The following is a 143,659-nucleotide window of genomic DNA, read 5'->3' as shown; positions in this document are numbered from 1 at the left end:
ATTCCCTCTGGACTATGGAAGAATCGTGGGAAATGGGGCTCTCTGAGCCACAGAAAAAAATGTATCTAGAAGTAAAAGGAATCCTTGAACAACAAAACAAAAAAGTAGTGCAACCGGGAGATCTAGAACATTTCTTCATCTGGCTTTTCAAAAGGTTCTCCTATATTTCTCGAGACTTACTTTTTGATATTGAACCTCCTGTATCTTGTGAGGGGTGTTTCTGGGACGAGATCTGGGATAAAGTAAGGGATCAAAGAGAAGCTTTCCGTGCATACCTTATAATCAGGGAAGCTCTTGAGGAGCATTTGTATGGTCCCATTACCCCTAAAGCAGAGGATCATACTTATCCCGTGGCTGAGACCGCGTGGCCGCCATCCCGGGAGCACATGACTGCAGCCGTGCCGGCGGAGGTGTCTGCACTGGATGCGCCTGGACCCCTCGGGAGCGCGCGCCTTATCGCGGACCCCATCCCTGTCTCGGGGTCCCCGGCCACGCGGCCGCGAGTGAGGGAGCGAAGCCGCAGGCGCCGCGGGTGCCGTGGGCCACGAGCAGCCAGGAACTGGGCATCGCGTGGCAGGCCGCTCTGAGCACACGGCTCGGAGAGCCCTGCGGAGGGAGAAGCGGCGGTTTCCACAGCGACATGAGAAGCCGCGCAGCGCAGCACCGAGCCGAAACAGGGCCGCACTCAAAGCAACGTGGAGTTGGCGGAGCGGAACCACTCACAGGCCACGGAGCCAGCAGCGATGGCAACGCGGGGGCCGCACAGAGCCCAGACACACGCCGGAGCAGCGCCGGTCGGAGGGCGCGAAGCAGCTGCAAGGCGGGGGCCCGGCCGAGACGTCGGAGTTGGCAAGGTGGCGGCCACACGGGACCAGCAGCCACGACGAACACGCAAGCATGTGATAGGAGGAGTTATAGCAACGAAAATCACAGGAACTGTGAAATGGTACAATGTAAAAAACAACCATGGATTTATAACACGAGATGATACAGGGGGAGATCTATTCATCCATAGAACTGCCATTAAAAGGAATAACCCTAAAAATTACCTGCAAAGTGTAGGAGATGGCGAGGTTGTGCAATTTGATATAGTGCAAGGAAAGAAGGGTTTACAAGCAGCGAATGTTACTGGGCCTGGGGGTATTCCCATCAAAGGCAGCCGTTATGCACAAAATTATAAACAATATCCATCCCAGCAATTTCCCTACCCACAGCCTACTTCCCCCTTTTACCCTATACCCAATATGAACCCCTTCCTAAGTTTACCCTATCCCCAGTTTATTCCTAATCCGTTTTTCACCCCATGGCTTCCATATACAATTCCATTTCCCTACAATTCCTCTCCGGTACCGAGGGGGGGATGAAAAGGGGGAGGGAAGAAATTAAACCCTCTCCTGCCTCAGTTTCCCCACAAAGCATGCCCGGAGAGTTCTGTCTCCCTTCTGTCAGCCCTAAGATGTTCCACAGAATCTGTCCGGACATTTAAAGACTCAGGAGGGTGGCTTGTTTTGTCTTGAAACTGTTCCTGTTATGTTTATCCAGTTGTTTTCATTCTCCTTTTATTAAAATACAACGGGTGAGATGTTGGGGTCCCTCCCCTGCCATGGAGCCCTGGGAGAGGGGCCCTGGGGGGGAGACACGGGGTTTCCCTGCCCCTGCTCAGCTTCATTCCCCATTGGTTGGTTTGGGTTCCCCCGGTGGCCGAGGACCCTCGGGTCCCGTGACTGGGGGGTTCCTGAGCAGAGCCCCGGCCATGCGGCTGGAGAAATAAACATTTCTGAAACATCTACCACGAATCTGTCCATATATACTTCGCTTTCCACAGGACTCCTGGTTTGAAATATATTTGTTGCAGTAATCCCCACTGCAACACAGGGCTACTTTGTAAACCTGTTTATGCAGTTGTGTACTAGTTTAAAAACAAACCAGTGGGAGATCGCAAGTCAGAATTATAATTTAATAGGAAAATTAAAATAAATGCAATAGTACAAGAACACTGACAGAGTCAGGATACAACCCTGTTAGTCAAGGTGGTGGTAGCAGTCCAGATGAAGTGATCCTGTTGAAGCGGTGATCCTGTAGAAGGGTCTGGTCTTCACCTGAAGGTCCAGTGGTAGCTCTTGTCCTCTGGGAATCCAGTAGGTAAGGGCTGACTGTGGTGTTCCAAACTTAAGATCATATCCAGGTAGGAATGCTTGGTTCCTCCCCCTGGCCAGAGCATCTCACAATGGGGTGATGTGATTTTATGAATCATGCATCGAGGCTGGATGGCCCATTAACAGAAGATATCTATCCAGAGGGAGTATTCAGGGATGTGTCATGGAAGAGATAAAGAACTCTGCCCCACCTGGTTTTAACAGGCAATAGAATGCATACTTTTGGTTACATCTTACATTGTAACCAAAGACAAGTCGTATGTGGTACATGAAGTGCTTTACATTAGTTCCTGAGAATACCATCTGGTAGCTATAGGCCAATGTATTCCGTATAAACACAGACAAGAAATACCAGCACTGATACTACCTGACATGTTGTGACCTTCAGGCATCACCCACTATAATTTTACATACCCTAAGCTGTCACAGAATTGGGCAAGCCATGGGAAAAAAAGCTTCAAAAATAGAGCAAGTCTTTTTGGCCATGACTTCAGCCCTTCTACTGAATTGTTGTGCACTTGTGAGAAGTACACCTAGTACAGAGCTTCACTCCCCTTGCTAGTGGCCTGCATATGGCAGCAGGTAATGAGAAAATCAGAATCTGTTCTACAGTAATACTGGGAAGAAAAAAGGTTTGGATCCAGCAGAACGCTTTTTATATGAAGGTAAGTGATCTTGCAAATAAGCATAGGCAATTCATTTCCAGTTATTGCACCAGCCAAGAATGAAGCCTTCCTACTGTACTTAGATAAGTAGCTCTAATTTAGTAGGGCTCAGACAGCAGTCATTAACCGCAGGATTCCTTCTCCCCTTCCAAATCAGGGACAACACAACAGATCGGAACTTCACAGCCCATGCACAGCTTATACTGCAGGTATAACTTCACTAGGGGATTAGCTCTACTTCACAGCAGGACAGTTGAGGGCAAAATCATGCATTGCCATCTCATCCTTTCACTGCTGCCAGCGGATACCACTGCTGCAGGCACCTTCACTGTGCTTCTGAGGAAGCTGGATCCAGTCATGTGTTATCTGCTGTAAAACTGATAGGTGAAAGGCTGCAAAACTGGTATGTCTGGTGATGAGCAGAGAATGAGCTCAAATGTAATAATTAACAAAAAATAAATTGGTAATAATACAGACTGAATCAGATCTGAGTCACATTTTGTTTATACTCATGACTCCATCACTCCATCGGCATTGTGACATCCCTGGGGGAAGAAGAAAAGAATGGCCAGTAAAATCCCTGGACAAAACACAGATTTCCTGCACTGTCAGGTGCATATTCCTTTATGGGACTCAGGGAAAAAGGTTTTCTCTTCTGTTCCCTGTATGTCCAAATACAGACATACAAAGCAAGGAATAAAAATATTACACCTTTGGCTTTTTACTTCCAAGTCTGTTTTGGCTGCTGTTTATTCTCATGGCAACACATCATTGTACTTCTTCACATGACCTTCATAAGGCCGGATTATTGTTGATTTACATATATTCGCAGGAAGACTGGGCAGAAGTTTCCCCTCCTTGTATTGCCACCCTGCTAGGGCACCCATTTCTCCATGTTTCCCACCTGAGATTCTCCAAATGCCTTTTTTCTGGAATTCAGTGGGGCACTAGCTCTCATAAGGAGGGACCAGGGCTTCTGAACCAGTGGGAGTAGCACATGCTTGTAAGAGACAGCCAGGACAGCTATTCTGAGGACAAGGGCAACATCCTGCTCCTGTCAGCCAGACTTGCTCTTTCTCAGAGAATGCAAGGACACAGCATCTCTACTGGATGCCTGGTAGGTACACACACACTCCTGACTGAACCCTGCTATTGTAGATAGTACAGGGTGGTCCAGCCTCAACAGCTACAGGGGGTGGATATCATTTACAATTTCCCCTCCTGTCTTCCTCACCATGGGTTGCATCCTGTTTCTCCCTCCCCAGCAGTAGCCAGCCCTCTCCCCAACCTGCTACAACGGTGCCTCAAGACCTTCCATACAACACCAGCAATGAGGTACTGCCACAGACACAATGGATGCTGGGTAGAATCCATTGGACGTCAGCCCCTCAGCAGCAACTAATTCTGCCCCAAAAACACACACCTCCTGTCAACAGCAGCAGCATTTTGGCTCTATATTGGAAGACAAGTTTACCTGCTGGAATGTACAGTTGTAGCTCAAAACAGCTGTTCCCCATCTCCTCCAGGGAAGAAGCTGGTGGGCCAGAGGGATCAGAGCAGAAGCCTGGAGCTGGCCTTCAGGCCACCGGTTGGACCACATGGAACACTTGCAGCTCACATCTCCAATGGTGCCAAGGCAGTGCAAGGCTACCTCTTCGACCAGGGGCTTGTAACCATGTATGTACTCACATCTGTAACACACAAACAGCATCTAGTCAGACTTTATAAATTAAGCTTTTATGACAAAGCTCTGTTTATGAAGCTATTCTGAATCATGATCCTTTTTTTCTCGGCAGAGGTTTTAAAGTTCTGCATTTCCACACAGTGAAGAAAGGAATTATTTTCCCCTCTCCCCCTTCTTCCTGCCACTGCTTTTCCATTAACTCTTCTGCACAGCCGTGTCTGTATGTTTGCATTAACTATTCTCTCAATCTTTCTCTCTTCCTGAAGAATCAAAAAACGTGTTCTGAAGAAAACCAGATTTGAACTGAAGTCAACAGAAAAACACCAGTTCTGGGATCATTCAGCTCTCTAAGCATCAGTTTGAAGCTGTCTGCCTAAGACTTATTTTAACTCCTTGGAGCAGACCTACTGATCACAAGACCAAATACCCATTTTCATCCCAGTGCTATGCATTTTTATTACTCTTTTTTTTAAACTAGGAGTTACTGTGATGAAAAAATGAAGCATACAGCTAAGATCACAAAACAACAAATAATTAACCACTCGGGATTTAATACACCTCTCTGCAAATATTTCTCTCATATAAAGCCCTTTGGCACACGGACAAGTGAGGTAAATCAAATAGCAAAATAGTTTGGTCATTGTAAGGTAGGGGAAGAGGACTCAGCTGAGAAGTAAATTCCAGCTTCAAACCGAGGAACACTTTCTCTCAGCCTTGTAACATCACATAGCATATTTTAATAATCTGAAATCCCCTAAAAGGCATGATTTGGCAACATCATCTGTTGAGTGGATCTTCAGGTACTAACAAAAACAAGGTATCTTCAGGCAGTCTGATTTTGCCAGCAAAAGTCATCACATGCTTTAGTCATTTTCACAAACAGCATTTATTCAAATCCTGAAAAAGCTTTTCATTCCAATACCAGAATTATTATTATTACAAGAAATGTTTTGCTGAAAAAATAGGCAGAACCACCAACTGCTATATTACACCTTGAGCTGAAGCATGAGCCCTCACTTACAGGAAAAGTTACCAGGAATTTTCAGACTTCTAGCAAGGTGATACTCTAAAACTCTTTTCAGCTTTAACTCCCTTCCATTATTGCAGAATAGTTCCAATATATTCTTTTGTTAGACACTGGACATTTTAAAACTGCTCCTTAACTATATAAAGAAATTTTTAATAACTATTCCTTTCCTTTTTGCCCCCATTACATTGCTTGTATTGCTGATTGAGCCTTTGTAAGCAGCACTTTGACCACACATTTGGCTCTTTACCTGATCTCTCCCACATCAGGACACACTACTTTGGCCTTCAAAAACAATTTGCTAGAAACTAAAATTACTTAAAAATATATATGGCTGTAAAGCATTAGATTAATACTGGAGTACAGGAAATCAGAATGTTATATGCTAATGAGTTGGCAGATGGTTCATGATCATGATAAATTTCGTACTCTAGTTGACACATTTTCAAATGTTAATGTCCTCTAGAGGAATAAACTGTGTTGTAATGACTGGAATAATGGCTTCAAAGGTGAGCATTTGCCTTATTATGGTTTCAAACCCTGGCACTCAATATACATAGGTTTTAGGCTACTCACTCTACAGAAAGGAAATAATTATCATCATATAATGAAAAAAGACGAGGTTTACAGAAAAGAGGTTGTGAAGATCTCAATCATGGAGAGAACAACCTCCTTCATCAGTGTGAAACAATAGCTAATCAAGTACTTTACATAACATAGCAGACAAGTACTTGCAGGCAACCCAAGAGCCACAATGTTCTGGATAATTGCAGCCAGTGTCTTGGTGGTTGTATGGTTTCAGCAGAAGTAAAACTCTTGTATTCTGATTCTTCTCTCCCACCCTTTCCTCTCCAGACTCACTGAGTTTGGTTTGAGCTGGTTTGCTCAGGGGAAGGAACACAGTCAAATTGCACAAAAGAAACAAGTAAGCAGACAGTTGTGCTGTACGGTCAGTCTCATAGCAGCCAGTAACCGATGCAGGAAAGGCATGCACAGAGAAACAAGGACAGTTTTAAGAATTTCCATTTTTGGATTGTAACAGGCCAGGGCTGTAAATCCACACTTTCCTTTTCCCCATATGCTCCCACAGTCTCTGCTCACAAACATGGACACATAAACACTAAAGCCTAAGCCAGCCCAAACACTTGCACAACACTAACACCACCACTACTCCTGCAGAACCGGCATCATGCCCTAGGCTTATTTTTGTGGGTATACAGTTCCCCTCCAGGTACTTTCTTAATACCCGAAAGTTCCCATGCACAGCCATGCAGTAGCATTCTCCTCTAACAAGGAGATGATTCCACTTGTCAACCCAAGTGGAATTAAGCTAGTTTGCATCTAGTGTTGATCCCCATGGTCACGAATATATCCTTCTGTCCTCTTTACAATGTCTTGTGTTTCAATGTCAAGGATACCGTAATAATTTATGCCTTCCCAAGAAGGGTAGAATCATCTGTTGAACAGCAGTCATGGCCTTATTTGCTCAGCTATTGCGTAATCCTACCTTTGCCCCCATAACATTTCTTTAAAAGTGTCCTCTGTCAAGAGTCACTCTGCAATCAAGATTGCTGACCATGTGTTATTAATTAAGTAATTTTACAAAATTAGAAATACAAATCACATTGTTTTCAACCAAAATAATGATCTACCAATTATTCTGCCAACAGAAATGACTTGTAGCTTTTGGCAGGTCTTTTCCCTTTAGCCATTGTTTTCATAGTTATTAACAAGGTTACAGTTGGTCCTTTTGATTAAAAAGCTTTTTGGCCAGAATCACTGCTATGGGAAAATAAAACCTGAAATTCAATATGCTTCTAGAATTCTTTTGAAATTTGATCTCAGAACCAATGATGGAGGAAGGTGAGGGGCCACAGGGGATATATTTTGTAAGAAAAAAAAAAAAAAAGAGTATTTTGTGTTCACTAGGCTTCCTGTAAGGTACACACCATATTACTTAGGAGCTGACTGTAACAGCTTCAAACTTCTAAAAAATATAAATTAGGTTCATGGAACTTACAAGCTGGGATAAGGCTACATAATGACTCATTCAAGTCATGTTATCCACATAGACCTAGAAGATTCTTTCAAGTCCTCTAAAGGTAAATAAAATTCAGAACAACAGAATCCATGGCCTTCTTGAACCAGAAAAGAATTTATAAACATATACAAAGAACTATCATTAAAAAATTATTATTTTTAATATGACCAAAACAACAATATAATTTAAGAACTAAATTTCAACACAACACTTGATTCTGCTAAACATACCTACAAAACCTCTCCTTGTCCTTTTGCATTTAGCACTAAGGGTGCTATGCAAGTTGTTTCATCTTAGAAAGATTACTTAGAAGGTAAAGTGTGTGCAACATGGTGGTGCTGTGCTCACACAGGTAAAGCTTAGTCTCTAGGCCTTCAGCAAAATTAAACTTCTCCACATATTAGAGCCTACAGAAGTAAGGATGGGCTTCACCTTATGTGTAATACTGCAATAAATAATACCAAAAAAAAAAAAATGGGGGTGCAGTAGAAGACCTGTACTTTGCCTGCCCCTTTCAAAAGGGGTTATTAAAGCAATACTTGCTCGTGAGGGTCAGCATCATAGAGAGGGACATGATGTGCAGTAGCAGAAACGCAAAAGCATAAAGAGCATTTCCAGGTTTCTCTATGGCTTGTTCCAGGTACCTCAGATTGGATGTTTAAGCAAGTGTGTTAGGCACTTCAAGCTTGGAAGATTTTAAGGCTTGTGTATAATTGACTAAACAATTCAGAAAATGGTGCACATGGGTATCAGCCCTGCATATCAGCAAAGAATCAAGCCTACCCTTCTCCATTGTTCTTTCTTGCGCTGAGAGAGCAAGTACCAATAAAATATCCAAACAGTGACCATGTGAAAATGTAATTTTCAAGAAATAACAGACTAAATCTTTAACAAGATAAACTGAAGGAGGTTGGGTATTTTTTTCCCCTTTTGAATTTCTCCAATATTTACAGTCAGTGATTTGTCCCAACTAAACATCTGGCACTGAAAAGGAAAATAGCACTATTTGTTGTAATTAGAGCTCTAGCAAACAGCACATTCCTGTATGCAAGTTACTTCAGCAGCTTTCGTATCTCAACCTTTGCCACTAATAGTCCTGGTAAAGCTACTGTTAGCCAGCTGAGAATTTTTCCCATCCTCAGTCATGTAGTTAGAATAAATGCCATCTCTTCTGCTCTGACATGGTGCAAAGGCCTGGGAGTGAACCAAAAAATTCCTTACAAAACACTCTTCCAGAGCCAGTTCACTCATGCCATTCTTGGCTGGGGGCAGGGGGGAGACAGAGGGGAGGGAAACAAGAATGAAAAAATAAAATAAAATAAAATAAAATAAAATAAAATAAAATAAAATAAAATAAAATAAAATTAAGCCCTACAAAATTAACCCTTCAGAGGAAGACACTGGAAAACCAGTGTTGAATGTTACCATTCTGACTGCAGAGACAGCAAGGCTAAAATTAAGTTGTGGAGTAGTCTTGCTTGACCTTAGAAGAGTAAGATCATGCATTTCAAGACTTCTCACTATTAGTAAGATTTATGCAATTTTGCACTAGTGACACTCGCAGAATATGCATTATGCTTGGCAACAGGCCTGCAATCCAGCTATTACTCCATCACATATTATAACATAGAGTCACACCTGCAAAGCCTGTGACAAATGACATTTCATTAACTTTGAAGACTGCTGGATCATTTTCCCAGGTTACATGTCAGCCAGGCCGTAATAGTCCTTTCAACAGTCTATCATGAAAAGAAAGTCACTAAAATGTCCCAAATATTTTAGGGAGTAAATACTTCTCAACTTGTTAATGATGAAGTTTTATGTCAATTAGATGTAATGGGATAAAAGCCTATCATTAGAGATCCTAGGCCACACAAATTTAGAATGGTATTTCCCAATGCTTGTTTTGTCATTTCCCCACCACTCTTTCTCTCTCATATTTATTTAATTTTTTACTGTTTCAAGTGACTAGCAGAGTGGTCCAGTACATTTCACACTATCTGCTTTCATGGCAAACAGTCTTTCAAGGTATTTAAGACCCTTGATGATTTTGCGGGATCAACAAATCAAACTGTGAGGTTTTACAAACATAAAAATGTCAACAGAAGAACATAGGATATAACACCTCAGCTGGTTTCTTTCCAAATAAAAAATATTTTCTCCCCAGTCTACCTTACCTTAGTTACAACAACCAAGTCCCATTTGAATCATACATATTACAGGTGTATGAAGACAGCAGTCTATGCTGCCAATAGAGAAGGGATTATAAAACAGCTCTCTGTAGAACACATGTCCATGTTTTGTTCACTATGACTTCTGTTGTCCTGAGTAATTGCTCTTCTCACTGCTCTTGTGGAAGGAGAGGTAGGGATTACTCAAACATATAAAGCTAAGCACATCTTTAATAGCTCTGCTACACCAAGGCTCAAGACTTTGACCCAGACTTCCTTGTGAAACTTAATACACCTTAGACCAAGGCCTGCAGTTGGATCCCACAAGTGTGCGAGGTTCTGCAGGCAGCAGATCCATGGTGAAATTCAGCTCCTGAGGGCATTAACTGCACCCCACTGGCCTCACAGAAACCTAGGGAGGAAGACAGCATTCATGCCAATCCTACAAGTACTTCTCCAGCACCTGAGGATCACAGAGTGAAAGTCTTAGGGCACTCCTGGTGTGGGAAAACACTTGTAATAAACAGGCAGGTCCCCCTTTTGTTTAGCCAGAAGCAGAACCTGCCTGGAGCAAGAGAAAAGAATCTGGCTCTTAATGTGGACACGCTAGTCCATCAGTCTCCACTCAAGCTTATCCTGAAGAAGTTATCAGGAACACCACAACCCTTCAGTTTAACTGTCCCTTCTGAATGATATCTGGATGCACACCAGATCACAGCTTATACAGAACACTGTCAGAAAGCACCTGTAGATTCTCCCTCAATGCGGGCTGGCCTTCTATGCCATCTCATTATACATTTAGATATAAGAGCCTTCCCCTTGCTCTGGACCTTGCTCAGCCACAGAGGAATTCAATCAGCATTAAGCTGCATGAGCTGCAAAGTCAGAGAGCTGCCAGGTCTCTATTGGTGTCTGTTGGCTTCTCAAGGAACCATGCTGGCAACATTTATAAGTGTAATGAAAAGCTATTTGCATCTTGAAAGCAAGAAGCAAACAAAATTTTAATATTCCCCAGCCTCTGGGGTCAACTGGGGACATATTTTTCTTACAAGCACTCTAATTTTGAAGACACAAGTGAATTTGACAAAATGTAAACAACCCATTTCTAGGGTATAGAAACAAAAAAATGCAGGTGATAATGTGTCAACATCATGTTGCTCTTCCCTAAGGAAAGCAAACTCCATGGGCAAAAGCACAGCTTTGAAATTGTAAATACACCTACACCTAAGACTCATACTGCCTACACTGCTCTGTGAGCTGCAAGTTACATCTCATAGCATTTGGAAAAAATATCTGAAAGCAGCCTGTTATGTACAGATGGCACATAAAAATTAGTCTTATGTATTGTGCTAATTTACTTAAAACAGGCTGTACTATTTTGGATTGGCTCAGAAGGTTCTGCATCAAACACCATCACAATGATCTAAACTAGGTATTGATTGATTTATGTCCTTTTACCTTAAAACATACTCTGTCAGGCTTCATCCATTAATTTTGCTCTGTTTAGGAGTTTAGGTTTGTGTGTGTCTGCATTACTATTGTATTTCAGCTACATACTCTACAGTAAATAATCTTAATGATCAAATGACAGGCTTCATATCTCTCTGAGCAGAGTTCATCTGATTTATTAAAGTGACACCAGACATTTACTCAAGCAGTAAACAGAGCTGACATTATAGGATGATCTCTGAGGGGAACACTCCAAGGTAAATACTGAGGAAAAAGAGGGTTATGTATTCCATTTCTTCATATTTCTTGCCTAATTTACTTTCTTATTTTTAATGTTCTTACTAGTATCTTTTGTGATCTTCAAGCAATAATCTGCAAAAGGGAGCCCTTTTAAACAGTTCTAAAGGTCAGTTTTAAACAGAAAAGGAGCAACTGCTTGAATCTGGAGAAGAATCTGGACAAACATCTGGAGAAGCCCAATGACTCTGTCTGAAATCATACTGTCGGTAAAACTGTGACTACTTGCTCTGCAGTGGGATCCTGCCTTTACAAGGGAGTCACTGAGGAGCTCTAGATGAACCTCTTCGTCTCATCTCTAGTGACTACTTAAGAACTTTCATCCCCCCAAAACATCAGCCAGATTTTCTTGTTAGGATGTTGTGTTTGTTAATAGGAACAAAGGGAAACAAAAGGAAAGAGGGAAACAATATATATTAAAAGTGATAAATCTTCCAGTCAAACCACAAGTGCAAAATTTTCTCTTATGACATACAGACAAAATGACATGTGGATTGGAATGACCTGACCCAGCAATCCTGCCCCTTCTGTGAAAGACAGTAAGAAGCTCTGTCGCTCATTTTGAGCAGCCAGTTAAATTAAAAGTTAAGATAGCTACTCTGTTATTTGTATACAAAATAAGCCTTACCCTCTTGAAATCTGGGACAAATTCACTGACCAAAGCCAACAGAAAAGGAAATGGATTACTGTTGGTTTTTAAATCACAACCGAGAGCACAACAGAGTAAGATGCCTTTGAAGAAGAGAAACAAAATGTCAGGGCCAGGAGGGCCACAAAGAACTTCTTTATAGCTTTCAGTTTTACAGAGATGATGGTCTGATAACAGCAGGGAGAAGATATATCCTCAGACAATGAAACAATACCCACAAGCAATACAAAAGGCCAGGTCTGGCATGAGGCACGGAGCAGGAGAGGCAAGAGCACCCAGAAGGCAATTCTAGGTGGTCTAGCAGCATGCAAGCATTACCTTCTCTCACCTCTTTTCTGACACGTTTTGACAGTCCTTGAACAAAGCTGAAGCAGTGCCAAACAGCTCTCTGTCAAAAAGAAAATGCTTCACAATTCTACACAGGGAAGGGGAGAAGCCCTTAAAAGTGCTTTATCTTTTCAGCTGAAATTTGGCTAAAATGCTGCTGAAAACCATAACCTTGCCATTCAATATTGTTCCATCTGCAACATGGCCCCACACATGAAGGTCCACATCTGCAGATGGCATAATTCAAAATAATGCTCCTTCAACCAGTAGTGATGTGAAGAGCACTTACAGCTTCAAACTTAAAGGCCCCACTGCCATAAACACTAAAGACAACTAGAAAATTATATTTCACTACAACCAGCAAGTTAACCTGATTCTGTCATGAAAAATATCTGTTTCCCTTGACTCATCCATCATCAAGGCATAATAAACTTATAATCAAAATTATATCAATTCAAATGATACTGCCAATCTTTCCTTAATGGATTTAATTTAATAAAATTTTTTAAATTTTCCATGCCTGTCTATAGTAGACAACACTAGTAACAATGGACTCATGGGGACTGTGGGAAAAAAACCCAACCTCTTCCCCCATGGCAAAATGCTCTGTGTACCAGCTGCTACTGGGGAACCATGGAGGGACTCACCCTCACAAGGCAGAACTGAGCTTACCTGCCCTTTCAGGGAAATGCAGTGAGAAGAGTTGACATGTTCTTTTCCCAGTTCTATTTTCTCTGCCACTGGCTGGAATACAAGCCTGGGAGGTTTATTTGCTGCTGTTTGAGGAAAGTTTGAGGGGTTAAAGGTCTCTGTACCTGTAGATAACATTGTAAAGTCCTGAGATGGCAAACTGCTGTTCCCCTTTGGCAATTAGCCTCATTACAAAAAAAAAAAAAGAAAAATTTACTCTTTAATATCCCCCTTTCTTCCAATCACTCATGATGATGGGCACAACCCAATGTTGACTGAAGTTTTGGGCCTCTCTGCTGAGCTTGAAAAGACCAATTACTTCTTTCACTAGAAAATAGCACCCAAGATTAGAAGCACTCACTAGCAGAAAGGTAAACTAAGTTCTGCATTCAGGGGAGAGATTCACCTCCAGATCCAGAAGATAGAAGGGCTTTGAAACTTATGATGGCAAAGCCTAAGCCAAAGTCACTGGGAATTTTGCTTGGGACTTGAGATCAGAGCGTTAGTATGGTATTTTCAGCACCTAAAGACAGGTTTCTACCAGTTATAGTCCTACTCCCTCCATCACAAAGCAAACCTAGGAATAACAAAGATTGTAATGGATCCAAACCAGGAAAAAATCACTTCAGTTGGAGCAAAATTGGGTTTTCTATTTAAACTAAAGCAGTACTTAGACACAGGAACAAATAGTTTGCAAGTTGCACGTGGACATATTTTGGTTTGAAATAAGAAAGCTATCACTAAACCAACAGCTAAAATACAGGAATACAGTTATGGAACAACTTTCTGGAGGCCAATAAACCTAATTAGTTAGGGATGTTGACAGGATTTTTTAACAGAACTAGGCAACTCTAATGAACTGCAGAAACCATGGTTGCCTAATGGAGGACTTCATGTCCCTGTCCTAAAATCCTTCTTGTTACACTGATGCCCTTTATGGTGTTACTCAGGAGTCTTATAAGAAGCAGAACAGGTCTAGATACATCGTTTAAGAAGAAAAGGGAAGAGGAGAAAGGGTAAAAGTTCTTTCTTTCTCAATGGATATGCATAAAAGTGTTTTCCCCCTAAAAAGAAATTAGAAAGACAACAAAAAAAGTGCTAAAGGGTTTGGCAACCAGATTCATTCTTTACGGGCTTTCTTCTGGAAGCTGAGTATTTTGCATTCACACTCCAAGATACAAACAGGGAATTCATCTTGGGATTCAGCCAGAGTAGTCTTATACCAATGGGTTGATTCAGGACCAAAATCTTCAAAGAGACTCCAACTGCTGAAATTCTAGACAGAAAAAAAGAACAACCAATATGCAAGTAACTACATGTGTCAGTGGGCTGTGACTGAAGCCAAAGGACTTGATTTTGCATTCCTCCTAAATTCACTGGGCAAACTGAGGCAGGAGAGGTGAATCACCAGAAGGTTTGCTCATGGAATGTAAGAACTCAAGCTTTATTGCCCCCATCAGGATTTCACAGCCACATAACACCAGTGATTTCATTAGAGTCAAACCTGATTAATTAAAAAACTGAATCAGATTTTAGGTCCAAAGAAACCCTTAAAAAAAGTCTTTACTAATATATTGATATTTTTTATGGTGGAAATGCATAGGAATCAGTTAGGCAACCCAGGATTTACAGTGGTATAAGTTAAAGCAAGATTCAAGACTTAACATACAAGCTTCTTGGACCTGTGATGTGCTTATTTGCTAGTTTAGGCACAGACATGAAAATAATTAGTGACCAAATGCTAAGCAGAGCAAAAGTTAGACCTTGCCTAAAAAAAACTTTCCCAGACAAAGTCATAAAAAAAAAAAATGGGGGCTACTATCCTGTGTTCGTGAAACTCAACATCATTCCATTAACAGGAGAACATCTATTTTTGCTGGCCAAGGATGCAGCCCTTGATCATCTTTTCCCACACAGTGAGAAGCACACAACTCTGGATAGGGCACTGCACAGATGTGCTCACCTCAGACAACATGCCCAGTGTGACATGTCAGGCCAGCAGTAACCAGGGAACACAAGGCAACACGTGCTTAGCTCTTCTGGTAAAATCATTCATTCCCAAAGAAATGTAAAGCCTTTGGAGCCCACAGAGCACCAGCTGGGGTCCTGTTCGCCAGTCTGCAGTGGAGAAATGCTGCCCTTTTCCACTCAATATTTGCCACCTATCGGGATCCTGAGGGGAAGAATAAAGGACCTAATCTACTTCTTGCTTACACCACTGTAAATCAGGAGCAAAGCTATCCACATTAGCAGCCTTCCATGAGTATAAAACAGGTGTAAGTGAGAGTAGAAACAGGTCTATAAACTCAGCTGAATTTAGAAGTCAGTGTATTACTTTCTAATTTTGCAGAGATTACATTACATTATGTGTATACATAAACACACACATATACACACACCATTTTTAAAACCTCTCCAGGAAATCAGACAGAAACTAAGCAGAACATATGGAAATTTAACTGGTTGCTCATAAAAAGCTGCTAAAATCTGCCAAAGTCAAAAGACATGGTGCAGTCTGCTACACAGGCTTGTTAAAAAGAAGGTAAAAAAAGCACCATTTTTAACTAGACTACCTGATGGGTGGAGCAGAAGTTTCACTTGTCTCAAAAATGCAGTATTTTTGCATTTTTTAAAAACTCTGAGAGCTTGGGTTCTTTCCTTTTTTTTTTTTTTTTTTTCCTGTATGGATTTTCTTTTCCCCCACAGAACCTGGGGAGCAGATTTCTGAGACTAAAGCGCTTCTCGCCGCTGCCTCTTTGATGCTCCTCTGCTGCCACCATGTGGAAAAGAAACAGGGAAGCAAAAATGTGCCGAAAGTGCCTGGAGCTGACGCCAAAGGCCTCGTCTCAATCTGCTTTCCCGCTTTCCCAGTTAGCCCCTCAGCCACTGCCTCCTCCGGGGTTGCCTGCAGGGATGGGGAGGTGACCGTGTTAACCACGGGGTCACCCATAGCAATGCCACCCAGAGCAGCCTCCACAGCACTCCATTCATAGGAGAAATTGGGGAAATATAAAAAGAGACTGTCGAGATAATAAATACACAACACCACTACACAGCACATCTGACAGACACTGTAACGAAGGGGCTCCTCAGGCATTAAATGCCTCTCCTCAGTAACATGTCCCCACTTTTCCTCCCTGCCAGGCTGCTGCTCCTCCACTAAGTGACACGTGTGCTTAATATAGATATAATTGCATGGAAAAGTAGATCTTTTACTTCCAGCTTTTCTTGTAGAGGAAGCGAAGTACAGGTCAACATATGCTGGGAAGCAAACACAGCATCTGACAGGCCAGCTCAGGTGAGGTGAGGTGAGGTGAGGTGCCCCCTTAAGGCAGCGCCACTAACCACTTTTGCTGATGAGGTGTATGAAGCGGTTGAAGGAACAAACATCTGTTTCACTGTATTGTGAATGGATGGTTTTCAGGCAGGAATGCTGCCCACACCATAGGGTGCTGTGGAGAATACTGAGGGAGACACATGGGTAAAGTTACTCCCAAGGAGCCCAACAGTTCATACTGGTTTCCAGGGATGTACATGCTGTTCACTTTGGCTTTTAATTTAAACTAATTTAACATATTGTAAAATGTTCTCCCCATTTTAATACATCTTGTTTTTGTAGCAATTACTGTCTTTTAGGTAATGTCACACAGATGTGCTCAAGGAGCACAGAGTTGTGAGGAGCCCTGAAGAATTTCTGGCAGTATTTCTTTCATTCAACCAAATTTCAGAGGCAGACGTAGAGCCACACAGTTGAACTATGTTGAAGATGAACATAGGAAAGGCAGCTGAAAGACTGAAAAAGAGATGAAATGGCCTTTAAGCACTAACATAAGTAAACATGAGAATTTACCCATCTTCTCTGTTGTGCTGTAAACAAACTGAAAATAAAAAAGCTTAAGACTTACACAAGTAAGCTAAACTACTAAAATAAAGATGTACAAGACACACTAAATAGAGAAAAATTATAAACTTCTAAGCTCATGGATGACTGGTTCATTTTACAGATGCTTTTCAAAACCTAAGCTTTGTCATCTGCAGTTACATCAAAGAAATATTCAGATATTTTAGCAACATGGGGGCCACAAATATGTTAACACACATGCACTGCCAGCAAAGTCACTGCAGTTAACACCAGCTGAGAATCAGCTTTCAGATTTTTTTGTTATTTTTTTTCCCTGTTGTTGGTGGGATGTTTGAGTAGAGTAAATCATTATTAATCTTTGCCAGCTGAGGTACTGACTACTGAGGTTCCTGAGGCCAGCCAGCTACCCAGTGCAGGCTTTGTCTTAAATGACTTAGAACCTCAAATTCTCTTTGGACCAGATGAACTTACCATTATGCATTAACTGAAGGCTTGGCTCAATTATATCTTGCCTTTTTGCCGTGGGAATATAAGCACCATGGCATCAGATAATTCTGCAAGTCAGAAGTCACTGTAGCTAACATCAGAATCTGGCCTTTTTGCATTCTGAAAACCTGTGCAAGAAAATCCATGGGCAAAATCTGGCCCTTAATTTTTCTGATAGTACAACCTCACTCAGGTGGCAAAAGACAAACAAAACAAAACAAGAAGTTTTTTTCAAGCTTATTTTGTTCCTGTTAAATTTTATAAGTGAGCCAAGTCTCAGTCTGGGAAGTTTGCCCTGGTTTTGGCAGAAAGTCCAGGTAATCTAGAAATACTAACCTATGCCCAGAAATTACTCGTTTACCTACCAAAAATCTTCTGTGTAATTATATATATAAGGAATGAGGTCGAATTATTAGTCTTTAATGATCTGAGTATCTTCCAAAAAAATAGGATACTTTATTCTACATATCACAAGAACATTAAAAAGAACATGTGAAATGGACCAGACTTCATTTTACCAGCTCAAGCAAGGAGCAGCTCCACAGCTTAAAAAAATAAATGCACCTCCTTTTACAAAACAAACAAACAAACTCAGTATGACAACTGTAACCCTTCTTTATGTTTTGAATTGAGACAAAATCAAAATTTCAGATTTTTAATACATTCAACATAGTTAAACAATGAAAAGAGGTACCCTTACACTGGAGTTACCATTTAGGGAGATGTCACATGTGAGTTAATTCCATTTTAGTTAAACTGGTACAAAACTAAATCCCATTGTGATCATAATGTAAATGAATCAGATACATATAAGAGCACCCTTTGTCTACATTAAGTATTTAAAAATCTGAAATTAATATAAAGCTACATTAAAACAACACTCTTAAAAATGGCAAAGTTGTACTAGATCTGCAATTCTGCAAATATAGTATGTCACAGAGTCCTGTCATCATCCAAGATAAATTGGACCTTAATTTTCAAGCCTATATTCCTCCCTAAGCAATTTGTGGCCTCAGAACTGTGCTGGGAGCTTCCCATGCATGGGAAAACCAGAACATGAGCAGAGTAAGGGCCAGTACCTACCAAGCAGTTTATGAGGTTTCCCCAGAGCCCTTATCTGGATAAATTTTCACTGGGATAACTTTTCTTTTTAATCTCTTAACAATGCATTTCAAATTTTTACCTCAGTGAAGGAGAGTTACAACCTTTAGAAAAACATGGTTGGAAGTTTTAAGCTGACATTCCAATGTGGCCTATACTTTACACACCATGTTCTTCAACAACTGTAAGAACTACTCAGCCTTTCCGGTTTTTGAGGAATTCATTCATGGTAGAGACCAAACATGAAAAATTCCAATACAAGTAGTTAAAAGCTGGCGAAATTACAAACATCTGGGAACACATTACTATAAGAAGTTGAGGCACTGTGTGGAAGTATGAAGAGTAAACCCTGTATATAATAAAAGGTAAACAAAGCTTAACAAATACTGTCAAAGCAGGGAGGAAGTAGCGCTTAACAGACAATTTCGCTGGAAGTAAATATTTTAGTGCTGGTTTTATTACATGAAGACATTCGTACCTACATAAAGCCAAATTCTCAGTTCTTTTGTACTGGATTTTTGCTACTGTGACCTCAATGAAATCAAGAGTTAAACTGACTTAAAGCAAAGAGAATTAAGCTTGTGGTGTTATACACTCTCCAACAATAGCATTTCAGTAATATGCACTTTGTATTCTGTTACACACTGAGAGAACTTCCTGATAACCAGGAGATCTATAACATGCAGGTGGATGTGTAATGTGTACATCCACAGACAGCACCCCATGTGATTAACTGCCTTGAGGAATCACTCTCTCCATGGAAACTTCACAGGAGAAAACGTGTTTTGTCTTGTGTGTGGGTTGGGGAGCAGGTCTGTCAGCCCAGGGCAACAAATTAAAAAGACTGTTTATGCTATCCAACTTGTCAGTGTTTGTTACTAGGCATTTCTCCTTCTCACCTTTCAATAATGGGGACAGGAACTTCGTTACTTTAAACAATGACTCATTTGTTCCCATGGGGGCAAAATACACTCAGGTGACAATGAAAAAAAAAGCATTCTAGAAAACAATTCCTCTGCTATATTCATGGAAATTAATATCCATATCAAATGAGAGACTATCAAAGACTACTTTTTCACTTGTAGTACTCAGCAGCTGCTCATTTGCTTTAACAGACTCTGCTGGTAAACAGTAGCTAAGAATTTACCCCTAGAATTAGTACTTTAAAAAAATACATTTGCAACCACATTTGAGTTTCACTTCTTTTCTGTCTATTCTGAATCATTGTTATGCAAGATATACCACCATAAATTGAAGGTGATCCTTCGCTTGAAAATTAGTTTGTTGTTCATGTACTCTTTGGATATGCTCTCTAGGTACCTTTGATACCAAGACTGTCTTGATGTAAAGTTGGAACAATATAGAGCTGAATTAAATCCATTTTCTATCACTTAGACTTTAAATTTGTCCATGGAACATGTCCACACTAGATTCAGAAGAAGCCTCTTGGCAATACCAAATTACCATACTGAATTGCTTCCATCAATTTGCTGGGGCTGCCAAATTGAAATGATGCATGTCAAGGCAACCCTACACTGAAAAGTAAAAGATAGCCTCTTAAATGTTCCATTTATAAAGCTTTTTATTCACAGTCAAATTTACTATCCCCTCCGAAATATATCACTTTACAAATTGATAACTTGACATTACAAGATTTCTATGCCATATTTACTGAGCTTAGTAGTAAAAACAAGCTTTTGCTCTTTCCCCTTTGGTACAGCTGATGAAAACTGAGCAGTTCAAGGTCTGCTTCTTAGATCACCAGCACTAAATATTCCATAGATCTGTAATCTTCTCCTACAGGGAAGGTTAAAAATCAGCAAAAATATAAACTTTTGGTTTTATCAATAAAATATCACAAGTGTATCCCACTGAAAAGCAGAAATTGAAGAAAAACAACCAAACTACCACTAATGCTAAGATTCTAATAGTGCTCTGCAAAACAAAAGCATTCATGTGGACTTTCTGAAACTTTGTGCAAGAAATACTACTCAAAGTAGATTAGGAAAGAGAAAATTCCACTGTCCCACTGCAGAACTTAAATGCATTTTTTTAACTTATGTGTATCATGTGTGACTCTAAAATGACAAACTGTATTTACTTTCTGTAACTGATGTAACCTAACACTTTTTTTTTTTGATCACTGGCAAGTGAATGTCTAAGAAACATAAATAATGACATAAACTAATAATGCCCTGTTTTGACATCATTACATCTCAGTTTACGAGAAACTAACAACCTGTATACATTTGGGATGCAACCACTTTCCATTATTTTGGCACTTTTAAGTTGGAAACCCTATGCCACAGATGCCACTTCCACCAATGTAACTCCACCCGTGTTTCCAGTTAGAGATTGGAGTTTGCTGTTCATGGCTCCCAAAAGCCTTCCGTGGCTGACAGCTGATACAAGTCTTCATGTAGGTAACCAAGGTCTCTCCTTCTAGAGCTGCAGAAACAGGTCACCATCACTTCCTGGGTAATGTATGTCATTTACTATGAAAACTAGGATTTTCCTTTACATTTGTAATGGTCCCAGACCCACAGTTAAAAACTATCCGTCTGCCCTCTTAAACCCAATAAAACTCTTAATCCTAAGAGAATTTTGTTTGTTTAGCTTTTATTATTCCAGATAAATATGCTGGAGGATATTTTCAATAAAACTGCAACACCGACAGTTTTTGACAAAGCTCTATGCTAGCACTGATTTTCAAGGCCAGGAAAAATAGGATGACTTAATAAAAAAAAAATAAAAACTCTTAGGAATGCAGTTCTCCAGTAATAAAAATACTGAAGGAGTAGAAATGCACCATTGATGTGTTGACTTCCCAAGTCATATGGCTAGCATTTTTAAGGCTGGGAATTTAAGCCCTAGTAAAATTCCCCCTTTGTTTACAGTCACAGTAAACTCTCTGTCAGAGAAATGTTTTCTGGGAGTAGATCTGTGGAAGCTTCACACAGCTCAAAGAATACCTAGTTTCTTACATCAAAGATAGTAATTTTGTTACAGTAAAAATCTCCTTATATGGCTAGGACAGTTAATGCCAAATTGCTATTTTTATGTAGTTATTTGCCACTAACACGAGTGGCATTTAACATCCTGAGCTGAGTTTTCATTTCTCTTCTGAAATACATTTTTTTGAACTCGGAAAATTCCCCATGCAACCTCATACCAAATTCTAGCCCCAGCTGTTAATTTCACATGCTCTCACCAATCTCACCGCTTCCTTGGTGCAAAGAGTGGAAAGCAAGAGAAGTTCCAAGAACTCATTAACTGCCTGAATCAAAACAAAATCTTTAACAAAATAATCACTTCTATGATGTAAAAACCACTTAGCATTCATAATCATTATTTCAAACTTCTTTCTATTAGGGCTGTTAGTGAGTAACAAGCACATGGTGAGGATTCTTAGTTTGTGGGGTATTTGTCTGGGTTGTGTTGTGTCAGAAAAGCAAAGCCACAATCCACATTATTAACAGTCATACTGAATGATGCAAGCCTTAAAAAAAAAAGTTCACAAAATTGCATATGCTATATCTATTTAAACTGCTCTATTACAAATGTCAAATACCTGCATATAATTAATTATGCCAGAAGGACTTCTACCTCAGTAAGTCTTAGCTAATAGCTTTGCATTACTCTTGTTTAAACATTTACCAATGAAACCTGTGTACTTTACCGGACAATGAATTATGATCCTTTTCAGAAATTATCCTTTTAAAACAAAACCTATAATTGAAGCTTAAGAGGAAAATCATGTAATGGAAATGTCCTCCAATCCCCTTTTAATTAACAGCACTGTGCATAAGTACAAGCTGAGCTACTTATTTCCTCAAGACAATGCCTCTCAGAGCAGATGTTATCTCCCAGAAAATTTCTATATTAAAGTGCTCTGGTTTGTGCTGCTTCTAGACCACTTCTATCCAACTTGTCTTCCCCACTAGTCTAAAGAACACCTGACCTTTTTTCTTTTCTTTAGATCACTGGGTTTGAGATTAACATTTTGAACCTCGTGTTTTGTGCATGCAGACCTCAACATTCACACCAAGTCCAGAAGTCTATTTATAACAGTCTAATACTGCCATCTGCAGTATCAGGCTGAAAGGGGTATGAGACAGGGCACACAGACTTCTGAACAAACACCATCCAAACCTATTTAGAAGAACCACTTTACACAAATGTGTTACTTCTGGTCAAGAACACACTTTGGGTCTTCTGAATTTTTTACCTTAATTAAACAAAAAAACCCCTCCCAAGTCCAACAGCTCCTTCATTTGATACAACCATGACATTAACCTGAAGAAATAAAGCACTGTCATTTTAGCTTTTTATGGGCCTTGGCCATGTACACTCACATAAGCAGTCCTGTGGATTTGAGGCAGCAAGGTTAGGTATCCACATCTAAATAGTTCTCGTTAGTTGGATTGAGGGCATTGCTATTTACTTGAAGATTTTACTGTAAACAAAAACATGTAAATTCACACCAGTCACTAAAAATGTTTCTAAACATGTAATGAGTTTAATAAACTTGTCAATGCATTGAATTTTTACTTTCAAATACGTATTTCTATATAATAATGGAAAACCTTCATTTTAGTACATAATTCAATTTAGTCACACTCTGCATTGCCTGCTGCAATATGCCTAGGACAGTAACCATCCACTGAACATCATTCAGCGTGCAGTACTAGAGCTATACTGGATTCCTTTGTTCCTATCATTTAGTCTTTCCTCTAAGATTTCCCAAACACCTGTATGGACTACTACCCAAACTGCATTTTTGTGAGCTAAATAATCTGTTTTTCCTTCATAATTGTTAATTCCTTGCTAATTGTTAAATAGCTTTTGGGCAGATAATTGAGCTTTGCATTGCAGCATATTGAAAACTGAACCCACCTAATACACATCCTTTCCTAAATGACTAAGCTTCACATTTTGAGGAAAAATACAGTATTTGCAAGATGGAGCAGTAGTTTTTATTGCATCAGAGGATGCTTTCTCAAATGAAGAGTTGAGAAACACCAATAGATGGCCACACTCTTACCACGTCAGAGCACATTTCTCTAAGCATCAGCACGAAGGGATGAGCACTGCAGCCAAAATTCCATCAAGTTCCTGCACATGCTGTTTCTTAATAGCCATCCCCAGCCTGCTCCTTTTTTTTTGGACCCTACAAACTGCCCCTAGGGGATATCTAACCTTTCCATTGACTAGACAGAGGAGCTTAGAGTGGAATCCAGGGTGTTTGCTTGTGGCCCTTGAAGGTCTGGTTTCTCAGAGACAACAGAAGTAAGGGAATATTACACATATTCAAGTTGAAAGGCTGAAAAGAGTTTAACACAGTGAATAAACCCTACAAAACTCTACAAATAAGGCATTTCACACAATGCTCTTTCATAAACACCACAGACTGGATAGCACTGTTTGAAACTTTTTAATATTAAGGAGATTGAGGACATATAAAAAAATACTTTAAAAATTTGAATTCATAGGCATTATAAACAAAACATTACTAGTATTTATTACCAGCAAGTATATGTCACGTCATTATCATTTGAGTAATGAAATGTCAAATGTGCATCAAATGGCACTTTTAGATACACATTAAATGTGATCACCTCAGTGACAAGCGTTCTGGACAAAATACAATCCTGTAAAATCTGTTATACAGCACTTCTGTGAGATGCATGCAGTATACAAAACATTTCCAAGTAAGTTCTAGGTGTCTGCAATTTATATGAGGGGAAACCAAGATTTAGTCCTTCTGCCTCTTTTTCCCTTTAGGAGTTTTGGAAGTATGTTCGTTTTCTGCGTTTGGTTCCCAGAGTGCATTTTTTACAAATCTAGAAGCAGCTCCTTTATCAAGTTTGGATGCCTTTTTCTTGTCTGTTATTTCTTTGACCTTGTTCATGTATGTTCTTATTCTCTCCTAGGGAGAAAAAAAAAAAGGAAAAGTATTTCAAACCATTCTCCCAAAATTACTGCTAAAATGAATCAATGAGTAGAAGTTCTCCACACTGTACACTTCTAGAACTGTAATACCTGGAATAGCATTACTTAAATAAATACACCAGGCCCTTTGCAAACTTGAGACTTCCCTTTAGCATATTTTCCATCACAGGTACCTACCATACCATCTGCATGACACCCACCATAACAGGAACACAAAGTCCTACAGAGATGCAGACTCTGCATCTAATTTACAGAGAGATGGGAACTGTTCTTGCAAGCACAGTTAGAAAATAAAGTACTGAACTCAGTTTGGAGTTTGACCTACATAAAGATGAAAAAATAGTATTTAGGTATTTGACACATCTATGGATGAATTATACAGCCTGACTACTGTCCACAAAAAAAAAAAAATTTCAGCAAGTCCAAGCAAAGCTAAAAAAGCATCTTACACAAAATCAAAGATGGTACAAGCATTACACATGCAACTACCCAGAAGTCTAGGGGTTAAGTTCCTGAAATGGTCAAGGGGGCTTATCAAAAAATTTATTTAGGGCACCCTGATGAATTTGCAGCCATATCAGAAGTTCCTTGTATGGCCATAAATAACATACAGGGGATGTTTTCTTGGCATATCTTAGCCTACCAAGGTTATTTGGTGTTTATGGGGGTTTTTTTGACCAAACCATGATATGGATTCAGCCCCACAGAAGTATACCCTCCCAGCTTAACAATCTCATTTATACGCCTACTCATCCTCACCTGCTCCTGCAACAAAAAAAGAAAATTACTTTGAGAGGGTACTAAAAGCAGCTTTAAGATGGGAATTCCCCTCTGGTAAGTGCCTGCTTCTCTTCACTGACTAGAGAGTACACTTACAGTAACTCTGCAAAATATTTAACAATTTAGTTTACAGATTTCATGTCTACATATTTAGCCTAATATGGCCTTTAACTGTAGGGCCTTTGGGTGTTACTGTAATATAAACAACAGTGATATGTATATACACATATATGTAGCGCTCTACCTGATACTTGAATTATAAATGTGGATTAACAGAACACATGTGGATACTGCTAAAATAAATTTTGATATGCAACCCACACATTTCTCACACAGCCATTGCCACCTCTTTGAATATGGAACAAAAGTTACAAGACCTACACTACAGAACTGATTTTCAATTCCTCAGTGATCATTATAAGCAACTGTCAAAAAGTTGGCCACTCTTTCTGCATCAAAAACACAGCTTTAACAAGGAGGGCTTTACAGGGTCTGAAATCATGATCGGCCATAATATTTCTTTTGTGACTGAGATGGCTAATGAGAACAGATGGCAAACCTACATGTATTAACACGGGAAAAAGGAGATGGAAAATGTCAAGGTGACAAAAGAAATGAATTCTGATAGCTTGAGTGTGTTTTATTAATACAGCTTGAATACCTGTATGTACACAAGGAGAGCAATTCTAAAAACAAAACAATCATGACAGAACAGTCTTATTTTAAGTCCCTTTCCACATGAATGAGAACATTACAGTGCCTTTGGAAGGAAGGAATGTGCATTCATTCAACCTTGATACTTGCAAAAGGAAAAGAGATCTGAGTAACAATCTAGGCTATGAAAATATTCACTCTTTCTTCAGAGTTAAAACGGCAATTGTGAAGTAAAATACCAACACAAAATATCCACAGCATAGAGATAAAATTTTTTAGTATCACTAAATTAACACAATACTCAGACAATATATAATATTAGGAGGAACAAAAAACTGACAGAAAGCTCAGGAAATATTAACAGATGCATTTTTTAATATGATGCAGTCTAGACTACTGAAAACCTCACAAAATTAAAAATAGAAGTATTCTTGTTATTCAGGCTAGCTTTCCACATTTTTTAGTCCTATCCTCCATTCCACTGGTTATATAAGGATTACAATTAAGCTACCTATTTTACAATTGCCAAGTTAATATTTTCATTTATTCAGGAATTAAAATGGGTAGTGAGAAGTTTTGATTTCTGTTTCCTCTTCAGGCTAAATGATTCGGTTTTTTAAGTCAGAAGAATTTTCAAGATAACTGGCCTTCTATACTGTAGTCACGCATCTAAATGGAATATAAAGACAAAACTAAAGATTTATTATAGGTCGTAAATATGTCACTAATGCAGAATTACTGGACAATACACATACAACTGGTGCCAAAAAAGCTTTTAGCTTTGTTGCTGAACTGGATTCTTTACTGCTGAGAAAATGAATTAATGGAGGGCTTGGAAGGGAAAGGGGGGCTCTTTCCCGTCTTCGCTAGTAAATCAACCACACTGTACTTTTAGAGTCATACAAAAGTAAGAAAAGGCAGCCTCAGAGATTAACATGATTCCAAGTATTTATAAGAAAAAAATACCATACTGGAAGTTATAAATTATTATCAGGCATGTAACATTTTTCCATTTAACAGATACAAGTGAAAAGCTGCTCTGTACAGAATCCAATTCTCAACCAAAGGTGGAAAAAAAAGAAAAGAAGAAAAGATAAGAGGATATCATTCATCATCCTCTTCTAATTTCAGCAGACTCTACAACTTTACTTAAAACAGTACTGTTTAAAAGTAAAAAAAATTACTTTCTTAATTTAGAGAGCCCAGCAGGGCATACAGTTATATAACAGCATGTAGCATATGCATGCTATTATGGCAATGTATCAATTTTAAATGTAGATATAAGCATTTTTTAAATTCTCTTTGGGCTAACCATCCTGAACAAGTAGGATGCATGCAGCATAAGCAACTCACCAGTTCTTGTTTCACTGGATGTTCCTTTGGATTGATTCCCTGGGTAGCCAAGTATACTACAAGAAAAAAACATTTCTTTGAAACTGAAGGCTATCTGTGACTGAGGACCCTATCAAACAGTCACATAGGAAAACCCCAGTTTCCACAAAAAATCATTAATAAGAATTGTTAACTGCGTTGTTAAGTATCTGACAAACTACTATTATCAAATATTGCAGCTAAAACACCCCCAAACAACTAAAATGGTTAAACTTTCTGTCCTTTAAAGGACAGAAAAGGTTGCCACAAAGAAACCAGAAAGATCTTCGTGCATGTACAAAATTAGCTTTTCTAAATACAGATTTTTGGTTTGGAGTTTCAACGTCATTTACCCTAGGGATGGCAATAACGTGAGTCCTCAGGGTAATTACAAGTTTTTAATTATTTGGCTTTGAAATATGATTATTTAATGTTTGCAGCTGTCTAGGTGTTCAAATGGTAATCATAAATACTACATTTTCCTTCTACCACATACTTACCCCAGAACATTGAATTTAATGTGTACACTGAAACCAAATCCAGCTTTGCTTGCTCAAGAGGATCTAACTAGAATGAAAAAAAAAGCACCACATTTGAAGATTTTTAAGCAAAATATGCATAGATTGTAGTAATGTGCATATTTTATAACTGTGAATGTATTAATAAAAAAATACATACTGAAGGAGCACATTTTTGCGTCACAAATTCACTGAGACTATGTTTATGCCTTATTTCCATGCCATCACAGAACCATTCATTCTCTCCTCTCTGAGTACTCATGTAATTCTCCCAGTTTGAAGTTAAATGCCCCAGTCCCATACAACCAAAAAAGCACAATCCCTTAGCATGTAGCACTTGGACTACTGTTCCCATAGTCAGAAATAAGCCCCTGTTTTTCCACAGAAACTTAATTCAAAATAGTTGTTGCTATCAATGGAAGGAAAAAAAAAGTTTAAAGTTGCTGAAACTCAAACGTCAATATACAGTCAATGAATGTTAACACTGCACACGACAGACTGTGTGTTCAATGCATACTGGAATACTTAAGGATGTAAAGCAAAGGAAGAATAAAGGTAATGAAGGGTTGGGTTTCTTTCCCTTGACTGTCAAAGTCAATTTATTATTTTAGTCCTACATGACTTCCAGAAACTCTGATAACATAATTGTACAGCTCACTAGTTCTAACATGGATACTGTCAAAAGATCTGTGTTGTCAAGACTGTTTTCTTCATAATTTATTTGTGTAAGAAATCCTCACAGGATAAAGAAGCTCCCTCATGTGCTGGCTTTTTCTTGCCCTACAGAAAGAAACTACACATTATGCTTTAAATGTTACAAGACAGAAATGCTTACATTAAATTCTCAGGTACTACCTTGCTCTGCTAAAAAGCTACATTTTGCAGACTTATGCTTCTAACACAGCTAGAGGAGACAGCTCAGGCTCTGCAAGTCTAGACTTCTGGAACCACATCAATTCTCACTTCTGCCAGTTCACCTTCACATCCTGCTGGGTACACCATTCCATTCAGTTTGTTGTGAAGCAGCCTCAGTCAAAAACATGAATGACCTCTCTATTATGGAAAAGCATGCTAAAGAAGGTCAGGAATAAGACAGAATATCCTCAACCTAAATGACTCACTGGTAAGATTATCACTTATCAGCTTGGAAGAGCATGTGTTTCATTGTTTAGCTTGTAAGACCATCTGGGTATCTTAGAAATGTAAGAATTTAACAGTAGGTGTCAAGCGTAGGAAGTGTCGTATTTGTTATTTCTCAGTGCAGTGGTTGGCCTAACAGACCCTTTTATTTCAGTTCAGGCTCTCAAGTATTTTAATAACAAAAAGGTTTTTAAAAGGAAGATAACTTACCTTTTGCAAAAGCTCGCTCCTAGAAACCGACATCATTGTCTTCAGCATCTCATCTACAGAACCAAGAGACTTTTCAAATGCTGCGAGATAATCATGAATTTCAGTGGGGTATTCTTCCATGTTATTATCATCTTCTGACATTTCCATCTGGAAAGTGGAAACAAAACTAATAATCCTTTTCATTAAGTACCTACAGAGTCAAAAGACTGTAATTTACAACACAAAGCATTAGCATTCATTCATTAAACATTGCAAGAAATGCCTACATGTGAAGAGTCCTAGCAGGTAATGTCAGCAGCAACACAGTTAAAGGTCCTGTAAATTCCAGGGATATCTCCTGTGCAAAATGGCATGAAGGAGCATTACAAATAGTGCCTATTCTTGCAACAGTCCCAAAGCAGTATTTAGCTTTCATGATCTGTGATAGAAAGAAATTATTTGCATGTTTAAAAGAAGTGCTCTATAAATCACACTATATTAAAGAGCTACACCAAGCAGCAGGAGGGACATCAGGAAAAACAAAAACAAAACTAACTAACCAAAAAAACCAAGCCACAAACCAAACCAATGGGGATATGGCTTCAGTCTGTCCTAGGAAGTCATTACTTCAACACCAGCTACGTCATGGTCAGTTCATTTAGGAGTAGGTCCAAAAAATTCTTCTTGTGAACCCTGTATCCAGTTTTCTGAAGTCCCTATGGGGTATTATAATCCCCGATACAACTCTACCTGTAACAAAGCTGAGTTGATTTGGGGATTTCAGAATACTCCGGCAATCTTGTCAACACATCAGTGCACAGTAATTGGGAAATAAGATGTGAAAAATCCCAAAGCACCCCTTTTTTCTTCCCAGAATTTATAGTACCATGGTATGGCTACTGCCAAGCCATCTGGCTGCTGGTTTATAATCGATATCTTTAATTCCTCTCAAATCATAAATCATGTATTATCTTGGAGAGTTAATGTTACTTTGAGCTATGTTATTTTCTACAACTTCTACTTAGCAACAACTTTTCAAATGTTTTAAGGTAAGAAGAGAAGAAATATGTAATTTTCCTGCCTATTTGTTGAGCTGATCAAGAACAGTGGGAGCACCTGGATCACTGCAAACTTTTCTTCTTAGAATCACTGTGATAATCCCACTCTCCAGATGCTGAGTACAGAGGGAGGGAACAGAAACTGGAGAGACTGCACTTTATCTATGAACATTAAGCCACACAGTGCAAACAGCAAACAGCTGTCACATCACTGGAGTTTGTTTTAGATAATGATTTGATCTTTCCCTTACCCTGGCAAGAGCATGGCATGTGTGAGAGAAGTTTCTTTTTATTTATATTGTCTCTCGGAGGTCAAAAACGAAGAAGATTGGGAGGAAAAACTGTGTGGAGCTACTCAAGCTTGTTTGCAACTCCAGTTTTAACTGCACCAGTGTGATTCCAGAAATATGATCACCCAGTTAACAAGCCCAGTTTCACTGCTATTGTTTGCATAGTTAAGAATTATAATCCTACTCAGCTGCATGACTGCTCATCCTTGTCAGAGCTGGTTTTCACACTGAGTAGAGAATCACAATGCCAACCATGCTAAAGGTCCCCTCCCCTACCCCAGCATGTAACCCACACACCACACACGTAAGTATTACTTCCATCAGCTACAGCAGACCTAAGCAAGAAAGCTGAGCTGGATCCATAAGATGCTGCCCACAGAAAGGCAAAAAATTGATTCAATTATTTCTGCCGCTCACAATAACACTGTTTGTGTTTCGTTCTATCCTCCTAGCCACCTGCTTTATAATCTGCCATGTTAGGTAGACTAAAAGGGTTCAGAAACAATGTTTGTTGTTAACTTTTAGTCATATAATACAGCATTAAAAACCCTTCAAAGCTACAAAAGATTTTCCCAATCGTTAATACAGTTAAGTTTGGTTAGAAGGTGTCTGTCAATACTTGTTCCCTACACTTACACATTGTAGTGGTTTTGGTCCAAAATACTCATTACTTACTTATTTACCTTCTGTGAGATAAGAATTAGGAGAAAGCAAAACAGGCACAAAACTTAAAAGAATATAAAGAAGTTTATTAACAGACCTAAAAGAAAGGGAAAAAAAAATCAGACCACACCTTCCAAACACTTCTCCTCCCCCCACCTTTCCCCCTTCTCCCACTGACAGTGTAAACAGACAACCCTTGAGATTTTCAGTCAGTTTACCACTTCTATGATAACCTTTTTCAGTTCACTTAGGGAGAGGAGTCTCTCCTGCTCATGCTATGGAGACATCTCCACAAGAAGTTCTCTCATGGCTTCAGTATCGCAAGACAGCCACCCGGGTTGGTTCTCTGCTCATATGTGAGAGCCTCTTCCCCAACTTACAGCTGTTCCCACAACTGCTTTCGAGGGTCCAATCTTGAGCTACTGGGGTACCATTTTAAGGTTGACCTGTTCAAAAACAAAAGTTCTCTTCACCCATCTCTGGGAGCATCTAGATCTCTAGAAATAGAGGCCCTCCCCCTTCCCTGGGAGAAAAAGGGTCCTCATCATCTTCATCTCTAGGACTATCTCTGGGAGCATCTCTAGGAACAGAGGTCTGTCTCCTTCCAATTTGGAGGAAGAGTCCTCATCAATTCTATCTCTCCCTGCTCAAACTTCTCATCAAATTACAGCTGCTTCAGCATTTGCTTATTCCAGCACAGGTGCCTTTGCTCATAATTGCAGTTCGAATGCTCCACCCCCCATGCTTTCATGAAATTACAATGGGTACTCTGCTATATCATAGTCCATCACCACCATAGCTTTACAACAGAGTTTCAGTTCCTAAGCATCTCCTCTTTCTCCTCCCTCAGGGTTTCAGCTCTTCTTTCTTTACTTAATGTCTGCAAGCTTCATCTGTTCTGGTGATGCCTTTTCCTGGTCTTAAAATCAAGAGGCATACACGGTTAGAAGGGGAAAAGGGATTTTACCTTGGTATTTATTTTAAGGATCCTTAGGTGTACACGTCCAGGTCATATGCATTGAGATGCACCCTGCCGAATCTATCTCTGTGTCCGTGTCTCTCTTCTCCTCCCCCCCCAACATTGGGTATAACATTATAGGCTTTACTAATTAGCATATCTATCAAAGATTCCCCAATGAGAGGCTCAAGTGAGCCCCCCCTCCCCAAGGAACCTTCCCCTGGATGGTTCTATCTTGGTTTACAGAATATGTTCTGGAGAGGACCTTGGGGTCTGGGGCGCACTGATCCCTAGCTACGAAGCTTCTAAAATGTTTAGTCTCTTAGCTTGACAAACAAGTCCAAGAATGTAGGCAAAAAGCACTAGGAATACAGAAGTTGTAAAAAGGTATAACAGGGGTATAAAAGAAAAGGCAAAAAATCTTCATGGCATCACTGGAGGAAACTTACAGTACTAAAAGGGTTAATCTCACCCGGCCCCGCAGCTGGAATTCACTTATTGCTGTTGGTCACATGATCTTTGCCGGGCAGCGGGGCAGCTTCAGCTGAATCTTGGCCGCACTGGAGAGGGGGGAGTGCGGAGCCGGGCCGGGCCGCCTGCACGTAACAGGGCTGTGGGGGGGCTGTGGATGGAACAGGGCCACACGACTCCACGATGGCTGTGTGCTGGCCAGGCCCGGCCGAGCAGGCCCCGGGCTGAATGGGCCCAGCCCAGTTACCTGTCCCAAGGCTGGAAGCAAGAGAGGCAAGAGAGTTTTCCCGGGGTCTGTCCATTCTTAAATGTGGACCACAGAGGAGGTCAAAATTTTTAAGTGGCTTAAAAAGTTGTCCATATTCAAACTAGCCAGTTGATAGGTTTTGTCAGGTCATAAAGGAGCTGTAAGCACCTCTTTGCAAGAAAATCACTTCCGGAGCTATGCTAACCCATGACACACATACAAGGAGAGAGGTAATCCAGTTCAACAATCACCTACAGATCTTACCATCACTGCAGTACTAAAATTACTATGGTCTTGATTTGACGGGCAGGCACGAACATACTGATAAATTCCAACTTTTCTCTCTCCCTTAATCAGTGTATTCAGCACCAGCAAGAATAAAAAAAAAGAACTAACAAAAGCCTGTAGCAAGTATCTGTTACCAAAATTAACTGGAGCTGTTTTACAACTGTTGCAAGGATAAACAGTCACATATTTGATACTCTTTTCAGTATACCAAGCTAGACTTAAGGAATAAAACAGAAGAAGAATAGGAATAAAGAAGGAAAAGAACAAGTACAGTACAAAATACATTTTGCTATGATTGCTGTCTCATAAACCAGAAAAAATGATGTCTGACCTCATATCACAGAGTATTTACTTGACACTATTAGCACGGAAAGGGAAAAATGTGCATCAGTGTCTTGGTTTGAAAGACAGGTGTCTGCCAAGGAAGGTGGGAGCCTTCCTTGGAATGGAAAAATATTACCCCCCTTCCCTCCGAATTATTATAACTTTGAAATTAAGGGGCTTTCAGGCAAAGATATGGGAAAAGGAATAACAGTTCTCTACTAGTATGCGTATGTATAACAAGCCAACCAAACAACGACAGCAGCAACAACAAACAGAACAGAAACCCAGCACCAGCCTCTCTCGGCCACAGGCCCTTTCCCCTTCGGTGCAGTTCCGCTCACAGCCGGCAGGGGCGCTGGTGGCTCCCGGCCAGGCAGGGCGGGTGCGATGATTCCCCCGCGCCTGCAGGGGGCGCTGTGGCACGAGCTCGGCCGCATCTCCCTCACGGGGGTAATGGTGGATGGGGTGAATGGTGAAATGGGCTGTGGCAGGAACCTCAGAGCAGCGGCTGGGATGGCAGAGGCAAGCAGCTCCTGGGGTGGCAAACAAAATGTAACAGAAAATTCTGCAGCCTTAGCAAGAGCTGCAGGGGTCGGCGGACATGGGGTGTTGGGTTAGGGTGTAGCGAAAAAGCCCGAGGCAGCAGCAGAAAGCAGCAGAGCTCGATAGCGGCAGCCAGGCTTCTCCCTGGCAGCTGCTGCAGCAGCCGGGGAGATGGGCCCTCCAGAAGGGCGAGGGGGTCAGGATCCCACGTTTTTCCCTGAGGCACCCGAGTAGATGGTGAGGGTCCTTTCCAGTACGATCAGGTGTTGATAAGGTCCCAGTTCAATGGGTGCTCTTACAAGCAAAGGCTCACCCACGGTAGGAGAAACAGTGGGAGGACAACAGCTCTGTAGAGGCAGTGAATCCTCCGGGCAGTGACCGCAGACCAGCTGTCCCTCCTCCGATCCCGAGAGCAAGACAGAGCTCCGGGCTAAGGCCCAGTACCTCACCCCCCAGCCAAAATCTCGAGGTATCTCTGCCCTTCCCAAGAGAAAGCCTCTCAGGTAAGAGAGTAGCCATCTGCACCCTTCCCTCACTGTGGCCATTTCTTTTGTCTCTCGTAAGTACCAGTTGTTATTGTCTCTTAGCAACAAATGGGACAAAATTCCATGAGAGAAAGAAAAAAAATAAAACAAAATATCTTAACCTCCAACACTTGGACTTCAATGGAACAAGGATGCCCTTTAACCTGTGTACAGAACCTTCACTGATAAGTCTGCTGCTTCTGCCTGGGGAGCAGGAAATTATTAAACTTGTGTTTTCTGTTCACTTCAACAGGAACTAGCAAGTTCCTACTCCTGCTGTGTAGGGACCTCTCTCTTTTCATTACACTGTTGTTTCAGCATAATTAATCTCCAAGCAGGATATGTCACAATGTTGGCACATGCCAACAATAAGGCAGCAGTCAACAGCCTAAAATAATTTTGGTAACATTAACAACAAGGGCAAACTACATTAGAAAACGTGTACTACAGAAACTCCACAAAATTGTTTCTGCGAAAATCAACACATGGGTTATGTACTCACACCTGCAGAATGACAAAGCCAAAGACAGGAGGAACTCCATGACACTGTAAACATACCCAAAAACTATACTGCCCTCAATAGTTATGTTTCAGTTATTAAACAACAAACAAAATTTTTCTCAAAGTTCTTCAAGTGTTTCTTATTGTATTTTGAACAAGCAAAAACTTAAGTCAGTCCCTGAAGACAATGTTTATTAGACAGGTTTTCTGATTTGAATTTACTGACTTTCAACCAGATTTTATTTGGCACTGAGTTCTCACTTTAAAAATTAATGATAGTAGAAATATTAAGATAAGAGAAGTAATGAAAAATTCTTGCTAGGTAAGTATGTGAACAATGAGAAATTCTAAAGGAAATTAGACAGAATTTTCATTATCAAGAAATAACACCTATGATGCACAACACATAACCTGTGGTTGTGTTGCAATGGTAACACTTTAAAAGGTCTTTAATTTTGAAAATGCAAAGAAAAGTTCATAACCCATAAACATAAAATACAAAAGAAATGGACTACTTTGATTAAGGACACTGAGGCAAAAAAACTGTGATGAAAAATGTTGTATGACTTCATAACACCAACTTACCAGAAACAATGTCCCTTTTAACCGTGAGCTGCCATGTAGTTTTTGGAAAAAACATAAGAATATGTATTTGAGGAAGAAAAGGACTTCAGATTGCAAAAGTAAACCATTTTCATGAGAAAATTTATGCATTGCATTTAGGTCTATTTAAAAAATGTTTATGAATTTCCACAGGTGGAAAATCTCTGAATATTCTGAAATTTCTGAAAAAATTCTGAATAAATTGTCACTTATTCAGAAAGATGGCTATATTTATGAAAACTTCTGCTTAGAAAACAAGAAACACCTTCTTTTCTTTGCAGTCAACATATCAATATACTATAAAGCAGAGTATGTAATACGAAGTGCAAAAAGGGAGGGAACTATCAGACATTATTAATGAACCACAGAAAAGACACAAATATGAAAAGGAGAAAGAGAAAATATGTCATCTTCTGCAGATTCTATAAAAACAACTACACAGGTGACAATCAAAACAGTTTGCTGTAGTGTTAACAGGGCTATTGATCTAAGATACAAACAAGTTAAATGCCATATTAAGGTATTTTAAATAATAACAAAATACAGATGGTTGTGCACAATACTACTGGCAAAATTATCTATATTTATCTTCCAGGAGAACGAAGAGAAGAACTACAGACCCCTTTTAAGAAAAGCACACCCAGGAAAAAGAGAAACTGCAGTCAATTTGCAGCTGGCTTTTATGGATAATCTTTTAATATATCCAGAGTTGCTAGAAAGCAACTGCCAGCTGGCTTAAAAAGCAAAACCAAACTTCCTTTCCTGCTCAACCCCCTCCCCACCCCCAGCAAAACCCTGACATACTGAAAGATACAAACTCTAATTCGGCCATAAGTACCTCTATGAGAGATTCTGCTGAAGATACATTGTGAAAGTAGTGGAAGCTACATGTATCTGTCAGCATGGCAATGGGAAACCACTAAAGACAGAAATGAAAAATGTTCAGCGTTAGCATCATGCACATGGTTTTCAACTGGAATTAAAACTGCAAGTTCAGGATAAAAACGGTGTATTTAAAATATTTTGTAATGTGCAAACAAAAGACAAAAAGTAATTTAGCATTCTGCTAAATACTGCAATTCATGCTTCATGTTAATTCTTATGTATTCCTTAAGCACTAAAAGGCCTTTTCTTCATACTTGGGTCAGATCTTTTATTTTTTCAGATTATTCACCTAACAAAAATCAGATTAGGTAGTCAGATTATTTCTTCTTTTCATGGATATTTACAGACTGCATAGAGAAAAAAACAAACTAGAGAAAACCAAAACAAACCCAAAACCTTCTGGTCAGGACACATAAAACTGCTCTCAAATTCAAAATAAACACATGAACAACATCAATATGACAAACCATCTCTGTCAGCTCCTGAAAACTGGCACTGTCCTCCCTCTTCTGAGTTCTGACTCACAACCTGCAGTGAACGTAGTTGATATGCAACTGCAGCAAAGTGTCCCTTCTGCTCTAACACTGTAGTTCACTGCTGTGGCTGTAGGGCAATAGAACAACCAGCATCCTAAGTTTAAAGCTACCCACGATCACGATTAAGTTCTTTGGCCACAAACCTCTTTAGGCCAGAGAAATCCATGTTTGCAAAGTTCTGAGTAAAAAAGGCTCTAATCTGTGACAGACACGCATTACTGCTGATAATAAATAATTACTTGCCCACTAGTCATCACTGTGTCCACAGGCCTGCTTTGCTCCTAATGCCTTTCAAACCTGCTCAGGGCAGCTGGAGAGCAAATCTAGTACAATTAGAGCACTCTTGCAACGCCAACTCACAATCTTGTTTGCAAGAAAGATTTCCACTGCAAAAGTAAAAAAGCCTACAATGAAATATCAAGTATACACCAGCAGGCTTATCTTGATCCCCTTAAAAATACCCCAACTCAACCCACGGTAGTTAAGCATGGCATAATTTGCATGGCATAATATATTACAAATGGGAAAGAGCCAAGAAATCCCTGCCTTCAAAGCCAGACTCCAGCCACCACAAAAGCCTGCACAGAGCCATCCTACAAAACAGCTCACAGCCATCAGTCTCTTGCTGATGCCACTGAGTCACCTGAGCTTCAAAGGACTTGCAAAGTTTATTCTCATCTGTCTTAAAAGGAGATTAAAATTTAAAGGGAGAGAAAATATTATAGGCTCATTTACACTTCAGCCAGTGGTGGGTATCACATGAGAAAACAGTTATCTCAGCTTGGATTAAACAACCCTCATTCACCACAGCCTCATCTATATCCACTGATGTAAACCTTCAACTCCATCTGCACAATTCATAAAACACTTTTACTCTCTGTAATCAACTGTCCCAAATTCCACATCTTTGATGATGCAGTGGTTTCCTCTTCTGAACAAATCCAATATAAGCGGGCTCTTGTTCAGCTCCAACCCATCAGTACACCCAGCATAAGTACAATAATAAAAACAGCTTTCTTCAGGTATGTGCAGAACACTTCTTCGTGAGAGGTTTTCATAAAAGCTCCCACACCCAGATATGCTGCCACACTTCAGTCCAAGTTCACTCTAAAGTGATACTAAATGTGTGTCTTTAAACTGGTCTTTAAAACATATTCTTTTGTTTGCACTGAACTTACCAGGAACTTCTTGTACAGCAAAAGACTGTCTCCTTGGACAAACCAGTTTACATACAGTGGGGACAAAAATCAGTACTGAATACTTCTGTCTCACCAAATTTGCAGCAAACAGGAAATTACCTGCCTGCAGTCTGCACCTCCTGTATACTGTAAACTATGTAGTTTACTACTAAAACCTGCTGCCACTCTCCACTGGTATCAGCACCATGAATATCCAGAATTAAAGCCAAGAGGTTTTTTCAATCCTTTTAAACTGCTGACCTCGTTTCCTTTAGCCACTAGTTCCATAATACATGAAAAAGCCCTTCCTATTTTACCAGAATGCAATTTTCTGTATTTGCAATTAATGCAGTGCCTCTCTGTACCATTTTGAACAACTCAAATGTATTTTTGGCTGGTTTTTTATTTGGCTGTGCTAGCTGTTATTTTTATTTGGCTGTACACTATTAGAAGAATGTTTACCCATTTTTTGGTTGAATATAATGCAGTAACTGTGGGATGTGTGTGCTCTTAGCATCAATTTCACTGATGTGGGAAAAAACATCTACCTGGAGCTATGGTGGCCAATCCATTCCAGTGTACTGTTTATTTATTTAGAGGAAAAGCAGACCCCAGATGAAAAAACAATGCTAAAGGTCTTAAGCCACTTCAAAGAGAAAGACACTTATCAGAAAGGTTTGTCTGACTTGTGCACTGCTTTTCTGATATGAAGCCTGACAATTCTACCAATTGCTTTCAAGTTTCTCACACTCTGGAGAAGAACCTTGAGTTGAGTGTTTTCTCATTTCTTTAGCAAGGGTCATACTGCCACAGGATTAGCAATATCCAGGTATTTTAGATTTGAAGTGTTCTTTTATACTTTTACAACCAAGAAATACGCCAGGCACCTTTCAATGTTGGTTTTAAAATCCAGTTCTTCCATTTTTGTTTGTCTCAAAAATGAGGCCTTTTAACTGGCATAATTTAAAGTCTAATTTGCAAGTCAAAGTCCATTCCACTTTGCTGGCAGCAACTAAGCTTGCGGTCAGAAAGCTGTGACAAAGCATAAGGAAGGGGGGCATTTTTACCTTTGCAGCAACATGAGAGATACACAGGTTTCATTACAAGGTACTCATAACTTTAAGTACCACCTGCCTTTCTATTAGGTTCTGTGGAACTGTTTTATCCATGGCCTGTATATGCACACTGTACCCTCTCTTTGAAAAACTTTGCCAGGTTCTCAAGGCTCCTCAAGCTGCAACACTATTTTGCTAATTTTAAGCAGGGATGTAATCGTTTACTGCCTACCGAACATCCATCCTCAAAAAAAAAATGCCAAGAAAAGCCTAAAGCCCATGGTCTCTTTTTCACAGGTACGTAAGCAAGCTGTAAACATGTCATACATTAAACATCCAAGGCCAGGCTGGATGGAGCTCTCAGCAACCTCTAAGGAAGCTCTAAGCAACCTAAGCCTAGTGGAAGGCGTCCCTGTCCATGGGGGGGGGGGGGGGGGGGCTGGAACGACATGATCTCTAAAATCCCTTCCAACCCAAACCACGCTGTGATTCCATAAACCGCGTTTATTATGCTCACTAACAACACCAGCAGCGCGCACAACTCGTGCACAGCGGCCCTGCCTCCCGAGAACGCACCTCCCCGTTTCCCAAGGCCTCGGGAAAGCCCTAAAGCCACAGGAAGCTCCCGGGGTACACACGGGGGGTGGCCGCTCTTACCTGCGGGCAGGCGGTCGAGCCCCGCGTGCGGCTCCCGGGCACAGCGACAACGGGGCGGGACCTGCGCCCGCGACCGGCGGTGACGTCACGGGCGGGCCGGAGCGGGATGCGGAAGCGGGGCCTGGCGAACCGGCCTTGAGGGGAAGAGATTCTTCCGATCTCGTAAACGCGCTTGGTGGGAAAGGAGCCAGTCAACAGGGTCCGCAAACAACCAGAAGATTTGATTAGGAAATCATACACTTGGCATAGAAGCTGGTGTAAGTTAGTCCCTGACACGCACTACAAGCACACGGCAGTGGGTTTTGCTTAAAGGGGGAGGGGGAAAGGGAGAAGAGAAAGGAAGAGATGAATTAAAGGGGGGAAGAGAGAGAAAAAGAGAGAGAGAGAGAGAGAAAAAGAAAGAGGAAAAAAAAAAAAAGAAGAAGAAAGGAAAGAAAGGAAGAAGAAAGAGAGGAAAGAAAAAAAGAAATCCAGCTGATGTGGTGTCCAGGGCAGGGATACCTTTTTATGGAGAGGTTTCCCTGCCCTGAAGACTCGTTTTCTCTCTTCCTGTGCAAATTAGTTCTCATGCAATGTTCTTTCATGAGTCTTGAGTGGTCTTGATCCTCCCTACAGCCCATGCCCACTTCTTGGCCTCATTCCTGCACTTGCACTGTGGTGCATTGTGCCTGTCTCCAAGAACTTAGCAAGCATGTTTGTCTGAGAAAAGCCGTGCCCTGCCTCTTCATGGCCCCTTGCTCCAGTCGCAACTTGATCTTTCTCACAGCATGTTAATACCAACAGTCCGTTGTCATTACTAAGAATTCTTGTCTGATGGGATTCTTACCTGATTAGTTGGGTCCACAGCCATCCAGTTATCAGTGTTTGAGACACACATTGGATCCTTACCTTCTGGGATTCTGCAGTGGGGAGGGAGATGCTCTTTTGAGGCAGGAACACACTTTCCAGCCACTGGCTCCTCTGAGTGGAGAAGGTAAACAGCTGGCATGACATATCTCCAGCTGTTCCCAAGCTCTTGCAGTTGCTTCCTGGAAAAAGAGAGGCACAAACTGTGTGTAGAGATGGTCTCCTAAAGCCAGAGATTGCATGGAGTCATCCCAGGAGGTCGGCACTGGTTCCTGCCTGACGCTGCACATCTTTGCCTCACCCTCAAGTGAGAGTTGGTTTCTAATTGTGTTATTGGCTGTGTTTTCCACTGTGCTTCTCCACAAGTCCAGAAGAGGCTACCACAATGATTGGAGACACAGCACACCTCTTCTACGAGGGAATTGGGATTGTTCAGCCTGGAAAAGAAGTGACAGAGAAAGATAGAGAGGGACTTTTTACAAGGGCATGTGATGACAAGGAGGAATGGATCCAAGCTGAGAGTAGTTTCAGATTAGGTATTAGGAAAAAATTCTTAACTGTGAGAGTGGTGAGGCACTGGATCAGGTTGTCCAGAGAAGTGAATGCCCCATCCCTAGAAGTGTTCAAGGCCAGGCTGGATGAGGCTCTGAGCAACCTGGTCTAGAGAAGGTGTCCCTGCCCATGGCAGGGGGTTAGAACTACAGGATCTTTAAGGTCCCTTCCAACCCAAGTAATTCCAGGATTCTATAAGATTTCAGCAAATAAATCAGGGTTCAAAATGCAGTGGATTAGTATTTCTCCACTGCAAGAGCTCACTGATCAGAAGATTGTACCAACACATCTGTGGCTCCCAAAGATAAGATCCGCATTGTATGGGACATACACCACATACAGGTGGTAGAATCACTGGGGTAGGGAATGGTATCCCTACTGTGTGCTAATATTTTAGTGTAATAATACAATTTTTCACTGCATTTTCATAGCCATTTCTTATTTTCAAAAAACACAGTATTAATTATTTTCTCATGTTCATTTTTAATCGTAAAACTACAGAATTATAAATAAATAAATGTAAATAAAAGGGAATTTAGGAGAGTTTTCAAAATATTCAGAAATGCAACAGTCTGAAGGGTAGCAGAGAATTAGCAAGAGCTGCACTCCTAAATAGAACACTTTGCAGTTCTAGTATGCCAAATGTCTACAAGGAGGTTAGAACACTTAACGTATGGTTTGTTCATTTTTACCTCAGTATTCACATGTCACAGACTGGGAAATACAGAGAGGGGATTTGATTGATAGACTAATTGATTTACCAAATGTTAGGTAGAAATTGTTGCCAGTCTTATTTCCTAAACCCAATATTTTGTTTCAATTACAAGATCAAAGGAAAATGCAACACGTGCTGATCAATGTTCAGATTCAGCCAACTCTGTAGAAGACTGTAACCGTGTAGAGCATTAATGCAGTACAGATTGTGCTCCGTATTCCCTGGTCATACAGTGTGGCTCTGTCTCCTTCTACTGGTTTGCACTTGTTATAGATTTGCTCCTACAGATTTATACTTTTGTTCAGTTAACTGTAGTTCCTACACTGAGCGCCACAAACCTTGGAATTTCTTGAGCCAATTCACTCAGGAAATTATTAGGTATAAAAGCATTCATTTTCTACTTAAAATGGCTGCACTGCCTGTTTGTTCTTCAAGAGCAGTGAGTTAGGAGTTAAGAATTCACATTTATCCCAGCCAAAATCTGATTAAGATACACCTCATATAATTCAAATGGTTTGTGCTGGTGCTACTCTGAAAATATATTGTTTATATATGGATATCTATAGAAAAATCCACAAAAAGCTATACTGGCATTTGGAACTTAATGGAAACCATTTCGTTTGAGAGGCCTACGAATGATTATTGATTTTTCTCTATCATTCCTGAAACAAGAGAAAACAATCCTCAGTATTTTTGCCAAAGTAGTCAAAGTGACAGGCATCTTCAACGTAATTACTGCATTATTATGATGCATCTCATCCACTGTACATACTACATAATGATTCCCGCAAAGTCAGTGTTCTTTGTGGAGCAAATGTGGAGGCCAAATCTTGTAGTCTTGGCCTCACTGGAATCATTACAGAGCCTGGGTCATGCAAAGCACCACAGCCTGACATACAAACCAGCTGTGGCAACTCCATCTCCCTGAAACAATGCCACCGAAAAACCTTTGGGAGATGTCATGCAGAAGACAAGGTAAATGAAAAAATATAGCGTAGATTCTTCTGCTGTGAATCTAGTGTGAATATAACAAAGTTTACTAGAAGCTACTTGTGACAAAAGGGTTAATAAATCATTGGCAGGATAAAAACACAGACTCTAAAGTCAGACTAAAAATCTGGCAAGCAGACCAGTTTGGGAGATGTTCGTATGTGTAGTACACGTGTGTCTGAAGGGCACCTTGGGCCTTTTGGAATAGGCATTTTGTTTTTGTGAGGCCCACTTCTTGGCAGTGTAATCTAATGAATCTGCAATCCCATGTGTGGGCAGACCAGCAAGTTACCAGAAGAGGGTGTAGCAGGAATAAACTGAAGCACAAACATCCGTTTGCCAGTTATCACCCAATGTGCACTCACTCCTTGATGGAAGAAGGGCAAGTACCTGATGTTTCCTCAATCAGAAGACAGACATTCCTAAAAGGACAGTGACAGACAGCTGCCTGACTTGATGCCCTGTTTATGGGAATTTATGCCTCTGCCTGAATTCTGCTGAGACCAGATGTATGCAGGGAGGGAGGGCAGGGACAGAGATTTTACAGTGATTTATTACGATGCATATGGTGAGTCCAGAAACAGAGACCAAGGTATCTATCTGGCTGCCAGGTTTGTTTTTCTTACTTGCTAGATGGGGTAAGAAGGGGAAGAGAGTCTTGAGGTTAATCCATATTTTCAGCAACTAAAAATCCTATAGTAGTGACATTAGCACTGTGGAAAAGAAATGTAACCTCCAAAAATTTCCATGTTCTGTTACACTTTGCAGAACTTAGGGGCAGTGTATGTGGCAGCCTAAGCCCAAGTGAATTTAGACTCACCTTTCAGTTAAAATGCTCTGGAAATGCCTTTTTTTCTGCTCTCAGATTAAATTAGAATGGCTTTAAACCTATTAAACACAGACTCTTTTTCCTTTTGAAAATGTAAGATTTCTAATCAAAATACAGATGCAAAAGTACATGGAAAGAGGGAAACTGAGATTGATGTATCTTTGGTTTAGGGAGGAAAAATAATATAATTCAATAAGACTAGCTCAAAGCCTCTAATTAAAGCTTTTTTAACATAACAGATAGGTAGGATGAGATCAACACTGAGATAGGGATAGTTGGTACAGATCAAAAGAGCTTGTATTCACGCCAGCTAGATTAAATGACAGGATGTGGTGAAGTACTGGGTTACTTTACATACAAAGCCTTATTTACTGAACGTATATATATTTATTAGGTTAAATGCATTTATATATGGAAACTGTAGAAATAAATTGAAAGCAATCTATCATGTGTAGAGCATTTGTTCTGATAATATTCTAAGATTGCATTTCTTCCGATTAGTATGTAAAGCTGTAATTTTTTTACAGCTGTTTTACTAAGATTGTGGAAGAAATTGTGTTAGAAATTGAGGTTTATTTTTAAATGCATTAGCATTCCACCTGTCTCACTTGTTAGCTTCTGTGCCTAAATTCAATAGAATCATATATTTTATACTCCGTTTTAGCAAAAAGCCTAGGACAACTTTAGGAGTAAACTAAACTTAGCGCCCAATTTGTAGTCGTCATTTAAAAGTGTTTTTTAATATTTATTTATTTGCACATGCCCCCTGAAGAAGCAGGACAGAAGTCTTTGGCTGCTGTTATGTTTCTTATTCACTCTGCAACAGCAGGATGTGGGAGAAAGGGAATGCGAATGTCAGGAAGGCAAAACACTGCCAGATAAGAAAATGCCACAGGCCTGTGCTTCGCACACTTCGGCAAGGCAGTAGTGTCTGTCCCTCACATCTGCTGAACAGGCCACAAAGTCCTGCCTGGTTGGGCTGTGCCAGAAAGAAACAAGGAGGGTGTCTGTCCTCTCTGCAGGAAGACTGATGACCTAAAAATGAAAGGTTTAGCATCGCAGGCAACTGAACTGATTTCATTAGCTGCATCTACCTGAATTTTGCCAGTGGTGGGTTTAGTAAAACTTACTTACAGTAGTGAGTAGACTCTCCTGAAGTAGCTGGGCCTTAGGGACTTAACTAGGAATTTACCTAAAGGAAAGAGTAATTTCAGCTGCAAAGCTGTAAGTCAGTCTAATAGTGGGCAACTATACAATGTAATCTGGTAAACAGGCTGAGCTACTATTTCTGATCCACTGTCATACAAAAAGGTTCCATCAGGTCTCAGTTGCTGTGCAGTTCTGTGGGCTTTACTGCTCTTCTGCAACCCACACTTCCTCTGGCTTCAGAGAATGTTTTCAATGTTTCATAATCTTAAAATCCCAAGCAACCTAGGAGAGCTTGTCTGTGCTTGTTTTATTTATGCTGCTGATGGACTTTTCATAGTGAATAAAAAAAATTCATTTTCACTGCCACACTTAAGAACCATATAATCTTACCACTGTTTAGAAAGGAATCCTTAGGAAAGATCATCAAGTTAACCCAGCACTGCCAAGCCCACCACTAAACCATGTCCTCTTAAATACCACCACGGATGGTGACTTCACCACTTCCCTGGGCAGCCTGTTCCAAAGCTTGACCACCATGTCTTCACCACAGGGAAGAAATTAGAAATTTTTTCAAATATCTAATCTCAACCTTCCCTGGCACAAGTTGAGGCCATTTCTTCTTGTCCTGTTGCTTGTTACCTAGAAGAGGCCAACCCTCATCTGGCTACAGCCTCCTTTCAGAGCAAAAAGGTCTCCCTTGGGCCTTCTTTTCTCCAGGCTAAACAACTACGGCTCCCTCAGCTGCTCCTCATAAGACTTGTGGTCTTCTACTAAAGACTGAGGCAAAGAAGGCAATAAGCACCTCGGCCTTTACCTTCATCCTTTGTCACTGTGTTTCCTCCTTAGCCCTCCATTTGTTGCTAATGAGATGTTGCTAATGAGAAGGATTTTTTTATTGTCTGGCAGTAGCCAAGTTAAGTTCTAGCTGGGCTTTGGCCCTTCTAATTTTCTCCCTCCCAAACTTCATGACATTCTGTCCTCCTGAGTTCCCTGCCCCTTCTTCCAGAGGTCATAAACGCTCTTTTTTTCCCCAAGTTTCAGCCAACACTCTCTACTCAGCTGCACACTTCAAGAACCTTCTCAACTGTTTCCTCTCTGCTATATTTCCAGCAGACATCTGGTAAGTTGAAGTCCCCCACGAGAACAAGGACTAGCAATTGTGAAATTCCCATAGAGTCTTTCATCTGCCTCTTCACCCTGGATGGATGATCTCTAACAGATTCCCACCAGGATATCTGACTTGTTGGCCTGCCCCCCTGATTTTTACCCATAAAGACTCAACCCTTCTGTCACTATCATTAAGCTCTAGAAAATCAAAACACTCCTTAACACACATGGCTACCCCAGAAGGAGGTCAGGGCGTTAAGTAGAAACTGTCAGCCTGGGGTGGTCTCTTGCACATTGACAAGAGTGGAAAGACCCATTGGTCTGGGAAGGGAACCCCAATCCATACATTCTGCACAGGCTATTTTTACTGCCAGGCATAATAGAAGAGGGAACTTACAGGTGCCTTCACATGGTTCTGCACCTCAGCTCCCTCTGCACATCCCCAGACATGGAGATGGTGACAGAAGATTTAACTGAGATTGCGGAGGCAGGGGAGTACAGGCAGGAGAGGGGGAGATCTCTTGGAAAGAGAGAAAAGTACTCTTTGAAGAAGATAAATCTGTCCCAGAGGCTGTAGTTGTACTAAGCTAAACAGCAATAGGCTCATTCTTATGCTCATTCTTTGGCTCAGAGACCGACTGCAGGATTCCACAAAACTTCGTGACAATTGCCTTAAGGAGGAGACAGAGCAGAGTGTGGGGCAGCTACTCACTGCCCTTGAGACCCTGGATACTCTTGCAGCCATGACTAATCCACTTCCAGTGTCCTCTGTGGGACAATGTTGTGCAACTCCAAAGGCAGGCTGTGCTGTGGGAAGCAGGTCCTCCCAAAAAGGCCAGCAAGTAATAGAAATGTTTCACAGCCAAGGCTAGAACTGGTCACATCACCAAGTTGCCAAATAGCTCTGGCCCAAATCCACAGAAATCCCATCTGGTCATTCCTCTGGGCTGAACCTGCACTGCCAGAGGGAGTCCCACAGCCATGCTTTGCATTGCACTCCAGGGGATACAGCTCTTGGCTCCTGCCTGAGTCAACAGCTGCCCTTGCCCAAAGTTCTGGGACTTAGGTTTGCTACTGCAAAATATTCTGCATGTATAAAGGCTTTAAATGCATGCTGGACATATAGACTGTGGTCTGAACATTTTTTGAGGAGTGGCCAGTTCTGTTTAGAGTGCATGCTACTGAAAACTCAACAGTAACAGCATCACAAGCAAGAAAATGTGGGATTAATAATGGGGGGGAAAAAAGTAGTAAATCAATGTATTTTCCTGGCACTTTTCAATACCAACTTTAGACAACTTCATTACAGAGATGAATATGCAGGCCACGAGCCTCTTATTTACAAATCAGTCAGTTTAACCAAACAATCCCTCTTAGCTATCAAATCTATTTGAGAGAATAATTTGGGGAGGATGAGCTGAACTGTATTGACAAGCTGTGTCTGCTGTCTCTGAAGGAATCACTGGAGAACAGATGTCTTTCTTTTTCTGTGCAATTCCCCATCTTCCGTGTACCAATTCCATTATGTCCCTAACAGAATCAGTGGTTGTGAAGAGGTGAGAGCACGGCATTATAGCTTCCCATACAGAGTTACAACTTGCTTTATATTGCTTAAAATTCAGTCCAAGTCATGCCTAAACTGTAAATTACCTTTTTTTTTTTCTGTGATGAAAACTATATATTGTATGCAAATACCGACTACATGCACAGAAACCTTGGAGGGCTGTAATCTCCAAGAACCTGTACAAATGACGAAATTCAAAATAACTATACTGGTGTGAAACAGAAAACCAAACCTGATAGCTGGGGATTTGGGCAGCACCTGGTTAAAAAAAAAAAAGCACAAACCCAACAAACCTGTAACATGTCCCTGTATTCTGGCTGCAGTCATGCCTGTAAACAGACTTTTTTCTTCCATGAGCACACAGGGATGGTTTGCACAGGAAACAAGCAATAGCTGCCAGGCAGATATACTTGTTAAATGTAGTCACTCCAAATTCGGTAGCACATTCCATTTCCTGGATCTGGGCGAGGCAGGGGCTTTCCAGAGCACTCCTCGGCGCTGCGTCAGAGAGCATTTGCTCTGTGCATTACATCTCAGATGCATTAGGATTTTATTTAGCACACACTTCAGCTCTGCAGGCTGCAGAGGCAAGGTGCCAGTCTTCCACAAGAGGGGGAAGGACTATAAATAGAGCAGGCTGGGCTGCCACAGGCAGCTTTTGGTCTGCTTAAGTTTCTGGTTTAGCCTCGAAGCAGTAGAAATCCAATCTGCTGAGGAGATAATGCACAGGCACAAGCAACAGCTCTTCTCTCCAGCCAGTTAACTGTCTTTCATTTTGTAGGTACACAGCTACAGCCACTTACCTTTAATGAACAAGGACACACCACCTTCCGTCTGTGCTTTCCTCTGGCTCTCAGTTTTTTGCAAGCTCCTGATATGCAAAGTGTCATGTTTTCATGAAACCAGCTACTCAGGAGGGGAACACATTCCTTCATTTTCAAAACAAGAAATAAAATGAATCCCAAAATTAAGTGCACAGAGGTAACACACATTTCATATTTTTGAGGGTTTTAAGAATTGTTTAATAGTTCTTGCTCTAAGTTGTATCCCACTAGGAGACCTCCCTGGAGTTGTTTGAATAAAGAAGGGACATTTTTGCTGCAGGACAAGTACATAAAAATAGCACCAAGAGCCAAGGCCTGTGCTCAGGAGATTTTTGTTTTCCCTTGCAGCTACCTACACTGAGAGCTTTTTCTTCCCTTACTCTGTGCTTGACTCAGAGTTAAAGACAGAAACCGTATTTCCACCAATTTCCACTGCCTTTCACACCTTTCAGTGTGTATATTTTATTTACAGCACAAAGCTAATGGAAGCCATCTTTGAACAGTGCATTTTAGATTCAAAGCACTTGAATTCTTTGAACACCATACCCCCAACGCAAGCTGCAGCCAAGAGTGCAGAGTAATGGTTCCCCCTATTCCCTCCTGCTGGAATGCATCCTAAGAGGGACAACATTTAAAATAATTCCAGGATATGCTCTCAACATTACACCATGCACAAAAGCAGATGGGATTACTTGGGTCAAAAAAATCATATACTAAATATTACACTTGAAAGCAAACCATCAAGTCTTAGGGAAGACAGCTGAATCTCATAAATCTTTGTCACCCACAAAATATTTAGCCTACATTGCCTGTGTTTTCATCCCTGCTGGCCCTTGCTAAACCTGAGATACAAGAACCTAAGCTTGTAGACAAGCTAGAGGAGAGTATCAGTGACCTACTAAAACCAAGGACTTCTACAGACACGCTGCATTTATGGTCTACTATAATGTTCCTCCTGCCCACCCTCTGCTACACAAGCATGAAGGATTTCTTCATTCCACAAAGTTTAGGGTTTAATAGCCTGTGAGGCTTTTTTATACATTACTTCTCTAAATCTCCGGATATTTGAATAATATACTTTGTTCATATTAAGAAAACACTACATATAATTTTATTTGTAGAATATCAAGTTGAAAACAGATATAAAAACAACTGAACATATAAACTTTACAGGAAACCCAACTAAAACAATAAAACAGTGCATTTTGCTCGATAGTTTAATTTCAGTATGATCTTCAATAAAAACCTTACTCCAATAAACCTGAATATTTCAGCCTTTGTTATCATTTCTCTACTGCATTAAAGAATCCTAAGTCACTTTAACAACCATTCTAATTAATACATCCCATAACACAACAAGTTGCTGCAGTAATTCCCATTGCATGAATGCACATGAACAGTGCTATATATAAGAAAGCCAAACCATTTAAAAAGTGTGACGAGATTTACACTATGAATAAACTGAACACAAACCCAAGTGAACTCTGAAATTACAGAGCTGCGCTAACAAAAAGGCACATTTTACTTTAAGTGTGAATTCACATTTCTAGAAGGTTAAATTTTGTGCCCAGGCAACTTCAAGTCATCACAGAACAATCAGCCAAACAACTCTAACTGCACATATCTGAACTTTCAATAGAAAGATCTGGCTTCTATTTCTTTAATCCAGTTTTATTAAGGAAGAAATTAAATTAGAAACAGAAGGGCTCCCCCTCCCATATTTACAGACTGCAAATTATACGGCTTTCTCATCAGAAATTGTAGTTTTCTTGTCAAATTTTGTTAAGCTTCGTAACTATCAGCACCCTCACAGTTTGGTCAAAGGCCCCACAGACACACAGTCCCTTTTTGTCAGGGCTCCAGTCCAGGCTAGAGATGGGCTGTGTTGACAGTGTCACATTCTGCAAGAGACTAACTGACCCTGCCACCCCCATCTCAGATCCTTCCGAATCCTTCTTCGAGCGCTGGGCTGGGTACTCACTGCCAATGAGAAAAGTAAACCAAAAACAAATACTTAGAAATTTATTGATACAAACACATCATCATCCTCTTTATGTGCTGCTCTATAGATAAGGCAAATAAATGTCTTAAAAGTAATGAATAATCATATCCAGCTATATCTACACTGCATCCTTTAGTAGGTATTTCATGAAAGAAAAAAGGAGGTACGAAATTTTAAATCCTGACACCTCTGCCCTTCATTTTTTAACTGGTTGGCTTTTGCCACAAGCAGAAAAACTTCATCACAACTATGCTTCTGAAGCTTAAGGCACCAGCTTCATTGCATTTAGAACAATTAAAGTATTTTTCCATGTAATGTAAGAAGATGTAGACATAAGACTCATTAAAAGCCAAGGCTTTCCATTTTCTTCTCAGATGGAACTGCTACCATATGAGAATTTTAAGAAACCAGTTTTTTTCCATTTATCACCTTGTTAACCAAGGATATAATTAGATCTTCCTTATGTTAAGACAACAAGGACAAGATTCACCTGTGGTGTGACATTCTCTTAGGGATTAATTCAAGATTCCAGATCAAGTACTGACACTGAAATCACCTTTCTACTGCATTTGTAAGCAATAATTTTAACCAGATATTCTGAGGGTGGAAGCAGGACCCCACTCATCATTTTCAGAAAGATTCTTTCTTAAAACATTAAATGGTTGATTTCTTACTCCTGGCTGGAGAAGTGATCACTTACTATTTCCACAGATGAAGGCTCCCAGATCCTCCACTTGTCATAAATATATCTCTGTTCTGTGGCAGGTGCCGAACCTGCCAAATGGTAGATTTTTGTGCCTAATAAAAAGAAATCAGCATTATACAGAAGTCATTTGGGGATGAACCTCATAGGAAAGGACACAGAATCTTAAAACACAGATCACTTGTACGAAAAGAGCCCAGCCTTCTCATGGTGGATGGTTAATTCACTGTATTGTATCTCTTAAAATCATTACTGGAAGGGAATATACTACAAACACAGTGCAAACACAACAAATAGTCAACAAGTCAAACCTCATCCAGGGCACAGCAAGATCATACAGCAACAGAAATCACTTAGGGAAAAACCCCAACACATGTCCTGTGACTTAATGCATATCTGTCTGCAAATGTCCACAAGGAAAAGCTTAAATGCACTAAATGACCAACAAATGCTATTTTCACATTTTATTACAAAATTATTTATAAATAAATAAAATTTATTATTTTATTCAGTAAAAAAAGTCTTTGATTCAGAGTAAAGTACCTCCAATACCTTATCTGCTTTGAATGATAGTATGGAAAATACTAAGAGATACTAAGTTGAAACTCAGCCTTTTCTAAAAAACGGCAGTCCTAAAGAACTTCACCACAAAAGTGTCTTTTCTTGAATTATCACCAGATTTTGTTCACTAAACAAAAAAACAAAACAAAACCAAAAGAAAAGTTTTACAAAGTAACCTGGGCATTTCTTACCTATTTGTACTACACCTGTAGTAATTTGACAGCATGAATTTAGGAGGTTTGTCTCTTGTTAAGAAATTCTCAGTCCCCCCCATACCTTCTCTGAAACAGAAGCAAAACCTTTGGTTGGATGCTGAGTTCTCATATCAAAAACATGGAATTTTCCCTCAAGCGATGTGGCCACCAGCTTATTCATATTTATATCTTTTCTGTCAAACTCCACACTGCAAACCTGGAAATAGAAAAAGGTAAATTCAGTCTTGTAATTTAGCAACTGTTAAAACAATGGGTGTTTTGTGATTTGTAAATATGTATTAATCATTGGTTATTTCCACAATGACATCATCACGAAATTGGAAATAAACAAGTTCATCTGAAAACATAAATCCACTGAAAAATACCCCATCCTGTCCTGATCAAGAGTGTGAGGGGTACAACTTGCTGAACTTAAAAAAAATTATTCCTTGGTACAATCTCAGCAGAAATGTCTTCTGGGTAAGTTTCACACAGAGTCCTTTTAATTTTTCCATCCTACAAAGGAGCTGGGATTAAAAATACTTTTATGGTTTTCTTACCCCATTCTTAATGTTGGTCTCCCATCGTAGTGACATGGTCTTTAAGTCAAACAGTTTAATGTCCCCATTGTCATATCCAGCACATACGACACGTTCCTCTTGATTGTATGCATTGCCTGGACACAGAGAGAGAATTAATCAGAAAAATAAAACCTCTTTAAGTCTGTAAATTTCAGAAGTCCCAGGCCTGCAGTTTCAACTTACATTTATACAACAACAAAAAGTTACTGTTGGGATACTAAGATTTGGTGAACCAGATGGTTTTCAAACCTGAAGGGTCTAGAAAAATCTTGTGTAGGACACAAGCAGCTTGTTCTTTCCAAAGAAAAATGCAGATCTCACATCAAGCATGGCTGTTTTCTTTAATTAGCTCTTAAGCTTCAAGGGTCTTCTCTTAAATTAAAACCTTAATGCTTGGTAGTTGGAACTACACTATAACACTGATGTGTTCCCTATACATGACAACATTTACACTCCTTCAGGACCACACAGCTGGATATACTGTTTCTACATTCCCAGGCACAAAAATAAAGCTTACACAGCTTATCTGTGAAACCACAGAATCATCAAATCATTTAGGTTGGAAAAGACCTTCAAGATGATCGAGTCCAACTACAAATGGTGACCAAAAGTGATCAGAGATTGAAACATAAATTTAGAAGAAACATAAAGATTTTAGTTATAGGCTAGCTGTGTTGAGATTAGGAAAGAACTTGGGCCCAGTGAGAATTAATTAAAATAGTTAGGAGAGCTGGACCTGAAATGGGTTTTAAGATGTTAGTAACTGATTGCCAAATAACTGATGATCTGTCATTTGCATGTTTGCTTAGCTGTGCTTAGAACGAGGAATAGAAACTTTGATAAGTTGGTGTAGGGAACAAGGACAATTACCAATTTCCTCCCTTGGTGGAAACCCGTCCAAAAGTCACGCAAGAGGAAACTTAGAGGTCACTAAAGTAATTAGGATTGTTAAAGTTCAGAAAGGCAAAAAGGTCAAAATGAGGAAGATGAGTTACTTCATCTTTCTTGGGACCACTGACCCAATTCAAGACCACCGACTCCATTCAGGACACACACTATGCATGCTTAATGACATTTAAGCTCATTTCCATATGAAGCGGAGAATGGGAGGTGTTAGTGTTATGAATATGCATTTGTATTTTGGATATTCATAATATGTGGAAATAAAAAGTGTCGTATTTGCTTGGATTGGGGCCCTGCGTCTTAGGGAGCTATCCCACGCAGCGCCTGGCACCAAATAAAACATACACTTTCTAACTCTAAACTGTTAGAGAGTTTTTGTCCGTCTCAGTTGGATATCGCTATTAGGTCGATATTCATATTTTGGTAAATCAAGATTGAGTCCAAAACCTGTCTTATTTTGAAGAAAAAAAAAGCCACACATAAATTTAACAGTGTAGAAAAGCAAAACCTGCTAAGTATGCATCCATACAAAACAAAGTATTCCATAACATCCTGAAATACATTGATAATCATCAAAGCACAATCATATTAGATGGAGGAATGGTCATAATCTGATCAATTACCAAATGCCACAGTCCAGCAGTCTCTTTTGCTCTCCCCCTGTACAGGTTCCATATTAGCCACAGGAGTGTCATTCTGCCTAGGGTCCCACACCTTCACAGTTCCTGGGAAAGAAAGACAATAGATTTTGTGTTAGGAACACGCTGTCATATTTTGTTCATCTTCCCAGAAAAACCCTTTGCTTTTCATTCTAACCATTCAAAAGACAGGAGCAACTCTTTCAATTCTAGAAAGCCTCACTCTGTTTTGTGGATATAAGAACCACAAAAGCAAACAGAAATAGAGTAAAAGCATTTGTCAATGATGTATTTTCTCTAGCTGATATTTTGCATTTATTCTGCTTTGTATTCCTTCTGTCTCATGCCCAGTGACAAACAGTACCTTTTGCTTATCTGTGGCTTCTAGAAGAATTAGAGAAAATCGGTCCCAAGCAAGGTTCAAAAGACAGTGTACAAAGAACTAGTTGCAACAGCTTGTAACTAGTTCGGATGGCAGACTGTGCCCTGCCATCAAGAGCTTGCAGGCTCAGAGGAACTGGAAAGACTTGCAGAGTTCACTAACTCACCATCTCGACTGCCAGTCACAATTTCTGGTGCACCTTCCCCAATTCCTAAGCCACCTACACCATCTATACTGTTTATGATTTCCTTATGACCTTTCACAGAATACACTGGTATTTCAGGAGCTTCTAAATTCCTAGGCAAGAAAACAAAAGAACAGAAAACATGGCATTTTTCCTTGACACTCAGGATTTGTATAAAAATGAAAGGAAACTTGAGCACAAATCATAAAAGCTCAGATTAATGGTGAGAACAAATATGGATGTCACCACTAAGAACCATGAGTCTTTGTTGGATTCCTTCTTTGGCTACTGCTTTGGACTGTTCTGAAAGGTTTTGCTCTGTTCTGGCCCTCCCTGTTTGTAAAGGCAGTTGTGGGATTCACCACAGCAACAGCTCAGACCCAGTTTTTATGCTGGGCTCAAAAATTAATCACACCACAGATCAAAATACTCCAATTAGCTTTACTTTCAGTAAGTCTATAATTATTATAAAATAACTTGATTCATTGATCCCCACCTAGCTCTGACTACTGCTCTTTAACTTCAGGTGAATATTGTATTCAGCCATGAGTTTCATGGTTCTTTCCCACTGATTCCCATTCTTCAAGAATCCTTCAGAATTTTATTTTACATTTCAACTAGCAACTGTTCCATCTCATTCTTGCTATTCCAACAAGAACCTGTAGTTCCTTGACACAGGTTCCTTGACATATAATAATAATGATAATAAACAGTCCCCTTTTGACACTACTACTTTATTTGATAATCAATTTACCTAGAAATTAATTACACAAATAATTCAGGGACCTAAAGGAAACATTTGAAACTTCAAGATTAAAAATATGTATTTAATCTAGACATGAAATTTAGGTTGAACACAACCTCTTGTTTGTACTCATGCATCCATTCAAAAGCTTATTTTCAGAGGACAACTTCACAGAACTTTTAACAGTTTTTTGTAGCTGCACACAGAAGATGAGAGTGAAGCAGCACTGAATTAAACACTGTGCAGAAATTTTGTGTTGTTTCTACAAAACAGGCATGGTCCAAATACAGTAGCCAGCAAAGCTTGCACTGGGTCTCAACCACAGGCAGCAGGGAGAGCATCTCATGCAAAAGCCACATACAGAAGCCTCTGTTCAGACAGACACGCACAACATTAGGTGAAAAAGCTCCCAGAGAATATCTGTGCTTACCATATGTTAAGGTTTCCATCAAAATCTCCCGTAGCTAAATATCTTTGCTGCAGAGATGTAGCACCAAAAGTTCCACATTTTATAGGTTTGGGCTTTTCGATCTTTTAAATAAAGGAAATGTCTGTGTCAGCACATGGAAAAGGCAAAAACACCCACAGACCACGCAGTTCTTAGGAGTGTACAGGAGCAGGTGTCAGCAAAACACACGTGGGATATTTGGTGCAAAATACTATCAAAATGCTATCAAAAGCAAGCTACGCTTTGAATTTAGTCCTTGTGCATAGAAAAGCAGAGGGTCCAGTTTACTGGTCTTAAAGGTTTGTAGCCTAGTGGGGCCTTATGAACCTGAGGAACTGCTGCGCCTCAGAACAAGCAAACACTCAAAGGTCAGTCTGAGAGAAAAAACCAACCAAACAAAAAAGCAAATAACCAACCAACCAACCAAAAAAAAAAAAAAACCCCAAAACCCAATCAAAAACCAACCAACAAAAAAACCCCAAACAAACAAATGAAAAAACACCCAAAAAAGCCAAACACAGGCAGAAACCAGAAACCCATAACGCAACCCACGAACAACGCAGGAAACACGGCAGTAAACAATCACAGAATCACAGACTCAATTAGGTTGAAAAAGACCTCCGAGATCATTGAGTCCAAGCTATGACCAGACACCACCACGTCAAGCAGACCATGGCACTGAGAGCCACATCCAGTCTTTCCTTAAACATCTACAGGGACGGCGACTCCACCACATCCCTGGGCAGCCCATTCCAATGTCTAATAAACCCTTTTGTGAGGAAATTCTTCCTAATGTCGAATCTAAACCTCCCCTGGTGTAGCTTAAGTCTGTGTAGCTTAAGTCTTGCCTGGGAAAAGAGACAGACTCCTACCTGGCTACAACCTTTCAGGGAGTTGTGGAAAGCGATAAGGTCACCAGTTATCAAAAACCGACAGGGTATCACTGAATCAGCACATTTAACATGCAAATCAGCCCCTGTTTTTTATCCCCGGGTTCTGGACAAGCGTCCTGGCAGCCGTTCCCGAGGGGACCGCGCTCACCTCTCGCAGCAGCTCCAGACGGGCTCCGTGCAGCTCGTACAGCTGGACGAGGCCGGTACCGCGGGCGGCGCTGCCCAGGCACAGCAGGCGGGCGCTCCGGGGCACCCACTTGCAATCGAACACGGTGTAGCTCAGCGCCTGCTGGACGTGCGACACCACCTGCGGCCGCTCCGGACCCGCCGCCACCGACATCCCGCCCCGCTCCGGCCCCGGCGGATGCGGAGGAAGCGCTCGCCAGCCCCTTCCGGCGGCAGCGGCACCACGTGTGTTCCGCGGCGGACATGGAGACCGAGGCGGCAGCAGACGGCGGCTTCACCAGCGTCGCGTCCCGGCGGAGCCGGAGGAAGCGGCGGGCGGGCGGCGAGGAGCCGGCGGCGGGAGCTGCCATGGACACGACGGAGCCGCGGCCCAGCAAGCGGCCGGCGTTCCCGCCCCTGACCGCCGAGGCGCTCGGGGTACGCGGGGCGCCGGGGAAATGCCGCTCCCCCGGTTCTCCGCCGTCCCCCGCCTCACGGCCTGCCTGTCTCTCGCCCCCGGCAGGTTGGGAAAGGCGAGCTGAGGAAGATCCCTGTGCCGGCCAACAGGTACACGCCGCTTAAGGAGAACTGGATGAAGATATTCACGCCCATCGTGGAGCATCTGCAGCTTCAAATCAGGTTCAACTTGAAAACGAGAAATGTTGAGATCAAGGTAAGGGGAGCAACTCCTATTGCCTTCCCCGTTAACTGGAAGAGAAGGTTGTGTGCAGACCTTATAGCACCTTCCAGTATCTGAAGGGGCCTCCAAGGAAGCCGGAGAGGGGCTTTTTGTCAGGAACTGTAGAGGCAGGATAAGGAGTAATGTATACAGCGTGAAAGAGAAGTTGCGTTTGGATGTTAGGAAGAGTTTTTTACTGTGAGAGTGGTGAGACACTGGTTGCCCAGGGATGCCCCAACCCTGGTAGTGTTCAAAGCCAAGCTGGATAAGGCCTTGAGCAGCCTGGTTTAGTGAGAGGTGTTCCTGCCCGTGGCAGGGGGGTTGGGACTAGATGATCTTACAGTCCACTCCAACCCCTTACCATTCTATGATTCTGCCTCCTGAAAAGCAGGGCCTTCTCATGGGTGTTCTTGGTCCACAGACTAAAAACTAGAGAAGTCATAAATCTTATCTAATGCTTGGAAAAATGGAAACTGTGTGGTGTAATCTAGCAATTATTGCTTAGAACAAGTAGTTACTGCAAGTAAAACCCAAAAATACAAATCTGTTCCAGAAAGAGCCAGCAGAAGCTGGGGCGGTGTTCAATTTTTGTAGGAAAAAATTATGTACTGTAGCATTAAGGAAGAATTTTTATCCATGTCTTAGATATGATTTTGTAATTCAGTATTTTCCAGCTATTTAAGGCTACCACAAACTTACCTGACAGAGAACAGTATCTTTTAAGGGGGCACTGAATCTTCTAGTGTCATTGTTTGTGGCAGATGATAAGGGCTCATAGTTTAATAGCATGTGATTTTTCTTCAGTGGGTTGCACTGGAATACCTTAGGGCACAGACACCAGTATAAACCTGTAAATCTTGTAGATGCTCATTCTTTATCCTTATTCCTCCTGAGGAATGTTCACACTAGGAGTTTTTAAGAGCATATCCAAAGTTTTGACATAAAACTTACTGTATTAGCAACGTTGACATGAAATCTTCCAATGTAATAGTGAAAATACAGACAACAACAGGAATTCTGCTTCCTAACCATGAAATGTTATCACAAGTTTGATGGCAGGAACTGGAGGAAAGGTGATTGAATTATCCCTTATTTACACTTCCTAAAAATAACTTCAGGGGAAAGGTAGGGAGGAGCAGAAACTCCTGCAGTTTCACTCAATAACTGTGCAGGAGAAAACCCTGGGATTTTAAAACCACTTTTTGATATGAAATGATGTCTGGTGAAAAGCAAGGTAGTTTTTTTCTTCATCAAGCTGATTTCATTTTGCCCATATCCATCATGAATCTAAAACTTTGAAATGAGTTTCATTCACCTGTTAAGGTATCTATCTGTCATTAGAATAACTCTCCTGCCATCATCCTTCTCTTTCTTCTGCTTTTTGCTGTTGCAGTTTAGTTTGTGTTGGTTTTGGGTTTTCTCCACCAAAAGGGTTTTCCTCAGTCAGTGGTGGTGTGGATTTTCAGCAGCTTCTTTCTTCTCTCCCCTCCAAGCAAAGGCTGATCTTTAAGTCCTGCTCCTAACTTGCCTGGTCTTAATTTGCAAACATAACTTCTTGTCTTGCAGACTTGTCAAGAGACAAAGGATCTCAGTGCTCTGACGAAAGCAGCTGATTTTGTGAAAGCCTTTATACTTGGGTTTCAAGTAGAGGTGAGTCTCCCAACAACCAGATGGTGAGATTGCTCCAGTTTGCTGACCTGTCCCTGACCTTTCTGCAAATTACAGTAAGAAATAAATAAAGAAAAATCCTGAGGTGGTTTTCTAGGAATTAATGTTTGAAATTGTGACTGGAGTAGACATCCAATTTCTTAAGATAATGCTGGATAAAAAAGCACATAATTAAAATTATGAAACAGAGGACATAGGTTGTGTGAGACAAGCATAAAGCAATAATCTCTCTGTGAGGTACTCTGCACAGGTGGAGACTGTTCATTTTGCTTAAGCTCAAGCCAATAACCTCCAGTCTGTGCAAAACTCATGGAATCACAGAATTAACTAGGTTGGAAAAGACCTTTGAGATCAAGTCCAACCTATGACTTCATCAACTAAACCATGGTACTGAGTGCCACATCCAGTCCTTTTTTAAAAAAACACCTCCAGGGATGGTGACTCCACCGCCTCCCTGGGTAGCCCATTCCAGTGCCCAATCACTCTTTCTGTGAAGAACTTCTTCCTAATATCCAGCCTAAACTTTGCCTGGCGCAGCTGAAGACTGCGTCCTCTTATCCTGTCACTGGTTGCCTGGGAGAAGAGACCGACCCCCACCTGGCTACACCCTCCTTTCAGCCAGTTGTAGTGAGTGATAAGGTCTCCCCTGAGCCTCCTTTTCTTCAGGCTGAGCCCCTCCACTCTCATAGGACTTTTGTTCCAGACCCTTCATCAGCCTTGTTGCCCTTCTCTGGATGCATTTGAGCATCTGAAAGTCTTTCTTAAATTGGGGTTCCCAAAACAGTACTGGACACAGTATTCAAGGTGTGGCTAACCAGTGCCAAGTACAGAAGAATGACTTCCCCAGTCCTGCTGGCCACACTGTTCCTGATGCAGGCCAGAATGCCATTGGCTTTCTTGGCCAAGTGGGCACACTGCTGGTTCATGTTCAGTCAGCTGTCGACTAGCACCCTCAGATCCTTTCTGTTTGGCCTCTGTCCAGCCATTCTGTCCCCAGCCTGTAGAGCTGCAGGGGGTTGTTGCAGCCAAAGTGGAGGACCCAGCAACTGGACTTACTAAACCTCCTATCATTGGATTTGATCCATCTATCGAGCCCGTCCCAGTCCCTCTGCAGAGCCCTCCTACCCTCCAGCAAATCAACACTTGCACCCAGCTTGGTGTCATCCAAAAATTTGCTAAAGGTGGACTCAATCCCCTCATCCAGATCATCAGTAGATACTAAGTAGGACTGGGCCTATTGGAGAAAACAAACCCACTTTTTGCAGTGTTGTAGGGGCTGCTCCTTGCTCTAGACCTGTACTGGATTCACTAGCACTGGGGAGGCAGGGCTGAATGCAGGGGCATCCAAGCTGTGTAGGGTTTTCTAGATGGAAATACTTACACTGCTGCTGAAAAATGTGGATTTAACTTCAGCTATTATTTGATAGGTTATATGTATAAAGAGAACAGTAGCTTTCAACTGTGTGGTACTGGAACAAAATAACTTTGCTGATAACAGATCTCCTGCTCTTTTAGGATGCTCTTGCTCTCATCAGATTAGACGATCTTTTTCTAGAGTCATTTGAAGTTACAGATGGTGAGTATTTTCTGCTGCAGCATTCAAGAAGTCACATGTGCATCCTGCAAGTATGGGGTTTTTCTTCTTTCCCCCTGCTCCACTTGTATCACTTGCCCTCAAGGATCAGGAAAGCCAGAAACATCTAATTTTATGTAGTACTGGCACTCCTTGTAGTCCCCTGTAGAGCAGGATCTAAACCTGATCTACTTTATTTCTACCAGTGTTAACTCTGTGCACTTTGACTCCACCAACATGAAGTGCAGTGCCTTCCTCTGCAGTTCTGAAGGAGACTTTCGGATGCCAGAAGCCCTAGGTCAGCACTGGATGCAGTGTGCACTACTAGTTAAAAAAAGCTGAAATCCAGACGGGTCTGTGTTGACCAGTGAAGTTGCTTTCGTAATACTTGGCTTGAGTTGTTTCCAGCAACTTGACCAAGGGAAGCACTGACGGGGATACACATCACTGCTGTTACCCTGGACATGCTATTCTCATTTCAGTCAAACCTTTGAAAGGAGATCACCTGTCAAGAGCAATAGGGAGAATAGCAGGGAAAGGCGGAAAAACCAAATTCACCATAGAAAATGTAACCAGGACACGCATCGTTCTTGCTGACGCGTAAGTACAGACTGACTTCCTCCTAGGCAAAGCACAACCCCTCAGCTAATCCATGCCCTCTGCCAGGAACAAAGATAACTTGAATTTTATGAAACTGTTGTAGAGTAGTAGTAAGAAAAAATATTTAGGAGAATATTTTAGTGAACACAAGTTATTTGACCTTCTGTTATGAGAATGACAGTGTCACCAGCACACGTAGAATTCACTCATTCCCCATAGCATAAGAATTCTTCTTATGAAGAATCGGAAGTTGAACTCACCAATCCATCAATATTTTCCTCCTGAAGCTACTACACTGTTAAATTTGCAAATGGTAACATCTATTTTAAAAGGATTTAGAAGAGCACAGGTCTTACATTGTAGGTTTTGTGGGTTTCGGTTGGGTTTTGTTTACAAGTGTAGAAAAGAAACTAGTACACCTATATGAAATTCCACATTCATCTCTAACCTCCAACTCTCTATTAACTGTAATCTCCTAAATTGCTTTCCGTTAACTACTGCTACTTTGCTTTTTACAGAAAAGTTCATATTTTGGGATCTTTTCAGAACATTAAAATGGCACGAACAGCAATTTGCAATCTAATTTTAGGTAAGTCCTTTTATCTAATCTTAACTACATACAGATCTTGCAGTTTGAGAAACTGCTTTGTGGCTCTCACCATCTTCCCTGGCCTGTCCACACCCACATTTGGAGCAAGTAGCTTGCTGGCAGTTGGCTTGTTGCTCTTAAGATAAAAATTTAGAGAAGCACAGAATCCAGGACTTGCTTTCTGGCTCCGAAACTCGCCACATTGCAGAAAGATGTTCTGCTTTTTTATTTAGTTACAGCATTCCCTAAGGGGTCTTGAAAGCCAAGAGGGCAAGCCACTCTGAAAGCAGAAGTTCAACTCTGCACTTGCAGTAAGACAGGGTGACTGACCTTGACTATCCTTCTCATCCTTTGGCTCAGTCCTCCACTTTTAACATAGGTGTGAGTGCAGCACATCCATTTTTGTGACAGATTATCTCATTTGCTGACTGGATTTGTGCCTTCTTCTGCAGGAAGTCCTCCATCCAAAGTTTATGGCAATATTAGGGCAGTGGCCAGCAGAGCAGCTGAGAGGTTCTGAGCTGCACCACCAAGGACTAGGGCTGGAAGTCCAGGTTCCTGGACACACAAGAAGCCCAGAGCTACAGAAGCCATCAGTTTTCTGGTAGATCTGGAAGCCCAGAAGAAAACCAGGACTGTTTGTGCAGTCTGACTGCCTTTGGACATGTGGTCTGATCTGAACATACCTAATGTTTCTGTCTAGTCATTAAAAGGTATTTTAAATTGTGTCTATATCAAAAGTACATGATTTTACTTGAACAGTCTCAAGCAAAAACCTGCTTCGTTACGGATTTTCTGAACATCAGACTTGAGGCCGCTTCTTCAGAAAGCCTTGGTGTTTAATGTCTTGAGTCTGAAGGAATTGGCAGAGCTAAGCATTTGTAACCACACATCATGGTTTAGTATCTTCCTGAAGAAAGGAGGATTCAACTGGAATAGAGTTCAATAGCAGGTTGTCCACTGAGTCTCTGCTGCTGCTGGAACAATGCATCACATGAAAAAAGGAAGCTGAAGAGGTAAATAATGTATTTGCACTGAATCCTGAATCTGCACATGTATAGATTCCTTAATTCCAAAAAATGATCTGTAAGGACAGCCTAGCAAAGCCAAGAGCCACCAGATTAAGTACTTTCCAGTGTACCGGAGCACCAACAACTGTAAGGACCTGTGTGTCCTCCTTAAAATGCTACATAAGTAGCATAATGCAACAAAAGTAGGGGGAGAAATTGCAAAGACCAGTTCCCAGTATGATTTAAAAATGGACCCTCCTAAACCTGCCAGCCAACCTTCTGTGAAGTGTCTTGCAAAATAATTCAGTTCAGGCTTGGGAACGAAAAGAAAAATTGAAATGAGATTATCAAACACATGGAAGTTGAGTAAGCATTTAGGTCAGTGTCCAAGTTTCCAGAGCAGTACTTCACAGTATGGGATTATCACTGCAGCCAAATTGATTGAAGCCTTCAGTTGTCAACAGATTTTAAGACTTGCTGAGTTACCTAAACACACATTGTTTAGCAGTGTGAGCTATCCAGGGGTCAGCATGCCCATTCTGAGCAGCTCCAGGTGCACGCACCTGATCACTTATGTTTTCTGTTCATTGGCTGCTTATGTCATTTATTTCAATTAGCTTGAAAGATACGGGAGAGTGAGGCAAGAGCACACAAAATTAATGTTTATCCGAAATCAGGTGCATACCAACACTGACCCAAAGCAGCAGAAGGGAGAGGGCAGCACCCAGAAGGTCCAAACACCTGCACCCCCCCCAAAGAGCACAGCACAGAGCTGCTGTGAAGGGCATACCTGCGGCACGGAGGGCTGGTGTCATCAGCACAAGCCTCAGACCTTTTCCTGAGAAAGGAACTGCCTTTCATTCTCCACCTACATTAATGTTAAGGTGTGTTGGTTTGTTTTGTTTTTTAAACCACTTTCCACAGGGATTTCAAACAAAGTATGTTATCCACTTCGAACATTTGGCAAAGAGAACCAGATGTGCCTTTGAAGAACCTCAACATGTCTTGAAACACTGAAATAAATTCCGAAGTTTTCAGCAGACTGCACCCTGTAGTTTTTCAGTACATCTTAATAATCGAGGAGTGGACAAAGAAATATGAACAAGTTTTCTTCAGAGCAAGGTGCAGAGCTACTTTAAGGTGAACAGGAAAGGTACTGAGCACCCCAGTCAAGGTTCAAATATTTTATTTTGTATTCATACAGTATGAAGATTCTTATAGTTCCCACAACATATGATGTAGCATGCAGAGGAGAAACTAAACATTCAACATAAATCATTTTTCCCCACACAAACTAAAAAAAAAAAACCTCATCCCTCCCCTTCCAGTCCCCCTAAGGAAATAACATTAGCACTAATTTCTATAATGCCAGCCAAGATATGCACAAGCAAGAAAAACTGAAAGCATTTGCTAAAATGTTTGTAACAAATACTTATGTACAAAAAATTCACAAAAGACTAATTCCCCCTTGAAGCAGAGCACATGGCAGTTGACACTGGAACAGATGCAACCACTGGCTGGGATTATAAACCACGTACTGATCCAGAGGAAGAAAAAAGTTACATGTAGTGGAGATTTTTGTTTTGAACATTAACATTTACCAAAGTTTGGCAACATTATCTTTTTAATTATGCAAATTATGTAAACAAGAGGAACATTTCAAATTGATCTACATGCAAAACTTCATGTCATGCAAGGACACTAAGCACCTGGATTTCTCTCTCACAGACAGAGCCCATGATGTGCAGCACTCAGTTGAAGGAACAGCTATGGCAGACAGGTGCTCAATTGAAGAGGTTCAGACAACCTGCACTTTCCACTGCTCATTATAAAACAATTTTTTTTAAATAGAAAAACTACTATACAGGAAAGATGTACTGTCCTAAAAAATCTAGCAAATGTTTTTCTTCCAGCCAATAGTACCACTGCAGAAAAGGGAAGGGATGATATAAAGTTGTAAAACATGGCTCGCTACTTTTATATCACACAAATATATCAAGTTACCTTCCATTACAAATTATGATATGGACAAATCTAGAAAAGAAAAAAAAATTCTCCAGGAAAAGAACTGGAGAACCACAAGAGGTATAAATTTAGATAGTGTGAAGTTTTCCTCCTCTATGGCATAGGTTAACAAGATTTCCCCCCTGTATGAATCATATATACATATATATATAAAATATTACCAGTTATTTAGCTACCTGTAGTATTTTTTAAATGCAGGGGGGAAAACTATCATGGTTGAAACAACAGAATTTAAGTGGCAAGAACATTTTATAATCTTAAGTACTGTATAAAATAAGTAGATGGGAATTCTGCACAGTTATGTTGATCCTAATTTCATTAAGCTAAGCACAAGAGAAAATCATGAATGCGTCTACCACCTTAAGCAGCTGTATCTAAACTGAACCCAGAACAGCAGAGTTGTCTTGGCTTCAGGACAGCTGTAAATGCTCCCAGTTCCTGGGTGACAGAATCTAACAGCCATCAAAGCATTCCGCAGTCACTATATGCACAGGAGGACTAGTTCTTGGCAGTAGCATTAAACTATATTCTCATATCAAGTAGAACTGTACTAAGTTATTTAGCAAAGAGACACAGTCCCTGGTAATATATTAACAGGTATAAATAAATTTAGTCTCCCGTGTTACAAAAAAAAAGTAATTAAGGTGATTTAATAAGAAGCAATGCTTTGTCAGCCATTCAATATATAGAAACATCTGAACAGTCACAGGAAAGGAAAAGAGTTGACCTAAGACCCAGTTAAAATTTTACATTCTTCTACTATATATATAAAACTGTGTGAAATAAAAGTAAGGATGTATATCCATATATTGAACTGTTAATATTCTGCTTGGCACTTTGTACTCTAGTTTTGTTTCTGAATCAAGTATATTAAATTAAAGCCCACCTAGCTACTACATATAGAAAGCTACATATATATCTATATATAAATACACACACACATATATATATATAGATAGATATTTCCTTGTTATAAAAGATGAAGAAAAATAAATTAAAAAGCCAACCCCTTCCCTTTCTCCGCCACACTGATATGCTCTTTCCATCTTTGCTGTCCTTCAGACTTTAAAGTGCTACACTGAGTTATTGAGAGAATAAAAGTTCAATAACACTTAGTTGGCTTCATGAGGCTCATGTTGGAAAATGTGGCTTCACAGAGAAAAATACTTCCATTTAAATACACAGAGAGCATTGCTGGACGTCTGGAGCAGATCTTCAGAGATGGAGAAGAAAGCAAAAGTGTTGGGTGGTGCCCTACAGAGTCACACATCTACGACCATCTTTTTGTGGATATCTAGGCCTCCTACAACCTGGGAGAAAAATAAGGTTCAGAAAGATGAGAACTGAAAGTTAGCAAGGTACAAAGAACACATTCAATAGATGCATTGAGGTCAACCATAAAATAAAGGCAGTACCTTCCCTCCAAACTGATTTACGTTTTACAAGTACTGTGAGAGATAAAATTAATTATGTACAAACCAAGGTAGTTCAATATTAGTACAATTACACACTCAAGGGCCTGAAAACCAGTGCAAATAACACAATTTTGGCATTCCTCTCCATCTCTTATTATGGCCTTGCAGTATGTTTGTGCACGTTAAATAAAATGGTGACTTCGAAACCACCCTGTAAAACTGTGAACCTTCCCAGGAGAAGGAAAGGGCCTTAGGAACAGCAGCAGGATTTCATACAGAACTGCACACACCCAAAAAAGAATTACCAGTGTTCACAGGTGTGTGATCCATGCAGAACAGAAGGCAAAGGAAAGCTGCCATGTACAGAGGAGCGTTTGATAATGCAGGAACAAAATTCAATGGCCAAATGGTATTTGCCAAAGACAACAAATGAAAAAGCATTTTTGTAGATGCACAGGACAAGATTCAGAGAGGGTAAAATGCAAGAAAAAGGGTAAAAGGTTTTAGAACTGGAAAGTGTCCTGTCAGGAGGTCAACAAAAACTTAAGAAATTAAAAGAAAGGAAAAGGAAAATCCATCAGTAGCACATGACAGGAAACCTGGGCAGAAGCCCAAGGACAAAAGAAGATGCAACATCACATTTGATGGATGGCAAAGATGACAGCCCAGTGCAAGAAATAAACAAGTAATGCACTAAATCCAGGCATTTGCAGGCTGTAGCTCTGACTCCTTTGCAGATGAAGTTTTTTTTACATGATGTCACAAAAATAATTAAACTTAAAAAAAAAAAAAAAATCCCCGAAATGCAAACAATAGAACCTTTTCACTTTAGTAGTTGGCGGGATGGCAGATTTCCACCACCCACCCTCCCCCCCGCCTTCTTTTTTTTAGAATTCACATATTTTTTTGAGTATGAACAAGTTATGTTTGAACTGAACTTGTAAATTCAAAGATTAGGGAAAATAAAGCAATGCCCAAACCATGCTATCAAGCGTATCTTCCTTAATATACTGTTTAAAAGTTGATGCGTAAACACTCATTATTTCAATTTTCAAAGTTTCAAGATTCAATGTGTCATTTACTTTTTTTGAGAAAAGAATTTAAAACTTGCTGTCAACTAATTAAATAAATATACCACATGGGTTGAAATCAATCCCTTCAAGCATTAAATGCTACATTTAAGCATTCTGTTCTAAGTTCTTAAAACGTGCCTTTTAACTGTTTACTCTTTTTCCAGAGCAGCACTTGAGAGGCTATTTTTTTCTCTCTGTAAATGACAAAAGTTTTCTTTAGAAGTTACTTACAGCACAGAATTCTTCAAAGGATATTCTTCCATCACCATCCTTATCTGCATTAATTATGGTTTTATCTACAATTTGCTGTAACTGAGTGTCTTTGAGATTGTTCCCAACCATCATCTTCAGCACCTGGAAGAGCTCTCCATTTGAGATATAACCATCTTTGTCCATATCATAAATGCGAAAAGCAACTGCAGAAGTAAAAAAAAAAAAAAAAAAAAAAAAATCAAAGATAAATAAACCAACCATTTAGTAGCAACTGTGGTTGGAAAAGAATATATACTCACTTTAGAAAATGTCTTAGCACCAGCAGTAAGAGAATTCTATAAACACCAAAAAAGAAAGTCTTCCCCACCACAAGTAAGGCACCCAGGCAGCAAAAAAATTACATCTTCCAGGAAACATGACTCAAAATCTGGTTACTTTGCTGCAAACAACTTGGCATCAAGACTGAATTTACTTTTAAACATTTGAATCTTAGTTACTGGAAGCTACATCCATAACCAAACCTGTCTCTTTTCTAGTCCAAAAGCCTGAGTCTGGAGATGCAGTTCTGAAACTAGAATTTAATGCTTTTCTACTGTAATAGCAAAGAATTGAGTATTGTTCTTAGGCCCTGTAAGTTCACAAACTATGCAGCAAGCTGTTCTTAAATGAATTTACTTTTTTAAAAAACAGAAAGCAACTGAAATTCTTCAGAAAGCAACCAAAGTCCTCCAACCTTCCCAGCAGAAAAGAGTGCTGACAAATTTTCACACAAATAAATGACAAAATGTGCAAAAAGCTTACAATCTACTTTCATTATTTTCCACTTTACATTCCATTTTACAACAATCTGGATTTGTCAATTTCTTAACTTACAAAAGTATATTTTTGAGGATCAGAAAATTTTTGTTAAGGAAAAATCAAAATACTTACACCTCAACTTCTGTTCTTTATCTCCTTTGACACTGAACTGGGAGACTCCTTCTATGAATTCTAATTAATGCAAGGAAAACATGTACAAGAAAGTGTATTTTTTAATAAACAAAGAAGTCAACATTCAGAAAATTTTAGAAATTGTAAGAAGAATCTAAATTATTCTCAAATTTTTAAAATATTGCCTACCTTGTGACACATAAATGTCTGTGTACTTTGATATTTTAACGTTCTTCAGTGGGAGGAACCCCAAATCCAATGCAGCACTCACTAAACAGACTTGGTCACACCAGGATTTAAGTAATTTTGTTGCTGGACCTTCACAAGAACCTGACAGAAAACTCTAAGATCTTTACTAAAGCTACTCCAGTTGGGACTCTAATTGTACAACTCCTCTCAATGTTACAAATGTTCTCAATTTAAAGAATTACATTGAAACTGAAAACTGCTTTTAAAGAAATACCAAAATAGTATTTTTCTATAAAAGAAAATTGATTTTGCCAACTTCCTGTTCCCTCCCAAGAGGAACAGCCCTCGATAACTGTATTAATCACAGCTCAACGTCACAGACAACATGATCCTCATTGTTCATGACTACCTATTTTTTACAAGGGAATTTTGAATAGTTCCATGCAACCATTACTGCTTTCAATCAAAACTCAACATTCTGGTTATACTGTAGCTATCCCTACAGAAATTTAAGGGGTTTTCCAAAGGTTAGCAGCTCTTGTATATTAATACCTTATCTAAAATGTCACCCTGTCAGTATACATAAAATTCAAGTACTTTCTCCAGTTTAAAAAAAAATGCAAGAAAAATCAGTATTTCTTAGCTCTATTTAGTAGTGTATTTGCTCCAATAGTAACAGAAATTGTATCTTAACTTCTACAAGGCACACACATCCACCTGATCCATTTCACGTCACCTTCTCTAGTCATAAGGAACAAGAAATACTAAGTATTTTGTATTTGAACAGAACTTGTACAAGTGCAGTACTTGAAGAGAAGTTACAAACATTATCACTTCTAAGGGTCAGAGACTGTTTAAAGATGAACTAGTAATGAAGATAATAACCTGCTGGCCCTTTTAATCATGAATATTTAAAATCAGTCTAAAATTTTCAGAAATGTACTAAATCGAATCTTCTAGGTTGTTTGGATTTTTTTTCTTCAAGTGTCAATCTAAGATCTACCTAAAAAGAATCCCATAAAAGAAGTACCAACAGAAAAACCTGAGCTCCTTTCTATTTTCTAAATACTCCAACAAAGGACAGATTTTATTTGGGTATTTGGATAAATACAACTTATGCAGAAACACACCACTTAGCCTACCCCGCTTTCTTCAGTCTCTCCTCAGCATCAAAATGAAGAGTCTAAATTGGTGTACTTTAAGAGATACTCAGTGAGTAGTCCTCAGTCACATGACCTTAAAAGCTATTACTAAACAATTTGCTCTTTTAAACATTTCACTCAGAAGTGCCTTAATGCACCAGAGAAACTAGTTTTACTGGTATTTAGTTTCACTAGGAATTAGCACCTTATTTTCATTAACAAATCTTCTTCAACTTTCCTCTTTCTGATGAAGAAAAATATGAATTCTAAAGCTCCAGGAATTCTGAAGTACCACCACCTGTCACAAAACACTGTGCCTTACCTTTGAAATCCACTTCTCCATTGCCATCTGTGTCAAATATATCTATTACTCGCTGTACTAACGGGTTCTGTTGCAATTCAGGTAAAGACATGAACTCTTCCACGCTCAGAGAACCAGAGTTGTCCAAATCAAGCTTCTTAAATCTCTTTCCTAGTCGTTTTATCTCATCAGCATCAACTGTAATGAAAAACAACCCCATACTTATTCTCAGAAAGGCTTCAGTAAACCCTTTGCCGTTAAACACAAGGCACATTTAATTGCTTTCCTACAAGATTTTCTCCTACTTTATTATAACTATTAAATACCTATAAAGATAACATGAAATTCTGACGACAAACACAATTTTATTTTAAATAAGACTTACCTTTTTTCCTCCCTGCACCTGCCATGATGCAGTTAGCCTTGTGACTCACTGAATATCACATGCTGACACAACATTTTGAAGGATTGAGGATGCTTAGCTAGTTAGTTCTTAGTCAGATGGCTCTTACAAATACCAGGTATGAAGAAATTAAGGAAGAGACCAAGTGTTCCTTGAAGGAGCTAGCATTATGTTTACACTAGACTAACATAGTATGTTAGAAAGACAATTATATCCAAGTTATTAGCAAAACTAGTGCTCTTCAGCACAGCAAACATGAGACCTCCTGGGATATGTGTCAAGTTAAGCAGGTTAAGAGTCCTACTGTTTACCAGTTATCTCTCACCTACTCAAAACATCCCTCTGACTGACCTAAGATCATTTTTCCTCTTCATCACAAACAGGAAATAGGCACACCTGTAGCCCCGACCTGCATACAGCTTTTTTTTTTTTGTCCCAGAAATTAAAGTAGGTTTAGGTTCTGCAGCAGCACCTCTTCATCTAATCTCTTCAAATTTATAGAGAATCTCAATTAAACATCTGATTATGCCAGGAATAGACTAAATCTGTTAATCCATAAAAACAATTACAAGAAATCTTGTACTTTGCTACTGCTGAAAAGCTTGAAAAAATTTCCCCATAATAACCTGAAAATACCCTGTCAGCAACTTCATTTACAAGACCCAAGTTTGTTCACATGTTGCTCACCATTTTTGGCTGTGAAGGAGGAACTGAGGTTCTTAGGAAGCCTAGAAGGAGCCCAGCACAGAGCAAACCACAGCAAACATACCTTGCAGAACCTGACGCTGGCAAATTCCCCGTACCAACCTTAACATGAGCAGCTTCTTCAATGTTTCTTAGCTCCATTTAGTAGTGTATTTGCTCCAATAGTAACAGAAATTGTATCTTAACTTCTACAAGGCACACACATCCACCTGATCCATTTCACATTAATACCTTCTTAGGTTTTTGTAAAAGTGCAGCATAAAACCACACAGCTCTGAGTCTTTTGATGTTTTGAAATTGCAGCCAACTCAAGGACCTGATCCTCTACCAACAGTAATGAACTTCCACTTCAATTCCTTGATATCCTTGTCTAAAATCCAATGAGACACAGAGTCCTCAGAACTGTACTATTTCAGAACGAAAGACAGAGCCTGCCAGAACTCCAAAGGCACAAGATGATTTTCTGTCAAGACTTATTTTTTCTGAATGGTAAATTCTGACATTCTGCAGTTAGTCTGTCTTGGTTAGTCAGTTACGGCTTGCAACCGCAGAGGCAAAGGGCAAAAAACAGTCTCCAGTCCCAGAATAATCTTCTCTTTGCTGTGCCAGAAAGTGATGGACCTGATTCTCCCTCTAGGACCATAAAAGTAAGACTAAACATAATCTGCTTTCCTCAGTTGCTAGTAAGCAGTGTGGTATTTCATGTAATTAATCTCTCGATTGCAGTGAAATATTCCTTTTACCCCCAGTTTCTGCAGAAGCCTTGAACAAGACTGGAGATGTGCCCTGAACAGTATGACACCACAGCAATGGCAGGAGCACACTGCACAGCTACCCAAGAACCCCTCCAGATGACACAGCAGGAGATGTAGATGTAGAACATCATCATGTGACTAAATGAAGACAGTATTAAAAAGGAATGGCAAAACAGAGCTCCTCGGGCAATTTTATGAGTCCATCAGCACAAAATGCTGCTTCTCACCAACACACTGAAGGTATTTGCCAACTTTTGCTTCTGCACACAGAAACTCTTTTGCTTCCATTCTTCCTCACTCCCAGTCCTGCCAGTGGACAATTACTGGGCCCACCCCAGTTTAATGTAAAGATAGCACGTTGGCAAGCTGCAAATGTGGAAAATTCATTTTTAGTGCAAGCTCTACTTGCAACTCACATAGAAGGAGTTGATATCCTCAAAGAATTCTCACCACACAAGCATTTGAAAAAGCATAAAAATATTAAGGGTGGCTTATCACACTACCTACATAAGCACATTTTCCCTTGTAAAATAAGTGTATGAATAGACATAATTTATACCCATATTACTTCACTTTAAAACAACTAAACAGCAAATTGAAAGTAGTATCTATGGTGTATATAATGCACTGCCAGTTTCTTACAGATCAGTGGAATCTCACTTCCAATATTAATAGAAAGACTAATCTTTCCATTTTGGTGAGTTCTCAGGCCTCCTAAGCAACCTGAAATACTTCCTAGTTCTGCAGTTTCACAAAATCAAAATGGAGAAAAATGATAGCAGCATTAACACAGCTGGATCTCGTCTCCCTTGCCACAAAAATGAATGAGTTAAGGAACTGCAAGTTCTATAACATTTCTAAGTAACATGTAAAAAACTGCTAAGTACCAAAACACAGCGATGACATCTTCACAAATTAGGATGTAAACACAGAGCTGCCTGAAGCAGGACTACAGACCTCTGATCATTAGGTAACATCATTTTCTCACAACCCAGAGGTCGCATTAAAGAAAGTCTTATTTCATTACTTCAGTTCCATTTCCTGGTTTGGGAGCTCAAGTCCATGCTATTTTTTCCTCACAAATATATGAGCAAAGACTGAAAAGTGACACCCAGAGTTCTGTTAGTGTTCTGCTACAAAGTGGAGCTAATTACCACATACACGAGTCACACACACGCTGCTACACAGCTTAAATTGGCACAAGCTGGCACAAAAGACAGACAAGACCAACTCTGCCATTGCAGAGAGACAAGACCTCCCACACAAGATGTGCTAAGAAAACAAACTTTGTCACAAAGGTATTTTATCTCAAGTTAATATATCTCTAGCAGGAACTACCAATACGAACTATAAAAAGAATATGTTCTTGAGGCACTCGGAAATTGATCCACCGGACACAGTATTAACAAGCAATGCTGCTCTGCCATCGTCTGCTCGGCACAAGAACCACTGCCGGGTTAGCTAGCCTCGCATTTATAGTTAACAAGATCCTGAAATTTACAAACTAGCAAGTGTAAGAGAAGAAATTTGTTTTGTTTTCAAGATTGTACAAGGAGGTCAAGATTATGGATGATAAAGATAAGAATCAGATCACAGGAAGGGGAGGAGGTTGCAGAGGCATGTAAGAATATTTCTCAAGAATGTTAGCGTTTTGCTGAACTGTAACAAAGCAACAGCTGCCTCAATTATGAAATTAAGGAGTCCTGATACTTTAAAAATGTTAATTACTCTTTCTCCACATATACACACATCCCATTTCATAGCTCATACCACCTCAACTCCAATGCACAGTCCAGGTAAAAGTATCTAGCAGCAGTTTCTACTAGAAATAGGATTACAAATTTCTCATTCCAAACAGTGAAACATTCAAGCAGAGGGTTTGCCTGCACTGGAGATCTGAGAGAGGTTCTTTCCTTGAGGGGAGAAAAAAAACCAAGTCAAAGAACAGTACTGAAAAAAATCAGTATCTCTGCCAAAAGCTGACCAAATAGTGAACTCTTCCAATGTTTTGTTTCTGGCAATTGATAATCCGTGAATGACAGCTCCTGGAGGAGAAAATAATGAAAAAGCAAAGTAGATGCAGGACTAAGAAAATTTCCTTTAATAGTTCCTGAGCATAAAAACCTCTGTTCCTAATGAACATAACTGGATAAACATCTGGAGACCACTGTGTTCACAACTGACTGTATGAGATTTCATATCAGAATCTCATTATTTTTCCTTAAATATATTGCCATGAAATCCCTTCCACAAGCTGAATTTTAAAAAGCTTATACACTTGAAAAAAATTTGTATTTGAGTAGCATCTCTGTCTTCATAGAACAGCCTGAAGAAGTAAGAATATAAATATAAAATAAGGGATGAATACATTACAGTATAAAATGGCTTCAATTTGCATACCTTCTATCTATTCTTTCTTCAGTTCGCAGTCTTCATTTCTGGCGACTCTCCCGCCTAAGCTGAATTAACCTAAAAACTGTGTAGGTCTTCTGGGGTTTAATGTTTGTTTCTTTGTTCTCCTTTGGATTTTTTTTAAAGGAAAACATCATACATTTATGTGTAACAGCAATTTCAATAATATCTTATCCATTTTTTGTTGACATTATCTCCAAGAACGCACACATACAACAGTTCCCATCCAAGATGGATGTTCCCATTTTTTACAAGACCTTTATTTTCCTTGTCCTTATCAACAGACTTTCTTAAAATTCCACATAGCTCTCACTGAAGAACAGAGCACTAAATTAAATTTTTAGTGTCTGAACAAAATATGACTTTGCGCCCACGCAAACTTTCTTAAGTACTGCTGGAAATGCAAGGCACAAGATAGTTCAGATCAAGGGAAAGCTTCTGAGCTGAAAGGACTGATGGTGGCAGTAGCAGACAGAATTTTAGAAGACCAGCTCAGGAGACCAGGACAAATAAAAACATTAGGAAATCTAGGAAGTCCAAGTTCACAGTAGTGTAAAAAGGGTGATACCACCACTGAGGAAAATCAGGAGGACTGAGCTTTGTTCACACTGTTTGAGGCACAGTTTGCCTGTGACTCATCACCACATTCTGAGCAACCCTGAGCATTCCTCTACCTCAGATCCGAATTAGCCTTTTTAGTGCTGTGCTCCCCAGATGACAGGGGGCTCTGCTCTGTGCTTCCTATGCTTTTCAGCAGAATCAGACAGTATTCCATCAGCTTGGCACTGATGCCTGAGCTCACAAACTTACCAAGTGGCTGGAAATAATAACTGCTAAGTGCTCTTCTTTAAAACGCTTTGTTGGCAGTCCTGTACCAACATCAAGTTCTGCACTGTTCTAAAACACATGGAATTATTTATGTTTATTTCATAATCCATTTTGAGTTTTGTTCCCCTTGTAATTAACATAAGGTGGGTGCTAAGTAGTTCTGGTAGTAAGGAGTTTTTTGTTAAAGAACTATCAGTACTTTCAAAAGATTCCTCTTCCATCCAAGTATTAAAATTCTTAGGGCCAACACCTGCTTCATCTCTTCAATTCCTTTGCATACATCTAAAAATACGATGAATCACATTAAAATGCTTCCAAGAAACTACATGCAAATACTTTGCCTCACTCCCATTTTAGTGCAGGAGTCTTATCTCCCAATTGTTCACTTTCTAATATGCTGATCCACACGACTGAGTTCCTCACTCCTTCCCCCCAACACAGCAGTAGGGGATGATCCATCACACTTTAAACCAATTCTGTTTCTAGTTGTTATGCATGTAACTGATGCTCAGATAAGACTGTAAAAACTATTCAAGTGGCAACTCGAAAAGCTTTATTAGAAGCCTATTTCAGTGTGCTCTATGTTAAAAACAGTAATTTCTGAAAAAAAATTAATATTTTTTCCAGTTAACATAAAGGTACATAGCTAACTTTTTATTAATGTGAGAGCCAAAAGTAAAGAATGCCTTAAAACTACAGATTTCTGAAATCCACTACATTCACTGATGCTTTAACAGGATAATTGTTTACATATTAAGAAGCATTGGGCATCCATTGCTGCAAAGTACACGATATACACACAGGCATCTGCAAAGGGTACAGACCATGGAAAAGCTGCACATCTCTCACCAATTAGGTGCTAAGCACTTCTGAAATCTAAATGTTTACCTAAATGTTTAAAACTGTATTTAAAAGGTTGGCTTTTCAGCTACTCTTAGAATACTGGCTCAAAGGTTTAACTAACAAAAACCAGACCAGAGTGTGGTCACAGAGAGCCCTATTTCCACTTATTTTTTAAACATGAAATCATTATAGACAAGAGTATTTCTAAGGTATTAGGAAAAATATTGTCTAAATCAAACATGTTCTGAAATGAATTTTAAATGTTTCCAGACTAATTCCCCCAGAAGAATTGGGATTGCAGAGATCTCAAAATAAAACAGACCTTCAGCAAAACTCTCACCTCTACCTACAGTCTCATCTGATTCACAAATATAACGTTTCAGAGTAGCAACCAAGTCAGCCATTTCAGTCTTGGGAGATCCGGTTTCAAAAAGATGACGCCCTTGAGAACACTTCAACCACTTGTCTTGTCTATGCTTACACACAGCTGGCCTAATCCTCTTCATGACTTCAGATGTGTCAATTACAATTTCCTAAGTTAGAAAAACTAGTCTCCTTGTCCTAAAATCCAAACACTCTACAAAAGAGTGTTTATATTAAAAATACTACACTAAAAACTATTCTTTACTCTATTACAAAATAGTTTTCTCCACATCTTTTTGCTATGATAAAATTTTCTTATGGATAATTTTACAGATTTTGGCTGACATCGAATTTTCACCATGGAAAGCAGTGCTAGGTTTTCAGCAACTTCTGGCACAGCACAGCTGAGAAACAAAACCAAACCACTTCAAGGAATCCAACAACACTAATTCACCCACTGAGAAGAACTAATGTTCTAAAATGAAAGGTTAAAAGCATATGCTTGACTGTTTAATGGTGTGCATCCTCTCCAAAGTATCCTGAATTTGCTTCACATAACTGCCAACTTTAACACAAAAATATTCTTACAAGACACCAAAGTAGCAACTGCAGCACCAAGCAGAGGTTATGACCCAATGCCTCCATGCAAATAGCATTAATACACTATTACTAACTGGCAGTCTCCAAAAAGTATAACCATTCAAAATCCGTATCTGATAATCTTCAAAGACATTGCCTGGCCTTGCCTTGAAAGCTTTAAACCTGTAAGTGACAATTTCTGGGAAGCAGCAGGAACATTTAACATTTGAAGAACATTGTGAATGTCTACTTGGTGGACTTGCTTCCAGACATGCAGCAGTGCACATCCACGCCCCAAATCCCTGGCTTTCAGAACATTGAGGCATGCAGGATCTTTAAGCACAGCACTATCATTGCAGTGACTGGGCTCATCCAAGCAAAGGGACAGTGAAAACTCCATTTTCCCCATGTGTATAGTTATGTTGCCCAGGGACACAGCTGACCTTCTGTGAGAAAGGCCATCAGAGCAAAAAAAGCTCTAATCATGCAAAACTTCACATTTAAACAACAACAGCTCCAACATACAGTTTAACTATAGAATATAATGTGGAAATCCTCACCTTCTCTGCAATAAAAACGGGCAAAAAGCTCAGTAACAAACCTTTAGGCTTCCCGTTGCCTACCAATGAATATAGTTTGTCCTAGAATCAGAAGTTAAGGATGGCAACAAACTGCTTACAACTCTGACATGAACACGACTAGCTACAAAAATAACTCTTCAGAAACCAATTTGTCCCTAACTAAACACTGACCAATGGAGCAGTAATGTAAGATTGAGAGAGAGATATATATGATTCAGGAAAACACTACTGAAGTCTTCATTGAATACAAAACTCCAACCATATATTTGCATTTAACAAAATGTACTGAGAACATTACATAGCTATGTACTGCTGTGGATAAGATTCTCAAGTGTTTGCAAACTTATGACTCAAATTAGAATCCATGTAGATGTTCCTATTAGGCACAGAGGCCTTTCAAATTACCAGCTAAAGCCTCATTTCTCTGAAAAAAAAAAACATATTTAGACTAAGATTTCTCCATGATTATCTATTTTCTGTTACAGTTTGAGTTACAAGACCCAGAGGCCAGTTATGACAAGCACTGTGAAAGAAATCTAGAAAACATTCCCTCCCTTGAAGAGTTACTCTGTTTAAAAACAAGATCCGATTCATCCAAGATAAGGAATTTTATCAAGTGGTTCAGAAGACACACACACACGTCTACACACACTTTAGGGCTGAAAAAAATCATTCCATGGAAAAAGTAGCTAAGAATAGGTACACTTAGCACAACACCACAAGGACATTTCAAAAGACAACCCCTTCTTTGGTCAGCTTTAAGCAAAAAATCCTTCGTTTTTACAGGGTAGATTAACCCCGTGAGATGGAACACCGAATTTTATTCTCACGTGACCAAAAGCAAGTAACACCAAGTGAGTTCTCACCTAACTGCTTGGCTGCAAGCATACACAGGGGAAAAAAAAGCTCATTTAGTCTCAACCTCTCCTTCCTCTGAGGGCACAAAGCCAGTTTAAGCAATATACTTCACTCCTAACACAGCACAGACTGCACCATGAGCTGCTCCACATCTCTGAGGAACTGGCACCAGGACTGAGGGAAAAGCTCCACCAGTCGAACTACACTTCACTCTACAGACATCAAGACTATCGTAAGGTTTTTTTATATTCTAATGGAAGACTCAAAGAAAACCCTCAAAACTTTAAGTGATTTTTATTTTAAAGATGGACTGATTTTTAATTTTACAGTTAACAGCAAAAGCTGTATTGTTTCCAAAGGTAATTTTTAACCCTTTTAATTTTGCTCTTTTGGTTAGTATATAAACTGCATAACCTACATGGAAACTGTACATATCAATCCCCAAGTAAAATTCACTTCTGTAACAATATAACGTAGCAATTAAAAAAAACTTACAGTGTGAGCACATTTCCAAAGGGTAGCTTGCCTCATTTCCCTGAAACACAAGAAAAAAAACCAAGTTTCAATTACTCCCAAAATAGCTTTAAGGAACTACTTAGATTTCATCACTGCAAAAATCTCAGGCAATCAAGTTACATTGCTATTTAAAAACATGTATTTCAGACCCAACAACCAGAAAGAGTGCTTTATTTGGATAGATCTATGTTACCAAAACATACAAAGAAATATAAAACCATTAAGAGGTCTGTTCCCATGAGAATTCCCATGACAATGTCAGTTCACATGATTATGGTAAGAACTTCAATCCCATATTCTAAACTCAGAAAAACAAACTCACTACTTAGATATTGAGCAAATGCTGCTTTTCAAGTTAAAAATATTTAATTAGAGAACTTCACAAAGCCTGTGTTACCATTTTATTTCACACGCAGAAAAAGACGTCCTTATGAACTCCGATGACAAATCTTACTCAATTTGCACAAAAAAATTTTATCAAGTTTTCTTCCCTGAACCACCTGCCCATTCCCCCAAAAAAGGATTCACACACCAAGAATGATAGAGAAGAAGAGTTTTATATGACCAGAAACTCATACATAACAGCTTTACATTTAAATATTTTTGTAATGTTAATTTTGTACTATGTTAATATGTTCCTGCTTTGTAACTGAATGGAAAGTCAAACTAAGATTTTAAATCCTTGCTATACTACAACACAGTAATAGCACAAAAAGCTTAAAACTTTGAGCATGTGAACACTTTAAATTTGCATATACAGAAATCAACATGAACTACTACAACATGAACACCGAAAGACACTAAAACTTGGTATTTTCCCCCAAATGCCTCACTTTGCACCAGAGATCACAATACACACATGCTTAATGACTTTTCTGAATCCATTAGCAAAGGACCAACCAGGTAACAGAAGAGATTCATAACCATTTTCAAAACAAATGTTTTTAAGGGAATGTGTTACACAAGAAAACAAAACATATTTCAGATGAGTCTAAGACACTATTCAGCAGCAATTCTCTTACGGTGTGGAGCATAAGGGTTTCCACAGCTCAGCACTTGCAAAGAAAGGCTCATCAAAATTATACAAAATTGAATAGAAATAGAGATATTACTTGACAGAAGGGGGGAAAGAAAAAGGAAGAACTCCATTTAGCCTAGAAGCTAAAATGCAACTGCATTTCCTAATTAGAGCAGAAAGGGGCAGAACAAACATCTCACAAATCTAAACATGTTCAAGAGGAGATTGTGGTGGTGGTGTTGCTGAGGGGAGTTGTTTGCACTTTTGTATCTAGGGAACGCTTTCACTTTGCTTATCCCCCACAAACCACAAGGTCTCTTGCTTCTTTAAAAAATGTTCTAAATAGGGCAGCAAAAGGTACATACAGCCTTAATGTCTTCTCCAATGTCTACTTAGAGCAAGACAAAGCAGCAGAACAGAAATGTAGTTGAGGACCATCAGGTCACTAAAACCTCAAAAGCACATCAGGCCTGTTCGACAAACTAATTGCAGGGACTAAACTGTGGCACGGAATCCAGGAGAGCCAACACCACATGGAAAATACTGGATGGAACCCAACCAAAGTTTTAGGATAAACAGCAAAGACCAAAACAGGTAGCAAAAAGCTAGTATATGCATATGAATATAAAAGGGTAGGGAATCTAAAACGGGAGAAAGCAGAATTTTGAAACAAGAAGAAACAGGAACCAGGGGATCCAGCTAGGCTGCTCAAGACACGAGGTCATGAAGAGGCAAGAAAAACACCAGACTGGAAGGCTGCAAATTAAAGGAGAAAGTTGAATTAAAACCAGTGCATTTATGCACATGCACACAAATATACAATATTAACTACTACTGTTCTGGCATTTACATCCCTGTTCAGGTCTTGGGAGAAAACTTCTAGTACAGGTTACCAAAATCAATCTGCCCAAAGACACATAAAATGCTTCTGAAAACTGAGCAAGACAAAATGAAAAAATGGGAGTAACTTTTTTCAGTTCATGAATAAGTGTAATGTTTATAAGGAGCCTTACTGTGCATTTAGACACACATGCTAAGTCATAAGCAAGTTATCTAAGGAGTAGCCTAAAAAAAATATTTTGAGATCAGAGAAAAAAGTGAATAAACTTCATCTTAGCTTTTATTTGAAACAGTTACTGCTAAAAAAAAGTGTTCAGAATACTTACCTATCCAGGACTGGATCTTGGATATCTAAAAAGGTAGAAAAATCTAGTAAATGACAATGTACAAATTACATGATTATTCAACATTTTCCACATAGTATTTAAATAAAGTATTTAAAAAAGTAGTTACCTGCTACTGATGTGTTGAATATTCATCTTCACAGGAGAATTCAAAATTCTTGTAAGATTTAAAAGGATGTTGGTTGGGGGGGTTTTTTGGTACAAATAAACATTTGAACTACTCATGCCAAAATTCCTGTTTGCACAGCTGTGACCTGGACAAACACAAAGATGGTGCTCTACACCAAAGCCTCAATCTTCAGAGATTAAGACGAATGATTTGGTCTCAGGAGCAGGCATTTTTTATCATATTCCGAGCAGCAGTACAAGAAGGTTGCTTACTTGTCCCCAAATACAACCAGTATGTGTAGACACTCTATGAGACAGGAGATAAACCCTGAAACACAAGCATTAAGTACAGGCTGAATACTCCTCTTGCTCAGCATGCAAGAATTGTTTAAAAATAGGCAGGCAGTAAGTCAAATGGACGGTCTAGAGTTATATCCATATTTGTGTGTTGAGAAAAAAAGCAGGGAGGTAAGCACAGCTATAAGACATCATTAAGTATCAAATAAACCCTCTAAGAAAAGGGAAAGAAACTGGGTACATTTTCATCTGTACAGTTTTAATGCAAAGAACTATCTAATTTTAACACCAGGATAAGGAAGCATTCTGAAGAATGCTGAAAAATATTCTTTGTGATTGAGTGCACTAAAAGAAAATTCGAGTTGCTGCAAAAGGTGACTATCATTATACATCTCATTCATTAAAATAACACTGCATTTACACTTTATTTTGAAGTTTTAAATTATACTAATTTATAAAGACAAAAGCCAGTGTAAAACTCCAAAGATGTAATTTCACCTCTGACAGAGAAGTTCATTTATACAAATACTGTAGAGTAACAAGGTTCTGACACAGCATAAAAGTGTCAATTTTAAAATCTCATTACAATATTAGTGTTTCCTGCCAGATACATATTCAACATACCTCACAGAAAGTGAGAGTATCTGCTCATATACACTATATCAGCACACCTAGAAACCAGTGACACATGGTCTGTAGAAGAAATACAGTTTTTACAGTCAGCGCTCCACAGGAGATTTACTTGGCACCTACGCCCAGTGTAAAACACACCTTCCTCAGGTGTATCTGGGTTATTGCTACCAGACTGCTGGAACTCCACTCTCTCTCAAGCTGCACCAGTAGAAAAAGCAGCTGAAATACTACAGGTACCTTGAATAGCCTTATAATTTTAGAATAGTCTTGAAATTTTCTTGAATGCTGTTAGAAGCCTACGAGTTAATTCCCAGTTAAGCAGCTGCAAAACCATGACTTGTTGACAGAAATAATTACAGATAAAGGAAAAGTCCAAAATCTACTAACAGAAAGTTGACCTAATTCTGAATACTGCAGAAATACCAGTTTCCTAGAGAGAAGACAAAACACATCACTAAAGGAGCTGACATGACACATAATATGTTCCTTTAAGAACAAAAGTGGTTTTTGCAATTTCTACTAAGTATTTTCCCCTTTCAGCAGCTGTGCTTTTTTACTAGGTCAGAATAACTTCTTAATGGACTTTAGCTGTTATATCTTCTATAGATTATTTAAAAAAAAAAGTGTTTCTTGATTTTTTTTTCCCCTGGCAGTTATTTCAAATACTAATCGCTCTCTCTTCTTAAGATCAGTTCTGTACATGCTGCTCCAAGGTACAATAGTTAAGGCAATTATCTTGACAAGTTTCCTCTTAGTTAAAGACATGAAGATCTGTGGATAGAAAATGAAAAAGGAAATTAGCGATTAGCAAAATCAGTAACAGAATCTCAATTCTTAGCTGCAGCTGTTTATACAAAACAGCTTGTACACAGTAAGACATCACACTGCAAAGCAGTTCTTCACCATATATTACTAGAACACTGTTTCTAGGTCTGATTATACATTACTTTTCTGCACGATGTGCAACTTTTTGTAAGTAGTTCAGAGAGCTAAATTACAGCATCAGCCTTCAATTAGTTTTCTGTTTTTATAAAAGCAGAAAATGTGTATAAATGTCAGCAAGCCACAATTTCACTTTAGGACTAATCTCAAATTTAATCCTCCAAAGGGGATGTGAGAGTCACTACAAACGAAAATTACTTCCTGGACAGTTTAAAACATTAGGTTCTTTCAAAGATTTTGATTTGTTTCCACAGCCAGGCAATTAATTCAACAAGGGCAAGAGTGGTCTCCTGATCTGTTTAGTACATGTACAGGAGTAGTTGTCCAAGATTTACTACTTTCTGCAGCAGCATACAAAATCAGCGTAAGAAGTTCTTACTTGTAAACTGCCTTAAATATACGAACTGCCTTGTCACAGCACTGGCTGTTCTCTGCACTAGATGTTCCTGCATTTGTGTTTCTGGTGCAAGGGCACCTCCTGGCGTGTTGGCAACACCCTGTATGTTGTGCTCCTGCATCTGCTCCTATACCTTCAGCACTACTAACTACCACTGTTAGCACAAGCAAGAAACTTCAGCGGACAAGTGAAACAGTCCAAGCCGTGCAAGCTGAGGGCCAGAACTAGGCATTATCAAGATAGTCAACTTCAATTCTTAAGTTATACAAAAAGCTGTTTTCCATCATCCCCTACTACAACTCAAAAGAATGGGAATATTAAGAAGAAAGATGGAAGCAGCTGGCAGCTTGCATTTAAGAAGAGCCCACACATAAGACCCTTCTCCCTGTTCCACAAACACACAAAATGCTTCTCTGTCTTTTCTCATTCTTCTCCATACCACCAGAATAAATGATTGATGACAATTACCTGTTGCAGAGAATTCTTCCTCCTCCTTCGAGCTCATTTTCCATGTATTGTCATTTTCATAAAGCTTTAACAGTGAAGAACTGCTTGGTGAAAAGGAGCTTGATTTGGATTTTTTTGGTTTGGGGTTTTTTTTTTAATGATCATTGTTTAACAGATTACTAGAGCTCTGGCTGTCAGAGGTTGGCACTGTATTCCTCATCAAAAACCAGCAGGCAAGTAGGCAAACTAAAAACGATGGTATATGTTTTCAAGGCTCTACAAACTTCTGTATGAATAGAACACACCACATAGACACATCTACAGTGGTTTAAAATGAATTTCACACAAGGCCCAGGAAGCTTTAAGCCACTTTATTATTTGAATTTCTGAATTAAATGTTGGTCACAAAAATATGCAAGATCTTATCTACTGTAATTTATACATTTTATATGGAACTTACCAGAGAATTAAAGACTGAAAGAAGTTTACCAGAGCACAGATGAGACATACCCAAAGTTTCTGCAGACACCACAAAAAATAGAGCTTAAAAGAAGAAAAGCAGGAACAAGATTTCAATGCAAAAAAGCAGTAAGAAAAATACTTTTATCTACCCCGTTCAGAAAGAGTATGAATATACTTATACTTGGCCTTTTCTGTTAAATTCAATTAGAAGAAGAAAAAAACCCAAAAACCCTTGAACAAACTACTCAACACAAAAGAGTTGTGTCAGCCCAAGAGGAGTCTATGAATCAAAAAAAACATGTCAATGATTATCTTCTATTTAACAGTAATATCTAATTTATACACTGCAAAAGGAAACTTTCGAAGGAAATGCTATAGATAAGATCACTAGGGAATTTGGCATTTGTGTTTTGACTTGGAGTAATTAAGTCACCTCTTAGGCTTTTTACTCCAGACAGTAAACAAATCTCCCTAAAATTTGGATATCCAAACATAGTTACCTGAAAACAACACTTAAGTTAAGAACTGGTAATAGTGCAGACTAACTGCCAAAATTTAGAAAGCAACATTTAAAACAACTTGGTGACTTCTGTATTGTTTTATACAAAGCAACTACTAAGTAGCTGCTTTGCATAAAAGTATTTCAGGCAGAGAGAGTGCAACTCCCCCAAATACTTCCTCCTTGAATTAGCAGTTTTCCAACACAAGACTTCTACTCAAAGAAAATAAATCTACCTCTGAGGTTCTTACATTCGTACCAATGTTGAGTTAGATTTTGCAAAGCAAAAATTAAGTGAAGCCAAGAAATTAGAAGACACTGAATAAGAAGGCTTGTGGAAGTTCAAGCAACTGAAGAGCAGTGACAGTTTCGCCCCAAATTCTCAGCCTGTTTTCTAAGATCATGTCCTAAAGAAGGAATTAAAGAAATACATAAAAATTCATGGGAGGTGACACCCACCTCACATTCAGTAAGTTCAAAAATTACGTATCTCCTAGCAATAAGCTAGGCTACACTTGCCAATGTTGCATTATGTCTTCAGGTCACCAACAAATCCAGTCTATCCTGAAGCTAGGACAGTATGACAGCAGTTTAAGATCCAAGACTTCCAAGCTGAATCCAGCTCAAATGACAATTTATTGAGCCTTCATGACTACACTACAATTTTCACAACCTCAGCTCTGCTTATTGTAATTGTTGTAATCAAAGCCCATGACATTTCATAGCCATTACCTTGGCTATCCAAAAGTTCAATATATTTTCTGGCATTGTGACTGTCAAACCTGGGCATCTTGCTACCCTTTGGTGTGAGCATTCAGTCATCCACATGTGCAACAGGAATTAAACAGGATACAAACGAGCAACAAATTCTTACAGGTTATACAGAAAAGTCAAGGATTAAAGTAAAGTAAATAAATAAGGAAAGGAAACAGAGAAGCAGCAATAATGGTACCAGGCAAGTAGCACAGACCACAAATGTGAAAGTAAAGGATCTGGGCATTCCACTGGTATGTCAGAGTTGTACTTCTCTGCACTTCTTTGAGTAAAACTTGCCATTATAATCAGTAACTCTTTATTATGAGCACAACTCTAACAGCTAGAACTAGCAACATATATTGAATTCACAGAATAGCACAAGTCACGAAAGAAATCCGTTTTGGTATTTCTTTACCAAATAAATCTTTCAATGGTCTATATACAAAAGAATGAACGGTACTTTTATGGAAGAGTATCCACTACTTGTTTCTTCAATTCTTTAGTCAACCAGCAACAAGACAAATATTGCAGCAACATATTATAGTTATTTTCTCCTGGACCCCTGAAGATATAGCTACAAAAGCAAACTATGAAACTTATGAACTGACCTTAAATGTTAGTATTTAGATTATCTTGGTGCAATCACACAGTGCATGCAGGACGAGGGCAGTAAGTGTCTCTATCAATCCCAGTCAGCCTGGATTCAGCAAGGCAGGCTCTGCTTGACCAACTTCATCTCCTTCTATGACAAGGTGTTCCACTTAGTGGATGAAGGAAAGACTGTGGATGTGATTTACCTGCACTTTAGGAAATCCTTCGACACTTGTGTCTCACAGCATTCTCTTGGAGGAACTGTTTGCGCATGGCTCAGATAGGCCATGGGCTCACTGGGTAAAAAATCTGCCTGGATGGCCAAGCCAAGAGTGGTGGTGAATTGAGTTGCATTCAGCTGGAGGCCTGTCACCCGCTCCCCAGGGATCAGTTTTGGGGCAGGTCATGTTTACTATTTTTGTCGAAGATCTGGACAAGAGGATCAAGGGTACTCTAAGTCAGTCTGCAGATGACACTATGGGAGTTTTCTTCTGCTGGAGGGTAGGAAGGCTCTGCAGAGGGATCTGGAGAGGCTGGATGATGGGCTGAGGCCAACGGTATGAGGTTCAACAAGGTGAAGTGCCAGGTCCTGCCCTTGGGTCACAACCCCAGGCAGCATCACAGGCTGGGGGAAGAATAGCTGGAAAGTGGCCCAGCGGAAAAGGACAAAGTGGTGTTGACTGACAGCAGCTGAACACAAGCCAATATGTGCCCAAGTGGCCAAGAAGGCCAATGACATTCTGACCTGTATCAGGACTAGTGTGGTCAGCAGGACCAGGAAAGTCATTCTTCCCCTGTGCTCAGCACTGGTGACACTTCAAAACCTATATCCAGTTCTGGGCTCCTCACTTCAAAGAGGACATTGAGCTGCTGAAGCAAGTCCAGAGAAGGGTTTGGAACATAAGTCCCATGAGGACCAGCTGAGAGAGCTGGGGAAGTTCAGGATTGACTTTATCTCTCTACAGTTCCCTGAAAGGAGGCTGTAGCCAGGTGGGGTTCAGGCTCTGATCCCAGGCAACTAGGAAAAGGCCAAGGGGAAACTGCCTCAAGTTGCACCAGGGAGGTTCACGTAGGAAAAATTCTTCACTGAAAGAGTGGTTGAATATCGGAACAGGCTGCCCAGGGGTGTGATGAAGTCACCAACCCAGGAAGTGTTCAAAAAATCAAGTGGACATGCCACTGTTCTGGTTTACTGGGCATGACAGTATTCACTCAAAGGTTGGACTTGATGATCTTGGGAGTTCTTTTCCAACCTTAATAATTCTGTGATTATTTTGTACCTTCCTTTGAGCTGTTAAGAGTTCCCTAGGTATACAGAGATAAACACAAGTATTATTCCAAAGTTGGTTCTACAGAAGTTGAAAAACCAAGAAGCAAATTTTTAATGGCCCAGAAAATGTAATAAATGAAGTGTCAAATGCTTTAGAAGTCTAATAATCTTTTATCTTTGAAAAAAAGAAATCTAGAAGAGCTCAGAAAACATAGAAGTTTCATCTGGGATTAAAAAGAAATCTTACAATTATATGTAGTTAACACATTGCTGCCCAACCAATTTAAGGTTTCCTTTAAATAGGTAGAGGCATTTTCCATTTTCTGGCAGGCACAACTTCCAAGAGGCTACAACTATCTAGCATAATACATCCACAACTCCTTAGCATCTCCATTACAATTCCACCCAAGAGTTAAAAACCAGTGACACAAGCCAGCCAACATACTCTTACATTCCACTTTCATGTTTGGATACAATCTCCGTTTAGACACTACAGCATAAACTATGTTCTCCCCTGCATCTGCCAATGAGTGTAATCATCATCCCTTGAAACTTTATAGTAACTTTTTGTGCACACTTTCAGTTACATTTCTTATAAAGTTTACCAGAAATCTGATAAACAACTGAACTTGTATCAGTGCTCAGTTTACGTGTATGATCTTAAAGGTGAAACACATAAAGGTACAACAGGCAGGTCTTACAGTTGTTAATATTCTAACTCAACACCTCACCTGAATACTAATCAACAGCAAACATCAAAGAAGGCTGTAAGTATTTTATAGATAAAAGAGGGCACTTCAGCGGAAAAAAAACAAAACCACAAAACCAAACACTGCTGGTTTTAACTTACCTTTCAAAGAAGATTTCAAGTTTTAAATGTGTTACCCCCAAGGCAGTCTAAACTTTTAGTCCTGCTTCTAAAGAAAACACTCTGTGACCTTCAGTACTGAAGGAACTCAAAAAAAGATTAATACCTAATTCTTCAATATATTTAAATTGCAGACATTAGAGATAATGAACCAACGCAAAGGGGATTGGTGGATTTGGGATTACAGTAGAGATCAAGTCAGGTTAAAGCTGTTACAGCATTCTGGCATTGCTTCTTTTCAAGTATGCCGAGTGTTAGAATTCCCTTTGTCACATTAAAAAAAAAAAGGAAAGTCTTATTAAAAAAAAAACCAAACAAACTTTTTTGAATACATTTACTATTTGCTCCTAACAAAGTAAGTGATGATTCCTTAGAAGATTCTTCCCTGTTGCATGTATGTCAGGTTCTACCACACCACTTTTCTGGATATAGGAGGCAAGAAAGACTGTCCAAGTCTTAGGAAAAGCCTGCAGTTTACTCCTCAGTCACCATCTAATCCAGTCATGTCTCTGCCCAACCTTCATCAGTCATTTTAAGGGAAGCCACTTGTCCCCTGGCTGGCAGTTGGCCAGTCACTTCTGCTATGCTTTATTTAAACCCTTCACTGTCCATGGGTCTCCTCCAATGTAAGATATTAATGGCTTAAGGCCATCACAGTCAAGTAACTATTCTAGGATATCACAGGGAAGCCCTAAACCAATGAAGCACAAAGCAAATCCAAAATTAGAGATAGCTACTGTTGCCAAAGCCTCTACCAGACAGGAAACTGAAGGAATCAAGAGTGTAATTTATAAGAGGATTCGGCACTTAATACACCATTTGGCTCTATTAAGGGAAACAGTAGAAACAAAAAGTGCATTTATTCAAATAGGATAAAAACACCCATTTTAAATTTCAATGTTTTGAATTTCAAGTGTTCAGGACTGAAAAGCAATCTTAAAGTCTGTCCATTTACAGCAGGGATTATATGATATATATTCATATACATTCATCCCACAGCATTTCCTATCTAAACTCAGTTACAATTGCTGAGCTCCCAGCAAAAATCTAGACTTGCATGATCCCGAAGGTATGACAAAGCACTTGGTTTAATCACAGATCTGTACATGCAGACATAAACACTAAGTACTCACCTGCAGTGTCTCCCAGAAAAAAAAGTCACCCAAGACAGAATGAGACATACGAACCCAGCACAAACAACAAAGAGCAGTTTGTTAAACTGCTCAAGAAGAAAGAATGAGCAAAGATAAAAGCAGTTTTACTGCAAAGTCCTTTTCCTGAATTTGGAGGACAAAAGAAGCCATGAGGTCAGAGCGTACACTGATAATATGATTTACTAGGTATGTATGTATTCCCCCAAATCATCTCACACAAGTTTGTAGACATAATAAAAACCTTAAGGATAACTAGGTTACTTTAAACTTTACCCAACTGTTCTATCTGTAACATGTGAGACTATTCAAATTTTCTCTTCCATTTTATAATCTCCCTAACAGACCTTGCAGTATGTCACACAGATAATAAACAGTGCTAGAAACAAACACAGTGAGTTTTTAAAACAAGGTAAGGCAGAGAATAGATTGTGTCACATTTAGAAAACTAACAAATTAATCTTGTTAATTGAAGGAGAAAAGCAAAACCTCGTATGTATGAGAAACCATAGAAAACAATAAAAGATCTCGTTGTAAAAACTTGCAAAAACATTGTAATCTGTAAATAAAACTTGAGAGAAAGGCAGTGACAGGAACTAGAGTGTTCACTTCATGAGCTAAGGTACAATTCACAATTTCATTTTTGGCAGTTCCCAGCTGCTACTCTTTAGAGACAACAACCCAATCTGCTTATCCAATCACTTCAAAGCTCACATTTCTAAAGCTTGCATCACTCTCAAAAATTCTCAGAACCCTGTAATTTTAGGTGCATAAATGAATAATGAACTCTCGAAAAGCCAAGGAAAGGGGTTTCCCAGAAAGATTCTGACGCAACACAACCTTTAGTAGGAGAATAATAAAATTCTGCCACCACTAAAACAAAGTTCTGATGCAATTAAGAGTTCACACTGGGAAGTCTTTGCGAGTAACGGGTTGCTCCTCCACTGCTTCTGGAAGAGTCACAAAAAATTTACAAGATACTGATTTATTTGTTCCACTTAGGTTAATATACCAGTTTCACCTACAAAACCTCTTTCTAGGTTTACAAACTGAAGTTTATTCTATTCCCTTAGCTACAGAGGAGACCATGACAGCTGTCCTTTTCAGCTTTAAAGATAATTGTAGTAAAGTTTCTCAATCAATCCACTCCATGACTGTACTGCTATATGGACTAACCTCACACTAGTAAAAATTAAACCAAGACCATGTCCAGAAAATTTGTAACCCAAGTACGAAACAAGGTAGAAAATATAAACAACTGCAAGAGAATAGACACATCAATGACAAGTTACAATAAAAACCCCCACAAACCTGAAACAAACCACAGATCTTTATGCATAACAAAAGTAGAATTGAAGAGCTTCAGAGAGCATTTCAAAGAAGGCAGCTTTGGAAGTATATAGTGCAAAAGCTTATCTAAAGAGTATGGGAGAAAGCATAAAATGCAACTGAAGACTTTATCAAGTGACTGAGGTGCCCTGGGATTTTCAGAGTCAAGAGTCAACATCTTAACAAAGAAATTACACTACCTTACATTTAACAAGATATTAAAGAGAAAGAAAAAGCCAAAGCATATCACACTGATCTTGTTTTTTGGGACACTGATTGATAAAAACTCGATATCAGACACTTAAGAGCTCCAATTTAATCACTTCATTAATAGGAAGGATTTTTCTTCCCCTTTGTTGGTGAATATGGACACAGAAAATCCAAGCAACTGCAAACAGTTAAATTGTGTCACGTTCATGTGAAAATAAACCAACTTCAGATTTGGAAAAGTAAAGGAACACGGAGAACAAAGGAACAAAACTTCACTCAAAACATCAGGCCAAAGTGTGCAAGCATCACTGGAATCTGGAGAACTACAGAGTTCCACAGTTTTCACAAGAAATTAAGATTATACTCAAGCTGTTCTTTAGCATATCATACTCTGTCAAATGAAGAAAGACAAAACTACCCAAGAGTCAAAACACTCATTTTTTGCATGTCAAATACTTAGTAGGTAATTAAAGCTCTTTCAGCTTCTCTCTTTCTCCACAACAATTTGAAGATAAAACAAAATTTTCTCAGAAAACAGACAATGCTCCAACCTTCCACTCCAAAACAAAGCAGTAACAACTTCATCACTGGCTGACCTACATATAAATAGGAACAGAACAATTACTTTACAAGAAGATATTAATTTGACCTAAAGCCATAGTGAAATGTAATTTGCTATCTATATTCTCATGAGGCTGCTTTTAATTAGGCCAATTTAATTTTCACCACTTCGAGCTACTATAAAACAAAACAAAAAAAAAAAAATTGGGAGCTTCAGCAAACAGCTCTATAGAATTATCCCTGTAAAAACTCTGCCAAGTTAACTCCTATTTCAATATCCATCCAAAATTAACAGTATTAATCAAATAATTATATTCTCTGTAATACTTCCAAGTCAAGCACTCTCTCCACTGGATTGACAAGGACTGTGAAATACAGGCTTTCTTTTCTCTGAATTTTCACCCACGTTTAGTAGATTGTGGAAATCACAGTCACTTAAGCTATAGTACTTGTTACCATGCTTGCAAATTTAAACTTCTTTTTGAGTAATCTTCAAAAACCCAAAGGCTATCTGTAGAATCAAAAATTACTTCTTAAAAATATGAATTATGATACTCCAAATACTAGAAATGAGTAAATATAAGGACGGCTCAGTCTTCCAAAGTTTCTGAACTTCTGAATTGGCTTGTACCAAGACGACATTTAATTCCAAAAGCCCAGACTCTACAGGCAGGGAAAAAAACCAATAACCATTAAATCAGTTTCCTACTAGTACACTTCAGTACTGCCATGAGCATTAGAAAGGAAAAAGAATACTTCTCTTTGCAGAGGGTTTTTCCAAAAAGCAGAAAAGGAGCTACAGATGTCACAGAACCCCAAGCAAAGAAAACAAATCTCCTTCCCAATTTCTGCAAGAAATGGCTACAGATCCTTGTGCCTGATTAGGCTGAGACAAATATGAAAGACAAGAATTTAGCTAGAAATGAAATGTAGCATGCTATCCTGTGACAGCAAGCAATGAATGTATAAATTAATATATTTGTTAATATATCATTATATAACTAATTATCTACATTCATTAATGTTATAGACAATTAATGTATTTCTTCCTCATGTAGCTAGAAAACGTCCCCTGCCACAAACTGTTAACAAACTTGAGCAAGCAAAGAATGGAAGATCATTAGCAGTTAGAAAATAAATTTAGGTGGCTTCTTTTTTTAGGGGGGTTTACACAGCAAATTCACTGCAAATGGTATTTGTAGAGGGCAAAGAAAATAGCAAAGATATATTAACAGATTATACTGTATCATATAACAGTATTAGGCTACTTAGCGTAAAAGACTCTACTGCAGTTCAATATAATTCCCTATTCACAGAAGTAGGTTAGAAACAGTCAAGAACAACATGACCTGAACATCTTTCTCTACCAATTGACTCTCCTAAGTTTTTAGATTTCAACAGTGTACTCAGTCATGTGTTAACTGCAAAGGCTAAGGCTTTAGGAACAGCTGCACAGGTTATTATAAATTAATCTGAAAAGGCCTGGAGCAAAAAAAAAGGCGATGCAGCTCTATTGCATACAACAGTTTACTACCAGTTTTAATGAAAGTCCTTGAGCAGGGAAGTGTAAGTACCAATTCAGAAAGTATCAGTAAACTCACACAGGTTCTACCACAAGGGCTTAGAACAGTCAGGAAAGTCACACAGCTCAGCATACAGCCCTGCATAGAAACAGGGTGCATAAACAGGTGCTGTCACCAGCCCTTCTTCCCATGAAAGAAACATAAATAGCTTGATACCACTTAGGAAATAAAAAAGGGAAATCCGAGTCTGAAAGGAGATAAACGTCTTACGGCTGCCCAACAAGAAAGGGGAAACGGTACAATTTAAAAAAAGATCACAAAGTAGGCAAAATGTCATTCAGGATCCATCACAAAAGAGGCTGAAGAACATCGTGAAGAGTTGTGAAAATGACACATACCTCAAAACAGAAAAGACAGTTCAAAAATGGGATTTGATTTCACAAACTGACATGAACAAAAAACAATCAAGGAGGCAAAGATGCAGAACTGGGCAAGATGTGCAAATCAAAGGAAGAAGCAGGCTATGCGGAAGAGGAATTGTTGCATAGATACAGAATCTGAAATACAGAGATTGTTCATATTCTGGTATTCTCAACCAGTTAACACTATTCTTAGTTCTTGTCTTTTTCTTTTTTACTAAAGGAAAATAACTTAATCAGAACTTGCAGGTGTCAGCTAATAAATGGAGACATTTTAACGAGTCCTGGTTTAGTTTATGCAATTCAAGTATTCACAAAGAATAAAAATGAATCATATGGTTTGAAAACAGGCCCTACAAACACTATGATCCAATACAGAAGAATGAAGAATTTTACAAAACATTAAACAGGTCTTCTTGGCATTACCAGCTTCCATTCTAAGTGAACACTTAATTTCTAGCACTCAAGAATTTTCCACAGATTAGAAATTGGTTTTCTGAAGATGTATTACAAATTTCCAAAGTTTTCCAACTATCACGGATTTCCCAGTGAAAGGAAAGCAAAATGAAACATAATAAAACATAAAAAAACCCCCAACCCAAATGTTTTCAATTAAGGTTTTCACTGCTATGGAACATTTCAAGCCCTTCAAACAGTTTTCTTTATATGACATGTGACATGGAGAATGTACTGACTTTTTTTAATCATAATACTGAGGTGATGTCCATTCAGGAGTGGTTATATTAGGTAATACTCAGATGCTATTTAAAAGAAAATGCTATTTAAAAGAATATTTTAGGTTAAGTTCTTCAGGGCAGGAATTGGCTTGTTTCTTACATACAGGAATGCAAACATTGTGTATCAAATAAAGACATTTGTCACTTTTGCTACAAGCTAATAAAAGGGTACTCAAAGTACAAACCAATTTCAGTAGCTTATAACATTCATGTCAAATGTTTAAAGAATTATTCAAAATCTCATTACCAAAATAGTTCTAACATCTCTAAATAGAAGAGCCCCTACACTTTCTAAGATTGCTTAATCTTGACAGAAATCAAAGCTTATTAATTGCTGTAATTGACAATACATCCAGAAATAGCTGTCCTGAAGAACTGTAAATTTTTTTTAAGTAGTAAATGTACATAACATTGTAAGTGTAGATAAAAGCAAGCATAAGAGTACACACAATGCAGCATTACAAAAATTACTGCTATTTATAGTGTCTACAGTCCAGTAGATGCACCCCGGCAGAGCCCCAGGGACTTCCAGTAATAATTACCAGTTGCTCACAATCAAGAATCCAGTCCAAGGAACTGCACAAAGACTGACACAATTGTGTCATGTGCATGTAATCACAACCTGCCCACAGAACCACATGCCACCATCTTTCTGCTATTCACCATCTAACCTCTTCATATGCCATACTTTCAAAAATGTACAGTTTGCAAGCATTAAAGGCAGTATATAATGCATATACATTTGCACACCAGTCTGTAATATGAACTGCAAATCACAGAACACTTGTGATTTTAAACAAAGTGTTTTAACAGCTCTTTGTGTAACACTGGATTACAAGGATTGACTTGACACAACATTTATGGCACTGCACAGATGCTACACAATACCTCTGAGAAAGCAGCCAAGATAAAACTACTAGTAAAACCCATCCTTTCTCTAAAACAAATTTTTCTGGAATCTTTAGTTTTTCTACCCCTGCTATAGAGCAGTACACTATTACTACATCATTACATAAAAATGCCTAAATCTAAACCCACCGTCTTCTCATACTGCTCCATTTTAGTCCCTTTTACTCACATGACTTTTTCTTTTCTCACCACAAAAGGGCATTTGGCCACCTTTTAACTAACCATTCCATTTTTTCAAGGCCTCCCAAGAGAATTTTTCAGAATTGACTTTTAGCAAAACACAGCTGCACCAACACTAGAGTTGCACTACAAGATTCAAGAGTATGCAAGATTCAAACTTACTAACCTTTCATATTTTACGAATTACATTTATATGATTTTTCAATGCCTGTCTGAAAACCAAAAAAAATCCCTAACACCAGTGGCACCTACTGCAAATGCTTTAGTCTTTAATAAAATAAAGTGTTTTGAACAAAATATTTCAGGAAAACTAACACTGCTTTTATAAGAATCACTGGAAAATTTAAGAATAAGTAGCAAACAGGTATTTTACTTGATATCGCTGAGAAGAAAAGTTATTAGAGTGCCAAGACAGTCTACTTAAGTCAAATATAAAAATCAAGTCTATTTATTCATCTGACATTTTTATTATTGCTGCTTAGAAGTTCTCCTATTTATCATAGATTTTTTTCTAGACTTGTTAGCAGATCTACATGCAATCAAACTTTAATCTAAAAAAATCTGTGAAGTGCCACTTCAGCATTATCAACAGAACTGACCCATGACTGCTCAGATACCACGGTGCTAAGCCTGTTAGCAGTGGCTCAATACTAAATTAAACTTCCCCAAGGGAACATCTTACATACGCAAGACTGAAAAGCTGTTCAGTCATCATGCCTACAAAGTACATGAGCTCTCCTTCACAAACTCAGGCCTGAAGTACAGCCACGGAGTTTATTGAAAAAGAAATCCAAAACCAAACCAAACCACTCCTTTTAAAGTCCTCTCTGCTAGCCATAGTGTCATTCAGCAGAGGGAATTCAAGTTACTTCTTTCAACTTCAGTGATGCTATTCAGAACCTACACAGTCAGCAGTGAAACAACAGTTGGTTTTGTCTTTACAAAAAAACCCCGAAACATCTGATAAATGTACATAGAGGAGATACTCATAGGGTAACAACACAGAAGAGGTAGAAAAAGAGTCCTGTAGTTTCCAGCTGAGGAAAACAAGGGGTAAAAAACCTCCATATTTGTCACAAATATATCAGAGGAAGAAAAAGTTCCACAGCATTTAAAGATGACCCTAGGATTGTATTCTTCTGAGAATCACAGCTGAATCCACTTTTCCAGTAGCTTGGTTCTTCCCAGAAATGTATCAACCCTGGGCTTTATTTCTGGGCTTCCTATCTGTTGTCCCATTCCTTCCTCTCCTACCCCCCCCAAATTCTGACTGAATTTCTTCCATAAATGTCTTACTATATTTTTTAAATTCCTACCTTACCAAACTTAGGCAATGTTATAAACTGTTGTGAACTTCAAGCTGACTCAAGCTTCAGTTCTTTGCCTTAAGTTTGCTTAAAAACATTCATTACCACAGACTTTGCAAATACTCACTAACTGACACAACCTGTTAATGGCTCAGAAGCCAAGGTTTTTATTGGCAGTTCGTGAGAAATGCTGTCCTTTAATCCAAAGCATTTAATGGGTTTCCAAAACTTCTTTAATGCAGTTAAGGATTATATCACTAGGATTTCTTCCTTAATTGTGGAAGGGCGTATCAATAGCAGGGCCAAATGACTGTCAAATTACAAGCGAGTCAGATATAGTCTCCAGCCTGTTTTGTACCACCAACACAGTTTTGCCCAAGCAGTTAAAGTGCTTAGTAGTATATAAAACATGGTCCTTATGGAAAAAGCCTAATAAAGTGTAACTACCAAATTAAAATTTTCAAGCTACACAAAATGTCAAAATTAAGAAGAACTGACACTCTGAAAATTACTTTAGTGGAAAGATGGGGGTTTTATTCTTAGACACACCTGAAACTTAAAAAAAAAACCCACAAACAATTCTCCACAGACTTTTGCGACTCAAATTATATATATAAGACCTGAATAGAAAGACAAACCATAGTTTAAGCTTAGCCCTGGTTAAACTAATCTCATTATTACTAAAAACAGTATTTCATGCAGTAACCAAAATAATCTAGCTACATCATAGACCAAGTAGAATATATTGCTTCTAGTCCTGAACTTTCTCAGGATACTTGAACTGGTATACCGAAAGATTTATCTGTTACAGATTAAAAGATGTTGGTGCACATCCAAGACTTTTCCACTTCCATTCGGCACACAAAGGTAATCTCTGTAGCTGATTTTTCTGACACTGCTGGTGTCAAGATTACTTTAGGCCACTGCCAACTAAGAAACAGAGTAGCTCTTAAGGGATATTAAAAGCCCATCTCCAGGTCTGATCTCTAAAAGCAGTCACTTTAAGCAACTAAAACACAAAGATGTTGGAAGAAGGCAGCCTGTGACCACTGAACACTATCACTTGCCCTAAGCCCAATGGACAATGCATAGCACATTTTCTAGTGGCTGCATTTTAACTCCAAGTTACAAGACCCCTAAATTTGGAATAGTTAATTTGATTTAGACATATTTTTTTTCAAAGCTACAAACACACTATCCATTTCCAGTATTACATACTAATTCTAACTTCTAAACAATAACAAGGACCTTGAATAAGTTATTACCCTGCCATGGCCTCAACCTCTTTCATTTGCAGAACAAGGGCAATATTTACCAGCTTCACAAGAGCATAGCAAGTTAAATTCTTATGGTCTTCGGGAAAAAAAGAACATATTTACGTAATTTATATAATCATGTCGGCAATTAAAATTCTAAGTGTTTCAGGAGTTCCAACTTTTCTGTATTTTAATTAACATAGACCTGCAAGTCAAACGAGATGCTTATTTTCTAATGGTATCCTGCTCAGAGGTTCCAGCTGCGTAACCTTTAAGCACAAGCACTTTTCACTCCTCTTTTTATGCCAATCCATGCCTCTCATCATTCCTTCCCCACCACTTCAATTTTTACTCCCCCATCCTCACAGTGCTCACTCCTCCAGCAGCTGAAGAGTTGGATCATGACAAGGACATCACACAGTAGCACCTTCTGTTTCTGCTGATTCTGGCAAAGAAATAGCATGTAGGAACCATAGAAACAGCCAGCCCCCTTTACCCCCATGGTCCTTCTGTAGGGAACACAGAAGAATAAATAAGCTTAGGAAAACAAAAAAACATACAGTCCAGAAGAAAACAAGGATGGAAAACTAGGAAATGTGTCACTAAATGAACTGGCTGCCAGTGAACAAAGAACAGTACAGTATAATTTTTCTCCCAATTACAACTTGACAAATACTACACAGAGAAGGGAGAACAGGCTTAGCAGGGAAGAGAAGGGGCACAGAAATCAAGAGCAAAATGCTTTCAAGAAGTCATATATTAGCTCAAACCACAAAAAATGTTTTTCTATTAAAACAATTTTTGGTCATCGCTTCACATAGTTAAACCAAAGTCTCTAGAATCACAGAATCAGGTTGGAAAAGACCTCCAAGATCACTGAGTCCAACCTACAGAATTTTATGCTCTACTATCATTCAGATTTAAAACATTTTAGGAGAGGATAAAATTTTCTTTAGTGAAACACAGCTAAACTCAGGCAGTAAAAATGGGGAGGGAAATCAAAACAATTCTTCAAACTAAAGAAAAAAAACCAACCTGATGTTGAAAAATCTTATGCAAGTGTAAATTATGAATTACAGTAGAAGAACACTATTAAGCATACCTACAATTAAAAAAAAGCTATTTCTTCTGTAACACTGCCAGGTAAGCACCAATTCAGCACCCAGATTTAGGGAGAGGAGCACCTCTCTTACAAGGAAAGGCTGAGGGAGCCAGGACCTAATCAATGTGTATTGGTATCTGAAGAGAGGGTTCCAAGAGGATGAACCGGGCTCTGCTTGGTGGTGTCAAGCAATAGGACAAGAGGCAATGGACAGAAACTGATGTTCCACTTTAGCATGAGGAAGAACCTCTTTACTGCGCAGTGACCACACATGGAACAGATCACCGAAAGAGGGTGTGGAGTCCCCCTCCCTGGAGATATTCCAGAACCATCCGGACACAATCCTGTGCAATGTGCTCCAGGATGACCCTGCTTGAGCAGGGAGGTTGAACTGTGGTCCCTTCCAACCTGACCCATTCTGTGAGGAGGCAGAAGCAGAAAAAGAGAAATGGTTTGGCATTAAAAGGTGTATTTCTGCCTCATCTTGTTTCCTCAGAAATACCAGAATTACTCTCTTTTTTCTGGCACTGATTGACAGAAGACAGTTCCATATACTTTAAGAAATTAATAAACCCCACAGTTTAAGTGTTATTAATCTCACTCCCTTTAAGTTTCCCTTTCACTGTTAAGCCAGATGGCTTAGGTGATGAATATACTGAAGCTCTTGAGATATGCTCACCATAAACAATTTCCTCTTCAACTACTCAATTTTCATTCCTCCCTATTGTTAATCGTTTAACCAAATAAAAACAGAATTCTACTTCTACCACAGGAATGGTGAAAAAATACTACTTTTTAAAGTTTTTTTTTCTTCTCCACCAACAGAATCTATCTTCCTTTTTAGATCACAGAGTCAAGGAGACTTGCATATTCAAACTGGCCTCTAAACCATACCTGTGAGAGTTATTTCCAAAATGAAATCTTTCACTAAACTAACTGGCTTAAATAAGACTACCAAATACTTCTCAAGACCTATACATGAACTTCACAGTTTAAATCCTAGACCAGTTATTCCACTTGTGGGAAAAGCCCATCAGTAGGCTGTAACCCAGACCCTGTGAGTGCCTCTCAGTTTCTGCCACCTGTTAAAAACCAAACTGATTATCCAGATAATTGTCATGATAACAGTGAGATCATGATTTGGTAATGGAATAACTAGCTTTTTGTTCAGCTAATAACCAAAGTATTTAATATCCTCCCTGCTAAATAGTAAACAATTATTTAAGATGGTCTTCTGCGGCTATTTTTTTGTTTTATTGCAAAAAACCTGTTTAGGAGGTTCTTTACTCCAGTAATTTAGAACCAGTGTTAGATCAGTTCTGGCTGGAGAAAATGCACCAGAGGCACTAGTATTTAAGTGAAGTGAGTCAAAACAATTGAATAAGAGACAAGTTAAGATGGATGCACAATGTAACATGCTTCGGGTGATTCCTGTAGAATTCTGGGGCTTCTGTACTACATCTATAAAGTTCAAGAACTGGATATGAACCAGAACACAGATCATCCCAAGAAGACAGAATTTATCTATCTAAAACTAAGATCATTTAATACCTTTATCTGTGCTGTATACCTTTTCCTAGAAAACACTACTCATAGGAAAAACTTGCTAAGTCAACTCTGACAAAAATAGCTTATCAACATTACTTCTAGCATTATGTAATGGACTCATCATCCTATGCTCTGACAGATTATTTTAGAACTGGCTATACCTAAACATCCAGAAGAACATTCTTTGACTCACTAGATGTTTTTGTTTTATCTTAAGCTACCTACTATAAACACAACAATACATTCACCTCTTTTTTCACCATAACTGTCAGCTCTCTCATCCTGTAAGAACATGAAAGAAATGTTGTTCTAAACTGGGAAAAAAGAATTGCTCTAATACCATAAGGGTTGAAACAAGATGTACTCCTTCATTAAAACTGAACTCCTTTAAGGAAAACATCCCCTGATTAATGACAATAAAGTGCATAGGAACTTAAATGCTGGCAGGACTTTTTTGTTAATGTATAGTTTTAGATTGGTTTTCAGACTAAAAGGCACCTAAGATCAGGTATTACCAGAACCAGTGTAATGATATAACTACAGTGGTGCTACACTTATTTGAGAAAACAAGCACCTTTACTGGTAGAGATAACATCCAGCACACCTTTTTTCCTCAGTATATGCATTTCCACATTGCAATGCATCATAGATAAATACTATTCAGGAAGCAATAAAGTAATGATCAACATGATTATACCATCAAAAGATGATAGGAAAGCTTTAGTTATAAATGAATGAAGGAAAAAATAATACATGAAAGTTAAGTTCATTAAAGGTCACTGACAGACACATGGGCATCACAGTTCAGTAACATTTATTTCCTTTTATGCATGTTAGTCTATCTCACCTGGCAGGTTTTTAGAACACAATTTTCACAGAAGACCCAACTACTGGCAGGATGAGCACACCTGTTGTGTGGAAGATGATCACTGTTCAAGATGATCTATACATCCAAAATAATTAGCAGTATTGTAACTATGGCATGAGTGACAATAACTTTTTTAAGTCTCAAATTCATTAATACCTTGTTCTCAAAATACGAGCTTTTTTTCCCCTCACAGTCTTGATGTGCTCCCAACCAAAACCAAAGCTTTATACATTTCAAAACATTTCTCCAAACGCACATCTATTAAAGTGTACATACAAAACCAGCCTGAGCATGGCACATTAGTTTCTGCTTCAACTCTATTTTTTTAAAGGAAAGGCTGCAATACCTTGCTTAAAAACAAAAGGAAACCCATTTTTGACTTCCAGGCCCTGTGAGGTCTAACACGGAATTTAAACTACTTCTATTTCTCCAGCTGTAAAACCAAAATATTGCTAGGTCTTCCTGCAGCCAGGGTACTGGATAATTTAGGCTAAAATAAATGTTTATTAAAAAAAGGGCGTTGATTTCTTGGCAGCAGTGAAAAGCAGGAGACACCCCTAGTGTCGACGTAAAATACTACAGGACTCCATACTGTATCTCCGGGTTAATTTTACGGCAGAAAAAGGGAAATTTAAACCCATCATGATTGAAAAAACAGAGCGATTCTCGCACACACACGCACACCTGGACACACCGCACTCCCGCAGCCTCAAACCTCGGACACCCATCGTACGTGAAGTGTCAGCCTTCCGCCCCAGCCCAGTTACAGCGCACATTATCCAGCCCATTGGGCTACGTACATTACAGCTTTCCGGTCCGCACACGAACAGCACAGCGCTACTGCTGCTGCACCGGGGGCGGGGGGAGAACCCCGCGGAGCTGCGAAACAACCCCCGCACGGCGGCTCTGCCGAAATTGCCGGAGTTTCGTTTCGAAACGGCTCCGGGGGCCGATGGTGCCTCTGGGGAACAGACGAGGCGCAGCCCGGGGCACGCGAATCCCCGGACGGCAGGGAGGGCCGGGTGGGGGTGAGGTGAGAGGGTGCCGGGGAAGGGAAAGGCCGAGCCCGACGAGCGCTGCCAAGGCGGCGGAGGGAGGAGGCGGAGAGCCAGCGGGGCTCCGTAGGCGGCAGAGGAGAGAGGGGGGGGGGGGATACCGCCGGGAGAGCCGGGAGGGAAGCCTAAAGAGGCGCTCGCTCGCGGGAGGACGTGGACGGCCCGGGGGCAGGAGGAGCCGGGTCAGGGGCAGGGCAGCGCCGAGGCGGAGCGGTGGTGGGGCCGCGGGGGTGGGGGGCCCGGCCCGGTCTGGAATATTCCGGCGGGGCGGGAGCGGGGAGGTGGGAAGAGTTAGGGAGGGGAAGGGAGGGAGGGTCCTCACCATGGCGGCGGGTGGGCGTCAGGCGTCTCCCCCGCAGATGAATCCGCCGACCCCGGCCTCGCTGTGCGCTGTCCGGCGTCGCCGCCGCCGTTGCCACTCCCAGTCCGCTTCCGATCCTGCTCCCGATCCCGCTCCCGTCACTGCGGCAGAGGCTCCGCTGACCCGCGCACGGAGCGAGCGAAGGAGGGAGGGGGCGCAAGCAGCGCTGGCGCGGGGCGGAGCGGGCGGGGGCTCTCACATCCGGGTCCTCCGCCGCGCCGGGGCGTGGGGCGAGGCCGTGACGTCATCTGGGGAGGTGGAAGCGCAAAATGGCCGTGAGGCGATTGTCGAGTCGTGAGGGGCCGAAGAGATTTTGAGCCCAGTCGTCAACCCGGCATTGCCACTGTAACCTCTAAACTCCTAAACCACTAAATTACATCGCTCAGCGCAAAATCCAGGCGCCTCTTGAACACCTCCAGGGATGGTAACTCCACCACCTCCCTCGGCAGCCCACTCCAATGTCTGACCACCAGACCAGTGAAAAAACTTTTTGTTCTAATATCTAATCCCAATCTCCCCTGTCTCATCTTGAAGTCATTTTATGAGGTCCTCTCACTGCAGACAGGGTAGAAGAGGCCGGACTCCAGCTAGTTGGAGAGAGAGATAAGGTCCTCCCTGAGCTTCCTCCAGGCTAAACTTAGCCCAGGTCGTTCAGCCGCTCCTCATAGGCGCGTGGGGAAAAGACGATTTTTGGGGCTGCTGTGCTGCCAGCACGTCCCTTTTAGTAGGCCTTTTGTGTTGAATGTTACTACAAAACACAACTTTTTCTTTTTTCTTTTTGCTACTAAACCAGGACTGATTCAGGATGATGGCATACACTTTCTTCCTCCCTTTATGTATGATTTGACAGATCAACATGTGATTGTTTTCAGTGCTGGGCCTGGCCAAATGTGGTTGTGTGGCGGCAGTGAATGGCCTGAAAAGTCTTGAAAAGGGCTCCAAGGTTGTGGATTTCCTGACCTGTGCAGCAGATGTAAGTACAAAAATACCTCAATAAACCCGAGGTTTATTGCTACTACAGCTACTGGTGCTAACAAGTTATCTTTGCTCCTTCAGGTCTCTGCCCAGGGAAAGGTTCCCTCAGGGAAACTGCCAGAGCTGCTGGTCGTCCTTGTTCTCCCAAACACCCTCTGCTAAGGCTGGTCTCCCTCAGCTATAACGTCTATATATGCTATTATTACATAATTCTTTTATATATATTTATGTGTGTGTATGTATGTAGTTTTATAAGCTGTGCTGCTGGAGCCCTTGCTGCTCAAGCTTCCTCGTGTGACTTCTGCTTTCTGCAAAAGGGGAAAAAAAAAATCCATGCAGGGAGAAAGCTCTGTGCAAGAAGGCCTTTGGAAGCGTGGCTTTGAGAGGTGCCTGCTCTCCCTGTGTTCTGGCTGTTATTTTCCTCAGGTTTTTAATGTTGTATTGCAAGAGTCTATCCAGGCTTGAAGCTGCTTGGTAAAGAGTCACAGAGTATTTAGTGTTTGTTGGAAGGGACCTCTGGAGATCGTCTAGTCCAACCCCCATACTTAACAGATTCTTAGAGTATGGTGTTTCAGTACTGTTAATCGTTAATTATGCAAAACTAAAGGAATTGTGCAGTGATGAGATAATCCTTAAAAGTGTATGCATGTATCTTTGTGGTTTCATGCCAGCTTTGTACCCTGCATAGTCTACAAAATAAAATGACTGAGCTGAATGCAAACTCAGATGAAAGATGTAGTCTCAGTAACCCCTTGGAGACAAGATTTAGGGCACTGCAACTACTTGCATAAGTAAGGCTGACCCTCGGGGAGTGATCTCTATATATTGTGAAGTTTTAAGTAGGCCAGATGACACCTTTAAAAACCTCTGTAAAGGGTAAGATAAAATAGGTAATAAAGAGGGTGTGATTTCACATTTCCTTTGCTGTTTTTGCCTTTCTGTCCTCTCTTTGATAAATGGGTTTATTTTGGAGCACCATGACACAGCGCATAACACTGTAACAAATTAGGTGGTGCTGTGAAAATAATAGTTATGTATTGTTGTGTTAATACTGCCAAAGAGAAGACTCGGTACCATGTTGATGTTGTTTTTCAGGCGTTTGTTACTTGGCTCACAATAGCTAGACACTTTGCCAGGGAAATGCAAATTAATTCTGCCAAGTTCAAGGTGAATGGTGAGCTAATTCGTGGGGGAAGGGAAGACTGGATTAATGCTTTAAAACCAGGCTAATTTTTTAGGACCGTAGCTGAGAGCCTGAGCTTTCCAGTCTAAAATGGTAATTTCCTCTCCCTTCAGCTCCTTCTGGAAAAGGTACTGCCTCTTCACTATTTTTGGGAGCCTAAGCTGATCAAAGATTAGCAAAGGTTACCTTAAGAGTTCATAGAGAAACCTGGAATCTTGAAATTAAATGCACAAATGCTAAGAGGAATGGGAATCTCCCATAGGGAAGCCTGCTTAGGGACCTAAATAAATGAAGGGTGACTGTGCAGTTCAAGAACACATCAAAAAGTTGTTCTGTTCTAGAAGACTGAAGCAAAGCAGAACAATAACCGTGCAGTTCTTAGAAACTGTTAATGACTGACGAATGTTCTGTTGCCAAACTGATATGCAGCAAGGGGGAAGCTTGAACAGGAAGAACCAAGAGTGGATCAGGGAGATGGCACAGAAAAGTCTGGCAAAACCAACTAAATAAAGGTGGTGGTGATAAGTGAAACTGAATAGTGGCAATTTGCTCCAGAAGAAAACAAAACAAGCACTAGAACATAAGTGTAAGCTTTGAGTTAATAACAAATCAGCAAAACAGGCTGGTGAGAACCTGAGCCTGGCCACAGTGGGAGGTTATATATCAGAATATGATCTAGTCCAGGGAAGGAATTTTCTGCCTGTTTTTATTAACAGATACAGATGGTTAGGATGTCTCTTCTTTTGAGGGGAAAAAACCCTAATTGATAGGATGTCTAGGAATAAAATATTCCCAGATTTCACTCAAAGTTAGCATTAAAACTGACTGGCCTCTAGCCAAAAAATAATAACTTGAGACCTCCAAAAGAAAAAGGAATTCTTATGTAAAACAGTCCTGCTCCTTGCATCTCTGTCATTGCAGCTGTATCTAGCAGATGCAAATCTGGAGTAAAATCAGCTAAATTAAATTGAAGGAGGCTAGAATTTCTATTGCATAATGTAATGAGACTAAAATAAACAGAAATAAGGAACATAATACCTTATTTGTTACCTTTTTAAGTTCCAAGTAGAGAGAGCCAAGAACTTAGGAAAATACAATATTAATCTTGTAATGCAGTTATGTCACTGATAATAGTTTTGAACCTCTAGATGCAGTACAAAGAAGAACTAGTGCAGTTTTAATTCCCTTTTCTTTTGTTTGAATCTGTCCAAGTTGCTTTTTTTTAATATCTAACTTCTAAAAGAAGTTAAAAATGAAGCATGGCATTTATTAGTGTGTAGGTGAGAGTCTGTAGAAAACCATGACTTGCATTCAACACTTTGCATTATGTTACCTATATTTCTGACTTTTTTTGCAAATATTGATGTGATTTTTTTTAGAGTAAGTTTCAGACAATGCTTTGTCATTTTCTGCTGTTAGTAAAGCTCATAATTGCAGCATAATTGCAGCCATTCAAACTAGGATCATAGCATCATGGAATCATTTGGATTGGAAGGGACCTTTAAGGGCCACTTAGTCCAGCCATGGGCCATCTATGTCCACTGTAAGCAGGGACGTCTTCAACTAGACCAGGTTGTTCAGGGCCTGGTCCAATCTGACTTTGAGTATTCCCAGGGATGGGCCCTCCACCACCCCTCTGGGCCACCTACTCCAGGGTTTTACCATCCTCACTGTAAAAAACATCTGTGTCTCCATGTAAATGGAAACTGATTAAGCTACAGGTAAATAAATATGTAAACTCTGTACCTGTTTGGGATCTTCAGTGTTACTAACCATTATGATGTGGCTTGCACAGTGCTTGACCTAATGCCTGGAAAAACAGTTTCTGTGCTCCTGCTTATGTGTCTGGACTCTAGCTCATTTCACAGCATGTTTCTTTGAAAGTGCTATTTGTGATGCAGTAACTGTCTCAAAGTTTTGAGGTTTTTTTTAATACAGCATGTGTCTTTGATGTCCTGAGCATATCCTTCTTTGTCTTGCCTTGCACTAGTCTTCATATTAACAATCCTGACTCACAAACCTTGCTGGATGCAATTTGTAAGAAGCATTCCCCTCTCTGTTAACCCAGGGTTAGGGCTGCCACCTAATTAAATAATCTTCTGTCCTGACCCTTAACAGGCTGTAAGCAGCTTTTCCCAGAAAGGCAGGTAAACTCTTGGGACAGTGCAATAAAGCTTGAAAATACGCTATTTTTAAGCATGTTTGTGTGTTCATATGTGCTCTAGTAGTGTTTTATAAAAATCAATAAACTCTTATTCTTCTGTAATTCTGTAGAAGGAAGAAAGGAAAGCAACCTTTTATGAACTGGCTTGGAGAGAAAGTGCTTTCAGTTACAGCAGGCAAGGGAGGCTGTACTTTATCAGCAAAAGAGGAAGCCTTTTCAGATAGAAATGAAAACTGTCCTTTCTCAGCATGTTTGAATTGCCCTGTTAGTGCAGGTAGGTCCTGAACTCTTCATATCTGTAAAACCAATGCACCATATTGATTCATTGTTTCAATTGTAATAAAAAAATAATAAGCAAATCTAAAGATACAATACTGACTAGAACTGACAAATGGTTGGAAAGAGAATGTGTCTCTTATTGTATCTCTCTTAGTCCTACATCTGTCTTTTCAGTTGAAAGAAATCAAAGGGAATCTGTCCTTATTTTCTCACGTATCTGTGAGACCATGTATAAATTGCCAAGGCTTGGGAGGAACGGGAGATGATACTTTTCAGATCCATTAAGGCACAGCTGAAAAAACTGATCTAATGAAAGACCAGAAGAATGATGTGGGCCACAGGAGCCTTGTGAAGCTGTAAATAATAGGGTGAGTTTTAGTTAACCATTGGTTTATTTTGCGTCACTGTGGGATGCTGGATTTCAAACTGCTAGAAGAGGTACAGATGTACAGTTGTCTCTTGCATATGTGCATTTACTGAAACAGTGTTTGTAAATGCTTCTGATCTGTGGATCTTGGTGCCCAAGGTGCTGTGAATTAAATGATTGTAGGATTATTTCTTTTCAGCTCTTGTTGGTCATTAACAGCCCCAAAGACTTGAAGCCACAAACTGAAAATCCTTACAAGAAACCTTTTGGGTTTTTCTTAACTGCATTATGAAGAGAGGCCTTCTGATTTCCTAAACTTACTGCCAGTTCTGACTAGGATAAACTGGGAATAAAAATGCTTTCTTTGTCTTTGTCATTGTGCCTATAATAATCACATTACCAGATAGCTCTCTGCAGAACAATACGGAAACAATTTGCAAGAAAGCTTGAGACTAGGAGGTTGTATTTTTCTTGAGACTCTGCAGTTAGCATAATACTTTCATGTAGAGATCTTGTTTGCCTAGCAGTTTTTAAGAATTCCTGATGGCATCCAGCTGTAGCTGGGGTTGGTATAATTGGCTGCTTTTTTTCTGAAGACATTTCTTCTGGGGAGCTGTTATGGGTTGACTGCTCAAAGACCTTGCAACAAATGGAGGCAAGTGCTAGAGTACAGTGTTTGATTTTTTTTTTTTTTTCCCCCACTTATGTGCTTGTTTACCACCTTTGCAAAGGCTTATTTATTTTGCTTAATTCTGCTAGAGATACACATGTATCACTCTGACTGGCAAAGTTCTTATCTTCCTGCAGTAGCTGATAAGGCTGTAGAGACTGGCCTGCACGGGTTGTTAATGAGCTATTAGTGTATGTAACTCCAATATTGTAGAAACAATCTCTTCAATTACTGTTTTATCACTGGTCATGTATTGGCTGACTGGTTCAGGTTTGGGCCAGTGCAAATGTTGAAAGTGATGACTCAGGCAGCAAACTAGACTAATGATTTAATGGCAAAACAACAATCTAAACTAAAACTATGCCAAAAGGTTTTTATTTGTTCATTGTCTTTCTTGTAGCAGAGAAAAAAGGAGGAAATTGCTTGGTTGCTGATCCTCTAACAGTTTGAGTTGGGGACAAATTTTGAATACCAGTTAGTAACCTGACTGTTTCAAAACAAATCAGAATACATGTTGTTCTGTGGAGTACCTTTTAACATATCAGTATGTGTTGTGGGGAGTTAATTAGTGCAAGGTTCTGTGTCTATTAACCTCTTTTTGTTGTCATGGAGGGGAAAAACAATTGCATTAAGAAATGCTGTCTGTGGTGTGATATGTTAAATTGCATCTAGGTTAGTTGTACATTTTTGTACAGCTTTTACTGCTACGATCTGTGCTCATGTAATCTGTTTTCATTTGCAGTGCAGTCAGCAGTATGAAAAATTAAGTAGCATGTTAGAGCTTTCAAGGAAAACATGATGCAGCATGATCACGTATATTAATGTAAACATTCAGAGCCCTTTAGCTGAAGCAATGAAACCACACTGAGGGAGTCACTGGTATGTGGAATTCTCTCCTCAGAGCTGCTGTTCTGTGCAGAGACTCTTGGGAGTGCAGATTGAGGACTGTGTGGTTTGTCATTGAGGGAGTATAACCCCATTCGCCATTTAGATATGTTTGCCACAGGATGGGATTTTTTTCTTTCCCAGAGAATTCAGAAGGTGGTATCATTTTCTCAAGGTGCAAAGCACCTGGTCTATCAGCCATGCCTGTTGTCAGTGTTTGGATCAACACTGGATACCGACTTTTTCTTATCATGGTAGTATTCAGGTATTTTGCACCTGCAGCACAGGACTAGAAAATCACCTCAGCTCTTTAGTGGTGGGTGGAAGTTTCAGTGGAAAGTGAAATTACACTCAAGATGCTGGGTGGGGACTCTGTGTTTTGTTCACATAAAACAGCTTCCAGAATCCCAAGCGTTTAGACTTCCTAGGTTTTATGCTTGGTCTTTGCACTTGTAGCATAGTATGGTTACCCAAGGAGTCATAAATAGGTTTAGCTTCCTGTGATCCTCTTCCTCCTTAGAGGTAGATGACAGACTGCAACTTTTTTGCAGTGTGTGTCACTAAAGCTACTGGGAGCTCTTGCTTTGCACTGAAGTTAAAGAATCTATTACAGGAATTAAAAATTGGCTGGACTTGCTGTTGATCTCTGTTAATCCGAAGATTTTGAGTGATTTAAGTCTTTGGACTTCATCTTGCAGAAGACTGACTAATTAAAAGGGGCACTTGCCAGGGATGGTGTGCAGCTTATTACACTGGTACAGTGTTAAGTCATGGTGCTTTTGCCTCCTACTTATATGGCAAAGTACCATCAAGTTTCTGGTGTGGAACTGGTTTATAACTTCAGTAGATTTAATATCATCTTCTGATCCATCATGCTGTTCCTGAACTCTCCCTCAAGAAAAAAGTAGAAATTTTCCTTTTCTGAAAGGACCTGCAATGTTTCCAGAGGAGATTTCAAAAATCAGAATAAAGACACTTTCTCTTATTTTCCTATCAAAATTCCTGCTGATTCTGTCTCCCTGCAGACAAAATGTATGCATAATGACAGTGAGGTTCCTAAGTAAATACCATGAAATTTTGTGTGTCTTAGTCATACAGTGCTATTTTTCTTTCCTCTGTCAATAGGGAAGAATACTGCTCTCTGAAAATTGTGCTTTTTTTTTTTTTTTTTTTTAGCCTGCTTTGCACACTGAAAATAGTTCAGATTTTGTACTGTAAAGCACCACCACTAGAATTTTGCTGAAGCCCAAACAATTTTCCACTGGATGATAATATCCTTAAATTTATTGTCCCTAGTTTATGCAGCATGTGTTGTACAAGAGATACTCCAGGCTGTCCTCAATGTGAAATCTAGTTTCAAAAAACCCACTTCTGTAGGCCTTGTCTGTGGCAGGAACAATAAGGCCAGTAATGATTCTAATGCTTTTCAGCTGGTGGGGAATGCAACAGAACATTTTGTGACTTTGGATCATGTGTTTATGCATAAATAACCAAAAAGAGGCTTAAGAGAACAGTATCAGAAAAAAAATAGTGCCAATTATTAGTTATCAGGGTAGTACTAATGAGATGAGACTGTGTTGAAAAAAATTTTATAGTCTTGTAAAGAACTTCAACTTTGTCTTTTTCCATTCAGTTGAAGTTGTCATATGACCCTTTCTGCAGATTTAGGAACAGCTGGTAAATTTGCAGAGGAGAGTTAATGCCCAGGGAAGTAAGGTATGCACTTGCACCGCACAATGCCATGAGAGCTTTGTGCTGCATGTAAATCTCGGTATTAAAAAAATATGGAAACTTGTTCAATGTTGCAGTAAGCATGTTACTAATGCTATGACTGCATGGGTTAAAACTGACAAAGATTTACTGACGTGTATCCAGTTCTGTTGAATCTGCTGGGACCCAGTATTACCGGGGTAAGTGCAGCCTGTGGAGTTGCAGTCAGTGTCTTTTTCCTGTTATAGCTCACACCAATTTTGGACTAGAAGAAACAACACTATAGTGGCTTTTTGGTCAACATAATTTGCAGTTTTCTAGCTGACTTATGCTCACAGGAGTATTTTGCTACCTTCCCAGAGCTAAATGTGTAGGATGTGTCTGGGAAATGTTTATGTTATGTCCCTCTTGCAAATAGAAACCATTCTGAGCACCACCCTCATGGCACAGTGAGGCAACATGCTACTTCCCGATTCTGACATCCGTAGCAAAGAATAAACACAGGTTATCAATACTCTCTTGTCCTGCTGCATATGACCTCTCCAGCTCTAGCAGTACTTAAACTCAGGAGCAAGCAGCTGAAAGCTTTCATTCTCTGCATCCTGTAATCATACTCGGGGATGGAAGGGACTAATTAATGCCTGAATACCAGGGAATACATACCCACTCTGATCAAATGCAGCAGCAGTTAGCACTGGATTTAGCTTAAGGTCAGGGAAGAGAGAAGGGATGCTGTTAGGGTGAAGGAGTAGTCTGTAATCTTCTTGGTAGTGAAAGCCAATCTCCCTCTCCTGACCAAGTCAGTCTATATGGGTAGCACACCAGATATGCCCACATCTGGTACAGTGAGAGAATTTGTCTGGCATGTATGGAGGATTCTACTTTTTCTCACACATGTAAATGGAGATCTACATTTCATGTTGAACAACCTGCAGCCCTTCTTGTGTGGGCTGTTAGCTTTTTTTTTAAGCACTGCTGTTCTGAGTGCAATAAATAGAGCATATTTTAGATTAATTCTCCAGAGAAACAATTTTCAGTATAACCTGGTTTTCAACACTCAAAAGCCTTTGGATATAGCCTAAAGCTGTTGTAAACACTGGGAGGTAAGAGCCTTTGAAATAGCTGGGTGGAGTAAGCAGTGTTTTAAAAACAAAACAAAAAACTTCCCCAGATATGAGCTGTGTTGCAAATTTCTGCAAATTTCTGAGTGACCCTGCAAATGGACTTTTTAAAGAGGAAATGCTGCTACACGATCAAGGTCCCCGAAGGTGCTAAAAAAGAGCAGCAAATGTATAAAGCCAGTAAAGCTTGAGGTATTAAGATAAAAAACATCCATCATTGAAGCAGTCAGGGCTCCCCTTTTAACAGTATATCTTGATGTTACAGTGTTCAATTATGTACCTAGTTTGTATAATCATTAAGGAAGAACTAGCCTCACAGTGTAAATCCTTTAGTTTATTGGTATTTTAGTAACATACAGTACACATTTTACTGCTCAAATGGTTAATTTGTTTGTGATGATGGTTGTTTATGTTGTTCTGAGCCTGTGGGTGTTCACTCTGACTGAATGCATACATGTGTAGATGTATGTTGTAGAACATGATGAAAGCTTGAAGTACTCAGTTCTTGGCATCATAGTAGCCTGTTTAAGTATTTGCTCAAGATCTACATTCATGAGTAGCCAGCTTTGAGGCTTCTCCTGCATATCTCATGACAGTTTTGGGATACTTATATTTTGAGAGAGTTTGGACTGGAGTAACTCTGCAGATAACTTCCAGTTAAGGTATACCAGCTTCTCAGGGATTGTCTAGTTTCACTGAGCAGTGAGGCTGAGCTGGAAGCATGCTGCATTCCTGAGCAGACCAGTGAAAAGCTGTTGCTGTGGGCAGCCCCTCTTGCTCACTCCCTTAGAGCTAATGTATAGGCTCTGCAGCATCCTTAATTGTCCCCAGGTGGTGTGTGGTCCTGTTCAGAAATCACACCTTGGTCAATTGTATCCTCAACTGTAGTCAAGTGCTCTGGCCTGCAGCTGTTGTGATGAAGACCAGAGAACAGGTCCAGACATTTTATCTGCACAAGGTTTAGCTTGCACCCTGATACTGCTCGTCTGGTTTATGGGATCACTAAGTACTGGAATATTAAGTTTCTTGTGGAGCTTGGGATGCCAAATCTTGATCAGGACCACAGTGATTTTTTTGCTGCAACTATTAAGCATCAGTGAGGTTGATAAGTGATAATCCTGATACGTACGACAAGTGTTCTAGTGCACATGCTTTTCTGGATATCATTTTGGGAACACCTCCACTAATACTCAGTTTACACCACTGAGCTGAAATAGAGGGTTTTTAACACCAGATTTGTCATTCATTTTCTATGCGACCGTACACATGAGGTATCTCAGGTGGACATGTAGACTTTAGGCCCTCTTTTGAAATGTCCTCTTTGAAGGGCAATAGGTGGAGGATTCAGAAATTCTTACACAAATGCATAGTGTATTTATATGTGCATTGTTATTTACATAGCATAATCCATATTTAACTTACCGAAAAGTACATGATATTAAAATATGGTAAATTCAACCTTGCTTGACCTGTCCAGCCTAAATACTTTTTTGTAGAGGAAAAATGGAAAGAACAAAAGGATTCTTACTGACTTATAAAAGTTTCAAAATGTAATGTCATCAGTGTTAGATAAACTTTTGTATCTGCATAGAAGAGATAAACAGACAAGCTCACTAATGAAATTTCAGGTATTAAAAGCAAGACAAATCTTAAAAGCTGCTTTTTTCTTTTTTTGTTGTTGTTTGTTTTGGGTTTGTTTTGGTTTTTTGTTTGCTTTTCTTGTTTTTGTGCGGGGGTTTCTTGTTCGGTTTGGTTTTGGTTTGGTGGGGTTTTTTTTGGTTTTTTTGGTGCTACAGCCTAAATTGACTGTGATTCCAGTAAAGGTATTCAACTAAACTCTACTGTTTTATGTATAATTGAAAACAGGATCTTTAAGACTGTATCATAAAGGTTGGAAACAAAAATATTAAAGGTATTGATAAAAAAAAAAAAAACACAACAAGCAAAACACTTTGAAATTGCTTTGCTGCACAATAGTCAATTTACCAGGCTCTCAGCACAGCCAGTAGCTCTAGTGTCTGTGTTTGGGGATGTCTGGTCCCTTGCTTTGGATTATCTTGTAAACGTATGTTTTGTGAATTAATAGTAACACATGGCTTTTAATGATAAAAGGACATTTAGTTTGACTTAATTATCTAGTTACTGCCTTTTGCAATAACACACTGCTTCCTGTAGCTAAACACTCAATTGAAACGAAGATAACTTATATAGATACGTAAATGTTTATCACTTAAAATTCCCTTGATAGAAGATGTTTAAGCTGTAAACCTTGGTGTTTGAGAAGGTATTTTAAAATTTGGATGGTTTCTGAAGAGATAATCAGATTCTAAGCCAAGTTTCTTCCCTCGAATACCTGCATTGTCTTCAGTAATAAATTTGCATGCAAACTGGAGGAAGGCATTTGGCCTATTCTTAGAGCAAGTCAAAATTATGCTCTGCTTCTTGATGATCAGCTGTACATCTTCCCTTTATATCTTGTGTATCAACAAGTGCAGGGCACTGAAGAAACTCTTTGCCTTGGAGAAACTTACAGCCTATATGTAAAGAATAACTAAGTGTTATTCTATGAGTTTATTAGGGTTAGGAACTCGCTATTCCTTACCAGTAGGTTGTAGTGTGTGGGTAGATAGCAGGTGTGTGCATTGGCTCCTGCCATGCTGCTGGAAAAGGAACTATACCATTGGTTTTGCCCTTCTTACTGCAAGTTTCCCACATGTGATCTGCTTGTATGAACCTGCATGTCTCTGCTTCCTAACTCAGTTCTTAAAATATTATCTCTCATAGCTTAAACACTTCATGTAGCTGAACTTTTTGTAAAGTTAATTTATCAAGCAGTTGGGCTGGGGAGAGAATACACATGTAGTTATGTTGGCAGACTGGAGAATGAATAAAAATTTCAGTCAAAAAAAAGAGCTGTATTAGGTGACTGGGACTAGAAGCCTCTTTACTTGCCCAGTGTCACCAAAGCACCATTTCTAACCACCAGTCAGTCATTGGTGTCCATTGGGTGGATAAAGCTTGATTTTGTTATCACACTTGAGACCAGGGCTGGATCTGGGTCAGGCTGAGAGTCAGAGGACTGTAGTGCATATGGATATGCAAGAGCTGGCAACAGATGGTATCATAGTGGGAAGAAAGAGACAGCTCATCAGCTGGCAATGTTTCTGCTGCATTTTGTCAATTATTTCTTTTTCTTCAGGGAAGAATTCAGTGTTTGGTTAAGTTTTGTTGTTAGTTTTTATAGTTATTGATCCTAAGAAATCGTCCGCTCTGAACTTAGTATTCCTTTATTTTAAGGCCATTTGATATCCTAAGTAATATGATTAGTGCTCACATTTAAGACTGTATTTTCTTAGTTAAAAAAAAAGCGCCCAAGTTACATGTAAATATTGTGGCAAAGGGTTCCCCAAAACCCTGAGCAGAATATTCATCTTTGTGGCAGATGGTTCTACAGTAATTGCTGATTCATAGTCTTTTGAAAAAGGAAGTAAGCTACTAATGAGTTTATGGACTAAGCATTTTGACTAAATTAACTTCTTTTTATCAGCATATTGCATTTGCAGTAAGCTTAGAGTTAGAAAATACTGCTTATATTTTACAAGTAGGATTGACTTAATTTAGTGATTGCATGGAAGAAAAGGACTCATACATTAGTTTTTCATTCAGTAATATATCTTAGGTTTTCTTAAACAAGAAGATAGTTTTATTAATCATTCCTGTTTTTCTTAAGCAAAACCCTAAAATGTTTAAAACCAAGCATTAGCTTATTTTGTAGGGCATTTACAGTGGGGTTTTCAGAAGAGGTGGGTTTCTCATCGACTAATTTTTTTTTTTTTTAATTTTTGCTATAGATTTAAATTATTATTAACTTGTGGACGAATAATAGTGCTTCTTAAGCTTTAAAATTTTAATTTGTTTTTACATCTATTTAATGAAAAAAATATGAGTAGCTGCCTGTGAGAAGGATGACTGCTTTCTTGAAAGGATAATTTAACTAATTATATATAAACATTTATTCCATGCTTATCACCATAGTAACTGAGGCCTCAAGTCAGTGTGCTTTGCTGAGCAGGGTTGCAAATGCTGTAGTGAGCCAAGGCCTGAACTTCTGTATGAAAATACAGTTTCACATTTTGTTGAGGCACAGCTAATCCCTGCTACACCTTTTTGGCCTCATGTCGCTATTTGTATTCCCGGGGCTGCAAGCATGGAAGAAACCTGGGACTTAATGTGTCTGAAAATTAACCTCCCTGAAAATTAGTGTGCACCAAATCATCCTTCTGATCTGCTCAAGCATGTGACTGTATGACCACTAGTGAGCCACTGGGGAGAGTCAGGAACATGTGATTGTGGTAAGTGTGGGGAGAGACAGCTAAAAATTAATCTGATTACAAAGCTGCTCTGGAAGCCACTTGTTTAGGGCTTGACTATGCTGTAGCTGAAATTGTTGAAAAATTGTTGGGTTGGGAATTTAGCCAGTTTAAGTGAGGAAATTATCTAACCAATATTAATTTTGAAGTGCTTATTGTGACTTTAGAAGTATATCCCTGAGCCAAGTATCTACTTGGTCCTGTTCTGAGAATGGAAGATGCTATCAGGATTGACTTTTGGTGTCTCTTCCCGTATGCTGACCTCTGACAACTGGCCACAGAATTTTATCCGAATGTTCACTTCAGGGATTGTTACAATTAAGTTACTGCATCTCTTTATTTTCATCTTCTTTTTATCTGTACCTAGACAATTGCTGTCAGAGAAACCTCATCTTTTTACTTCAGCTTTCATTTTGACAGCAGCAAGGGTAGTACTAGCTATTTCTGCAGGCTGTTTGTAAGTAAATCTCAGATGTATTCATGTTTCAGATGCTCCTTCTGCCTTATAAAACATGGCAATAGTATGTGTTTTATGACTATAAAGCTTTAGAAACTCAGACTTTAAAACTCTGAAAGACTTTAAAACATTTATCCTAAAAAACTTGATGAAGGCTTTTACTTTTTATCTGCTACATTAACCAGGCCGTCATTTTGAGCCTTTAAAATTACAGTGCCATTTCATTTTCCAGTGCGCTTTAGATCATCACTTCACCATCCAAGGTCCTGATTCCACAGAGACTTGCACACTTGTTTAACAACGCATGTTTCAAACAATACTACTGATTTATTACTCTTCATTTACTGTTACCTGATTTGAAGACAATCAGATTCCACAGAGACTTGCACACTTGTTTAACAACGCATGTTTCAAACAATACTACTGATTTATTACTCTTCATTTACTGTTACCTGATTTGAAGACAATCAAACAAATCAGGGACATCGGCATTAATTCTGCAGTATTTGCAAACAGAGAAATTATTTGCAGGTGTAGCACAGCACTGCAGTTAATCACACTTGCAAACTGCAGTATGAAGTGTGATCTTGTATAGCCATTTATAGCCTGAGTTTTCAAGAGCTGTAACTCTGCTTTTGGCTTGGCTACCTTCCATGGCTGTTGTAGATTACATCTGCAATCAAGTTGTTGCCAAACTTCCACTCAGTGTTAAGGTCATGTTTACTACTGCGCAGCTGCATAGTGAAGAGTTGCAGTAAAAGCAAAATAAACTTAAGACTATTTGAAGAGCAGCTCTCTATGGGATTGGAGAGCAAGTGGATGTTGGGCAGAAGCTCAAATTGACTGTGGACGAAAGCAGAATATTTTTGGCAGCATTTAAATTTTACTGTTTCATTATAGCTGATGTGTCCTTGACTGCAGCTCTAATAAAAACAACTTGTGCGTGTTCTGAGTACTGTTTAAAAAGAACATAGATGTAAGAAAACTGGAGTCTGTAGCTCTCCATATGTGGTGTTGGAATGGTGCAAGGTTTTCATCTATTAGCCAGAGTGAGTAGCCTTCTAAAAACCCTAAAAAGAACCTAAAACCATTAAATTTCTGGCACTGCTCATGAAAAGAATGCTGTTGGAACACTTAAGGTCCTGTTACTTTTACAGGGAATGGCTACAAAGGCTAAATGTGGTCCTCCCAGATGAAGGGTTAAAGTATACTACAAATGAGCTGCAATGGAGCTTTAATTATGACTTAACTGTTTTGGATTAGACACCCACACCCATATTCCCCTTTTGTGTTTTAAAATCTTGTAGATGGATGCATTTTTGCTGGTGTGAATGCCAGTAACTCTTTGAGCTTAAAAAAAAATGCAAAATCCAAAAACCACGGCTGGGGAGGGACTATTACTGCCACTGACATTCTGACACACATCTTTTAGCTAGCTTTAAGTAACGAGGTGTATGCAGTAACGATCAGCTGCACTTGACAAGCAAAATTCTCCACAATACTAAGTTTCCTGTGTGAAAACAGACCACAGAGCAGAGGAGAAGGATTTTTGTATTATCCTTACATGAGGAAAGAGACAGGTTTATATCTTTTGTTAAACACCAAAAATCCATAGAGGAGCAACACCTTATTGTCCCACCTGTATAAAAGCTTCAGCTGGAATTCTCAACTTTTTAAAGAGTCAGTCAATCAAACGTAGAATACTAGTGTGCAGGAAACCTGTAGATACAAAAATGCTGCTAGCGAGGACTTTCTTGCTATTTTCTAAGTCCGTGAGAGACTTTTCTCTCTCACAGAAGAGGTAGCAGAGTATGTAAACAACAAAGTCACCTGCAACCTTGAAAAATCTTGTTTATGGTATAGTAGAAAAATATTTTGACAATGGATCTTTTGGGATTTTAGCCAATCACCCCAAGGGGTGGTTGATCCTTTGTCCAATTAGACTATGAACAAAAAAGTCTATAAAAGAGTTTGTAAAATAAATCAATCAATCTTGCTGCACAATTCCTGCCTGCTGGATCTTCTCTCCTCCTCCTCCTCCCTATGGCTGCAGGACATGATGATACACCCTAAGGCCCAGGCCTGCGTTAATATTTGGTGACCCTGACATGATCTGCACTCTCTGATGTGTCCTGCTGCTGCGAGGCAAGCCGAATTTCTCTAGAGGTACGCTGTTCCCCTTCCCCCCCAGGACCGGGAGGTCCGACGTGACTGAGAAATGGCGAACAGCGGCTCACAAACCGGCACTGTGGTAATGGTCTGGAAAGGTGTGTTTAGCAAAATGCACACCTCCATTTCTGAAAACTCAGTTCGGGAATTATTAGATTGGGCTACCTTAAAAGGGATTTCCATGGACAGAGATACTGCCCTGGACTTTGCCTTATGGCAGGAACTTGGCTGTGCTGTCCGGCACGAACTCCCGTGTGGGGACCCAGCAGCATTACAATTATACCAGACCTGGCGTTCGTTATTTATTCTGCTGACAGACCTTGACTGTACCAGCTGAGGTGGCTCGCCTATTTCGGTGATGAGTGATGGAGGAATGTCCAAGGGGGCAAGTGATGGTGAATCCAAAAAAACACCCTCGGCTCCACAGACAGAGCCTGCGCTGCCTTGCCCTGCACAGTCGCAGGACTCCGCGGCCCCCAGGGACCCCGCGCTGGCAGAGGCGGGGATGTCGGGGCAGCGGGAGGGCGCACAGTATACCTTGCTGCTCAGCTCGGCAGCGGCCACTGCTTATCCAGGGCCGCAAATTAGCGGCTTAGCGAATTGGACCCCCGTGGCGGCTCCTAGCCCCTTTGCCTATGCACCAACAGAGCCAAAATCGCCTGGATCTAACTTCTTAGCCGGCGTAGCGCCAGGCGTGACTGCACCGAGACTGCCTGGGTGTGGTCCGCTGCCCTCCTTGGCGCTGGGCTGTTGTGCACCGCTGCAGAACCGAGCCATCGACCTTTTAATACAGCATCTGCCTTTGTTGACAGAGTTAACGAACATATCCCGAAAGCTGGAGGACCTGCACAGCTTGCAAAAGCAGCTGCCGCGGACGCCAGAGGCACCCCGCCGCGCGGGGTCCACTGGGCCCACGCTGCCAGCACCGCCTGCAGGAGCCGCGGCTCCCAAACCAAGGAGCTGCGTGGCCGGCAGCGAACCCAGAAGTAGCGCTGCCACGGGAAAACCTGGAAGCGGACGCGGCTGCAGAGCGGTGGCCGGGGGCAGTGGCGCCGAACGCAGCCAGGGAGCGAGAAACAGCAGCGGTTTGGGCAGCGGCACCGAACGCGGCTGCGGAGCAAGGGCCAGTGGCGGCGCCCGGGCGCAGCTGCAGCACATGGGCCATCGATGGCGCCCGGAACGCTGCCACAGAGCACGAGATGAGCACAGCGCCGGGCGTGGCTGTTGCCCCAGAGTCGGCTGTAGCAGCTCCAGTACCAGTTCGGTCGGGACCGGCTGAGACGGCATCCCGTAAAGAAGCTGCTGTTCAAACTGCAGCGCAGCCAACTGCAGTCTGTGCTGTCTGTTCTGGCTCTAGCGAACTTAGCCAAAGTTCCCCTCCCTGTCCACCTCTGTTCGCTCCCAGCGTCTCAGAGTTGCCTTTGCCTGATGACTCATCGTCAGGCAGTGAGGCAGATGAGGTTCTGGCCCCAGGTCGTCAGGCGACTGTACCCGGACGGCGAAGGAAAAGGCTGTGCCAGTCTCGCCCCTGGACCTTTCAGGACCGCACGGTAACAGTGCATCCGACCCACTACAGTCGCTTCTTAGAGTCAGTTAAGATGCGAGCTTTGGAGGAGGGTGACTGGAGGTTATTGGAAACACTTGGAATGCCAACTAGATTTGAGGATTCTGGGGGTAATCAGGAAGCTGTTACAATCCATCCACAGGCTGTGCCAGAAGTTCAGGATGGTAGTGACTCCCCAAAAGGGGAGATCCAAGATTTCCCAGTGTATAAGGCTCTCCCAAATTCAGGCAAGCGTGATAAGCATGAGGTGATTGCTTGGAAGGTTGCCCAGGACCTGCAATCCAAGGTGGCACAACACAGGCTAGGTTCTGCTGAGGTTATGCAGATAATAAGGGTGATAAATACAGATTTGCTTGCTCCATTTGATATCAGACACTTAGGTCAAATTCTATTTCAACCTGTACAATTTACAGTTTTTGAGAAAACCTGGAGAAAGCTGGCCGACAAGGCTGCATTAGGGAATATGCAGCTCCCTGCTGCTGATCCTAGACGGACAGCAGGAATGGATGCTTTGATGGGGACTGGTCCCTTCTCTGATCCCAGCCTACAGGGTATTTTATTCTCTAGCATCCTGCAGCAAGCTCAACAGGTCAGCGTGGCTGCCCTGTTGAAAACCATAGAGTTGTCAGCACCCAGAAAGCGATATACTGAACTAGTTCAAGGCAAATTAGAGTCATTCCTTTCTTTTGTAGAGAAAGTTGCTGCTTGAGAATGACGGGTTAAGACAGATCTTGTTAAGGCAGTTAGTGAGAGATAACACAAAGAAGGAGTGCAGAAAAATCATAGATGCCTTACCAGGGGATCCTGAGGTAACAGACATGGTCAAAGCCTGCGCTAAGGTGGGATCTGGGAACCAGAGAAGGTCTGCTTTGGCTGCATTCCTGCAGCCTGTTCACGCATCTTCTGGTCGTGAACCAAAGCAACCAAAACAGGCAAAAAACCAGAAGTGGCCTAAGCCAAGCCAAAAAGAGAACGCAGCGATCCCCCAGTGCAAGAGGTGTGGCAGGCCAGGGCATTGCTTGGACTATTGTAGATCCCAGACTCATGCCGATGGTCGGCCATTGTCGGGAAACTTCCGCCAGGGTGCAAGGAGGGGGAATTGCTCTCCGATGCAGTCTCTCTCCCAGACAGTGGCACAGGTACAGGCACAGGCCTACTCAGCCACCCTAGAGACAGCACCCAGAGATCAGACGGTTTTGATGTCCAAACCTCAGCCGCAGTTGTCTTAGACTCTAGCGGTATTTATAAGGTTCCCTTGGATGCATATGGACCCTTAGCCCAGGGATCCAGTGCAATGCTGGTGGGAAAACCTGACGTTACCCATCAAGGAATCTTAGTGCACTCAGGAGTTATTGGCGCTGACTTTAAAGGTCAGATTTGCGCTATGGTCTCCACACAAAAACCCCCTGTCACCATTCCTGAAAAGACCTGCCTTGCTAAATTAGTGCCTTTTAAGTCTTGTGTCCCCAGGATAGAGCAACCAACTCACGAAGATAACGGCAGTGGATCTACGGGACTTCCGCAGGCCTTCTGGACTACAGACATCTCTGACCAAAGGCCACAGATGACATGTACCCTGATCCTGCCGAACGCCCATCCGTCCTGGACTCAGCTTTGAGGTTTGATTGATACAGGTGCTGATGTAACGATCATCTCCTTCTGCGTGGCCTCCCTCATGGCCTTTAGCCCCGGTGGGATCGGCCATCGCAGGATTAGGAGGATCCACACAGAGCTATTTAAGCAAACGGCCTGTGGTGGTGAGGGACCCAGAGGGACACACAGCTACAATTATGCCTTATGTTGCTACCACTTCCCTTAACCTTTGGGGACAGGACGTGTTGGCAGCTTGGGGGGTACGGATTGGAACAAATTTTTAGCAGGGTCACTGTGCATAAGGGCGCACAGTATCCTACACTGCCTTTGTGGTGGTTGATTAACACACCAATCCAAGTCAGACTCTGCTCAGTTAGTTGAATTAAGGGCTGTTATCATGGCTTTTCAATGATTCTCACAGGAACCTTTGAATTTGGTTACTGAAGCCAACTAGAAAAAGCTTAGTATACAATTAATCACCTTACAGTACCACAAAATTCAAATAATCCTGTTACTCTGAATCATTTTCTCTCATTGCAGTCTGCAGGTGAGACACAACTGCCCGGGCAAAAGTCTGGGTGTGGAATTTACTCACTAACCAGTGGGAAGGCCCTCATGAGCTTGTCGTTTGGGGTCGTGGGTATGCTTGCATTTCCACAGATACTGGGGTACAGTGGCTACCTTCAAAATGCGTTCGCCCTGACCTACGGCACCAGACGCAGAACAGGCAACCTCCAAATGATGACCAGAACACCAACCATCCAAATGGCGACCAGAATGTAGATCATCAGCCTAATGACTCTTGTGATGATGACCAGGATGTCGACCATCAGGCAGATGGTCCTTCTACAAGCAGAGACTGGGATGGTCCTTCCACAAGCAGAGACTGAACTTTAAATTTCTTGTTATGGAGTCAGATAGTTAAAGCCTTAAGGACATATTTAGAATTAATAACTGATGTAAATCTCTATTTAGGATTAACAGTAGAGTTGTTCTCTTATCAAACAAAAAGGGGGAATTGTAGATACAAAAATGCTGCTAGCGAGGATTTTCTTGCTATTTTCTAAGTCCGTGAGAGACTTTTCTCTCTCACAGAAGAGGTAGCAGAGTATGTAAACAACAAAGCCACCTGCAACCTTGAAAAGTCTTGTTTATGGTATAGTAGAAAAATATTTTGACAATGGATGTTTTAGGATTTTAGCCAATCACCCCAAGGGGTGGCTGATCCTTTGTCCAATTAGACTATGAACAAAAAAGTCTATAAAAGCGTTTGTAAAATAATTAAATCAATCTTGCTGCACAATTCCTGCCTGCTGGATCTTCTCTCCTCCTCCTCCCTATGGCTGCGGGACACAGTGATACACCCTAGGGCCCAGGCCTGCGGTAAGAGAAACCAAATTTCTTTATTTCTGGTACTGTAAATGTTTTTTTCCCCCTTTCTGAAAAGTTGATTTTGAAACTGGTGTTTGGGGGTATGGTTGTACTAGCTTTGTGAGGTGTTGCAAATACATGTGCAAAAGTTCACAGAACACTATTAGAAATGGAGATGTAATTGAGTTTTGGTGTGACTCAGTATGGGTTGTGTGCTCTCAAATCTTAGGGAACTTGGGTGGGGTCTGAAACCTTTTTCTCACACCTGGAGTCAGTTCTTTTTTCTACTGTTAATTTTTGCTGATCTATTTTTGTTTTAGTATTATTTCTCTTTATAGACATAATTAAAAGTAATTTGAAATAATTCCCATTCTTACTGTGGTGGATTTACCCTGGCTGAACACCAGGTGCCCACCAAAACTCTTATAGCCCTCCTTAGCTGGACAGGGGAGAGAAAAATATAACCAAAGGCTCATGGGTTGAGATAAGGGCAGAAAGAGATCACTCACCAGTTACTGCCATGGCAAAAAAACCTCAGCTTGGGGAAACCAATTTAATTTATTAGGAATTAAATCAGATTGGGATGATGAGAAACAAAAAACAAATCTTAAAACACCTTCCCACACACACTCCCTTTTTCCAGGCTTAACTTTACTCACAAATTCCCAAGATGCAGGCACTTTTGCCATCTCCTGCTCTTATTTGTTGTACTCAAAGTATTGAAAATAAGAACACTTTTGTGTCCATTGCTATTTCACAGATATATATTACTCAGAAACAGCAGTGCATCACATAGACTGTTGGAAATCTCTTTTACTAGACAGGTGAAATACCTTAAAAGAAAGCCATTTTGCATTGTAAAACTTTTTAAATGATTGAATGACTTTGGTAAAGCCGAATGAATGTTGCAATAATATCCAGGGATCGTATGAGTATTTCATACTCCATGGAAGTGAGCTTCCAAAACAATGTGTTGACTTTGCTTCTGAGCTGGAGGTGCTGTAGTTGCCCAAGTTCAAGTTTCACCTTTGAAGAGAAATCTTAACTGAAGCAGAAGAGTCCTCATAACTGTTGTTTTTCTGTGCTTGCTTCTTGTATCTGTTCTGCCAAGCTACTCATGCCATCTGGAGACTGTGGTTCAATGCTTCAGTCAAAATCCTGGTATGCCTCCTATGCAAGAGTAGCACAAAAAAGAACCATACTGGGATAAAAGATCTGGTTCAGGTTTAAGTAGATATGTAGTATAGGAAGGATTGTACCCTACAGTTTCTTTTTGCTAATTTGGAATAAGAAAAAGTTGAGGCCAATAAAACCTTAGAGAGCCAAATGATTATTTTAACCCTTCATCTTGTTAGAAAGTAATACTTTGAATTTTAAAAAATCACACGATGTTTATCACTTATGTCTGTGAGCCATAGTAATTTTACAGGTATGATAGAGAGGTGAGTAGTTTATAATATTACTTAGTTATATACAGTCTTAGTTATGAAATACTACTTACCCAACTCTTTAAATCAAAACAGGTTTTGCAGGAAAAATTTTGTCACAAAATTTCTGCCTTCTAGATAAAACAAATTAAGCATCCCAAAAGTCCAGTTAACTCTTTGTGTGTGTATATATTTCATTTTTGCTAGATATGCTTGGAAAGGAAAAAGTTTTTTGGTTCAAGTTTTAGTTGGCATTTGTTTTTCCAGTCTTTATTTGAAAAGTAATTTTTGAATGATCTTTAATATTAGGTAATGCTTTAAATAACAAGGGACAATTTTCCTTTTTCAGAATGCTCCAATTTTTTTCTGTTTCTTACAGCCTCTAATGTTCTTTTTTCTTTCAAGTCAAGTAAAGCAGGTAGATGCCTAGCAACTCTGAAATTCAAACTATATATCTAGATATCTACCTTTGGTTAAAATATTGTGGATCCATTTATAATAATGAATATTGGAACTGTAGTGAAACCAAGTAATTCTTGTTTCCCAGACAAGTTCTAATTACCTACCTTATACTCTGTCCTTCGCCTTTTTATCTTAGAGCAAAATTGACTCCAGCACTTTGAGTTTCACAGTTGCAGTTTCAAGTTGTAAGACAGTGGTATTTTTCAGAATCTTTAAAAGCTCCATAATTTCTTTTCAAATGCAGAAAACAAACAAATAAAACCAACCAAAACCCCTACCTAAAGAAATAGAACAGGAGTCATGGAATGAATGTAATTATTGACATGCTGTCATTTTAAGATAAAAGTCCTACTGGGAAACTTGATGTCAAATTCACTTTAAGTTCGTGCACTCCCAGTAAGTCAAGTGAGTGCTGATACACAGTGTTGCTCAGTAAAGATTTTTACTTGATTTAAGCAGATTTTCGAAGATGATCTTGGCTACCTTTCAAAATGTATCACTGAGGATGCTTTTTAATCTGCTTTCTGTCTCCAAGCTTTATCAGTATTCACACTGAACTTTGAAAATACTGTTCGGACATTTCATTGTATGAGACATCAGCAACAGATGTAATTATGATGAAAAGGAACAGCTAAGGTGGGTTTACACAGCTGTCCCTTCTCCCTCTGGGACTTATTAATGTTAAACAAGATTCTGGTTGCCCTGCAGTCTTTTTTCAAACGGTGCTATCTGGTCTGTATAGTTTCTTTCTTTTTTTTTTTTTTACATTTACCATATAGCATGGTAATTTTGCAGGGTTATTTACTTGTGAATAGGAACAGTTTTGTTCTGAAAAACTACCCCGAGCATAGAGTGTGATCTGATGTGGTCTGCAGATTGCAGATATTTTAGATAAGGCTTTGATTAATGAAAATTTAACACTACAAAGTTATCAATCAGAGCTGGCTTTTCTGAGTTGACATTTAGCCTTCTGTGGAACTGACCGTGGCTTGCAGCTGAATCTGTCTTTACTAGGTGTTGATTATGTGTAAGCCAGAACACAGCCTGCATGATTATACCATAGGTGGCTATGAAATAGCAGCAAGTATTGAAGACAAGGAAGATTTGTAATATTTTTTTCACTTATCACTTTAATAGGAGGAAGGGTTCTGAGCAGCATATAAGACCTTTGGAGCAGAAGCTGTATTTTGTCTAATCCTTTCTACCCCATTTTGCTCCACAGGGCTTTGATCTGGAATTAGATCTGTGTGTATATATCTGTGTATATATATAGCAGTTGCTTACTCCTGGCAGAACAGTTTCTTGAAGTTCCTGCAAACCTGGAAACAGGATGAGTGGGGTATCTCTAGTTCTCTGAGCGTGCAAACCCATAATACACTCTTCAACACAGAAAATGATATTGAGATTTAATACTTATCACATGCAAAATATGTTTACCCTGATATTTTGAAGTCACTACTACAACAGGCCTCAAGGAATCCCTGTCCTCTTTGTGTGCATGTGATATTCCCACTGAAAGTGATAAGAGTTAGCTATACACATGAGGAGGAGGATATACCCATGGGACTAAACTTAGCAGGGAGTACGAAATTCTCTCTTCTCTAAAACTGTGAGGACAGTTTAAGCATTACTCTTACCTCTGCACTTTGTGGTATTTTTACTAAGGAAACCGTAGTGGAAGTAGCAGCTGGGAAACGTGATAATAGCACAGTGTTACCTTGATGGAAATTGCAGCTCAGAGCTGTAGGTCAAGTGTGGTACAGAACCTTGAATGATGGAAGTGAGCTGTTTTTCTGGACAAAGCAGCCATTAAGGCTCACCCTGGTAAAAGGTGACTGTCACTTAATGGCTTAATAAATAGTTGACCAAAGACAGGATTACATCTTTTTGTGTTAAGATGTATTTTCAAGTTCAGGTATCATTTTCAGTTGTTAGGCCAGATGTTAAGGTCTTTGTATTATTGTGATTTATTGTTCCTCACCTACTACTATCTGGATAGCTGACACTTTTGGCCACCTAAGTGACATTTGTATACATCAGATATATCTGGATGTTGTAAACGAGGCTAAGACTTTTGAAAAGAAAAGCCAACTCGTTTATTTATTAACAGCCGAGAGCGGGAACCCAGGATAAGCCCAGGCTCCACGCGACAAGCCAGAATAAAACAACACACACACAAAAAAGACAGTGAGACCCACTGGGTGCTCCCTTGGACCCCAACTTCTGCAGGGGGGCACCTGGTTGCTTTTAAAGTCTTTGGTACCACCGGATTGGTGCGTTTCTTAATCCTCGTGCTGATTGGTCCCTTTCCTGTTCGCTGGTTGGTCTATACCTCCGTGTATTCCTAACCAATCATTTCCAAATAAGTCCACTTCATTGGTTGGCTCGTTCTCCAATCACAGTCTAGGGCGTCGTCCTCATCCCTTGTACCCTATGAGGCAATGTGCTGGAAGGTTCCGTCTATTAAACCCATTGGGTCCTTGTTATACCCCCATCCAGTGGTTACATTCCAGTATTACACCCGTACAGTCTCGCAATCTCTCTTCAGTTAACATGCCCATTTATTCAACTTTTAACTCCCCTCTTTTATATCCCATCCAAACAGTAATAACCAACACCCCGAAACTGATTCATTCACATCCTAACAGTAACGATCAACACCCCGAAACTGATCCATTTATTACATGTGTAAAGAGTGCACAACAATAAGGGGAATGCACTCTTAGTTTAATAAATGAAATTTATTAGTAATTAAGCAAGTAGAATGTGAGCAAAAGCAGCGCTGGGTGACAGGGGAGTCTCCGCTCCACTAACTGCCACGTTTTCTAGCTTGTACAGAGTCCTTATATACGGTTTTTCTTCCGCTTTTCCTGTCTTTCCAGGTGGTTGTTATCTAGTTTCTCTGCGCATGTGCGTTGTGTTGCTAGGGGGTCTTCTTCTGCCTTCTGGTGGTCGTTGAGGCTGAAGTCAGAAGTCTTCCTCCATAGTCCTCTGAATGACCCCTGTTTTTCTCTCCCATATTTGGTATTTTATCTCTTTACTTACATAACATAAGCGGAAGCGGTACATATTTGGCACTACATATTTTACAGGCTGCAGTGGCACATCTTTGGCAATTCATATTGTTCCGGATATACGGGCTAATTCTGCAAGTGTATCCTCCTTTAACTACAGAGGATAACTTGTCTACCTCCATAGTTTAATAAACAATTGCAGCTTTTAACAACTCCCCCCTTTTTTTTTTTTTTTTAAACCTCTATTGTTTATTAAACTATCTCGATCTCCTCCTCCTTTATTTTCTTCCCACACCACTCACATCTACTATGACAATCACAAAATCTTATTCCATTTTCTGCACAGCAACAATCGTATACAGGTGATTTGGAATCACATTCATAGTACTCATTTTTATCTTTTTCAGACATAGCTTGGTATTTCGTATTGGTTGTTAAAATTAGCAATTTGGTTATATCAAATTTTTTATTTATGAACCTCAACACATATCGAATAATACATGGTCCAAAGATGAGTCCTAAAATAATTATTATCAGGGGTCCTGCTATGGCAGACAACAAAGTCGTTAACCAAGGGGTGGCACTGAACTATCTTTTGTACCATGATTTATTCATTTCCCGTTCCTTTTTTCGTTGTTCTAATCGTTTTCGGAGTTTGGACATAGAGTCCAGTACGACTCCGGTATGGTCTGCGAATGAACAGCATTCCTCTTTCAGTGCAACACATAATCCTCCTTCTTTAAGGAATAATAGATCTAATCCCCTTCGATTTTGTAACACCACTTCTGAAAGTGATTTCACTGAAGTAGCTAAGTTTTCAATGGACTGTTCTATTCGCTCCAGATCTTCGTTTACAGCTGTTTGTAACTTTTGAATTTCGGTACTTCTGACTATAGAGGCAACACCTGTGCCCGCTCCCACCCCTCCTGCAATTAGTAAAGTCGCCAATGTTATCGCAGTCAGAGGTTCTCTCTTTTTCCTGCTTAAGTCCCCTTCAAATGATACATTATCTCTTCAGAGTATGATATATTAATCGTGGAAACTATTATAACTTGCACACAAAATTGTCGTGATGCTTTTTAGCATTTGATTGATAAACAAGGTGTACTCCTATGTCTGAGCACACCCCACTTTGCCCCGAAAGTGGGTATTATCCACTTGTTAAATTCACTTTTCTTGGTTTCGATGTTACGTCTATAATGGTACTGTTACACAAAAATTTGTATTGTTCAGGTACTGCTCCTAAGCATTTCCCTTTTCCATTTACACTTTGTATTGTGATTCCTTGGGTGTAATTTTTCTGCTCACTCCAAGAGCACTCTTGTGGATTTGTTTTACTGGACCACTGAACTTTATTATCTTTTCCTATAGCTTCATAATAAGGAGGTTTGATATTATAGCACAACCAGCATTCTTCTGTTAGATTTGGTCTTGTTCTATTAAGTGCTTCATATGAGGCTAACATTAATTCCCAGAGGGGGTCTGGGTTCCTAATCTGGGTAGGGGGGCTAGGTCTGGTGGAGTTCTGCGGTAGATGCAGGGCAAAAATAAAACCCCCTTTGTTTAGGCAGGGTTGTATTACTATAAGATCACAGAGCTGGCAGTTAAAACTAACATTCCCTGGCCCTATTACTGTGGATATTATTTTTTGATCTTCCCATCTTATTAGGGACCATTTAAACGGTTGGTGTGGATTCCCAGCCTCAACCAGCTTCACAGGCTTACTCAGGATGACAGAGAAAAGGAGGAAGAGCCATTGATAATATTCTCCTCGCTTGAGCATTAGGTAACCTTTCCTCCCCGGGTTACCTCCTCTGCCTCGCTCGTCAACCGGGTTGCATCCGGCTACGAGGTGTCTCATCTTCTCGGCAGCAGGGGTTTCCTGTTCAGGGAAGGGAACCTGTACCTTCAATCGCTCAAGGTCTGGTCTGGTTTATCTCTTCCCTTTTCTGTATCCTCTGCACTGGCTTTTTATAATATGTGATTCTAGTTGGGCAGTGATGGCTGCGCCCCACACCTCCAAATCCCAATGCAAAATTGCTAGTTGAAATTGTTCAGCTGATTACTGTTTGAATCTCAATAAAGGTATATGGGGGTGGAGGAATCTGGGATTTTATCTCTTTTGGCAGTCTCTCAATTATAGGTGTGAATATTAAACGTGTCTTTTGATTTAGCCTTCTAATATCTAGTGGTAGGTTCATATTTCGGTTTGTTCTCTATTATTCATATACAAATTCTTCTTCCACATTTAACAATTTTCCATAAAAAAATATAAAACTATTGATAATGCTAAAGCAATCACAAATCCTATTACACACTGCACAGCAAACGGCAACTTAATAAATGGTTCAACTACAGTTTCTATCATTTAGTTTTTGTACTCATCGCTCTTCTTAATACAAGTTTGCTTTCTCCCGGAGGGCTGGTGATTTTCCACTGGGGTGGTGGTACTGGTCCTTTGATTCTGCTTGCGTGTGTCCAGCCGCGCTCAGCTGTTCTGACGGCAGTTTCTGTAGTCAGCAAAACAAGATAAGGACCCTCCCATTTGGGTTTCAAAGTCTCTTCCCTCCATACCCGGATTAATACCCATTCTCCAGGTTCGATTTTGTGAATTTTTAAGTCTAGTGGAGGTCTTTGTACCACTAGTCCTTGTTTCCACAATTCTTCTCGGTGTTTTGCCAGTTGTGAAACATATTCATTTATAGTATAGTCTCGAATTAAAAGGTTAGTCTGGGGTTTCTCAATACGATAGGGCATACCATACACCATTTCATAGGCAGAAATTCCCAAATCAGCTCTTGGTCGAGTTCTCAGAATTAATAATGCCATTGGTAAGCATTTAATCCAAGATAATTTGGTTTCTATCATTAGTTTTGTCAAAATTACTTTGATTTCTCCATTTATTCTTTCAACCTTACCGGAACTCTGGGGGTGCCATGGTGTATGGTAATCCCATCTAATTCCTATATTGTCCACTATTTCTTTAATGATTTTAGATGTGAAATGAGGTCCGCGATCTGAGTCAATCACTTCAGTTACCCCGTATCGAGGTATTATCTGCTCGAGCAGCACTTTTGCTACCTGATTGGCAGTTGCCTTACCGGTAGGAAAAGCTTCAACATAGTGGGTGAGGTGATCAATTATTACAAGGAGGTATTTATATCTTCCCTTTTTTGGTAGCTCTGTAAAATCGACCTGTATGTGTGAAAAGGGTCGGTATGCTGGAGGTCGTCCTCCGATTGTTTCTGCTTACTCCTACTTCGGTTTACCCTCTGGCAAATCTCACAAGACCAGGTTATTGATTTTGCAATGTTATAAATCCCTATACAGGCATATAACTGTTCAAAATGATCTACTAAGGCTTGGGTACCCCAATGTGTTTTTTGGTGGATTTTTGTAAGGATATCTGTGGCTATTCCTTTAGGCAATATTTCACGACCATCTGGTAACATATATTTCTTATTGTGTTCTTTAGCTCCCATGTCTTGCAATTTCTCTCTTTCTTTTTGGTCAAAACTAAGGTTTTCGTCTTTTTGTGGTATCTCCTTCATTGTAAACAAAATACTGAGATTCCCTGCGACTCGCTTAGCTTCTTCATCTGCTACATTGTTTCCTCTGATTTGATAACTGGTACCACGCTGATGGCCTCTAATATGTACTACTGCTATTCTAGAAGGGCCTCTGAGTGATTTTAAAACTCGTCGTATTAGTTCTGTGTGAATTAGTTTCTTCCCTTGGGAGTTTATAAATCCTCGTTCTTCCCAAATCTTTCCAAAGGTGTGTACTATCCCATAGGCGTACTTGGAGTCTGTATATATTGAACCTGTTTTCCCTTCCAGTAATTTCAAAGCTTTCCAAAGGGCATACAATTCACATGCTTGGGCAGACCAGGTTGCACTCAAAGGTCCAGATTCCACTATTTTAAACTCTCCTTTATCAAATTTCACAACGGCATACCCCGAGGTGCGCCTTCCTTCTACTACTCTTGAGGATCCATCTATGAAAAAGACCTCTCCTTCCTCGAGTTCCTCTTCTTCTAAATCTGGTCTTATCCGGCTTTGGTGTTCTATAGTTTGGAAGCAATCATGTATTATTCCACTACCTCCTCCTGAATATAGAAATTCTGCTGGATTCATGGCCCCGGTTGTTCTAAGTGACAGTTTAGGTGATTCAATTAGTATTCCTTCATATTTGAGCAATCGACTATCTGTGAGCCACTTCTCTGCCTTTTGCTGTAATACCCCTCTGATATTATGGGGTGCGTATAAAATTATTTCTCCATTAAAAGTAATTTTATTTGTTTCTTCTACTAACAAGGCAGCCGCCACAATGATCTGGATGCAAACTGGCCATCCCCTACTCACAGGGTCTAATAATTTAGATAAATAAGCTACTGGTTTTTTCTGCCCCGCCCATTCTTGAGTTAATATTCCAAATGCTGTCCCTTCATTTGTGTTCACAAATAAATGAAAGGGTCTCTTTATATCCGGGAGACTTAGGACAGGTGCTTGACTTAATTCTTTTTTTAACTTAACAAAATCTTCTTGATCTTGAGGGGTCCATTTAGGCAGCTTATCTTTTGCTAGCTGTTCATATAAGAATTTAACTTTGGAGCTATAATTTTCTATCCATTGTCTACAGTATCCAAATAGGCCTAACACTTGTCTAATCTGTCTTTTGGTATTTGGTATAGGTAATTCTAATATTCCTTTAATACGTTCTGGGTCTATTATTTTCTGTCCTTCAAATAAATAATGTCCTAAATACTTGACTTTTTCTTCTACAAATTGCAATTTCTCTTCAGAAACTCGTAATCCTTTTAGTGCCAAAAAATTTAATAATTTGATACTTTCTATCCTAACTTCTTCCCTCTCACTTCCTGCTATCAGCAAGTCGTCTACATACTGCAAGAGTACGTTCCCTGATTGTACTTGATACTCCGTTAATAACTCCTCTAGAGCTTGCCCGAACAGATTTGGTGATTCAGTAAATCCTTGGGGAAGGACTGTCCACCTTAGTTGTTGTTTGCGTCCCGTTTCTGGGTCTTCCCATTCAAAGGCAAAATAATCTCTACACTCTTCTGCTAGTGGGCATGCCCAGAATGCATCTTTTAAATCTATCACACTATACCACGTCCTCTGTGGACCTAGCCGGCTTAATAATGTATATGGATTAGCTACTACGGGGAACCGGGTAACTGTTCGTTTATTTATTTCCCTTAAATCATGAACTAATCGATATTTTCCATTAGGTTTCTGTACAGGCAAAATGGGAGTATTAAAGGAAGACATGCACGGTTCTAGGATTCCTTGTTTTAATAATCTGTCGATTTCTGGCTTTAGTCCTTTCCGTCCCTCCAGAGAAATAGGATATTGTTTTATTCTCACTGGGATTTGTGGGTCCGTTATTTGTATCTTAATTGGTGGAATATTTAGCTTTCCTATTGTGTCTGGGGAATACCATATGTTAGAATTGATTTCTTCCCTGTCTGCTACTGTGAGGGGATATGCTCTGACAGCCAATTTTTCGTTTTCAACTTTGATTTCTAATTGTAATTCAATAATCAAGTCCCGTCCCAATAAATTGTAGTCCGCTTCTGGGACTAGCAGGAGTTCACCTATCCCATATTTATTTTCAGACTCAAATATGACATCTTTAATTTTGTTTACTTTAAATGGTTCTCCTTTTGCTCCTATAACTTGGACTTTTTCATGTGAAAGGGTGCACCCTCCGGTAATTGTTTAATTGTGGATCGCTCTGCCCCTGTGTCTACTAGAAAGGTGAACTCCTGACGTTGGGGACCTATTTTTAATTTTATCAAGGGCTCCTGATGACTCCGGTCCCCTAATATATAGAGCCCCTGACTATCCTATTCTGCCTTTAATATTCCCTCGTCTCTGATTCGTTCTCTGCAGTTCTTTTTTATATGTCCTCTCTTTCCACAATAAAAACAGTTTCCTTGTTCCTTCTTTTCTACTACATTTGACCTTCCCCGGAATCCTTCTGGTCGTCCTTTTCTATCCTCCCTGACCGCTGCTACCATCATTCTTATTTGTCGTTTACTGCTCTCTTCCTCTCTCCGCACGTACACTTTCTGGGCTTCTCTCAACAGTTCTTCTAAGCCTCTATCCTGCCAATCTTCTAGCTTTTCAAGTTTTCTCCTAATGTCGTCCCAGGATTTCGCTACAAAGTGAGTCTTTAAAACAGCTTGTCCTAAAGGACTTGCTGGATCCGTTCCAGAGTATAACTGTAGGGCTTTTCTTAATCTCTCTAACCACTCGGTGGGGCTCTCGTCCTTCCGTTGTCTCTCATTGAAAGCTTTACTAATGTTCTGGCCACGGGGTACGGCTTCTCTGATTCCCTGAATCACTATAGTTCTTAGATCCCCCATGTGGACCCTATGTTCGGCATTCTGGTTATCCCAGTTGGGATTCTGTAATGGCCATTTAGTGTCTGCCTGCGGTCCTTGGGCATGACGGGCATCCCATATTCTCATGCCAGCCCTCCTAATCATTTCTTTTTCTTCGGATGTAAACAGCTGGCTTAATATTGAGTTCATCTCCCCCCAGGTATAGAGACTGGGTCCCAAGAATTGATCTAGCCTTTCAGCTACTCCTAATGGATCATCTAATAAACTCCCCATTTCAGTTCTCTTGAATTCTCGTAAGTCTCCTGAATTTAAAGGGACAGTAACATATCCGATCCCGGGTAGGGGTCCTCCCATAGGTACCTCTCTTAGTGGGTACATCTGAGCTTGTTCTCGTTGATTTCTAGTTCTCCTCCTGACTGTAATGGGGGACACTCGCTCTGCATTAATTGGTGCATCGAGGGGAATTGGCGGTGGCGGTGCCTCCGGTGCCTGTGCCGGGGGCACATATGGGGGTGGATTCAATAATAGCTCATCTTCCTGCTCTTCTTTCCTTTCTTTCTTTCTCTCATTTAAGGGAAACATAGCTACCTGGGGTTTTTCTAGCCACATTGCAGCATATGCACTTTCTTCTGGGTCAAGCGGACTTTTACTGTTTACCCACAGGTTAAGTTGTTGTCGCACCCAATCTTCATCTGACCCAAAAACTGGCCAAATCACGTTCTTTTGTATTTTCTTTCCTCCCCATATTTTAGTACAGAATTCTATCATTCTGGCTTTGTGTTTCCCGGGTGAACTAGGGAGGTATTTCCAATTATTTAGCATGAATGCTAGGGGGGTGTTTTGGGGTATCACTGGGGCCCTCCCTGCTGGGACCCCCCCATGGGGACCGAAGGCTTGCTGCCCTTCGCCCCCATCTTCTGAGATATCTGCACACACACACACACTCGCTCCCCTTATTCCTAGCCCGGTCCCTCGCGGGAGTCGGGAAACGTAGTACTAAAGGGTCCGCACTCGCTTGGTTCAGTATTTCGAACCTCTCAGTCGTTATATCTCAGGAAACCCAATCCCGCCCGGACGGAATCCCGATGCTCGATACTCACGCGGTCCTGCGTCTTCGTCCGGACTTTAGTGCACTAAACTTTATGGGATTTGACCGGTTCTCAATTGCTCACCATTCTAGAATTTAGGTTCGTCGGTGTGGGGGTAAGCGCACCACCGATCCCCGGGCCGAGGAGTACCTCGGGGCGCCTCCCTAAGAGACGGTAGGTCGCTATCTTCCCATCCGAGTCACGGCACCAAAATTGTAAAGAGTGCGCAACAATAAGGGGAATGCACTCTTAGTTTAATAAATGAAATTTATTAGTAATTAAGCAAGTAGAATGTGAGCAAAAGCAGCGCTGGGTGACAGGGGAGTCTCCGCTCCGCCGACTGCCACGTTTTTTAGCTTGTACAGAGTCCTTTATATATGGTTTTTTCTTCCGCTTTCCTGTCTTTCCAGGTGGTTGTTATCTAGTTTCTCTGCGCATGTGCGTTGTGTTGCTAGGGGGTCTTCTTCTGCCTTCTGGTGGTCGTTGAGGCTGAAGCCAGAAGTCTTCCTCCATAGTCCTCTGAATGACCCCTGTTTTTCTCTCCCATATTTGGTATTTTATCTCTTTACTTACATAACATAAGCGGAAGCGGTACATATTTGGCACTACATATTTTACAGGCTGCAATGGCACATCTTTGGCAATTCATATTGTTCCGGATATACGGGCTAATTCTGCAAGCGTATCCTCCTTTAACTACAGAGGATAACTTGTCTACCTCCATAGTTTAATAAACAATTGCAGCTTTTAACACATGGACATAAATGGTGTTGGACTTGATGTGCTCAGGTTTTTCCACTACAGAACTAATTGCATTAGGGGATAGTAATAGTGTGGCATAAACAAGGGTGCAAATATGGTGTCCTGGGGTGACTGTATGATACTGTATTCCCTATCATCTTCCCTATGCCAGACGTGAATCCCATGACTTTCTGTGCCTTTAAACTGAGGCGGAGAGTGAACTTTTCACAGCAGTTTGTGTTCAAGGACACAGAGACACACTCCTCTGCGTGCTTCTACGGCGGCAAGAGCGGGGGAAGCACCCTTCCTTTTTCTTTTCCGAGTTTTTCGGCTTTTTCTCAGGAGAGAGACACAGTTAAAATTCTTTGGTGTTTAGCCGGCTCGCTAGCTGAGGCAAGAACTTTTCCTTGGACTGTTCTGGTCCGGTCCGGATCACCAGCACCGGGAGGCCCACGCCGCGGCCTGAAGGGGCCACACCCCAGCTCCGGAGAGAGAACAGCCACACTTACAGAAGGACTTTGAATTTTATCAGGTTCTCTCCACAGCGAGAGGTTTTATTATTTAGCATTATTCTATTCCCGTGTGTTTGTTAAATAAATAGGGTTTTTTCCTTCACTTTCCTCTGAGGAAATTTTTTTTCCCCGAACCTGGTGGGGGAGGGGCGGCTGTAACCTGCCTTCTATCAGAGGATACTTTCCTCCAAATTTGTCTCAAACCGGCACATATGGTTTAGCTTATAAATGCTTGATCGTTTTTTTATTCACTTTTTTGAATCTTCTCTGCTGACCCTGTGTGCAAGCTGTCAGCCATGGGGCACTCCAGCATGTTTAGAGCTTCTACACGTTTCCAAATTGAGAACTGAGAGAGTGTCACCTTAGCAAGAGAAAAGCTCCCTCCTGTGGAAGAGGTGAACCTCTGCTGCGACAAGGAGCAACCATAAGGGCATCACACCGTGATTTAAAATTAGCAGGAAAAAGGGTTAGAAGCACTGTGGGAGTTTGCAAATACTGGAATGCAAAACCCTGCTCTCGGTTATTTTTGTCTCAAAGTAAATTTTTAATATTTTGTATGACTTATTTTTAAAATGTATCTGAGTTATAACTGTTTGCTGTAAGTAAAAATGGATAGTTTAAATAATATAATGTGGCCACAGAGGACTCTGTAGTGTTAAAAGGATCTAAAGCAGCTGATATTTTTACAGATTTTGCTTTCTGTAGCTCTTTGCTGAAAAACCCTAGTATTTTGGACATTTCTCTGAATTCGACTTTGTACAGCTTACTTAAATTTTTTTTTTCTTTTTCCTTTTTTTTAAAGTTTGATGTGTTCTGTATATCTTGAAGATCTGTATTAAAATTATTTTGAATCTTGCTGTGATTGGTGGTCCTTGGTAGAAGGCTCTGCTGAGCTCAAAGCCCTGTGTGACTTGGAAAATAAAGCTGCATAGAAAGCATAAAAATGCAATTGTGATGGAGGGGCTGGAACTACAACTTGGTATCAAATTCCTGCTAGAAACAGAATTTTTACCTTTGAGCTGCATATGATTCATGCTTGTGATCTAAAGGTGGAAGGCTCTACCTCATTAGCAGATTAGCAAAACCCTGAAGCATGTACCTCCATAAATGCTAATGTTATCCCCTGAGAATGAAATACTTTTGGGGAGGGAGTGAGATGGATCTTTAGTATGACAGTGGAGTTTTAAATTTTACCAATTCCAATTTACTACCAGCTAAAGAAGACTGCGACAGCACAGAGCGCTCTGACCCACTGCGGAAAAATGCTGTGTTGAGATTGGGTATTGGGATCCTGTCCACTGGCAAAATGGTAAGTTGTCATCTTGTTCAGAGATAGCTAGGTTCTAGCTTGTGGCACACAGCAGCAGAACTTTGGCTACAAAAGCATGAGATTAGCGATGGTATGTAATGGTGAAGTGAGATTTGGTTCTGTGTTTAGAAATGTTATGGTGTACCTGCTTGATTAGAGTTTGGATTTATCTTCGAAGTAGGGAATAGTTGCTCTGTTAAGGAAGTATTATCCTCGTTTATAAGAACTGTGAAGGTGTTACAGTTTGGGTGAATAGTCGTTATGATTGTGCCTGTCAAGAAATGCAAGCTCCCGAACTTGTGGACAAGTAAAAATTCTCATGAGGCTGCATGAAACAAAAGCTCAAGTCAGGGTTATGAGAGAAATGTTGGCAGAAGTGCCTTATCAGTGAGGTTCAGTGCTGTGTGAGCTCCCTGGACCTCTCTGATCTCCTTCTGGACCACAGGTGCCAGTTTGGATTAAAAGAAAATCAGCAATAGCAAAGGGGAGTCCTTTTCACATATAAGTACTTGCACTGGGTTCTGCAAGACTGGTGTGTTTGTGGGGGAGAAGTGGTCTATGCAGTTCGAATGGGGATGGGGAGGCTTTTACATGTGGCTTATAGCATACTAATGGCTCCTAAGATTGAAAGTTCCTTCCTGATACGTATGAGTCACCATGCCTGGAGGAATTTAAGATGTGTGGATGTGGCACTTGGGGACATGGTTCAGCAGTGCACTTGGCAGAGTTAACAACTGGACTCGATGATCTTTTTTACAACCTAACCAATTCTATGGTTCTGTATTTCCTCTTAGTAGCTCCATTAGTGATTGGCTGGAGTACTTCTGATTGCTGCTTTTTTCCCTATGGCAATTTTTGTCTGGTTTCTTAAGAAATTGAAGCTTGTGTCGAGCACACTTTGTCTTGCTCTTCTCCTTCCTCTGCACCCCTCCACCCCCAATATTAAAAGTTTTTCATGAAAATCAAAAGAGGGGCTGAGGGCCTCTACTGAGTTGCTTTAGTTATATGAAATTACAAATCCGAACAGAGCACACTGGATGAAATTAGTGTCCATAATGATAGAGGGGCTGCATCATGAGTTGAACTGAATGTTATAACACCAGGTAATCCACAGGAGATGGACAGGAAATTAGTCTCTATAAGTCCCATGGTTCATCATGATACACTACAGAGAACAAAAGTAAAATAAAAGTTTTATTGTTTTTAGTATTCACATGGCAGTGATTTCTGCACAGCAACTGTGACCTGGAAGAAATGGCTTTAAATCTCTGAATCCTCAGCAGTTAATTTTCTTCTGCTGGAGCTGTGGGAATTGAAATAATGATAAAAATACAGAGAACACTTACCAGAGCTGGACATTTACTCTTGCCTATAATCACTAATGATTTGTACCTGTTCACTTTAAATGAACAAGTTTGAAAACTTGGACTATGGATTAAAAAGAATTTCAGATATATGTTCTGGTGTTTTTGAAGTGATTTAAAGCACTGGTTTGTATCACCTATTGCAGATTGCACTAAAGCCTTGTCTTCCTCCAGGAATTCTGCATTAAAGGGGCTACACAACAGGTTAACTCAGACCTGGTCTGAGATTTGACAGTCGCCTACTTTTTTTCACTGCATCCTAAAGACCATTATCTCATTTAATTTTTTATTTCTATGAGATTTTAATAAAAGGCCAAGAGGTAAGAAGGAGATGGGCTAAAACTGATTACACCCTTTTTTCTCCTCAACTGAAATTCTTTGCTATATAGTGTAAATCCAGCTTGAATGTTGTTCAGCAACATGAGCAACATGCTTGATTTGGCTGAGCTGTGCCAACTTCTCCCTGGAGTACTTCTTGTCTTGAAGGAGTGCTGCTCCACAGGGTATTGATGTACTCAGTTGCTATGCCCTCTGTATTGGAGGTATAAGGGCTTCCTTGCTCATTCCATACAATGGAATATAGTGCTGCTTCTCCCACCCTCTTGGATTATTACATTAAAAGTTACTGACTGACTGGGGGTCTTATATTTTGTAAATAGCCACTTACTCCAGAGCCTTCAAGGAAAATGAGTAATGATTGAACAGCAACTGCTGAGAGAAAAGAAAGGCTTCTCTGTCCATTACTGATGAAAGATGAGAGAGGTGACATTAGGGGATGTAGATAAGCAATGACAGGATGTGATACCTGAGAAGTTTGAGATTAGTATGAAATCTGTGGAAAGTTACTGACACTGAGCTTAAAGCTACTTACCAATAAAAACCACGGGGAGTTCAGTAGGAGATTTTTGAGGTTAGGAACAGTCTTTCTAGCAGAACTGGAAAGAAGTATTAAAGGGGACTGAGATGGAGACTACCAAAGAGATTTTTTGGGAGTTCTCTGGTATTGTTATACTTTCATATGGAGACTACTAGTGACTGTTTCCCCCAGTGCCTGTGGGTCAAGAGCACACTCTGAGATTCTCCTGTCTCCTTCTCGTACCATGACTCCAAGCCCATGCCCCTCCAATATTTTCCCTTTAGATATCTGGATGGAAGCCAGTGTCTCAGATAAGGCATGGTTCCTCATGGATTTACAGAATGGAGTGTCAGGAAAAACTTGCATACTTAGCTGTCCTAGTCATGGTTCTCCAAGAATAAAGGCTATAGGCACACTGCAAGATGGCAAATAATCTCCCTTTCTTGTGCTGTTTGGATCATCTCTCAGTTCTGGAGCTAAGTACACGTCAGCATTCCTTCTTTGCTTGCTTATTTGTGCCTGAGGGCTGCTGCTGACATTGCAAGGCTGAAGCAGAAAGAAGTCAAAATTCATAGCTGCTTTTATTAAAAGAAAAAAAAAAAACCCGCAAGAAAATTTTCAGCTCTGTAAATTCATTGTGTAACTGATTCTGTACCTGTTTCCAGGTGCAAAATTTTAGTTCTTGCTCCCTGGAGAAAAATACATTTTCTAAGATAGGGTAAATGATCTGTAGAAGAAATCTTTTCACTGCATTTAAAACAACCAACCTCCCTGAAAGTGTTTCCTCAACTTCTTTAGTTCTACTTAATCTGTATTAAAATATTTAGGTCTAAATTCTTACAGTTCTGTTTTAAGCAAGGGCAGTTCATTCACATTTTAGCATATTAGGGCAAATCTGTCTCTCATATTTACTTCATATGTTTTGGTGGAACTTTGTACCAGGAGTGCATTTGGTACTTTTGTTTTCTTAACCATCTACCTCCCACCCACCTTAACAGTAGCAAAGTTCAGTGTAAACATTGTGAATTTAAAAATGAGGTGACCAGCACATTTATATCTGGCTATTACCTTGTCCTGATACACAAAATGTTGCCAGACTTGAACAGAGTAGATGCATGATACCTTTTTGTTTGTTTGTTTTAATGCTTTTTAAATCTTTGGAGGGTAGTCATATAACATCCATCCCAGAACAGGGATGACTGCAGTTGTATTTTCACACCCTGGTGTTTCCTACATTTTGTCAGCTTGCCTGTAGCATAGTATTTAGGCAGAGATGTCTCAGAAGTGAGAATTAAAAATTACACAGTTAATTAAAAAAACCCCAACAATCAACAAATAAAAAAAGCACCAACTCTAGTTATTCTATGTGCAGAATTGGCCACAGCTTGTTCTCTCCAGTAAGTCTGAAATGTGGAAGTACATTAGGTGAATCTCTTGGCATACCAACTTAGTGAGCAGGAGAGATTCATTCATCACAGTCAGAAAAGAGTGTGTGTTGTGATATTGCACTACTGCCACTTGTTTGCAGACCCTCTGAGGTTCACATTAAACTCAGAGAGATTCAGTTCAAACTTCTGAGAACATTTGGTCCCTGTAGCACATACAGTATAGTTTCATGTGGATACTACTGACCGTGTTGTCACTTGTCCTTTCTGTGCTGAGAATGAGCAGAAGGTCCAGCTAACCACCAGCACAGTTATGTGGTTCTTGCCTTCATCATCCACTGATAGTTTATCATTTCTTCGCCCACAATTGTTCAAAGGCTGCAGATCCTAGATAGGACCAGGCTGTTCCACACTATTGGGATAAAGGGAGTAGGAGTGCCTGTTCTCTGGGGGAGGGAAACTCAGGTGTTACAGATAGCATGCAAAGCACTTGTACATGGATGGCAGCATCGAGACTCAAGTTTGTGTGAGTGAGGACAAACAGAATATCAGAGCCTTACACTTGGTCAATGCAGACATGCTGCTATGAACTTTTTTTTAAATTTAATATTTTTTAGCATAAAAATTGATGGAGAGACGGTCATTGCTTTTAAGCCATGTCTCCAATGGAGATCTGTTTGTGTCTATGTGCTCATAGTGCAATTCACTGTGGGTCAAAAGATTACAAACTCCAGTAACTGCAGTGGGAGGGCTCACAAAACCTTACGGTAGAGACAGAAAAGTGATACAGAGAGAACTGGTTTGTCTCTTCCTAGCTTGATGCAGCCTTGTCTTCCTAAGACTGAAAGCCAAGGCTCACAGGGATTTGAAGCCTTAAATCCTGGTATCAGGGAGAGGGGGAAAAGGAAGAAGTCCAAGGAATGCTGGTGAAAGCTGCCAAGCATGCAGTGGGCAGGAGTGCATCTCTCCTGGCCAAAGGTCTGGATTAGCTGCACTAAGGGGACTTTGCAAGTCATTGCTTGTGAGCTTTGCAGAGCTAAGGGAAAACAT

General features: G+C 40.1%; 5 protein-coding genes and 4 long non-coding RNA genes across 18 annotated transcripts; 4 read left to right on the top strand and 5 right to left on the bottom strand.

The window, feature by feature from the left end:
- Positions 1-24,103: 24,103 nt before the first annotated feature.
- C1D (C1D nuclear receptor corepressor) lies at positions 24,104-40,095 on the bottom strand. Of its 2 annotated transcripts, none has more exons than XM_039569570.1 (5): positions 39,991-40,095; positions 29,231-29,377; positions 27,863-27,929; positions 27,345-27,400; positions 24,104-24,534 (listed from the first exon to the last, which is right to left on the bottom strand). In XM_039569570.1, the coding sequence occupies exons 2-5, from the start codon at positions 29,375-29,377 to the stop codon at positions 24,361-24,363; spliced, it is 444 nt and encodes a 147-aa protein (XP_039425504.1). In that variant the 5' UTR covers positions 39,991-40,095; the 3' UTR covers positions 24,104-24,360. The 2 variants fall into 2 exon arrangements, with proteins under 2 accessions (XP_039425504.1, XP_039425505.1); XM_039569571.1 differs by having other exon boundaries at positions 29,231-29,396; positions 39,991-40,071.
- Positions 40,096-49,654: 9,559 nt separating this feature from the next.
- On the bottom strand, positions 49,655-57,177 carry DNAAF10 (dynein axonemal assembly factor 10). Of its 3 annotated transcripts, XM_010410989.2 has the most exons (8): positions 56,949-57,177; positions 55,890-55,990; positions 54,697-54,827; positions 54,134-54,235; positions 52,587-52,702; positions 52,109-52,243; positions 51,269-51,366; positions 49,655-50,546 (listed from the first exon to the last, which is right to left on the bottom strand). In XM_010410989.2, exons 1-8 carry the CDS (start codon positions 57,138-57,140, stop codon positions 50,339-50,341), a joined length of 1,083 nt encoding a protein of 360 aa, XP_010409291.2. In that variant the 5' UTR covers positions 57,141-57,177; the 3' UTR covers positions 49,655-50,338. The 3 variants fall into 3 exon arrangements, with proteins under 3 accessions (XP_010409291.2, XP_039424818.1, XP_039424819.1); XM_039568884.1 differs by lacking the exons at positions 54,697-54,827; positions 55,890-55,990 and having other exon boundaries at positions 56,949-57,160; XM_039568885.1 differs by lacking the exons at positions 54,697-54,827; positions 56,949-57,177 and having other exon boundaries at positions 55,890-55,988.
- A 21-nt stretch (positions 57,178-57,198) lies between these two features.
- On the top strand, positions 57,199-64,124 carry PNO1 (partner of NOB1 homolog). Its single transcript, XM_039568888.1, has 7 exons — positions 57,199-57,403; positions 57,489-57,638; positions 59,211-59,294; positions 60,828-60,888; positions 61,368-61,485; positions 62,004-62,074; positions 62,527-64,124. Exons 1-7 carry the CDS (start codon positions 57,230-57,232, stop codon positions 62,592-62,594), a joined length of 726 nt encoding a protein of 241 aa, XP_039424822.1. The 5' UTR covers positions 57,199-57,229; the 3' UTR covers positions 62,595-64,124.
- A 129-nt stretch (positions 64,125-64,253) lies between these two features.
- PPP3R1 (protein phosphatase 3 regulatory subunit B, alpha) lies at positions 64,254-103,364 on the bottom strand. Of its 3 annotated transcripts, XM_039568890.1 has the most exons (7): positions 81,527-81,824; positions 81,400-81,424; positions 79,195-79,234; positions 70,394-70,570; positions 68,741-68,800; positions 67,829-68,013; positions 64,254-66,419 (listed from the first exon to the last, which is right to left on the bottom strand). In XM_039568890.1, the coding sequence occupies exons 3-7, from the start codon at positions 79,205-79,207 to the stop codon at positions 66,372-66,374; spliced, it is 483 nt and encodes a 160-aa protein (XP_039424824.1). In that variant the 5' UTR covers positions 79,208-79,234; positions 81,400-81,424; positions 81,527-81,824; the 3' UTR covers positions 64,254-66,371. The 3 variants fall into 3 exon arrangements, with proteins under 3 accessions (XP_039424824.1, XP_039424823.1, XP_039424825.1); XM_039568889.1 differs by lacking the exons at positions 81,400-81,424; positions 81,527-81,824 and adding an exon at positions 103,165-103,355; XM_039568891.1 differs by lacking the exons at positions 68,741-68,800; positions 81,400-81,424; positions 81,527-81,824 and adding an exon at positions 103,165-103,364.
- LOC120411684 lies at positions 82,065-87,107 on the bottom strand. Its single transcript, XR_005604169.1, has 2 exons — positions 84,702-87,107; positions 82,065-83,226 (listed from the first exon to the last, which is right to left on the bottom strand). It is a non-coding gene; the product is annotated as an uncharacterized LOC120411684 (long non-coding RNA).
- On the top strand, positions 102,621-107,104 carry LOC104696578. 4 transcript variants are annotated; one of them, XR_005604168.1, is made up of 3 exons: positions 102,621-102,820; positions 103,997-104,176; positions 104,260-107,104. It is a non-coding gene; the product is annotated as an uncharacterized LOC104696578 (long non-coding RNA). The 4 variants fall into 4 exon arrangements; XR_005604167.1 differs by lacking the exon at positions 102,621-102,820 and adding an exon at positions 102,948-103,024; XR_753041.4 differs by lacking the exon at positions 102,621-102,820 and adding an exon at positions 103,450-103,627 and having other exon boundaries at positions 104,260-105,097.
- A 532-nt stretch (positions 107,105-107,636) lies between these two features.
- LOC109146178 (predicted GPI-anchored protein 58) lies at positions 107,637-121,472 on the top strand. Of its 2 annotated transcripts, none has more exons than XR_002048056.3 (2): positions 107,637-107,799; positions 107,979-117,753. XR_002048056.3 is itself a non-coding variant. In XM_039568886.1 (2 exons), exon 2 carries the CDS (start codon positions 119,912-119,914, stop codon positions 120,830-120,832), a length of 921 nt encoding a protein of 306 aa, XP_039424820.1. In that variant the 5' UTR covers positions 107,637-107,799; positions 119,438-119,911; the 3' UTR covers positions 120,833-121,472. The 2 variants fall into 2 exon arrangements, 1 of the variants encoding a protein (XP_039424820.1); XM_039568886.1 differs by lacking the exon at positions 107,979-117,753 and adding an exon at positions 119,438-121,472.
- A 1,045-nt stretch (positions 121,473-122,517) lies between these two features.
- On the top strand, positions 122,518-123,505 carry LOC120411712. Its single transcript, XR_005604221.1, has 3 exons — positions 122,518-122,736; positions 123,251-123,257; positions 123,371-123,505. It is a non-coding gene; the product is annotated as an uncharacterized LOC120411712 (long non-coding RNA).
- A 6,845-nt stretch (positions 123,506-130,350) lies between these two features.
- Positions 130,351-137,725, bottom strand: LOC120411740. The gene is made up of 2 exons (XR_005604245.1): positions 136,455-137,725; positions 130,351-131,494 (listed from the first exon to the last, which is right to left on the bottom strand). It is a non-coding gene; the product is annotated as an uncharacterized LOC120411740 (long non-coding RNA).
- Between the last annotated feature and the right edge of the window lie 5,934 nt (positions 137,726-143,659).

The sequence above is a fragment of the Corvus cornix genome, chromosome 3 (genome assembly GCF_000738735.6).
Source record: "Corvus cornix cornix isolate S_Up_H32 chromosome 3, ASM73873v5, whole genome shotgun sequence".
Taxonomy (NCBI): Eukaryota; Metazoa; Chordata; class Aves; order Passeriformes; family Corvidae; genus Corvus; species Corvus cornix.
The sequence above is the reverse complement of the archived record's forward strand: the minus strand, read 5'-3'. Positions and strand labels throughout refer to the sequence as shown.

Bases quoted from the DNA above. Each gene is read 5' to 3' on its own strand.
- PPP3R1 (XM_039568889.1), bottom strand. The intron at 68,801-70,393 runs GTAAGGCACAGT...TGCATTAATTAG, and splicing joins TGGAGAAGTGGATTTCAAAG to AATTCATAGAAGGAGTCTCC. The intron at 68,014-68,740 runs GTAAGTATTTTG...TTACTTCTGCAG, and splicing joins TAAAGAACAGAAGTTGAGGT to TTGCTTTTCGCATTTATGAT.
- C1D (XM_039569570.1), bottom strand. From the start codon at position 29,377: ATGGAAATGTCAGAAGATGATAATAACATGGAAGAATACCCCACTGAA. The intron at 27,930-29,230 runs GTAAGTTATCTT...TTTTCATTCTAG, and splicing joins GGAGCGAGCTTTTGCAAAAG to TTAGATCCTCTTGAGCAAGC. The intron at 27,401-27,862 runs GTAAGTATGTGG...TTTTTCTTGTAG, and splicing joins ATTAAATTCAATGTTCTGGG to TATACTTGGCTACCCAGGGA.
- DNAAF10 (XM_010410989.2), bottom strand. From the start codon at position 57,140: ATGTCGGTGGCGGCGGGTCCGGAGCGGCCGCAGGTGGTGTCGCACGTC. The intron at 54,236-54,696 runs GTGAGTTAGTGA...TTTCTTTCCCAG, and splicing joins TGTGACTGGCAGTCGAGATG to GAACTGTGAAGGTGTGGGAC. The intron at 50,547-51,268 runs GTAAGTGATCAC...TCTCATTGGCAG, and splicing joins AGCCTTCATCTGTGGAAATA to TGAGTACCCAGCCCAGCGCT.
- PNO1 (XM_039568888.1), top strand. From the start codon at position 57,230: ATGGAGACCGAGGCGGCAGCAGACGGCGGCTTCACCAGCGTCGCGTCC. The intron at 57,404-57,488 runs GTACGCGGGGCG...CGCCCCCGGCAG, and splicing joins TGACCGCCGAGGCGCTCGGG to GTTGGGAAAGGCGAGCTGAG. The intron at 60,889-61,367 runs GTGAGTATTTTC...TTCTCATTTCAG, and splicing joins GTCATTTGAAGTTACAGATG to TCAAACCTTTGAAAGGAGAT.
- LOC109146178 (XM_039568886.1), top strand. From the start codon at position 119,912: ATGAGTGATGGAGGAATGTCCAAGGGGGCAAGTGATGGTGAATCCAAA.